This window comes from Nipponia nippon, unplaced genomic scaffold (genome assembly GCF_047370975.1).
Source record: "Nipponia nippon isolate SJK-2023a ecotype South Korea unplaced genomic scaffold, ASM4737097v1 scaffold_14, whole genome shotgun sequence".
Classification (NCBI taxonomy): domain Eukaryota; kingdom Metazoa; phylum Chordata; class Aves; order Pelecaniformes; family Threskiornithidae; genus Nipponia; species Nipponia nippon.
In genome coordinates, this window is record NW_028262330.1 from 7,506,868 (window position 1) to 7,615,042 (window position 108,175).

A 108,175-nucleotide genomic window follows, 5' to 3' on the forward strand; every position below is an offset into this window, starting at 1 on the left:
CTGACTTGCTTTGGTGGTCAGGAAGACGGGGTGGGCTGCTCACTAGCACCCATCCTCTCTGGGTGTTTGGGAGGGATGGGGGCACTGGTGGGGAGATGGGGTAAGCACCAGCACCCTGACCCTGTCTGAGCAGATCAGCATCTCTTCTTGGACATCTGCCTGCCAGGGCTAGATTTAAATAATACATTTAAAAAATTAAATAAAGTAGAAACTCCCTACATACAGTGGAGGACAGGGGTAGTGTCATCCCATGGGCCAGACATAGCAGCAAGACCCTCACCCGCGCCATGAGCTCCCCTAGTTCGTGTGAGTGATGCTGGCGATGCTGGTAGAGAAGAGGCAGGTATGGTATGGGCAATGCAGGCATGGCTGATGCAGGTGGATTACACAGCCACAGATGTGTGTGTAGGCAATGCAGGCAGGGATGCGGGCAAGCAGGTACCAGCAGGTGGCTGCCGTGGCTCAGTGATGGGCTGCTCCTGCCAGGAAAAGGCCCCGAAGCAGCCACCCCACACCACCCAAAGAGCTGCTTTCCCTATGGATCTCCAAACATCGGTGCCTCTGTCAAGCAGATAGGGAGGGAGGTGTCTTTGCTTGAGATTCACTGACCGGGACCCAGCATATCCACTTCTCTGCTCTAATTTCCCACCCCCCACCCCTTTGTGAGGAGGGGCTGGAAGGGAAGGAGAAGGTTTGTATACCTAGGAGATGTACTGGGGGCAGGTCTTAACTTGATTCTGTGGCCTGACTTATTACACCTCTAGAGTCTGAAACATCTGACTGTTATCTAAATGTTAGGGATGGGTTTTTTTCTGCTAGACAGAGTAAAGGGAAGCAGATCCAGGTCCTTCGTGTTTGCAAGCCCGGCCTCTGTCCCAGTAGGTTGCTTTTCCCTTCCACAGTTGGGTCCTCATCCTTGCTGCAGCAGGGGATGCTGCGGTGGGCGACGGAGGGGCAGGCATGCTCTACAGCCACACTCTCAGCCTGGGGATGAAATCAACCTTTCCCTTTAGAAGCACAGAGTCAGTCAAGAGATGCTTATTTTAATGTTTACTGTATGTTTTGTAATCAGAAGAGTGGTTCCTATCCGGGGGGCAGTGCTTCACTGCTCTTCCTGTACCGGGGCTGGTGGCACTGAAACAGTTTGCAAACACAACCTTTGCCATTCAGAGATGAGCGAGAGTCACTGCTCGCTCCTCTGCCTTCAGCAATGTGCCGTAATATTTCTGTTGACTTCAGCCTCTCTTGCTGCACTGAGAAACATAACCGAGTTTGCCAGAGAAAGGATTTTTGTGTGGTTTGTTGTTGGGCTCATTTCTCTTCTCTTGGCCAAGACTCAAGAATTTCCTGAGTAACTTTTCAGAGAATCTGCTCCAGCAACTCAACAACAATATGCTCTGTTTGCTTTTTATAACATAAATAAATCTGAAGATCTGCCAAGGAGGAAGCAGGGAGGAGGCCAGGAAAAGCGAAGTGATGGTGTGAGGAATGCCTTTTGGCAGAAGTGCCTGAGTGAAAAAAGCGGGTGCATGGACAAAGGAGCACTGAGAGCCGCTGGGACAACTGGCAAGTGCATCCCAGGGAGGCTCACCCTCTCCGCTTTCACAGGCACGCTGCAAAGGACAAGCTCTGGATTCCTTTCAAACCCTCCTGTTAAGGTAAGGCTTAAACATTCTTCTTAAAACAAAAATTGTTATTTAAAAGGTATGAAAACATCCAGGAATTAGTAACACCGTTAATAATACTGGGTGAGAGTATGAGTTCGTAGGTGTGACACTGGGCATCTTTCTAACAGGCTGAATTAAGCTTGTGATTAAGCTTAGTGACCATTTAAAGGCAACAGAGTCTTTTTAACTGTACTTTGATATGAAATAACACACAAACGGAGCTCAGTTTATGGCAGAGGTGTATTTCCAGTGTTTCTCAGTGCTAAGAGGATGTGGTAGGTTCAGCTCAGCTCAGTATTTTAAGTAATCCAGTACATGTGAGGAGCAGGTTTCTTTCCCTACATGCAGTGTAAGCTAAAGACTGAATTTTAAAAGTCTTCTGTCCATCTTACACTCTTAAAATTTCCCCCTAAAATACTGAAGAAGCAATGAGATCAGTTCTGCTGAGTTTCCCCCAACTGCCCAAACTCTGCAGCAGCGCGGCTGGGGGCCAGGCAGCATTGAGGGGTGATGGGGAGGGGTACACATGGGACATCCATGATGGGTACCTGGTGCACCAGCTCTCCATCCCACCTGGGAACTCCTGGGTGTGAAGCTGAAACTCCAGCCGTGTGTCAGCTTGTCAAGGTTACTCTATGTGACTATTAAAATGACGAACAAACTGGAAACCTGCTTTAGCTGTGACACAAATCCAGTTTCAGCTGCGGAAATGCAAATGGGTGATACATGCTGTCTTACATCTTGCTTCTGTTTGTTAGGTGAAAAAGTGACCAAGCAATTGCAAGTTTAACTTCACAGTCTCCTCAAGGAAGTCTAGAGATCATTAGCACAGGTTAAATTCAAATTTTTACATGCCTGGATTTAGTGAGATCGTCTGTAAGAGAAATCTATTCAGAGAGTGATGGCAAAATAGCAGATTCCTGCCGCTGAGCCAATGTCCCTGCCCCGTCCTCCCGAGGTCCCGTGCCAGCGCATGTGTTGGCAGTGTGCACTCGGGGAAGGCCATTTGTTGCAGCCACTTGTCCAGCGTTTCGGTGCCTGCTGCCTCATTACAGCAGAGACGTGCCTCCCCTACGGGCTGAATATAAATCTTTGGAAGAAGATAAACTCTGTCTTGCCTGTCAGCACCGTGAGGCATCATTCACCAAAGGGAACAAGACAACGTAAATCCTCTTTCTGTATGACAGGAAGGTTTGAAAGGATTAGGTCTATAAATGTTCTGATATTTCTACCTGAGACTTCACTTAGAGAAGATCAAGGTCTTGTATGAAAGCGTATTTTAGCTACATATGTGACAGCAGAGCAGTTTGGCTACCTGAGTGTAACCTTTTTGCATTTGAATACTTAGTCTCATTGGAGTTGTTATTATTATTTTACTGACGTTAATATGGATATATCTCATCTGCAAAAGTTACTCTGACAGCTTGCTTTTTGCCTGCTTTTTTAAGTTTCTACCACCAGCGTTAATCCAGGTAAGAAATCCTTGTGTTGGTTTGACCACATCTTTTTAAGGATGCTGGCAGGTCTTTTGGAGTAACACACCAATGCATGCTCATGGCTGTTTCTCTCTCATTTCCCATTAATATCCCCGACGACGACAGCTCTCCAAACGGACTTCCAAGAATTTGTTCTCTCGTAGCTCCGAGTCGCCTTCAATCAACACTGCTTTCCGTATGAGCTCAGCTCACATCACAGCCAGGAGTTGCTCAACACGCCTTGGTGTGAAGCCTATAGCACACTAAAACTACATGCAAAAAGATTTTGGTGATTTTAATCGACCATATTGTTGTCATTATTTCTTGGATATGAAGGCTACCCAAGCCAATTAAGTCATGTAGTGTGATCTTCCCTTTTTTATTTCATAAATAACTCCTTCCAGCCTTACCATGCTACAGCATGGAAGAATGAAATTCTGGTTATAACTGGTGTCTTACTGCTGAGCTGCAAGGACTGGGAGTATGTTGAGGATGATGAGGTCTCTTGGTCCCTTGCTGCTAGAAGCTGTGCTGTAGGGCTGGCTTGTGCTCAGCACAGGAGGTCTGAGTTGCTTCAGCTCTCTCTTGCAGTAAAAAGGGAAAGAAAGTGTTACTGTGCACATGTGCAAGGACTGTGCAAATAGAAGCAGCCACTGCTGTTCTACCTTTTGTTGTATCTGAAAGCAATTTTTAAAAAATTGTTTGTAGGTTCAAAGATGAAGACACTTCAGAGAAATATGAGTGTATTCCAGCAAACTAAAATTCTTTTGTGGAAAAATGTACTTATCAAGTGGAGGATGAAAATGCAGAGCTTCCAGGTAAGCTAAAAAAAAAAAAAAAGAAAAAAGTGAGAAACTAACTACTGAAGAGTAACCAATCCCTGCCTGCCCCTATACCTCTATTTCATTTTGTAAAGTTGAACACTAAAGTACGTTTGAAAAGCCCTGACTGGGAATGAACACTTTACAAGACTTTCCTTTTTTAACTGGTAATATTTCTGTCTCTTATGTGATGTACGAGAGCACAGATGGGCTCTTTGAGCAGAGTAATTTACTGAGGTGACATGCACAATGCAAAGACCTTGTTAGTTATTCGACATCTAAGAAACCGGTGTGACTGAGTGCCCCTTGTTTATATTTTAATCCCACAGAGAATATGCTTTTATACTGTTATATTATTACATTCTCTTCTCCGCTCTCCCCCTTACCTAGGAGTGGATGCTGTCTCTGCTTTTTCTGCCGCTGATGTTCATAGTGTGCACGTTCATGATGAACATCCGCTACCCCGAAGTGCCTTACAGCTACCTCGGGCAGTTAGATGATCCTGCCTATGATGCCACTGGGGTCACCATTGCTTTTACACCCATCACTGTGACCACAAGGCAGATCATGAATAAAGTGGCCTTGAACTCTGTAATGATAGGTATGTTTTGCCTTTTAAATATTTAGCTTTGTCATTGTTTACCCTGCTATACATTATGTCTCAGTGATTCTCCAGTATCTTCGATCAGTAAACAAAATTCACCCCAAATACTCCATTCTCGCAAATATTTCTTCTCTGGTATTTAAATTACTAGTGAGGTCAGTGTGTGCTTCTATGCTGTAAAGCTCTGCCTTTGTAGAATAGTACTATTAAGACACGTTGGTTCATTCTTTTGAGATTCACTTCTTCCCAACTGGTAAAATATGAAGTATTTAAAAGGTGCTACCCTGCCCAGTGCAGAGAACTGGAAAAGAGGAGTTGCAATGCTAAAAAAGCAGAACATATACCCAGTCCCTGTGCACACGTTTTCAGACCTACAGAAGCTCATTGCAATATTTTTCTTACAAACTACAGGTATAAAACTAGAGGCACTGGACAATGAGAGAGCCCTGGAGAAAGCCTGGATTTCGAATAATGAAATTATAGGGGTTGTATTTAAAGACAACGTCTCCTATCACCTCAGGTTTCCTACTGGGAATGTGGTTATTCCAAATGACAACTTTGGATACATAGGTAACACAAAATGAGAATTTATGGGTGGATGATTGCCCGGCATGGATAGGCACTGCTTTGTTGGAATAATCTATATATGTTAAATGATTTAATAAATTGTTAATTTTTTTTTGTCAGTGGGCCACTGTCTATTTGAAGAGTTTCCCATAGTGCATATGCATGCTTATCATCAGCTTTTGTAGCGAAAACCAATTACATTTCACTGGTCTTACCTGTGATGCCCTTACCCTTTCCTCCTTGCAGATAACTGTTACAATTTCTCATCGCGGTACTGTTACAGCCCAAGGTATTGGTACAAAGGCTTCCTGTCCCTGCAGTCCAGCATCGATGCTGCTATTATAGAGGTAAATCAAATTTATGAACTGATGTAGGTGTCTTTTTATTTTAAACTTGGGCCAGAAAAGACAAATTGTTCTGTGACAATAGCAAGAGACAGACTTGTCAGAAAATTCTGCAGGAAAACAATTATCTTAAAATGCTCAACTGTCTGAGTGTTATTGGCAGCGACAGTGAGAACTTGAATGCAATCGGCAGTTCCTGCAAAAAAATGACTGCTTTCAATTTAATTTTGAAAATTTGTACTAACTTTTGTTTCTCTTCAAAATGGTGATTTCTCTTAAAGGCTGGGAACCAAGTGTAATACTGCTATTTGATTTAGAGTATTTCTCAGATTCCAAGGAAAAGGCAATTCTTGCAGGAGACTGGGGTGGTATGAATATCTGCTGGATGACTTGGTTTCAAAGTAGGCATGTCTGTCATTTCTTGTCCTTCCTTTCCAAATTGTTCTTCAAAAATATACCAGGGTAGGGGTCATTCCACCTAGCTGTGCACCTCCAGCTCTCCAGGCTGCTTTCATCCCCGAGGAGAGAAACAGGACCTTGGGGAGCACAAGTCATTTGTGTGTCTGGATCCTTGCCTCTGGATGAGCTGAGGGATTCATCTCTCTCAGTAGACAAGGCAGGGAGTCTAGCTGAGGTGCAAACACACAAGTGAGTCAGATGAGCCCTTCCCATAGGGCTTTATTGCATTACTTGTTGATGTTTTCTGTAAAGCTGCATTAAAAAGTAAATCTAGGGATGATGAATCAGAAGGTTCCTTCTATAAATACACCTCACTGTAGAAAATAAATTAAATACTGAGATGTTGACCTTGAATTCCTTTAGGTGGTGGCAAATCATTCTGTTTGGGAAGAAATGAAATCAATTGCTGGTGTCCGTATGAAGTCCCGGAGTGTCACCTCCTCAATTACATTAGATTACGGTTATTTCATGATTACTATCGTGATGTGTTTCTCTCCATTCATGTATTTCTTATCAATGAATGTTGTAAGAGAAAAGAAGCAGCTCAAAGTATTGATGAAGATGATGGGGCTGAAGGATATTGCATTTTGGTGAGTTCTTTTTTAATTAAAGTATCTGTTTGCAAAAAATCAGTATACTTCTAACACTCGCGCAGTCAGTTAATAAGTTAAATGAGTTAATAAGTTTTCTCCAGTACTCTAAGGACAAACCAGAAGGGTTGAGCGTGGCAGCAGCGTATTCTTCTTCCTTGGGTATCTCCTTCTAAGGTGGGTCACGCTCTCTGTTCTGCAGAGGATGTGAATGAGCTGACTCTGGGAAATACTTAATATTTTAATTTAAAATGGTTCTGCCATGCAGATGAACTTGTAACAACAGTTCTTAATTAAACGAAAATGTAATGCCACCTTTCCATCTTCAGGCTCTCCTGGAGTCTGCTGTATGCTGTTTACGTGATGGTCCTCTCCTGCCTGCTGACAGCTCTCCTGCTGCAGGATCCTTTCTACAACAGCAGCTTCCCTGCAATCTTACTGCTGTTTTTCCTGTATGGCCTAGCATGTGTAAGTCAGGTTTTAAAGCCAGATTTTCTCACCATGTGATTTATTACTATGTTGATGAGCCTAACCATTACTCCAGAACCTTTTGCACAGTGCTCAGGATGGTATCATCCTTTGTATGGTCATACTAATTGAAATGGCTGAGTGGATTCTCTGACTCAGCAGCAGTCATTTGAATTACAGCCTGAAGGTCTGACAGGCAGTAGGTTGGCTACAAAAGACCTCATTTGAAGCTCAGATTGACCCACTAAGAAGGACTTTAGTGTATTTTATTACATGGGCCCAGCTCACCAGAGATCTGTTTGCCTGGCAAATGGAAGTGCTACTGTTAAAGGTGTTTATTTCCTTCAGTGATTGAAGGAAACTTCTGTTCTTACAGATCCACCTGGTTTTCATGCTCTGCTCCCTCTTAAGGACCTCCAAACTTGCTGGTTCCATGGGGTTCCTCATCACCTTTCTCTTCGGATGCCTGAGCCTCTCAGTGCTGATAGAAAATCTTCCAGAACCGTTGAAGTGGTTTCTCGGTCTCTTCTGTCCTTTTGCATTTAATGCTGGCATTGCAAAGGTATGGGGCATCAGCTCTGCAGCTGAACCTTCCCAGTAGCTTGCTGTCCTGGGACTTCTCAGTGGGGACAGAGTACGTTTTGTCACAGACAGTGGCAATAAAAGACCCTGGCATACTTTGCTAATAGAGAAAGACATAGGAATTCATAGCCCTCACTTCAAAAGACCAGCTTTTCCACATCTGTAAAATCTTCAGGTACTTTCCACGTCCTGTTATGAAACCTCCATGCAAGCTGAGCTGCTGTTGGGCAGCAAAGAGGGGCTCCAATGCCCCCATCCCATTCCCCTATTTAAAAAGCCGACGAATGCAAAGAAAAGCACAGCCCTCGTCACAAATAATCTGCCATTGTGCACTTCTGTAGCATCCACATGAACCCGAGGAAACCCCAGCGAGCCTATTGCTGCACACAACAGCACCATTATCCTTCGGGGCTGGACCCCAGGCAGACAGCGAGTTGACTCGGGGACATCAGCTCTTTGCCGCCCGGTCATTTCCCTCTCGCTGCAGCGACTCTTCCTGGCAACAGAGACTGTGCAAATACAATTCGAGTTTTCTGCTGCGGCTATCCTTCCTCTGTCCCTGCTTTGGATAATTCTATGCAGTTTCCCAGTTCTCCATCAGTCATACCTCCATAGCTCTGAGCAATGCTTTCTAGCTCCAGTTATTTAATATTTGATTTCCTGATATATAAAAAAATCTGCCTGGAAGAGGAGATTTCTGCACCAGCAGAAAAAGAAACTGAGTTTACTGCTAATTTACCATATGGTTAAATCAATCACTATGTAAAATTACACTGTCTTTGTCGTGACTCTGTCACATCAAGGGTGCCAATATCATGTTTCTTGAATGATTTTCTATAAAAATCAGATCTTTTCTCCTGCTTCTGGATTGTTCTGGAAAATTCTGAATGAAAATATAACTCTGTGTGGAGTAAATTTATTTCCCTTCCTCACTAGAAAGAAAAGAAGAAAAATTGATCAATACTGCAGATAATTTCTGGGTTAACAAAGTCAATTGCATCCATGGTTTGATGGCACGTGCATAGTTTTGCAGCCTGAAAATTATTCTTCTTTATCCTTTATTTCAGGTTTTCCATTTAGAAAAATATGGAATGGGTTTCTTTTTTTCTAACCTTATGGAGGAATCATACTTTTTAGTTTCAACTTACATTATGCTGGTCTTTGATTCAGTCCTGTACATGCTGTTAGCTATGTATTTCGACAAAGTTCTGCCAGGTAGGTATGATTTATGCTTATGATCATATTTTCTTCTTTTATACTTTTGATTTATACAGATTGTGTGTAACAGCTCCTCAAGGAAATGGTGGGCTGCTCCATTCTCCGAGTCAACCAAAAGATCTTTTGGACTAAAAAAATGTATTATCTCACTGAGTAACTTTTCTGCCCCTGGCACACACTGGTAATTCCCAAATTGAAGACAACAACGTATTTAGTGTTTGGTTTTTTTTTTTTTTGTAGTTATACTGCTGTTGAACTGTTTATGAAAAAATAGTGTAATAATGTGTGTGACAATATTTTAATTCATTAAGTAAAATACTGAATTCATTAGATATAGCCCTGAAGCCAACCTTCTTGCTTCGTCTACCCCAGCTCCAAACCTCTTTTTTTTTTAACTGGACAAAGTACCAATTTTGAGGCAGCCAAGTACTTATTAGAACCTCCTAAATGCTTAGTCTAGGATGATGTCTTAGCGTGGCTTTGGTTAATGACAGGTCATATTTGCTTTCCCATCAGGCAAATACGGCATCCCAGATCCCCCTTTTTTCTGCCTGAAGCCCTCGTACTGGGTGCGAAGCAGGAGACGCTCCACCAGGGAGACGCCCAGAACTGCAGCGAGCTCCGAGGAGCTCCTCGGTGATGACGTAGAGCCGGTGCCCCTCGAATTTGTGGGGAAGGAAGCCATCAGGTTAAGGGAGAAGGAATTGCTGTTCATGCTTTTTGAGTTGGGTAGTTTGGGTTTAATGCTCCCACAGACCACCACTTCTGCCATCAGCTTTGGTTGACTTACGCAGGCAGTTTTTGTGTTCATGAGGCTCTTGCAAAACACTTTGTTTCACAGAGAAAAATTAGAGATAAAATGCAGATGAGATAAATAGATAATTCAGGCTGGTCACTAATGGTGAAATTCAGATAAATTCAGATTAAAAAAAAAAAAAGTTGTTTTGTTTTTTGCTGTGGACTTTGTTAAATATCCATTAGGGACAAAAAGGAGAACGTGGAGGGCAGCCCGTTGTAAAACAGCCATCTGTTGCAATGGGCTTGTCCTTGTCTTTGCAAGGCTTGGGGGTCCAGTATTGCGTGCCAGGTAGTGATGTTCATGCCTGTGTACAGAGCATGCCAAACCCTGCTGAATCTCAGGGCTGCTTCCCAGTGCCTCTTACTTTTCATGCCATTTCTGTCATTTTAAATTAAGGTCCATAAGAATGAAAAAGGGCACCAGGGAAATGTATTTACAGGAATCCTGAAATAATATCCTCCTTACCTTCCTTTTAGAATCAACAATATTAAAAAAGCATATAAAAAGAAGGACAAGAAGACAGAAGCTTTAAGAGGTATGAAAGCTGTGATATTGATTCCTGTTAAAGATGAGGAAAAACAGTTGTGCAAACATTTCAGTCAGTCAAAGAAATAAAACACTGGCATTGCTTGAAAATGCATGTAAAATATTAATTGCTGTGACTGATTATTATTTTGTTCAGTTTTCACTGTTTTTCCATTTTTAATAAGACTAAAGAGAAGAAAGATTTGTTTCTATTATTGTATTTCTATCTTTTCTGCTAAATACAGAGCAGCTTCTTATGCCTTTAGTTACAGGTTTGCAGAACTTTGCCCCACATTGCTTAACACACTTTTGGCTAATTATTGCTACTTAGTTCTTATGCTTCTTGACTTGTCTTGCCTTCAGTAATGAGTAGAGGCAAGTCAAACCTCATTTCTTCCCAAACTTGATGTTATTTTCATTCTAGGTTTGTCTTTAAATATTTACGAGGGTCAGATCACTGCCTTACTCGGCCACAGTGGGGCTGGAAAGACAACACTGTTAAACGTGCTCAGTGGACTCACTTTGCCTTCTGAAGGTAGGACGCCAAATGGTGGGATGGGGTGGGCTTGATTCAAAAGCTGTAAAGACCAGTTTGTTTCACCTCATCATATTTATTCCTGTAAACAGGCTCTGCAACCATATACAACTACAAACTCTCTGAAACAGGAGATAGGGAAGAGATTAGAGAGATGATTGGCATTTGCCCACAATTCAACATACAGTTTGAAGTCTTAACAGTGAAAGAAAACTTGAAAACTTTTGCAGAAATCAAGGGCATCAAGTCCAAAGATGTAGAGCGAGAGGTAAGTGTGTGTTCCCCCTAAAAGCATCACTGCACAGCAACGTGAGGCTGTAGGCAAATGCCACATTTCAGTAAAGGCTCCTTTTGCACTGGGAAGCTCAAAGGGTCCACCCGGCTGCATCTTCTGAAAATCAAAGCTGGTGTCGAGCTTCAACCAGGTTAGTAAGCAAGCCTGTGGCTTTGATGCAACCACAGAGATTCCTCTGCTCAACCCAAGGAGAAGAGGGGATGTAGCAGCCCCTGTAGTGGTTGCTCCTGCTGGTGGCGGTAGACCTCAGTACCTGCTCTTAGAAACTGCCTCCAGTCCCAGCCAGATCTCCTTCATGGCTAATAAAGGATGGAAGGACAACTGGTGCTGAGAATGGACATCCTTGTCCTGTTCTAGGTGCAAAACATTTTGGAACTGCTGGATATCGGTAACATTCAAGACACTCAAGCTGAGAAACTGAGTGGCGGGCAAAAGCGGAAGTTATCCATTGGAATAGCCATGCTTGGAAACCCCCAGGTAAAGCAGCAGGCATGGCTCTGTAATATAGGGAATATCCAGGTCCAAAATACCTAAAACCTTATGCATGTACTCGGCTGCAAGTTCGTGCGTGATTTCAGACCTCTTTAAAGTGCTCATAATTATTAAAATTAATAAATTTAATATTTTCATTTCATTAAATTCATAACCCATCTTGCTAGCCTAGTTTTAAAGCAGATAGATCGTTCCCTGACCTCTACACAGCTCCCAGAATAGCTGCCCTTGCATAAAAGGTGGCCTGGGTCTCTTGCCTTCAGGACCTGAGGCTTTCAGGGGAACACCAAATCTAACAGATGCGCAATTGCTCCGGCAATGAGGAATATCTGATTTCATCCTTTCTGCAGGTTTTGCTCCTGGATGAGCCAATGGCTGGGTTGGATCCTCTTTCCAGACACCAGGTGTGGAGCCTCCTCAAGGAGCACAGAGCTGGACGGGTGATCCTGTTCAGTACCCAGTTCATGGATGAGGTCGATATCCTCGCAGGTAAGCAGAGGCTCAGCCTGTAGCACCTCTGCAGAACAACCCTGGAGCTGAAAGCCCATGTGAGGTTCAGTTGGAAAAAAAGTTTGGAACAACTGCTTTACAGTATAAATTCCTTTGGCTTTTTCTTTCTTTAGACCGCAAGGCTTTTATCTCGCACGGGAGGCTGAAGTGTGTCGGTTCTTCTCTGTTCTTGAAAAAAAAATGGGGGATTGGCTATCATTTAAGGTATCTACTTCAGCCCCAACAACTGGTGTCTGGGAACATGCATGTATGAGGAGCCACTAGAATGACTGTAAGGGGGAAACCGTAGAGCAGATGTCATCAAAACAAGAAAATTAACTGAATTAATATTCAGTTAAATTAACTGAAACAGCACTTTACTCCAGAGCAAGGGATAAATGAAGTATGCTAGAATTTTTTTTTTTTATGCATCCTAGCAAATACAATGGTGGTTGTTGTTTGTTTGGGCTTTTTTATTTTTGTTTTTTCCAAAACTAAGCATCTCCTTTTCTTTCAACTGAACAGGATCCATGTCAGTGAGTCTTGTGACTTAGAGAAGGTGACATCTCTGGTTAAACGGTACATCCCCAATATCATATTCTCAGGACACAGTCAATATGAGCTGAGATATAAACTGCCATTAGAAAACGTGAATAAATTCCCAGGTAAGGTATATTAAAATAATTGAGAATTGTCCATAGAAAAAAATAATCCCCAGTGTGGGAAAAGAGAAATGAAGAGGGAGATTTTCTACAGGAGTCACGTAAGGACTTTAGAACTGTTGCATTTTGGTTTTCCCCCCACAATTTTAGCATCCGTACATTTAAGATCAAAATGTACAACAAATGCTTTTCTACCGTTTGTAATGAAAAACCTAGCAGGCTAAACTGGGCTACATGTGCTACTGAGAGTTTATTTTTCTTTCTGTTAAAAGAGAAGACAGTGACAAGAGAAAAGTTCATACCCGCAGTGGCACCAGGCAGACCCTCACCCACCGTGTCCATCATACTCAGTCCGACAGTCCCACAGCCCTACTACCTCAGACGATGCAGAGTCTGAAATGTTGGTGCTAAGTAGAAAAACATCTTCAATGAGCTATGGATCTGGCAGTTTTGTGTTCCTCCAGACCCTTTGCATCCTGGCAGCTCACTGCTTTATCATTTCCTCTGTGACTGGAGGTGCTCCCGTCAGGTTGACTCAGCTGAACCAAAATCTGGTCTGGAGATACATGCTTATGTTTGAAACCACTTGTATTATCTCTGTCCTGCAGATCTGTTCAGTGGCCTCGACAGCTGCTCTGACCAGGGAATTATCAACTATGGAGTTAGCATGACAACCCTGGAGGATGTCTTCCTGCGACTGGAGGAAGAAGCCACCATGGATCAAGAAGGTACAATTGTGGCTGCAAATATACAATCTATACCCAAAGAGAACGGCTACTTTACAATAACACCTGGGCATGCCTCCAACAGCTGATTAACAGGTGGCTCTTAATTTTTCACACGTTACAACATAGAAACTGGTCTCAGACATAAATGTGCATGTGGAAAACTCTCTGCAGATGAGCGCGTCCTTGAGGAGGAGTGGGCAGAAGCAGGACCGCGGTGCCCCGACGAGATGGAGCCAGGCTCCCTGCTGCTCTCAGACACCGGGAAGGCAGCAGTCAGTGGCTTGGCTCTTTGGAGGCAGCAGGTCTCTGCCATGGCATGGGTGCATTTCTTAAAGCTTAAGGGTTCAGTGAAAAACCTGCGGTCAATGTAAGTACCAGAGTGAGTCTCTCTTGCAGATCTGGAACTGGACACACTCACAGCAGGGGGGACAATTTTCACCCCCCTGTTTTGATGACAGTTTGGATTAATTGATATCAGGTCTTGACTATGAATGATCTTGGTAATCTGCACTCAGAGGAGAGGAAAGCTTCTTTTCCAGTGCCAGTAATATAAAATCTCCCTTTTGTGCATTTTCATTTCTATGCTGAGTGATTTATGCAAGGGTAACCCATTTTCTTTCTGAAGAAAAGAATCATTTAGAAACACACTTATTTCAGGTGGAGGAGGAAGTTTTAAAATAAACTAGTGTGTACAGAGAGAGGAGGGGAAAACACTACTTTCAGACTTCCTCTATAATTTTTTTAAACATCTCTCATGTTGCCATTGTCTGAATAATTTGGCCCCATTGGTCTTCAATCTCGCATGCTGGCGTTTCCTGGTGGGGCACAAGAAACAGAAGGGAGATGGTGAATTATGAAAAACTTATATCTTAAGGCAGTCTGAAAGGCATTTCATGGCCTAAAAAGTTGAGCACTCCAGATCTGAGTTCCTCTCACTGCTAAATTTTGAGGGCCTTTGTGAATGATCAAGGTTTGAGACTTCTGAAAATAAAATTACCAAAAAATTTTTAACAGAAAAAGTGTTGGGTAACCTGACTAAAGTATACCATTCCCAATATGCAAATGCGTTCTGCTGAATATCTGTTTTTAAAGTGTTTATTCATCTCTTTCTTAATGTAGTTTGCTGCTCTATGTGGTTTTTCTGCTTCCCCTGGTTTTGCAACTGTCCCTGGTTGCTGCCTGGCAGAGCGTGAGTGCTTGGGAGCTCTCGTCTGCGCAGTACTTCTTGCCCCTGGGGAAGAGGGCTCACTCGGAGACAACAAGCCTCCTGGTCCACAACAACACAGGTGAGGGGAACGAGCCTTTCCTCATCCTTTCCTATTCTGGGGCTTCTTGCTGTTGCAAAGGAAAATAAGTGGAAAGAGCAGATGGTTGTGGGATGGATAGGATCCAAGGAATGAAGGTTTCAGTGACAGAAGAGCATGGAAATTGTCATTTTTAAGGGGTTGTGAATAAGGCCTACTTTGGCTTCAGCAGCTGGTGAGATCCTGATGCAATGATGTGAAAAGGGATATTGTAGCAGATGGGATTAGAAGGGACCCAGTTCTTTCCCTGTCCCAAATCCAGAGTCAAATTAACAGTCTACTTCCAGAATTTTACCTTCAACATTCCTATGAGTGGATACTATTTTATGTTATTTTGCCAAAGTATGATACTGTTGGCTTCATCAGACCATCAGCAAGGAAAATACATTTTGTAGTAACTCAGGAAAGGCAGAAAAAAAAAATGACAATGAAAGATTCAGTCAATAAGACTGAAATCCATTAAATTCACAGAAATGAATGTGCAATGATCCACCATATATGTGCTGTCTGACATCCACAGTTATTAGACTTTCTCTGGTTTTGTTTGGTGGTCATGGATTTAAAAAAAAAACAAAACAAAAACAAACAAAAACAAAACATCAAAGACTCTCTTGTTGTTCAGTATTATGATTCCTCTGCTTTTGGCTTTCACACCAGGCACAGGCATTGAAGACTTTATCCACAAGCTCGAGAGCCAAGATCTCACAGTGGAAATAAGTGAGGAAAATATCACAGAGGACCTAAAACACAATGGGGCTATAAAAGTGTCTCGCAAAGGCCAGGTGAGGATTTTTGTTCTCTTCCTCCTGTTTCTTCCCAACAATTGAATAATTAAGCAAAATGCCTCCATCAGCTCTACCTGTGGGATGGTCCTATTGAGTAAAGCCCACAGGTACAAAGATTTGGAAGTGTTTTAACCAGTAAACTACATGCTAGAGGAGACCTTGTCTCCCTCATCCTCCAGCTCAAATTTTTCATTTTTGTAGCACAGCTATACAGACTTCCAATACCTAGTAATTAGGTTTTTAGCAAACAAAGCATAGGCAAAATGAATTATTTCAGGCCTGGATTCTCCTGGCGTACTCTTTTTCTACTGCCTCCCTGTAGATGAGAAAAGCCAAGAGTTTTCATCTTCTTGTCTTGCTCTTTGAAGAGCTACAGGTTTACCGTGTTATGCCACATGGAGGCCATCAACTGCTTCCCGGTGCTTGTGAACGTCATTAGCAACACTCTGCTGAGAGCCCTCAATTCCACCATGCACATTCGGATCTGGAGTCATCCATTTTTCTCTGTAAGTGTCAGAGCCTGGCAGCCAGAAGGTGTCAGAAAACAATTCTTAAATCTGCTTAAGGTCTCAGTAAGTCATCAGATTTTAATGGTAAGTCATGTGGGGCTGTCTGAACCTGTAGACCCACCTTCCTCGGTGGTGGCTCTGGAACCATCATGTTTGACTTCATTGACTTCAGGAAAACTGAAGCTAATTTTTCCCTTGTGAGTCTCGAGGGCTGCTGAATGGAGAGGGTGGCTGGGATGGTTTCTTCAGGAGGTTCCTTATTCTCTATGTCACGTTATTCAAGCTATGGTCCATCAATTGACAGAAGAGAGAGCTCACCACAAGTCTGGGACAGAGGAGTGAGACCTGCACCACCCATCTCACTGGTGGCAAGCATTTTGCAGGGCTATGGTTTGGGGAAAAACTTCCTCCTGCCAATATTTGGTTTCAAATCCCACTTTGTGTTCATACTGCCCTGTTCTTCATGAGAAATGCAGTAAGATGAATTGTGGCATCTAGCCATTACATTGCAGATGTTTTCTACAAATGCTTTTGTTCTTCTGTTTTCAGATAGATGAGCCACAATTCTGGGATTATTTTGTTTCTTTTTACCTTGTTTATATGCTGCTGTTATTCCCTGGTTTTCCTCCTCACTTTGCAATGGGCTACATGCAGGATTATAAGGTAAATTCTTTGAAACAGGGGAGATTTGGGGTGGGCAGAAGGGGTTACAACTGCATTGCCATAAGGACATTTGAATATGATGGGCAGCTTGAGGTGTTTTTCTCTCTATTGCCACGAGCAGCTTTGCAGCCAGCACAAAATGCTAAAGACAAAAAGAGGCGGAATTTTACCCCAGTATCACAATGGTAACAGCTTTTTGTTAGCTTTTTATTTCCTGGAGCCATTCTCATGGGTGCAGTTGGCCAACCAGGCACCAACAATAAACTGCCCTTTGCATTGTGCCTTCCCAGGTGGGAGCTCGTGCCCAGCTGCGGATCTCGGGGCTCTTTCCCTCAGCATACTGGTGCGGCCAGGCTCTGGTGGATGTCCCACTGTGCTGGGTCCTTCTCTTCTCGATGTTGGGGTTTCAGTTTGCATTGAGGAACAACGTTTCCAGGAGCATCGACAGCCTCTTCTTGCTGGTATATTCTGTTCTGGTGATTGCTGGTTCACTAGGGAGTGATTGGGGTAATATTTTGAGCATGTGTACAGGTAGCTGAGGCACCGTGGGTGCAGATGGTGTTGGGACACCTCTGGGTCCCTAGATGCTTACTGACTTTCTCCTTGTTTCACCTCCTATCATTTGGGTTTCCCCAGCTGGAAATAAAAGGCAATAAATCTTGCCTTAATATACTCCTTTACACTTAGCAGTAAAATTGTGGTAATTTCTGAATACCCTGATCTTAACGCATGATTGTTTAAACTGAACCACATTGCTATATATAGGTTTCTGGTTGTTTAGATGACTCCATTTTCTCCAATGAAAGCCCTTTTTTTTCCCTGTAGATCCTGGGTACTTTTGGTTATGGAATTTCTATCGTTCTCTTAATCTACTTGATCTCCTTCGTCTTTCGCAAAGGATGGAACTGTGATTTTTGGTCTTTTATCCTGATAGTGGTAAGCATATGGCTAGATAATGTGCTGTAGCATTTATAGAAATGTATTCTGTGATCTTAAGGATAAACTAGAGGTCAAAACACCAAGTATAGAGGTAGAACATAAATATGGGCACGTGTTTTATAGCAGTCAGTTCTATATTAAACTCTTGTCACCACGTTCTGTTCCCACAATCCTGCTGTGGCACGGGGAAATACTTGGATCCACCCTGAGCTGGTGCAGGAATGGAGGCAAAAAAGTTATTTATCACTCTGTTCAACATCTCACATCAAAGAGATATAAGGTGCTGAGACATGAGCCATCAGGTTAGATGCAGATAGCCCGAGCGTGACCTGGAAGGAAGTGGGTTATTTGGGATGGGAAAGAATAGGACAGGATCCCGTGTGTTGTTGTTCTGCCCGAAGCAGCCCTGTGTCTGGGAAGAAGTTTCCCCAGCTGACCCAAACCAGCAGCCTACCATCAAGCAGAAATGGCCGAGGACCTCCTGAACCCTTACCATTTCTCATCTTTATATTTCTTGACCATTTTTAGAAGTTCATCAGGGAGCTGAAAAGGTAGACCCACACAATTTTTAAGACCAGTGAGGAGCGTAACCCTTCCCATCAGCTAAGTTACCCTCTTGTTTTATTTTTAGGTATGCTTTGTTTCTTATATCATCAGCAGAGTCATGGATTTCTCAATCAATACTAGTGTCTCCCTCTACGTTATGTCTCTCTTGATTCCTGTGTACCCACTGCTTGGTGTAATGAGCAACTGCCAGCAGGTAAGAGGTGGTGCTGGGCGAGGAGAGGCACCCCACCATAAAACACAGCTATATGTCCTTGTGAGCACAGCCTGGTGGTAACCACATGCTGTGTTCTGGGAAGGCTCATTAGTTTCCTCTAAGAGGTGGTATTTTCCAAATGGCCAGAGTGCATCGTTAGATGACCGTTTCAGATCAGATCTCATTTTTCCAGCTGTTCATTATGGCTAGGGGCTACTTCTCGTGCAGCTGAGCTATGACTGTAGATAGGTAAGCACTCTTAATTCTTTCCATGCAGAGTCGAGCAACTTGTCTTGAACAATCATAAGAGAAAATTTGAAGTTATGCATTTCATTTTGCATGGAAACTGAGTGAGAATTAAGAATACTCACAAGGCGCTTTACTCCATGCCAGCTGAGGGAGGTCGTGGAAAGTCAGCTAAGAATTTAAGAAAACCCTCCACCTACATGCAAGACTGTTTATGAGGCATAAATGACTTAGGAGTGAAGTCCAAATAGAAGAGACCCCTCCTCTGTCCTGTCCCACTCACCTCCACCTCTTCTCCACTGGGACCCCAAAGGAGAGGACACTGGATGTTTTCCTGTGATAGGCCATAACCCCCATTTTCTGGTATAGGACTGGGATGCCCAAATTCAAACATCTGTATTTGTTCATCTCTATGGTGAATATTTTGGGTTAATCAGAAGGTTTTGTACATTTTCAAAGTATTTGTTGTTTGCTTTAACCCTTCCAAAATTAGCCAGCATTATACTAAAGCATTACAGGTCTTCATTGTGTTTTGTTTTTTTTTTTTTTATTCTTATAGATTTTTATAGAAGGCACTGAGATACTTGGTGTGGCTCCAAGGAATGATGTACTAATAGCTGTCTTCGCAGTAAGAAAAATTCTAAGATTACTTTTATTTAGGAATGTGTGTCTCCTCAACCCCATCCTCAGTTATCAGGAAGCAGGCAAGAACCCTGAGCTCATTTCATGCAGGAGGAGGATCTCGGTGGGTCTGGGTGACAGATTACACCCCCCCCCCCCCCCCACCCCCTGTGCAAAAATAACCTCGCTCCTTTGAAATGGGGAAGGGAAAATGAAATAAGCCCAGATCACTTAATGCTGACCTGTTATTTTAAGAATTGTGGTTTTCTTCTATGATTGGTATTTTCTGCAGTATTGGTAAGTGATAGTAGAGTTCATAGCCTTCAGGATTACCCTGAGTTTAGACATTAATGGACTTCTCAGTTTCAGCCATAGTAGGATGGAAGGCAAGGATGTTAATGTTGAAATCTCTTTTTTTCAGCCTTATATCCACTCTGTGGGTTTCATTTTTCTTCTTCGATATTTGGAGATGAAATATGGAAGAGCAGTTCTCAGGAAGGACCCAATATTTAGGTTTGTATAAACACACAGGCACATGCAAGGTCTAAACTCCTACCACAGTGCTTTTCCTTGAAGACAACATTTTGATCAGATATCACTGCCTTTGTTTCCCTATTTTTAAATATTTTTTTTAATACTGGTGATTTTTTATAACTAAAATAACCCCTTAAATACTGCAGTGCTATGATAATATAAAACAGCTCTCAAGCTTGTTTAGTACCTCCACATGGTGTTGTCTGTGCTGTGTGGATGTACCAGTTTGGTTCTTTGTAAAACATAGAAAGATTATAAATATAAAACAAATAATAATAAATAATTAAAAAAACACAAGAAACATTTTAACCAGAGGGACATTCACTCTTGATCTATCCAAAATGCATTGGACGCGAACAAGGGTAAAGAACAAAATGCTAAGACAAATCTGGTGGGTTTGTAGGATTTCCCCAAGAAGAGAAAGCAGCCACCAACACCCTGAGGAGCTCGAAGAGGAAGATGAAGATGTTAAAGCTGAAAGAACAGCGGTGAGAAATGCCATAGCAGCTCCGAGTCAGGAGGAGGTACGACTAAGTGTTGTTCTCCTCATTTTATTTTATACTAGTAAGAAGCCCACTGGTGAAAATCAAACCACCAAGCATCAATAAGTCAAGGTCAGTGCTCTGGCTGTATTATTCTCACTGGGAAAATAAAACTCCCAAATGTACAGTGTGGGTCCCATCAGGATAGAGAAGAAAGTCATTAAGAGGAACGTGGACAATAGTGTCTTGTTGCACCTCAAATTCTCAGTGAACTATGAAACAAATTCAAAGGTCTTTAGAAGGTTTTCTGCCTTTTTTAATGGAAAAATATTCCTGAAGGATTAATGCTATCCAATATAATAGACTGATATTTCTTCTTCCTCCTCACTTTCAGAAATCAGTCATTATTGTCAGCAACCTGTGCAAAGAATACAAAATAAAGCAAGCTGGTTCCGTTTTTAAGAAGAAGAAGAAAATGGCCACCAAAAATATTTCCTTCTGTGTTAAAAAAGGTGAGAATTGGAACTGTTCTCCTAGACCTGTTTTGGACCCCTGATCATACAGGGAGTTAATGCAGAGTTAATTCTCTGCAGATTCTCAGTTATCTGAGCAAGGACATAAAGGTCAAATCTATTTGCTCTGTGGCTAAGGCATATTCAGTCTGTGGTTGATGTGTTAATGAACAACATGATGTGGATGCATCCTATTAGTTACCTTTGACTCTCTGTTATCTAAAATAACATAGCCCCCTCTCTCCAGGATCCATTTCAGCAGTGGCTTCTGAGTGGCCTCGGAGCAATGCTTAGACTTGCAGCATCAGTTAGAGTTGAAATGTTATGGACTCCCAGAGCATATATTTATACTGTTTACTTTTATATGGTCTTTGATACTAGCATGCTCTCTTTTATGTTTTTTCTTTTATGGACTGTGCCTGATATATTTGTTGAATGGGAAGTATTACTAAGAAATTATATGTATTGATTCCAGGAGAAGTATTAGGACTTCTGGGGCCCAACGGAGCTGGTAAAAGCACAGCTATCAAAATGATTATTGGAGAGACGACACTGACTGCTGGGCAGGTAGGAAGCATCTGGAGAAAAGGGATAGATCCATGATAAAAGTGCAAGTGCAAACCTTGCACCTAGGCTAAGCTATATTTTTTTTCAAAGCATTATTAATAGGTATCAAGGTTTTAACTGAATGCATTGTGCTATTAAATTAAATAATGTATTAATAAAAAAACCTGTGAGCTAATTCTAACTTTGACAAGCAGTTACATCTACCCTAATTGGCCACATTTATAGCTAGAAACCAAGTAAATGAAGGTTGAAAAATCACTCCCTTGCTCTTTGAGTTTCCTTGCCTAAATCCCAATGAAACCCATAGTCTTCCTCTGAACCATACCCTTGTATCTGGGCAAGGTTGTGTGAGAGCAAAATGATCAGCCTGGTTGTGCAGGTGCTGATGAAGACAGGCGATGGAGCGACCTCCCACCTCCAGGACCACGCACCTGCCTTCCTGGGGTACTGCCCACAGGAGGACCCGCTCTGGCCAGACCTCACCGTGCACGAGCACCTGTGGGTCTACGCAACCGTGAAAGGGGTGTGCAAGGAGGATACGGCTGCTGCTGTCAACCGGTACGGATGGAGATTGTTTCCAGGGGTTAGTCAATGTTTTATCCCCTAGTCCTAGGGCGTGGGGAGGGGACCAGAAAGTCAAAATTCACTGTGAGCCAGAGGCAACTTCGAAAGAAACTCAGGAAATGGAAATGCAAAAGGGATTTTGTGCTAAATGCCGTGATTAAGTGAGTGGGTTAAGAAAATCTCCAATTTGCCTAAGTGCATTTAGTGGGGATAAATTTACCACTAATGTCCTTTTAAATATGTTATCTTTAGGAAGAATTTCTAAAATCTCTGATGTTACAGTTTGGCACTACAAGAAAGGGTTCTTAAGTACTGCCTGCTCAGCTGACACTGGCGAGGTGGAATGGATTTATAATGCTGTTGACGCTAATGATGGGTTCAGAAAAGAGCTTGTGGCTTATTCAGTACACTTTGCTTCAAATATTCACTTACATTTTAATAACACAATAAAAGTTTAATGAAAACAAGCAGGAGTCAAGAGCAAGGGGAAGAAAGTTCCTTTTTCTTATCATTTTGGGAATCCTTGATGAGAGTATTGTGTTGAGACTAACAGAAATGTTCTGTTTTCACTTGTTCCCTTTCCCCACAGAATAGTGAATGCTTTGCAGCTTCAGGACTATTTAAAAAAAAAACCCAGAAAATTATCTGCTGGGATAACCAGAAAGGTGTGTTTTATTTTACCTATAATGAGCACTGCAACGCTCATAGCACAAATCAAAAATCCCCTCCGTGAGCAGAGGGACCTACTTGTGCTCTGAGCTACCCGGGAGACCATCGTATTTTCTCCCGTTATGGGGTGATGGAAATTAGCCTTTTCCAAAACCACATTTCCTGTAAATCAGAACCTTGATTCCCATAAATGGAGCGACGCTGTCCACAGCTCTTTGTAGACAGAGTGCCAGGGACTGCAAAAGATCTGACTCAAACCCCTTTCCCTGTTGTAGTTGTGCTTTGCAATGTGCATGCTGGGCAACCCTGCGGTCCTGCTCCTGGATGAGCCGTCAACTGGCACGGACCCTAATGGGCAACACTGTGTCTGGTGAGTAGGACCCCAGGCACTGAGCCACCATGGTGGTAAAGGGATTGGAAGCCAAAAGTAGATGCTTGAGGTTAGGTAAAGAGTGTTTTGCCCCATCTGCGGTTGGTGCTGCTCATCACGTGCCAATGGTTTTATTGGAAACTCCATTTTCCTGGTTCTCTCTAGCTGAAGCAGGAGCAAGGAGAGAGAAAAAACATTTTACCTTCATCCTTGTTGCAAACTTTAGGATAGTCATGTATGGGATTTGGAAGAATCCACAAATGGACCTGAGTGAAAAATATTCCTTTTTGTCATTATTTCAAAGTATTACCATGGGCACATCAGTCTAAAGTTGCTGTATGTAAAGTTTTTACACTTGTTTTAGGGGAGAAGCATTTGGAGCGACAAAGGTATAAGAAAAAGTGTCTGATATTCCTAGGGAGTGTTAGCTTTTTTTTTTTTTTTTTTTTTTGGTCCCCTCTGGGCCTCAGGAAAATGATTCGTGCTGCCCTGAAAACCAAGGAGACAGGAGCCATTCTGACAACGCACTACATGGAGGAGGCAGAGGCGGTGTGCGACCGTGTGGCCATCATGGTGTCCGGGCAGCTACGGTGGGTAGCAGCATGGCTGGCGCACAGCTGAGCCGGGAAATGTCTCCTGGCCCCTCTTCGGTCCATGTAGCAACAGGGCTTCTCCTCTGGCCTCACCTACCCGAGCCCATCACCATGGGTTTTAGGAAGTGCTCCCCATGGTTTCGCCAGCAGCACAATTTGGGAAGGAGCAGATGGTGGGGCATCAATGGTTTCACGCTGACATCTCTTTTTTTCCTCCCTCCCCTGCAGATGCATTGGCTCCATTCAGTACCTGAAGAACAAGTTTGGCAAAGGCTATCTACTAGAAATTAAGGTCAAGGACCCAGAGCACACTGATCTTCTCCATGCTGAGATTTTGAGGATTTTCCCAAGTGCAGCCCGTCAGGAGCGGTAACTATAAAATATGGGATGAACAGTGGCTCCAACACTATCTCAGTCCTAAAAATGTGCCCAGTGTGATGGCCAGACACAGGATCTCTGCTGGAGAGGGACAAATAGCTCAGAGTCTCTATATGGGGATCTGATTTGATAATGTCACCACATTCAACCCTGCTGCAAAAACCACATCCAACTCATAGCGTGACATAAAGTTTTGGTCCCAGAACCTCAATACAGAGCAAGAATCGCCTTTTCCTCTTGTTCTTCAAGGTTCCCCTCTTTGCTAGTCTACAAGGTTCCAATGGAAGATGCACTGCCCCTGTCTCACTCTTTCTCCAAGCTAGAAGAAGGTAAGAGCAAAACAAGATGACTTTTTGAAAAGGTGGAACACAGACTGCTAATTTCCAACTCTCTTTCCATTTCTCCACAGCCAAACGAAACTTCAGCTTCGAGGAGTACAGCTTCTCTTTGAATACTTTGGCTCAGGCATGTGATTTCAAGGCTAGACATGCTGTAAAGGCGTGAGCAGGAACAAAAGCCGCAACGAGACCTGGACCCATGAAGTGGCAGAAGGCTGCTTCACCAAAAAACTGCCTGGGGGTGGTGGGCGAGGGGTTCTCTGCCAGGAAAGTGGTGAAAAACATTTGGGTTTTTTCACCGCTGAGATTTAGCATGGTTGGAACAAACCTAGGCAAAGTGTTGCTGCATGACTCCGCTCACCTGAGACAGGCACACAGCACATCCAAGGGATGGACGCCCTTGGTAGATGCCCATGCCCAGCCTCTGTGGCTGATCCTGAAGCAGCAGATTATTGCTGCTTGCACAAGGCTGGTGGCAAAGATGAGGAATGTTTATGTCAATCCATTGGTGGGTAAAACCTACTCTACGGATATACCTATGGGCAGCCAGTGCCTCTCAGCAGGTTATAGCAGAGAGCATGGGAGTCTCGGCTACTGCATACGTGCTCCCCACATAAAGCTACTTCACATACCTCTCATGGGGGTTGCAGAGCTGTACCTCCTGTAAAGGAGCATCGCAGTACCTAGTGAATGTCAGAGAAATAATCAGAGCTTTATCTTGCCCGTTTCAGGTGTTTTTGGAACTCTCCCAGGAGCAGGAAAAGGATAATTTTGATCTGACTTTGGATGGGACTTTCGAATGGAAACAACTTCAGCAAGAGGACTGTTAAAGATCTAAGATGTTCACTTACACATTACTCAGTATTAACCTAACTGCTGTGATACTGCACATATTTACTACCATTATCAGCGTACCATGAAGAGGAGGAACAGGCTCTGCCTTTCCAGCGAGCATGGGCTGAGGGCTCCGCTCCGATGCAGAAGACATTTCACCTGGACTCTGCAGGTGTCTATGCTGAGCCCTGCCCCAAGTTGCACTTCCAATGGCTGGTTGATGAAATCGTGCCTGCGCTGGTGGGAGCTCTCGTCAAGCAGAGCAGTGCGCAGCGGAGGGACAGAAAGGTTTGCAGAAAGAAGGGTCATAACCCATCTCTGGGGACCGAGGCTCTGCTTTGCTCGGTGGATCTGGGTGCATCAGGGAATCTGGACACGCTGCCAACATTCTGGGCTCCTTTCCCACTAATGTGTGGGACTATTTGCCTACAAAGTGTTTAAATACATCTTATTGAAATTTGCACTCTATTTTTATACCCTTCCAATAAATGTTTCTATAGAAACCACGGTTACACCCTCATATGTCATCATTGCTGTGGACCGTCAGGAACAGCTGAGCAGCTCAACCCCCTTCCCCTGGGGATGGATGTGGCTGCAGAGGGCCCAGGGCTGCTTGCCAGGCAGTTGTAGTCCCTCGTGTTGACTATCACCGGCAGCCTGGCTCGGTCAACGTGCTCACCCCTGCCCTCCCTCCACGCTGGGGCGAGTGGTTGTCACTCCTACCTCTGGAAGCCAGCCTGGGCTGTTCAGCCTGGAGAAGAGAAGGCTCCGGGGAGACCTCACTGCAGCCTTTCAGTACTTAAAAGGGGCCTATAAGAAAGATGGGCACAAACTTTTTAGCAGGGTCTGTTGTGGCAGAACAAGGGGTAATGGTTTTAAACTAAAAGAGGGTAGATTTAGACTAGATATAAGGAAGAAATTTTCTATGGTGAGGGCGGTGAAACACTGGCACGTGTTGCCCAGGGAGGTGGTGGATGCCCCATCCCTGGAATCATTCAAGGCCAGGTTGGACGGGGCTCTGAGCAACCTGATCTAGTTGAAGATGTCCCTGCTCGCTGCAGGGGGGTTGGACTGGGTGACCTTTAAAGGTCCATTCCAACTCAAACTATTCTATGATTTTCCTCCTGACAACTTGGGCACAGGTTATCCCTGTGCCCAGCTCATTTGCAAAGGATAAAGCTCTCATAGAAAATATGAAGTCCAATTCTCTTTACTTAATCTGCAGTGGTGGCTGTGTTGCAATCACTGCTTGTGTACATTCCCCACTCAGCTTCAAAACATATTTTGGCAGCTGGAGGACACATATTTAGAGAGATCGTGATTATTTCCCTCCTGGTTGCACAACAGCTCTGTTTCTACTCCCCACCCCTGGGAAACGGGTAAGTGAAATCACCCAACATTTCGATCACCTGTTCATGCACTCAGCTCTGGGAAATGGGAATTCAGTGAAAGGGAAGAGTTTTATTTAGTGTCCTGGGGATATCAGCGGTGGTGGAGAGCTCAAGTCGTGAACCTCCTGATATAATGACAGTTTATACGATCCAGTCCCGTTGGTTTTTTTTCATCAGTATTTCGTGGTTTGTGCCTCTGGAGATGCTGTTGGTGAGAGGGGCCCCTCTGCTGTGGTGGCTGCTGGTTTGAGTGGACTTGTAAAACACACTGGCTTCCCTCTCGTCTGCCCTCTGTACCTCTGCTCTTACACACAGATCTTTGCTTCTTTAACTGGGAAATCTCTTTTCTACCACACAGCATGAGAGGGCCGGGTCCCTTTGGAGGTCTTTGAATGATGTAAAGAAAAAACAGTAAATAAAAGCCCCAGCAAACAAGTCCTGTCCCAGAGAGAGCATCTCTGGGAGCTGGAGAGAAGAAGAGGCGTGCACTGGGATACAGGGAAGACAAGAAAGCAGAGAGCAGGACTAAGGTGTGAAATCTTCTTGTGGCAATTGCATTTCCTTCTCTGGAGTGAAGAGCATCTCCTGCCTTGGCCGTTCCTTCCAACACCGCTTGCACCGTTGTTTCTTCTAAGTAACTACCACCAACTTGGTTCACCCTCTGCTACCACAGGTTTGACAGATTATTCTCAGTGATATTTGGGGCTTTCCATTGCAAGGGAATATGAAGCAAGCAGAGCTGGCTCCATCATCTCCTGCACAAGGAGGAGAAGGAAAAAGACCCACAGAGAGTCCCCCAAAGGTGAGCTGGTTGGATCTGGGGCTTTGCATCACCCTGGAGGGAAGGGGGACAGGGCTCGTGGCAGTGGCAGCACACAGTCAAGATTTTCAAGTCCTGGCCTGTGGCCAGCGCTCGGAGAAAGGCGTTCTGTCACCAGCACAAAGTGGAGCTTAGCTAGCAAGAGGGAATGAACAAAAGTTCTCAAAAAGTTCATGAGGACTTAGCTTTTCTGTTGGGAAAAAAAAAAAAAAAAAAAAAAAAGAACAAGAGAGAGATTTCCTGGAAATGAACCGGCTTCTTAGATATTCCCTTCAGAGGTCACCTTCATCTCTCTCCTTTCCTCTGCCCTGAGCTGAAGGGCTGCAGGGGAAAACCATCCCCCAGCAGCTGCAATCGCTCTACCTGCTCTTCGAGTGCAGGGGCTGACAGCAGCGCAGTGGGAAGCACCCTGCTTCAGCATGCAAACTGGCTCCAAAACTGGCCTAACTTTTTGGTTATTCTCCTTGTTTTCCAGCACAGCACGAGCCCTCCATGCACACGGTGTCTTTGCCGATAAACCTGAACCAGAGTTTGTCAGCCATGCTGCAGGGTGCGTCCATCGTCCCAGCACAAAGCGGGTGAGCCAGCTCCCTGCTGCAGATGCCGCACATTTCCTGCAGTAACTCATGCAATAACTTAGTCTTATTAACAGGGAGATTCTTCTTTATTAGATTTAATAATGCTCTCTTTATGCAGCAAAGCGACAAAGCGCACAAAGGGCCATTCACCACCAGCCGCCTCCAGCGCTGGTCCCCAGGCACCATGCCCCAAACGGGCGTCCTGGAGCAACGGCAAAGAGCAGCCCACGCCTTTCAGGTTAGGTGAGAAAAATGGTGCCAGCCGGTAGTTTTTGAATGCTGGGGACCAGGGGAGCAAGGCACATGCGTGCTCAAGGTTTGGGAGCTCAGGGACAGCATCTCACCCTGCAAGATTTTGGGGAGCAAAGGGGTATTTGAAAAATGTCTGGACAGGAATGACAGAGCTTTCCAGGTCTCCTTATCCTCTCGCAGCTGTGATAGAGATATGAACGTTGTCTAGTTCAAATGCTAGTTAAGCAGCTCCCCTTAAGTGCAAGTAAGCAACAACAAAAAGTGGTATTTCTGAGAATTTTGAGGAACTTCACAAAAAGCAGCGATACACGCTTCAAAGTAGCTATGAGACAAACTTCTGCTGAGTAGGAGGAGGGTAAAGCTGAGTGATGTTAAGCAAAGGACTGGTGTCCTGCAGGAAGCCCATAGCAGGGCTGCCCGCGGTGGCCTACAAGATGGTGTCCTGCCTGCAGACACCCCGCGGGGTAAAGGCAACGTACCCCAGCCTGTGCAGTCCTCGCAGCCCCTCCTGTATCCCGCTTACACAGCAGCAGTGCCACAGCCATGCGTGCTTTCTCCCAGGCAGGCACCTCCAGATCTCATAGCTCAACTGAACAAAAAATATCCTTTCTTCAGAGCAACCCGGGGGAAAAAAACCCAGGAGACAGGACCACCATCAGACAGAAAATTATTTGTGTCTGCTCTGGAAGGAAAGGCACCATGAACACGCGGTCTCCCGTGCCACGAGGGCAGGAGAATCTCCAGCCAGGTGGACACTGCGCTCCAGCCAGCAGACCCGTGAGAGGCTTTATCACAGCGAGCGTAGCCCATTCCTGTGCAACACAACCGGCCACACGTGGCTGTTCTAGAGCAGAGCCAGATGTTCTTCAAGCAGAAGAAATGAGGCAAGGCAGATGTTGGCAACCTCGATGGCGCGGGAGTCCAATTCTCTTTTTCCATTCGCTTGAGACAGAAGAGGAAATCAGTGTTGGATTACATCTCGGCATGTGAACCGCGGAGGGGGTGAACAGGGTGTATCAGGTCCTCAGCTAATGTGAACCGGCGTACGCTCTCCAGTTTGCAGCACACGAGTACCAGGATGCCGTAACAAGCATCTCTAAGAGTATTTAATTTTTAAGGCATTTCAGCTTGAATTACTATGCATGTGAAAGCTGAGAAGAAGATTTTTCTCTTGCATTGATACTCCTTAATTCTACTCAGTACCTCGAAACCCTTTTGAGACTCTCAGATCAAAATATTCTCTAGTCCTTTAGCAGCAGACGGATAAAATATCAGGCAGAGGACTATGTGTGGCTGTGACAGCAGCCAAACCCAACAAAATATTTACTTCAAAGCAGGCGGAAGGATAGCTTGTCCAGCTGGAAAAAGCAGGAAGAGTTTTTTAGAAGAGTGGAAGAGGGGGATAGAGAGGGAGATGATTGTGTAAGTCACGATGTTTTAATTAGATCATGCCTGAATGATAACAGAAGTTCATGAACTTATGTTCTAGGCAAAATGGAGGTATCCTGTTTGTCCCTGTGCATCTTTGTCCTGGCACAGATGTCAGATGGTGTTTTATGGACAGGTAAGGAAGGACATCGGCTCTGCAGCAGATGAGCTAGAAACATACCTGTGTGTCTGTGGTCGTGGTGGATGCCACTGGCGTGAGGACCAAATACATCCCTCCTGCAGGGTCTTATGCTTTTCTGAATGAATTTTGGCTATTTGAAAATATCAGAAATCATCTAGTCCAGTAATTAATGTCCCTGGAGAGGTCTTGGGTTGGGTCAGAGATGGTTGATGGATGTCAGTGGGAGCCCAGATGCCAAAGGCAAATCCTTCCCATGGATTTGGGGCATGCTGGAATAGGTCCTTCTATGTCATTGTGGCAGTAAAATATCATGGGTTTGCTGGAAGAATTCTCACTACCATCAACCACCTTGTCTCTCCCAGGTAAATGGATGCAGTTATAGGAATCTATAATGCCTATAAATAATCAGCTCTCTTGCAGGCAGCCACACCAGCCTGACCCTCGCTTTGAGCAACATTCTTCTTTGCAACAGTCTTCTCACTCCGTGTCCCACAGCCTTGAGAGCCAAGACCCAGCCCAGCCATCAGCTCCTTCAACCACAAAACCGGCCAAGATGACCTAAGACACCTTCCTTCCCATCCAGGCATGTGAAGGAAGCTATTTTTGTCCACCATCACCTGCCCCAGACCATGGTGGGATCCCAGCCTCCATCAACCACACATCAGGCTCAGCAGGTCTCCAAGGAGGTAATTGATAGCAGCAAAGGAAGGGAATACTGTCAGGATTGAGTTGTAAAGGGTCTTTTTTTAGGTTTCTTCAGCTTTTTAAGTGCTGTGTCCACAGGTGGACTAAGAGGCAAGGTCTGCACTGGGCTGCACTGGAAATATTCCCTATGTTCCCAGTCCCAGCAAACATTTATTATCTGACTTTAAAGCAAGTGCCATAGGGCGCTAGGAGGATTTGAGGCAGTGCTCAGCCTCACCTTAGGCAGCTGAGGACATCTACTTGCTGGCGCTGGCTGCTGGCGTGGGCCACAGCTTCCTCCACCCACGCACCTTGGTTTTCTTTGGCCTCACTGTGAGAAACTCATTTCATGTTCTAAATGCAAATCCTCTAAAGGGTTTTCAGGATGCTAAGCAGGAATTCAGAAAGAACAACAAAAAGAAGCAAGAATTTTTTTTTTTTTTTTTTTTTGCTTTAATTTGAAAAATAACTGGCCTTGAAACCGCTATGTTTTTTTCCCTCTCAGGATAGGACAGAAGACTCCTGCCAACATGATGTAGCAGGGCTATACCACATTTCACATGGGGATTTGTAATTGCCTCTCACAAGGGACTGAAAAGCGAGAAATGGGCTCCGGTGAGCAAATGATTGCACAACATCTTCTACATCTGATTGCTTGCATTTGTAGAACATCTATCTACTGTCCTGGGGCTTTCCGGGAAGACTGGCCGTAGCAGTTACAGGGGCAAACAGATGAGGACTTTTTGAGTGGGAGGGACGGAGAGCAGCAGCTCCCTGTCCTCCCTGTATGCCCTCCATGGGGATGTCCTGCACCGGCTTTTCCAGCCTGAGATCGGAGGGCATGACATGTAGTTAGCTGCATCCATGAGGATGCTGTGAAAGCTAAAAGTTGAGCTGGCTTTAAAAAGTGCTGGACAAATTAATGCAAGAAAAAGCCATGATGGGGCCCCTCAGGCTTGGGGACCCCTGAGCCAGGGAGCAGCCAGGGAAGCGGCAGCAGCCGCTTGCCCTGTCCTTGTGCTCCTGTGCTCAAAGGACCCCAACAAGGGGCCAAAGGAGATGCTTGGGACCCCATTAAGTCACTGTTGACTGTTTCAGTTTACTTTTGACATGTAAACTCAGAAGGGAAAATGGAAAACTGGGACAGAAGGAACTCTTTCCTGGGAAGAAACCACCTTTTTTTGGTTACAAATTGGGCATGAGCTAAATGGTACAGCATATGGTTTACCAGCAATAGCAGTGTATTTCAAAATCACCCATTCAAGTGAAATGTAGACAATAATTTTCTCAAAGTGCAACGTTTCTAGCAGGTCAGTGTTTCATTGAAAGCAAATCTTTTTTCTGGTCTGTAATGACTGATGTCTTGATTCTGCATCCTCTGTTCTGCCTTTGCTAGAAAGGGAAAATTGTCAATGTTCAGAAAAAAAATACTGGTTTGCCATTTCCAGCTGTATCACCTCAGATCTCAGCACCTAAGGAGTGCTCCCACAAATGAAGACAGGCTAAACGTGCCCTGTGGGGAAAATGCATTTGATCCTGTCTGGAAATCAGCAGATCACGACCTGCAAGTGGGAGGCTCAGGGGCCACGAGCTTCTCCTTGCTCAGCCATGGAGAGCTGCGGGCATTGCACTGCTGCTGGGTCTGCTTTTGCAGGAAAAACCTCTGTGAGCTGCTGGCTATAAATATGATATAAGCCGTAAATGATGTTTCCTTAAGGAATGTACTGACAGATGGGATATCAGAGCAGTGAACGAGGGCACCAGACAGAGGAACAGGAGCCAGCAGAGGCTCTGCTCATGCGAAAAGGCCATGGGGACACAAGACAGTGGATGTCCTGACAGCTGCGTGTTTTCAAAAGGGGGGAAATATGCTCATTTTTTCCCTTCTCTCCAAATAAAATGTGTGTTTTGTGCCCTTTTTTTTTTTTTTTTCCCAGGCGAAAGGATTTTGCACAATGGGTTTCCGAGAAAGAAAATACGAGCCGTTTCTTCTCTTTCCTGGAACTGCCCCCGTGAATCACCCCGCTCCCCGCGGGGGTGCGCGGCGGCCCGGCCCGGCCCGGCCCCGGGGCGCTCGCCCGCAGCTTCGCCGTTCGGGCGGCGCCACCTGCTGGCCGCGCCGCAGCGCTGCACGGCGGGGACGGCCCGCGACAGCCGCCGGGACAGCGCCGGGACAGACACCCCTGCCCCCCCCCCAGCAACCCGGCGGCGGCAGGTTTGCATTGCATCATTGAATCGTTTAGGTTGGAAAAGACCTTTAAGACCATCAAGTGCAACCGCTAACCCAGCGCTGCCAAGCCCACCACTGAACCCTGTCCCTAAGCACCACATCTACACGGCTTTTAAATACCTCCAGGGATGGGGCTCAACCTCTTCCCTGGGCAGCCTGTGCCAGGGCCTGACAGCCCTTTCGGTGAAAGGACATTTTTTCCAATGTCCAACCTAAACCTCCCCTGCCACAACTTGAGTCCTGGCCCAGTATGTTGCTCCAGGAGGCTGGGCAGACGGGAACATCCCAGCCTGCTTGTTTCAGAATTGCTTTTTCACTCAAATACTTCCCTAACCCCAAAGGAGTATGGCTCCCACCATGTATTGCTCTATTAGAGAGACAGCATTAATGAGAAATGAGAGCAATGAAGAACTGAATCATGCCCAGCGTGGAAAAGATTTAGGACTCCGATGCAAGACTTTTACTTACACCCTAATTTCCCAGACAGGCGCTGGTGACGCCCTCATCCCAGGGCCATGGGTTGTGAGCATCAGCAATGCAGGAGCACTCACCACATGGGACCACAGATTCCAGAGGCAGAAACACGGGAGGTGAAGAGGAACGTAAAGGATTGGGCTGAATCTGAGGACAACTCATCAGGTAATGCTGTATCACTCAAAAAAAGGCTGCTCAGAGTTTCTCCTTTCTTAGGGAAAACTTAGAACAGCAGCAGAATCTTTCATCAGAATATTTCCAATTTTCTGCCAAGGCACCCATCTGAGGGAAAGCCCCAGTTCCAAGTGACCGCTGCCCAGCCAGGAGAGCCCCCGGCTGCTGAGAGGGGGGCTCAGCCCCCCCAGGCCCGGCTGCTCTGTGCTGAAGGTGGCACCGCTGCCTCTCTTATGAGTGAGAGCCTCGCTCTACAGCTCTGCTTTCTCACTGTCCGATGGCTTTGGATGCACGCTGAGGATTTGCAGATGGAAGAAGGAGGTCAAAAAGCTGGACCACAGATGCTGCGGACGTGGCTGTTGTCCACAGGAATGCAGCAGCCACCACCAGCAGGGATGTTCACTTCAACATGTCCGCGGTGAACCTCCCCGAGGAAGTTTCATTTGTTCAGTAGTGCACAGACCTCGCCAGCAGCACCAGGCCCAGTCCGAGTTTGAGAGGAGAGGGAGCCCAAGACCCGTTCCGCCAAGGGGGTCTCAGTATCAACTATATCAACTTGATGCTGAAGAGAGAGGAGAAGTAAACGGGTATTATTCTAACATATTCCTTTTCTCTCCTCCAGGACAGATCCATGTGCCAGCTTCATTGCACTACTGATATGATGAAAAGCTGTCCCAGCACTTTTCGCTGCAGTTTGGGATTATAGCTATCTATCTGCCACCTTTAATCTCTGCTTAGCCAAGGAGAGGGTTTCTGGTCACTTGGGCATTAATGCTGCTAAATCAGATTCTCAATTTTTTACAGTTGTAAAACTCTGCCCGGTCCCATGCTGACTTCAGCAGCCATAAATCTGTGCCCCCTTTCTCCTTCGAGGGGCTGAGGATGTCCCAATTCAGGGCAAGAAGGAGCAGTTAATTGGTACGAAAGGAATAACAAGTGTGGGCACAGATCTGAAACCAGGATTTATTTAAGAAGATTTTCTGGTTATTATCTACTTAGGAACAGAGGATTTGTCAGAACAGATCAGAGCATTTTAATGAAATCTGGCATCCTGCATGTAGCAGAGATAGTGAGAGGATGTATTAGTGGAAAACCTCTCTCCAGCCTCTCCCAGAAGTGCAGGTACAGGCTTCGACGCTGTCGGGAAGGGGAGCAGAGGCAATGCTGTGAGTAGAAGCAGAACTGGCTGCAGATGTCCAGTCCCCGTGAGACTGGAGCCAGCAAAGGCAGCTTCAGCCTGACTCGAGCTTCAGCTCAAGCTGACTCAGCCGAAGTGGAGGTGATGTTCCCCTCCTGCATGCAGGCTGGGCAAGAGCTAGCCTTGGGCTACAGCATGTTAATCTAAACCCAAATGCGTTTCCAACTCAGCCCTGGCACAGGCCACATCCAGCTGGCTCGGCCGAAAGGATCCGTCAGCCCTCTGCACCACATCTGACCGCTGGGAGACAGGCAACACAAAATCCCCAGGCTCCACTAAGAAATACATTTTCTGATATTCACACTGACATTCCAGTAACACTAACATCATTTGAAACACCAAGTGCTTGGGAAATGTTTGTTTTACAAAGTAGGGTAAGAACTGCTACAAAAACAATCCCTGTTTTTAAAACGAAAATATTCCCTTGTCAACAAGCAAAAAAAAAAGTGTGCATATCCAAAGGAAAGAGCCCTGGGAAATGCCCTTTCCCATGCACGATGGCAGGGCTGCTGGGGCTCCGGCAGGACAGCGGAGAGGAACAGCTCGATGGCAGAGGGTGAGAGCTGTGGTGTGGTGTGGTGTGGGAGCACTGGGGCTGCGGTGGCCCTAGCCACGTGAGCTGAGTTCCTCACTGCTGTTCTTATTTATAAATAGAAAGGCAGTTAGTTATTATTAGAGCTTGTTGAGTGGGTCTGGAGGAACTACAGAAAACCCTTCCAAATGAGCTGCTTTCCAGTTCAAGCAAAGCTCCTGGGGCCATGTCTGGAGGAGAATGTCACTAGGACTGCCTTGAGCCTTGGAGAAAGGTCGGGGCTGGTCCGAGCACGAAGGGCTTCACCTTTGCACTGGGTCACGGTGCTCCCAGCGTGGCTGGGGTTGGTGCAGTGGCACCCTAAGGATGGTCTGTCCTCATCCCACTCTGTGCACCCGTGTTTCCCATTCCTATGATAACAAGGCAGGGCATCAGCAGAGAAACTTGCCTTGGGACTTTTATCTCCAGCATCTTCCTCAGGAACTCGGAGGACACAGCCAGCTCCTGCACTGTCACACCATCCCAATGCGCATAAGGAATCTGTTCCCCACACCAGGTAGGTGGCACAAGGAGACCTTTTCGTCACATCTTCAAGCTGCCCCAAGACCTCTGTGGGCTCATGGATGGGCACAGAAAGAGGAAGATGCACACCTGGAAAACCCAGAAGGTGGGTTAGTTCTCTTGGCTCTGGCAGAAGAAACACCATCAGGTATGTTAGGGTGGCTTTTGTGTGTGTGTCCCCATGTTGTCCTCATGCCCAGCCTGTGCCACCCTCCTCCAAACCTCTCCTAGAGAGCAGCACAGGCTGTGCCTGGGGGGTCTCAGCCATGAGATGACTTTTGGCCATTTCTCCTTAAGTCGTGGAAGACACGATCTTTCAATATCATTTAGCTCCTGAAAGATGTGCCTAGGCACATCATGGGCTATCTTATCATGTCTAAGCTGATCTGTACCCCCTAATTGTAGAGGTCCTGCTTTTAAATCTTATTTTTCTTGCCTGTCGCTCTGTTGGAAACCACATTTTTCTTTTATCTATACATTATACTTCCTAAAATCTGTCCCTAAATCTACAAAACTGCACTTGGTAATGCACAGAGATCCAGGACTGAAAGCATTTCATTAGTGACTGTCCTTTACAGAGCCAGCAGGGTCAGAGGAAAAGAAAAACAACACAGACATGATCAATATTTTTTAAAATAGGATTTGAAAGCAACACAGGAGAAACATCTATCTGGTTTTAATTTCAAATGAAAAAATATGGCTCTTAATATATGGCAATGCCGTTCTACCGTAAGAACAAAGTGTAGATAAAACCTGCAAGCTTAATGAGGCTCAGGAAAAATAAAATTTGAAAGCAAATCTTTGAAAAATCTCTAGGTAATCTCTGTTCCATTTATCAATCAGAAAGTAAAACCAGGCTTAGCATAATGAAGAAAATCAAACAGGCTTTTTTTTACCTGCTGCTCTAAAATCACAGAAGAATATAGTCATGGAAAAAAAGAAAAAAAAAGAGGAACTTCTGCCCTCCTGCTGGCGCACAGGGAATCTAATTGCAAAGGTTTCTTCCTGCATGTCTGAGTAGGCTATGCGAGACTGGAATTTTTTAATCACAATATTTAAGCTCTCCTTGGCGACACAGAACTAACGCAGTGGTCCTCTCTTGATCTGCCAGAGATGTGACCGTAACAACAGTTGATAACTGAATCACAAACTGAGAATGTGAAAAGGCCAAAAAAAATTACTTCCCTTAATATCTCTGCCTGGCGAGGTTGGCAGCGCAGCACCGGTCCTGGCCAGGCTGGGGAGACGCTGAGGACACCGGTGGACAACATGGCTGAGGAGGCTTTGCCTGTGTTTTTTGGGGTGTGAAGTGCTTTGATGACTGCTGGCCCCTGAATCTCCCAGTCACTGGAGGAGGATCGTGCCGTGTGCCCTTGGAGCTGTTATGTGACAACCTGGCCAAGCGCTGCCCCCCTGTCCAAGCATTTTTGAGGTAGACATGGGTGAAGCCCAAGGCGTCATATCCAGCTGCTGCCAGGACTCATGCTGAGTGCTAGCCCACAGCACTGGTTATCTCTGGGTCTCTTGGCTTGGTGGCAGGGGCTGTGAACACAGAAGGGAAGTTGAGATTTGGGAATTAGGTCTCCAAAAGCCCCAGATGGTACCACTGGACTCTGCGATGGATGCTCCCATCATGATGCTGCTGCTCCTGCAGAGCTGGAGGTGGCCCACACCCAGATGAGGCATAAGATATCTGCGGTCCTGCAGACTTGAAAGTGGTGGCTCTCAAACATTTCCACTCACAGCCCTATTTCCTGGGCCACCCCAGATCTTAGCAGAAGTCTTGTTAGCAATTGATTTTCTGTTGGGCTGGTAGTCCCAGCACAGCTGCTGGGTCCTTGCATAGCATTGCAACACTCCCTTTAGAGACCATTTCTCTAAGGGTATTTCATTTCTCTGCAGAGCCGCATGGAAAGCCATCCAGCAGCCTTTAAACTACTCATTTGGCTACTCACAGCACCGAGCTCAGAGCAGGAGGCCGTAGCATCACTGTGATGTGTCCGAAACATCTTCAAAACAGCGGGCTTGACCTACTTGTCCCTTCTCAGCTCCTCCAGCTGTAGTTTCCCTGTGGAGCACAATCACAATACAGCTCTCTTCCCTCCCAGTGCTACAAAGCTGGGCTGTTTCACAACTTCCATGTCTTCACACCTATCTAATCAGGGCTGTGTGGGGATCCTTCAGCTAACGGTTCATTGGAAAGCAATTTTAGATTCTTGGGTGAAAGATTAAATATATAGTTGATGCATTATTCCAGTGCAAACTGTGTCTGTTGCTGTGTTCAAGGAACACATGTGGGGCCATTTGGAGGTAATAGGAGTTGCTTTTATCTCTTATTCCCTTTGGCAGTAGCTACAATTATTTGCTTTGAAATCACTCCTTTTGTAGACAATTAGGAGGAGGGAAGAATTCTCAGCCATTAGTCACTCTAAATCACATATGAGCATAAAAATAAGAATAATTGCATCTTCTTGAGCTCACTGCAATGAGATTGGATACGTGCAACTCGCATATATTCATATTTTGTGTCCAGAGCCAACACTACTAAGGATTTCTTTTTCAGCACTGCTGAGTGCATGGTGCTGTAAAATGGGCATTTTAATGTTGTCTGTCTTCCCAAAGGTGCTGTAAGTATGAGAACTGCAATGAGTATAAAGCATTTTAAGACTGTGCAGGCAGTGTTACAGGCCTCTTCCCATTACTGCCCTTAATTCTGCTGGAAGATGGGTGTAAAAAGAAATAAATAAGTAATGATCCAAAGCGAACAGTTCCAGGCAGAAGCTTGGCTGGTTGGGGCTTTCTGCCTCCCTAGACTCATGCCCTTGGGTAGGACAACAGTAATGAGCAGCTGGAAGACAGGGTCGTATTTAGACTGCCAGTGCTAGGTGTCCAGCTAGCTTCATGAAGCTATCGTGATAGCTTCTTGCTGTTCTCATTACATAGATATTAGAGTGAATGTTCAAAGTCCAGATCTGATGATGCCACACAGCTCAGACTTGAATTTTCCCACTACTACAGGGTTGACCTCTGCAGCCACCTCCAGCTACAGGCAGCAGGAAGGAATCACAGCTTCTCTGTCTCTTTCTTACCTGCTCAGGTGCTGCAAGTCTGGAATGCTTTCTTGGAGACTTGCCTGTAGGTTCTTGCGCTGAAGTAGCCATGTCTGCAGCCAGGACTAACATTGGAGAAGGGGGATTTTCCCCTCGTGCTCATGTGACAGCCTCCCTGCCTCCTCTTAGGCTCATCTGCAGCATGCACCAGGACATTAAAGCTTGCCAATAGCAGCAGGTATGAAGAAGTAGTGACCCACGTAGCCTCACAGTGCTGTGCTCTCTACAGCCTCTCCACCCACCAGGTCAGCCACCCCCATCACTCCCACCAGCAGCGCCAGAGGGATTTCTCCCAAGACAACCGTCCAATTTCAACAGAACTGCAGAATTTGAGCCCTGCTAATTGTCAACACGCCACACGTGTTTATGTCCACTGTTAGTGAAGAATGAACCAATCTCCAGGCTGCTCTCTCCAATGCTGCCCAGCGTTTGCCTTGGACCCCACTGCTTTTTTAGAAACCAGGTCTAAAAAATTGCATGTAGAAGAACTGCAATGCCTTTCTTCATTTCCTCTTTCATAGAAAGACTTTCCTCAGAAGAAATCTGCTGAAGTCATAAGTCACAAGGGGGGGTTTTAGGCACCAGAGAGATGGTTTCTCCCAAGAGAAAGCTGGCAATCTAGCTGGGACAGATTCTTACAGACTCTCCTTGCTCCTGCACTGCCCCTGGCACACGGACTGCTCCTACACACACCGAAAGGCAGGGTCAGCTGGTGCCTGCACACAGGAGGAGGGGGCCAGAACATGCGCATGTATCACCCCTAATAATGGAAAAATCTGCAATTGCAGCCAGTGATGACTGTTACTGCAGCACAAATGCACATAGTGGGAGAGACTCCAGCAGACTCTTCAGAAACCTTTTTTGCATGACTAACTGCAGGAGAGAGGAGCCCTTCTGCAAGAACCAGGGAGGGCTCTTCCACATGCAGCCAGACTAAAGCAGAACCACATCTTTTCCTCTGTAATGAGACACTTTAACTTCTCTGTGCTGTGCCTTGCAAGGAACAAGTCCTTGCAGTGAGGGGGTTGCAGCATCCTCTGGGATCTGAGAAGGGGACAGTGCCGTGGCTGGCCCAGGGCTCAGGAGGTGTTAAGGAAGGAGCCGGGTACACATCCCTATTCCATTACTTTTGCAGCACAAGGAGATGGCAATGCAGTGAGACCCACCAACGGTGCCTCGCTTACTTCTCACATTGTTATTTTAACCCGTTCCCAAACCAAGAACAGGCCACAAGCTGCCACAGCCCATCTCACCATGGATGCCGGCAGCAGCGGGATGCTGAGCAGTGCAGCACATCCAGCCCCGCTTGTTTACCATGACATTAGTCACTCACTTCCTAAATCCATTGGAAAAACACAGTCACAGGTCCAACACTCCAGCCTTTCTGCTGCCAGACTGGTGTCAGAAGCCACAAGAAACAAATGGACCAATTCTGAGGCCACTTGTGCCCTGCAGTAAACAGAGAGGGTGAGGCTAAAGCAACATCCCATAAACTCACCTGGAAAACAAGTCCCAAGTGCCTTTTAACTCTCCACCTTTGCGGGTCCCTGAGTTCATGTCATGGTTTGGCTCCTGTCATGTCATGTTTGGCCTCAGCACTGCATCATCATTTGGGATCTGGGAGGGTGAGAAGTACTTGGGCGAGACTGAAAAACAGTCCACAAAACCCAACCTCCCCGGCTGGCGTTAAGTCAGTCTTGTGCATGGCATTACCTGGAAACTGCTGCTAGGATCCTTCAATGTCTACTTCAACCTCTTCGATGAGGTTAGGAGGGGTTTGCCACCCTCTGCTGTCCCTGCAGCCATCCATAGCCTCCAGCTTGCTGTCCATCCCGGGTGGGCTGGGACCCACTACCCAGCGCGGAGCCTGGCAGCAGCCTTCTGCCATGGGCCCCTCGCAGCATGCACTGCCTCGGGCACCCCGGTACCCCCAGCTCCAAACACTCTCCTCTTCACCTCTCGCATCTGCTGCCTTCGGCCTCCAGTTTTCACACCCATTCAACACTCTGCCTGCACCAAGGGAGGGCTTGTTACCAGCCCAACACATGCCTCCCTTTAGAAACGCTCCTAACTCACTGCAGCAATGAAGCACCCGACTCTGATCTTTTATGGGTATATTTGGCCTATTCCCCACTTTCACACTCAGTAAAACCCAGCACAACCCACACATGACCTCTGTGTTACTGACTGCTCAATGCAGGGTCTAATAGGGACCGTATGCAGCATAAATTAGCATTTACCTTCTGGGGCTTCCTCCTGGCTGCAGCAGGACGGGTACCACACTAACCACGGCTCAGCGTGTGGCCAGAGCATGTCTTGCCTCCCCAACCCGACAGCAAGTGGCACTCTCCCCACACAGAAGCCCACGGGCAGTGGCTGATATGGCCCACATGGCCATGGGGCTTCTCCCTCTCAAAAGCAGAAGGAACCCATCAACCAGCCAAAGAAGAGGTAATTCTCCGGTACATAATGGCATGGTGCCAGTTCCCTTCTCCGGCCACTCTTCATTAACCAAAGGCAAAGTGCTGCAAAGCAGAACATTTCACAGCAAGTTCTCCTTTCCTAGTAGGTGGGGACAGGATCTGATGGCTCCACCGTCACTGTGTGGGACGCCGATTTGGGTGCCAACTGCCTCTCCATCAGCCACACACAGAGAAGGGATAACAGGCATGGTCCTTGACAGCTGCCAGCACTGGCTGCTTGCTGCAGGAGAAATTTCTCTAGAAATCGACTCAAAGAGACTAAAAAAAAACATTTTAAAATGCATGTGTGTTATTTGTTTGTTCAAGAAACCTCAGGAAAAAGCATGGATAAATTGCTCTTCTCCAGCACGGCTCCAGGCAGAGCAATTCTTGTGAGCTCTGAGCAGGGATGCTGTGGTGGAGTAGTGCCCTTGGGGAGCCCCGTGAGCCTGGTAAGGCTGTTAAAGCTGCTCTGATCCTGCCGTCGGCAAGATGCCATTAACATCCTGACCTGGCGACCCACAGGGATGCTGGCTCCATCACAGCACTGGGACTTTTTCCAGTGACTTCAGTGGGGACCACTGGGGACCCGGGTCCTGACTCAAGCATTCGGAGCATGTCACTGAAGCTGTGAAGACACAAAACTCACTCAGTCTCACATCCTGGGCCAGCACCCTGTCCGTTTCAGGATACGTCCCAGGAGGATAAAGTCCTAGAGTACAAGTTTTCCTGGCTTGTTTGCAACCTGTTTTCCCTGAAATAACTACAGGAGCTCCTGGGCCATGTAGTCAGCAGCTTTTCCCAGCGTAACATTGGGGAACGAGCTGAGCCATTGTGTTTTACTTCATGTATTCATTTATTCTTCCTCATTTTGAATGTGCAATATCAGAGCCGCTGAGTTATAGATACTGCCACTAACAACAGCTAGAAAAAGTTTAAGCCATTTATGGACACTGAAATGCTAGCTAAATGGAAAAGCTTTTGAACATTTTGAAAGACCAGTTTTAAAAACAGGATGTACAAACCCTTTATTTTGGGACGTGTTTATCCCAGCAATCCGATGTTCCACCTTGGTATCCCTGTCATGGCAATAAAAGCCCCACAAAAATGAAAAAAACAAAGCACAAACTTCAAGTTGAGCCCAGGAAAAAATAAAGGGAATTGGTGTGCTAAAAGGGAACAAAATGTGCTGCAGATTTCAGTGGCACCCACTTTTCCCAGGAGCACCCATGGGTGCAGGGGTCCCCCCAAGCCACAGCTTGCTGCTGCCTGCACCAAACCAGGGCAGACACTGGGACACAGCAACATTCGCATCGCCTCCTCCCCATTTCTGGCACCGGGATGAATTAACTCCACCTCAGGAGCTGCTTTTCAGTGCAAGAAAAAAAAACCCCAACCTTCTGTCAGGCAGGGAAAATTTGGTGCTGTCATTTCAGCCGAGGAAGGCATCTCCTCTGGAGGAAGAAGAAACGCTGTAATTCGGGGCTGGCAACACAGAAGAGCCGATGCATTTCTCGCCGGGACCCGCCTGGCAGGTGCTAAACACAGACATGCTCAACTTAATACCTTGTGCCGCTTGCAACGCGTGCAAGATGCAGCAAAGAGGCGGGTTTATCACTTGGTATTAAAAATAGCAGTGTGATGGGTTTAGCAGGGGAGCAAAACTGAGCTTGGCGAACAAAGCACGTCAGCGGGATGAGGACAGGTTGCTCTGGCATGGGACATGCCACCGGCCACCCAGCCAGCAGCAAAGGGTGGCTGTCCCTGCAAGGCAGCGCCAGGAGCTCAGGCTGGGGGAGTAAAATGTATTGGGAAAAAGTGCAGAGGAGGAGAAATGGGTTCAGGGTGGGTTTTTAAATGCATTCCAAGACAGCCACACCTGGAGGCGGTTGTTGGCAGTCTCCTGATGTGGTGGCAGCCCAATTTTTGTAGGGATTTTGCTTCCTCGTGAGCAGAGGCAATGTGGGAAGCTCAGCAAAGCGGGAAACTGGCTCATCCTTTAGTCTTGCAGCAAACGAGGTAAATCACCAGCGCTGCCACTGGCAACAGACTCAGGATCTAATGATTGCTGGTGGTTGAAAGTGATGCTAACAACATGAGGAATTCTGCTTTGTAATACACAGGTTTTGAAGCTAAAAAAAAAACTTTATAAGTTCAGGATAAGCTTTCAGAAAAATGCCTCCCACTGCAGGGCAGTTCCACGCGTGTGCGTTCCCAAGCCCCAGCACAGAGACATCCTTGGCCCTCCAGCACCTGGGAAGAGCACAGTGAGTGTGCTGTTATTTTGGATGCCGTCTTCAGGGTCTTCTAATTTTGGGGTACAGCACTTTTGTCCCAGGTATCCCTTTGCCCTCACAGATTTCCCTACTAGACCCCTGAGATCCGCAAAACTGTGGCTGCAAAACAGACTCATAATAATGTCCTCTGCAGTTCCTCTGCAGTTCCACTATTTTGCTGAGCAGCCTGTCCGATCTTTTAATCCCCATAAGATGCAAAAGGTCATGCAGACACCAAGAAGCCCTTGGGTTGGGGGCTGCTAATACATCTTGCATGGCTCTTCTTTCCACTCTGAGGGTGGGATATTGAAGCAGAGCGCGATGCCGCGGCTTACCCGTGGTCAGGCAGGAGGTCCCTGTAGAACCGGACACCATTCACTGGGCGAGCTCACGGACGGCCAGGCCAGTCTTCTCCTCCACTTTCCCCTGATGCTTTCCTGGGAGGCTCCTCATTATGTATGGCTCATCACACTCCGCTCATGAATGCTCCTGCTACATTCGCTTGACAGCCCAAGCAGGCAAAACCTGCAGCGATGTGATCTCTGAAAGCACTACCTGATTAAAACATATAAAAAAATAAAACAGAGATATAAAACTGCCAGTTGCCCACAGAATCAAATAAAATTAGTTCAGCTCAGCCTCCCCCATCTTTCCTTATTGCTCAGGTAATAAAACCACTCACTATACAAATATCTAATTTCAGGTGTATAGGAAAGCAAGTCATTGAGCTGACACGTTACTTGGGGCAGCGGGAGAGCTCTGCCCAGTGCAGGGGTGTTCTGGGGCACTGGCTCTCTCGTATTGGTAACTGCTATTTATATGATGCAGAGTGCTACGCACTTTATGAAACAAATAAATCAACACCTCTCCACCAAAGGATAGGCAACAGGTGTAGACCATGACCTTGCTTGGAGCCTTGGTGGCTCCACGCAACAGCCAAAAGTCTTCTTCCCATCCAGTGGACACTGACCCAGAGCCAAAGCAGGTTTTTTCTCCATTAGTGCACATCCATCCACACCCTCCTTCTTCCCTGCTTGCACACTCAAGAGCCACAGTCCACCTTGCAGGACTGTTGAGAGTCCAGGGCAGCTGCCAAGGGTTAACATGCAAAATATCCTGTATGATCCGGGCTGTTTAATGAGCATCCTTCATCCAGGTAATGACCAGTGATGAGAATATGCTCTGCTACGGTAATGCTTGCAACATAACAGCCCACCGAGGAGGGAGCTGGTAGGTGAAGTGAGACAATCCTCTGTCCTCAGCTGGATCACAGTTTCAGCCAAGCTCATCTGCATTAATCTTACACTCATTAAAATCAGTTGTTCTGTTTCTAATTCAACCACTGCTGCCAAGCTCAAGAATTAAAAATTCATGAGCCAATGTCCCTGAAAAAAAAAACACCCTGTAAGTTCATCTTAAGCAGCATAGAGTTTTAAAAGTATAAAAAATGTCTAGCAGCTCCTTTGTGCTTGAAGCTTTCAGCTCACATTTTCATGAGGGACAGGAAAATGAACAAAAGCTGAGATTTTTACACAGTCCTCTGACTCCAGAGGCTGATGCTTCCTGGAGGCAGCCTCACAAATTGCATCACTTGTGATCAAAACCAAGAGACTGAGCAATACAGGAGGAGCGAGCTCATTCGGTTCCTGCCTCAAAACAAGCGTCGTTGCTGAAGTGACAAAAAGTCCACCCTGCAGACCCCAGGGCAAGCTGTCCACCAGGTTTTACTGCAGTGCAGCAGCCAGATGCTCTCATGGACGCAGAGCAGCACCCAGAAGGAACATGCAAGTTAACAATAAAAGTAAATAATTACTTTTTAATTCTGTATGCGTGAGCAACAAACTAGACATGATTTTTAATATGATCCTAATTAAGGTCACTGATGACAATAGCTGGAGAGCTGGAGACAAAGACAATAAACACCATTTATTTGAAGCAGATGGGAACTCGGAAAGGGCTCTCCAATATTCTTTTCAATAGCCAAAACTAAACAGAGAGAGTGCCAGAGACCGCCCAGCCCATGAAAACACCCAAGGTCTCAAATGGCCTTTGCTGGCCCTGGCTGGAGTGATTACACCATGCTGTCTGGGTCTCCCTCCACAAACGCTGCCGTTTTCCCTCGGAAAAAGGCACCATGTTTACAAAGTAAAGCTCAAGTAGGAAAACATTGAGCCAGTCCAGTGCAAAACCAACCCTGGGAAAAGGTTAGGATTAACTCCTCTAGAGCCGAGCAGAGTTAATTTCCTGAAGAAGAGGGAGCATAAATAAAGATGGGTTGTCAGTGAGCGCTAGTGAGTGTTGCTGCAGTTATTTATAGAAGGCATTCATTTCCTTCACGATCTGGATAAATATCCATTAGCTTTGGAGGTGATTAATCAAGTATTAATTAACCTGATGGGGAAAAAAAAATAGTATGGACATTAATGTTTTAAAAGGAAGCTTCCAGCTGAGAAAAAAAGGAAGAGAGCTAGTCTGAAATTTTCCAGTAAGGCCTTATTGTATTGGAAAGGAGCAAAGAACAGACCTGTTGGATACACTTCCTGGGAACGTCAGTCTCTCCTTTGGTAACAGGGAAAAAAACCCTGTGATCTTGGCACGTCTACAGAGCTTCAGGGTGGAGAAGAGCTTGGAGTGAAAATTTAATGGGTGTTTTTCACCTGGCAGTGACAGCACCCGCACCTCTTATAGCTGCCACCTCTGGGTAGGGCACGACCGCCGGGTGCCCGAGCCAAAGCCCCCGCCAGCGCAGAGCCGTTCTCCCCAGGAAACCATCGCACACCCGGGCAGAGTGGGCAAAGTTATTTCTCCTTCAGACACTAATGCAACAACCGTTTTTTTTTCCTCTAAGTTCCCTCTAGATGTTCAAACTACAGACCGGACCCTTCTTTTAGTGCAAGCAACAAAAATCCAGAGCAACCATCAGGAAATCAGCAGAAGAGCCAGAACGTGCTCTGGCTATTACACACTCACGTAAACGGGCAGAGACCTTGGCCCTCTGACTCCCCACCTTCCCTCTGTCCCGCTTGGGGACCAGCTGAGCTAACCCTCCATTTTTTGGACTTCCCACAAAGCAGCAGCATCCCGTGGAGACCGGTGGGGCTCAGCTCGGTGTAAGCATGCGTAACATGGAGAAAGAAATACTTCCTGAAGACAACGACTGTTTTCTAAGCAAAAATGCCAAAATGAGATGTGACACCAAAACCGGACAGCAAAAAGAAACAAATTTCCTGGTGGCACTGATACAAGACCTGCAAGACCACCGTACCATCATGCTCCCAGCGTGTTGGCCTGAGACAGCTTGGCTGCATCCCTTCTCCTCTCTGCAGAGCAAGGCAGCTTCCAAGTGACATAAATCAGAAATTTGGATTGATTAGTTTGCAAACTGAGACACAGCTCTCCCATAGCCAAGGAGGCATGATGTTTAATGAAGCATAAAAGATCCTGCATTAGACATGGTCTTCAGGATCTAATTCCTTTGCCATGCCTGTGCTCCACCCCACACACCTAAATCTTTAACAACTTCAAGCTCTTTTTTTTTTACTTAAGGGAAAAAAAAAGCGTATGCAGTCAGCCTGTTCCTGCCCATTTTTAGCTTTTTTCCCTCTGCATATTCCCCAGTTCTCTACCCACACATACCCACACTACAGACAAACTATCCTAAAAAAATTGAAGGAGGTCTAAAAAAACAACAGTAATCCAGGGCGTCATCAACTTCCAGGAATGCAAACTGGCTTAAGAAACCACAACTTCTTTTTGTTGTTGTTATTTTTTGTATGGGTTTTATATTTTTTTAGTCTTTTACAATCTTCTGCTTTAAAAAATGGCATGAATTCACTCCTCCTTCACCCTCCTCAGTCCTCTCTCTCCCCAGCTATATTCAGAAAACATTTCTCGCCAGCCTTGTTTAGCTCACATTTCAGGGCAGAGCAAATGTGTGTGCATGGAGGGGCAGGGATGATGAGTCAATTAGGCACCTAATAAAAATCTGATCTTAAAAATTCCCTTTCCTACTGCGAGTGTGATGCAAGCTACGGCAGTCACAAAACCAGCGCTGCCAGCTCAGTCCAGCCTGCCCAGCGCTTTCCTTGCAAACAGAGAATGGTTTCCTACAGTGAAACTGCTCTCATCCTGCATTAAATGTCGTGTATGATGGAGCATCTGCCACTTAGTGTGAAAGACACCATCACAGCCTAATAAGTCACATTGCCAGAAGGACTTTTGTGCTATCACCAATGCTCTTTTAACTATATAGCCTTCCCCCTCCGTATGCTCCCGTTCATCACCATGCCTTGCAGACCTCACATAGTATAGCTGATTAACTCATGCCCAGAATAGGCATCCAAGCTAAGCTCATTGAACCCGCTGGTCTTGCAGTCACCTCTTCTGTTGTTCCCATCACTCCAGCCCCAACTTTCTGAGTCTGCAAAGGAAAGCCCTAGAGATGCACTATTTGTCATACAAATGCCGTTTATTATACAGACAGCACCTACCACTGCCTTTTTCCAGGCATGCATTAAATTGGAGAGGGTGGATGTGAGAGATGGTGCCTATTCATTCTCCTTGCAGACGGTCAAGCCACAAAGCACCCAAGTGAAGCCGCATGCTTCCTTCCAACCTCCTTGCCTTGGCCGAGACCCAAACCACCCACCAGTGGAGTCACGTTAGACTTGCACACTCTCTCATAGTGCATAACCTTCTCTCACAGTGCAACCATCCTGGCAACACCTCTAAATGTGTTCATTTCCCATGTATGCAGTGCAATTTGAGAAATTTGAGTATTTCAGGTTAGATTTTGATTTCATGGGACTGGCCAGGTTTAGACAAGAAAATGGAACAAAACATCCTGAGCTTTGGCGTGTCAGAGCAGCAGTAATTTCAAGCAGAACAGAACGCTGCAAAATTCATACTAGTAAAAACCAATTCCATATTAAGAAGAGCTGTCTATTTTAAAAAGCGTCACTGTAAAACCAGCCATTTCATAACCAATAACCCTGCAGGATGCAACCAAGCTGGACAGATATTACAAAGGAGCACAAGGATATTTCTTGGACTGCATCAACCATCTGTGAAGCCTGAGATGAGGCACATCAGCCAGCCGCGCTCACCAGCATCTACTGATGCCAGTGGCCAACCAGACTGGGATAAGGACTGGTCTGATCATAGTCTGGAGTAACCGAAATCACAGTGGAGTGGAAGTCATAGCATCACGGTGTGCTTGTTTCCATCAACAACTTTACATCCCTCCCACAACGGAGCTGGTGGTTTCCTTTGTAGGACAGACAATTCTGTTGCACCAGGAGGGCCCCTGTTTAATTTTGCTCTGGCTATATATGACCAGTTTTGTGGCTGGGTAAAGAAACTTAACTCATTATTCAATCAAACTTGCTTGGATTTTTTTTTTTCCTTCAGTGAGCCCTGGGGACACCAGGAGGAGTCCAGGCAGGAGAGGGCTCTGAGCAGGCAGCAAGCCATGGCCGATGGGCTGCTCCTCCAACCAGGGGAGCTCCAAACCCCAGAGAGGACGAGGTCCATGAGATCAGTGCCAATGCCAGCGAAACAGAGCAGGAAGAGCATCAGCCGGGTAAGGATTTATCAGCTAGCCCAGACTAATGCATATATTTTCCATTGGACAAGTCTATCCTTCTCTCACCAGAACAGTCCAGCCCCTGGGAGTGCTGGCCTACATTACAAAACCTGGGTTTCTAGCTGCTTGCTGGAGATAGCACGTCCCAGAGTAACCAAATGCAGGGGAACAATACTGCCCTTGGATCTGTCCTTTTCAGCCATGAAAACAAGTCAATGTTGGTGTAATTAGAGAGTGACCATTATTTGCCATTGAGCTTCATAAAAATGTGAGGAAAGATGTATGCATTTTAATTAAGCTCCGGGGGAAAAAAACGTGTACCTGGCTGAACTGCAGAGAGATGAACTCATTACTTCATCCACGTCTCAGTCTGCTGCCTCTTTTCCTCTGCAACAGAATGATCAGCCTAGGCTGCAGTCAATGACTTTAAAAAGCAAATAACCCTTCCAAAAGAGCCAGACTAGCACTTTATAATTCTTATGTCTCTGAACAGGGCTGTATGTCTCTGAACAGGGTCCCTGTGAGACCGATGGGCAAGCATTCAAAATCTTAGAAATCTGAGGGGGGGCACTCACCAAATCAGGGTGTCAAAAGGGGACCCCAACGGAGCTAGCTACAGATTTTTCCAGCAGCCAGACGGCTCCTGCAGCTTTTCCATAGATTGCCCAGGTCTGACTTTCTGCTACGAAACAGCCTGGGCCTGAGCTGCCCTTTTCATCTCAGGAATGCACAGCTGCGAAAGTGAGGTCTCGGTTCCTCTTGCAGAACGTGGCTCCAGGAGTGTGGATTTGTGTCCAAGCCATTGAGGCCCCGCTGTAATCTGCGTACGAGTGAGGGACGGGCGGGTGGGGGGTGCAGGCACCCAGTTGCCTTTGGGTGCGTGGAAAAAAGAAACAGCAAAACCTATCTGGAGTTTGAACAGCAAAGTAAAATAACCTAAACCCTTAACTAGATCCAGAAAGTTTCTAGGGCATAGAGAAAGAAACAGCAATCATCATCAGCCTCCTCTCCCCTGAGAGTCAGCTGAGTAACCTTCCACATTGGAAAATAGTTTCTACTTTTCTCAAACACTCAGATCCCCTGTGCAAGTCACTATACCTCTAACAGAGTCAGATATGGTGTCTGTGGGCTTTATAAAGACTAAATAATCTGTTTGCTGTTATTGCTCCTTGTATGATTTGATCAGAGCAGGGAGATCTCATGCTTCAGGACGCTGGTCCATAGTCCCAGGTGTCAGGGATGAAATCCTGTGTACCCCTTGATGGCATGGCACAGCCAAGATCCCTCCCCAGCCAAACGCTTATACGTTGTTTATCCCCGTGGAAGTCAGTGAAACATACCTATGTCCTTAAAGTTAAGCACCTCTTTATGAGTTTTGCCAAACAAAGTCTCGTGGAGCAAGCCACAAAGGTGACAGAGATGATGCCTTCAGCTTCCTCCACCATGTGGGGTGGGCTGATGGCACATGTGTGATGCCTGGTCCAGGTGGGAGAGTGCTCAGCGCAGCAATGGGACTGGGCCTTCACAACATCTTTATAGTTAAGCAAGTGCATCCCTGAGCTGGGGTCTCATGTCCTTCTCTCGGCAGTTTTAGATGCCAGTCCTGCCCAAGGTGGGAGAGTGGCCAGCAGCCAGCGGTGGTACAGTCTGGGGCAAAAACCTCACATTTCACTAAGAACTGACAAAATTGGGCAACATCTAGTCTCTACCAGTGGCATGGTCTTTGCAGGCAGGAAATTGAACCAGTCCCTAGAAGCTGCAAGACCCAAGACCACAGCTCTGAGAGATGCTGGCGTGTCAAAGCTGTGGAGGTTCAGCTTCACCTAGCACGGACACAGGCTCCCTGCATTTCCCGTCCTGCTGGGAAGAGCTTGGCTCCAAACCCAGCGGGCTGACCACAAACCCTGTCTGCATGAATATATTTGTTAAAACACTCATTCACACTGTAGCCACGGCGCTGGCTGGAAGAACATATATCAGGCTTTTTGTCAAACAAAACCCACTCCAGCCGTCTGGGAGGACAGCAAAATCTGCCATCGCACTGCTTTGAAGCCTTTACAGTTCACTGCAGCACTTTATATCTGCAGTTGTTTCCATAACTAGGTCCAAGAGAGCCTGTGAACAGGAAGGAATTAGGCACTCATGCAAAGACCATTAAAGTCAAAGGGAATCTTTCCATTGACTTGAGAGCGTTTGGCTCCCGGCCCTGGATATCAGAGTCTGTTGTGCGGGATTTAAAGCAGGAAATGGGAGCAGGACTTTGCAGGTTTTCTCAGCATTTGTTACAGAGTTTAGCACAAAAGCTCTCTGTGCCCATTTCCCTGCATGTAAATTAAGAACTGACTGCTCATCTGAGATGCAAGGCCCTAATCAACCACCTTTCTGTTCAGTCTAGGCACTCCTCCATCCTTCCTGGGGTAGACAGACCTAACACCATAGCAAGTTGGACTCGCCCATTCCTATGGGCAACAAGATTTCATTATGGGTCCTGACATGTTAGTCCCTGATGCAAAACCCACATGTCACATGTCAGTCCAAGAGGCAAAATACCACAAATCAGAAGTTTCAGCAGGTCTGAAAAGATTGTTAATCCAAAATTCAAATTCATATTGGGGATGAACCTCCTACTGGGATCTAGGCAGAATTTCACTGATTTCACTTCTGCCTGTTCAGTTACAGCCAACAGTTTTGCACAGGAATGTACTGTCTTTTGATGGAGGGCAGGAGCATGCACCAAAATGACAAAAAATCTGAGCTGCCTCCATTTTCCCACAAAGAAGCAGAGATCTGCATTTCTTGGGACTTAACCTCTGGAAACTGATGCTCTCCAAGGAGTGTCTTCCCAGGCACCCAAAAATGCCAGCACACAAATCACAGAGCACTCCGAGAAACTTCAAGCTCTTTTAAAATACAACAGCTAAGATCCTAATTTCCTGCTAATAGGAGCAGCGATGCTTCTCTGGGCTTGCAGCCTGTCAGGTGAGTTTAGGGAAGTGCTGTGCCAGGTACCGGTGTCTGCGAGTCAGGGGTGGAAGGCATTGGCACGAGGGTGCTGCGCTTGGAAGATGCTGGTTCATTTTCTGCCTCAACCCCACGCCCCCAGCTTCGTTCAGCACTGTCACTTCATTACCTTCTCTGGTGATAAAAGCAGGGAGGACATTTCTCCACTCCACAAGCCATGGGAAAGGTCGTTCCAAAACTCCAGTGAGAGCAAAATGAGGAGGCTTTGACTTGGCACCGGAGTGAAGGCAGCGAGCCTGGCCAGCGCTGTGCTCCCGTCAGCCGGGGCTGCTCAGGCCAGCGAGGATACTGTGTGCTAACGGCCATGTGCTGCCATGGGCTTCACAGGAGGCAGCATCCAGCGGTTAGAGATGTCCTTCCCACTCCTTGTGGGCAGCGTGCATTTGGTTGAGGAGCAAGGCTGTGAAGAATGAGTTATTCAAACCATGAGCTTAGGGAAAACCTCTGCCTGCTGGCAGATGTTCATTACTTCGACTGGGTTTAGAAAAACAGAGGTGACCAAGCCTTGCTTCAGCCTTCAGTAGGAAATACAGAGAGACAAGACCATGCTTAGCTGCAAGAAACTTGATCCCAGAAAGAGGAGAAAGGAGGGTGGAGAAGGAAATGCAACCTAATGCTGGGGGTGACCCAAACCAACTCTGCACAGCCGAGCTCTGCCAACAGACTCATGGAGCCAGATAGGACAGAAACATCTAACGAACAGATTGCGCTTTTTTGCTGCAACCTCATGCAGACAGTGCCGTGTTCAATGGGACGGGCTTTGAGCAGCGAGTGTCACTTTTCTAAGATGACTCGACAGCAATTTGACTCAGAAGTGATGTGTTGGTCCAAAGACCACCTCTGGAGCAGTGGTCTGCAGGTTCCCTGTGCAGGAGCATCCATCCCCACACCCGGGCATCTCCGTTAGCCTGGAGGAAGATGCCATCTCCCCACCGCGGGAAATCAGGTGTGGCTCTTTGTTTCAAGCAGGATGTGGTTTTAGGAAATGAGCTTTGCTACCACCTGCTGCAAGTTCACCGATTTAGTGGGACAAAATGCCAAATTCGACAGGAACTAGGGTCTCATTAGCGTGACTGAGGCTTTGGCAGAGGGAAGGTTTCTCAGCTTCCATTTATAGGACACGCTGAGAGACGCCGTGGCAGGAGTTCAAGGCAGGGCGGTGTGCACCGCTGCATTATGAAGTCTAGACAGCGCTGGAGCCCTGAGAGCCTGAAGAATGCCTTTTCCCTGCCCTCGTGTACTGTTCAAAACCCAGCAGCATTCCTCAACCAGGAGCGATGCAGGGAAATATGTAATTCCCTTGTTCAAACAGACTGTTTTGCACCATTGTCTCCCTCGAAAACCTCCACCTCCAAAGCTCTGCCTGCAAGATGGGAGGTTGCCGGCATTGCTGCACGCACGCCAGCATGAACTCTCACTTGACCAAACGCTGCCACATTTCTCAGAGGAAGGAAGTAGGGAACAAAAATTTTAAAAACTGCCTAAACCCCAAAACAGCACCATTGGAGCAATTCTTGAAATATCTGCTTTTAGCTAGTTTTTCCCTTTTCCTCACCCAGAGATGACCGGGGAAACCCACCTGCCTGAGACTTTACCGTCTCCATAGACCTCCAAGCAGTGCTCCTTCCTCCGTTAAAAGACGCCCAGCTGAAAACTGTCCAAGCAGCTGTGCTCATCGATATCTGCAGCCTCAAAGAGAGCAGGAGACGTTTTGAACCTAAACCAAAAATTAAAACAGAAGTAGTTTTAACTTATTGGAAGATTTTTATTGGGCTTTAACTGCTAAATGCACTTTTCATGAGCTGAGGGCTAATTTGTGCTTAGATAGCATTTCAGCAGCTCCTGAAATACAGCCTGGGGGCAAGGCTGGGGAAATGGGGCGGCACTTTCCTACCCATCACCAGAAACGGGGATGACATCTGGGCAATGCCTCACCAACTTTAACTGTTCAAACTGCAGCAGGGTCTGGTGGCAAGGACTCAGTCATTCAGCAGCAATTCGAAGGAAAAAATAGGATCAAATGATGATCCTGTAGAATTTTCCAGGCTGCCTCTGACTGCACACTGAGCACGTATGCTCTTTCTTTAAGTGGATTGATAAGCGCTCTGAATCAGTATTAACACATGCCAGATGCTGAGGAATCATCTCCCACTTATGGCAATTACGAGGATGTCCCAGAATCCAATAAAGCAACTGAGAAAATGAGCATCTGGTGGTGGTTGTCAGGCCCCAACACAGTGAGATAAATCTATGTAATAAAGAGGTGTGATTTTTTTTCGCTTGAGTCATATACCATTTAGCACTGGATAAATGTGATTCCTCCTCCCTTCGGGGGTTCTCCTTGGGAGGAGATGAGCAGACCATCCTTCCTCCAGAGGGATGCTGAGCTGTGGTCCCCTGACCCTGCCCTTTCTGGGCCGAAATCCAGCTACCACATGTTGATCCCTCAACCCCATCAGCATCACCCAGCCACAGTTCTTCAGAGGGAACTGTGCAAAGCGACCCTGCACAGCCATCAAACAGCACCTCCAGCCAGAGAGATCACCAGGTGAGACCATCTCCCTCTCTCTGACCTTGTCCACTCCATGCTTCCAGCCAAGGGCAAAACCCCACAGCTCAAGATAAGAGAATCCGCCACATGTTCAGATTTGTTAAAAGACATACAAAGTGGTGAAGCAGTGAAGGTTACTTCCTACATAAATGAGCCAAAAAATAATCATCGTGCACAGGGAATGCTGGGGATTACACAACAGTGATCCCATCTAGCACAAACACGTGGCTGAACAGCATTTTAAAAATACTTAATGGATGATTCCTAGAAGTAATAGCCAGCAAACTTTATTTGTGTGCAAGGCAGCAGAGCTGAGCTATATTTAATAGAGGGAAGAAGATAAAAGTAATCTCCAAAGGTCTGATAAAGCAGACTCTGTGCTTAGATATACTTCGGTACATCTTTATGCGGCAAATGCCAGTGTAGCTATAAGGATGTTTTTCTCAGTTTGGATAGCAATTCAGGGACTCATTGGTTTTAAGATCAGAAGCAGCCATTAAAACATCTCATATGAGCTGCTCTCCACCACAAGTGGAAATGTTTCATCCAATAACTGAACAGGGCTGGAGGTTTGATAATTTAGAGCCATTTGCAATGAGTGACACACCAGCCTTCACTCAGCCTAGCTCCAGCCCGTTCTCGCTGCAAAGGCCCTCCTCCCACAAAGGCTGCTCTTTAATTCAGTCCCTGCCCTCACAAACAAATTTGACTCCCATTTTCCTTCCCAGCACTTTCTCACATGTGGAAAACTAGCTGAAGAAGAGACTAGCAAGAAGAAAAGTCAGTGAGCAAACATTGGGAACCATCAGTGCCAGCAAACGCCACCCGTCTGGGACCATGTGCTCACCTCTGGAGGTCCTGGCAATCACGGAGAGCATCCTCCCAGGCTCCCAACCCTCTGACCTTGCTGAAACATGTCCTGCCAGGAAGACTTCCAGAAGACCTCCAGACTTAACAGTGCCTGGAGAACTTGCTCCTTCTTTTCATTCTGTTTTCCTTTGGGCTTTTCCTAAAGCAGGGCTTTTTCTCCATGTAATTTCCTACAAACACCTGAAAAAAAAAAAAAAGACCAGCATCTGTTGTAACAGCAGCATCCATTTAAAAAGCATTGAGCAGACCCAAAGTCACAGAATATACTTACAGTGTCACTTACAATGTTAACATTGAAATAATTTTAAAAGTCAATTTTTATGTAAATTTATGCTCATTGTTTACTTTTGGTAAGATTAAAATGCTCAGCATCAGTTCCAGGTTTTCAGTACTGTGGATTCAATTTGCAGAGGGTGCCTGGGAGAGAGGGGGATGTTTTGTCCTAGATGCCGCTTGTTTGAAACATCTTAAGGGCTATGCAACCATCATTCTGGATCCTAGCTTGTGTGAAAGCAAAGTTAAAAAAAGGAAAAATCACATTCCTTTCAAGAAGCTGCTGCTTTTCTTCTTAAACCTTTGTTTAACTTTGATCTATTCTGTGTTTGAGATCTGCCCATCTCTTTGTGTATGCGCTCCCTGGGCTAACAAGTTCCCCTTCTATCGCTTGGGATCTTTGACAGCACAGTGTTACAAGTATATCAACTACATGAAATAGACTTTTAATTTCCCCATTAGGGGACATTAAAAATGGGCTTTAAAGTATGAATTTAATGACAGGATAAAATTTAGAACATATGCAATATTTGACTTCAAAAGCATTCTGTAAATATTTCAGCAATTCATGCGCAAAGTCCCATTGCAGGGAACACAGTTAAGATATTTTGACTTCCATTTTTCAGAAAGCGTGTCTGTGACAGAGCTTTGCTAAGTGTCTGTGCGAAGTGCTGTCAGCAGCACCAGCTGCAAGGCTGTGCAGAGAAAGGTGCTGTGCTTTTGGGACAGCAACATGAAAAGGTCCAGCCACAGAAGCCCAGGGCTCAGCATGGCCAAGCCACCCTGCTCCTCCCACGAGCACTCAGTTTAACTAAGCCAGACCATTTCACCTGGTCTAGAGACCTCTACGCTATTTAATAAAATACAGTGTTAACATCCCCCAAGACCACAGAGCGAGGCTGCGGTGGGGTGTTTTGCTCCACTGACGTCCGTGCACAGGAAGAAAGGGGAAGAGTGTGTGTTTGCCCAGCTGGATGCCTTCAGAAAACACGTCCATCTTGTTGCCTCTGGGTGCGTGTCTGTAAAGTGCTGAACAACAGGAAATCATTTGACTTGTATCAGACCAAATCCAGAGAGTATCAACCCTGCAATTAGCTATAATTAGAAATGCACTCTGGCAATGCTCCCCCAGGCAGAATCCATACACACCCACACACTTGGGTCCTAAAACGATGCTGGTAGACAAATGCGTGATGACCACCTCTCCCTGCGGGTTCCTGTCCCCCAAGAGGTGCAGGAGCCAACCTTACACCAGGGCTTACCCGTGACCTCCCAGATGCTGAGCGAGGAAATGGTTTGTAACACGGAGTCTTTACAGCTAAGCCTCCCAACCAGCCAGCTCCCTTCCCTGCTGCCCAAGCAGCCATCCCCTGGCCAGCCATGCCAAGTTGCAGGACCAAATTCCCCTCGGATAAGCATATAGAGTTATTTTTCTAATGCGCCTTTCTGCACTGTAGTTTTTCTGTCTTTAATAAGAAAAGATTACTCGCTGATGTGAGATCCTGTGGTGAGTAGAAACTAATTAATTCCCCAGCCTCCACTCCAGCCATCTTCAGCCCTTCCTCTCCACCATCACCCAAATACCAAAGGGCTCCTAACCAACAAAGTGGATGTGGCCAAACCCATTGCATTGCTAATGCCCCTCGGAGCCTGTGCCAGCTCTCAGAATAACACCCAGAATATAACAGGAGAAGCTCAGTCCAGACAAACAAAGATTCACTTGTCACCTTATTTTCAAGGAGATTTTGCACTTGTGATTCCCTGGCAGTTAAGACACATTCTGAAAGCACCCTACTTAACTGTGTCTCCAGCTAAAGCTAAACATTGCCATATGAGCAAAAAACCCCAGCGCTTATGAGATCTTGGTACTTAGGGATCTAGTAAAATGACAGCAACCTCAGCTGTAATTACTGCCCTGTAATCTGCATGTCATGAATAACTACGTAATTCAGCAATAGCTGCAATCACTGCACACAGTTATTTGCTCTTTGCTTTGAAATAAAATGGTGGCGAAGATGGACAGCAATTGAGTGCTGTGCAAATATTCAGTAATTTTCAACCTTTTTCTATCAATAAACCTTTAATATTTTTCCTGTGGAGGCCCCATGCAACAAATAGAGCAAAGACATGCACAGGCTTTCCTCACCAAGCTACCTGCTGCACACCCCCAAAACCACCCATCAGCCCCAGTGCGAGCTGAGGGCTGGGAAGAAAGGTGGGTAATCTGGAAAAGGAAAAAAAAGACTTTAACCACAACTAAAATTGAGCCTTTTCTCTTGCTGTTCTTTGAGCCATTTGGTTCACAGATGTTTTTAAGAGCTTTCAGAGCATGAGAGTTGGAGCCAACAGGGCACCCACACCACGGCCAAGGGGAAAAATTGCTATTTTGATCTCGCTTTGTGTGCATGGACTAAATGTTCATGTTTTGTGCAGTGAAAAAGTACTGAATATTTTGATTTGGAAATGATGAGAGGCCCTGTCCAACCAATGCAATGCAGTGCCAGGGTGGAGGACAAAAATGGACACCTCTTGTACCTCCCAGCTCTCCCAGGAAAGGTTATTACTTGCAGCTATTCATCACATCTTTGCACATCAGCTGGTTTCCTCTATAACTTATTTTTGGCAAAACAAGCCAGGTTAGCTCTGCAGCCAAGCTCAGCTCTTTAAAATGCTTGGTACCTTCACTGGACTGAGACAGGAACGCTCGCAGGAGCCTGTCCACGGGGAGACCAAATGGACACCAACCCTGGGCGCAGGTGATGCTGAGGATGACACCAGCCCAGGAGCCACGACTCACCCGTGTCAACAACATCGACTCACACCTGTACAGCAGGAGGCCCCAAGCTGCACTCCCCATGAGGCAGGTACAGATCAACCTCTGAACCCACTCAAAATGAAACCTTTCCAAGTCCTCAGAGATCAAATCCAGCAAAGCCAAAGCTGTTGCACAGACAACACAGGCCTCCTACAACTGCAATTTCCACCAAAAAAATCACATCAACAGAAACCTCCTGACTGTGCTAAAACATCCCGCGCAGGATGGCATCCCCAGCACACGACTTAAACACAATGACTGAATGCTCCACTGCAAAACAGAAAGGATAAGGCCAAGTTCAAGATTTTTCACTGCTAAATACACATGATTCTGTTGGTTATAATGGATGCTTATTAAATTACATACAGTTCAAACCTTTCTCTAAAACTCCTGGCGCTTGCAGATGCCTCTGTGTGCATATTAGCAGCAGAGATGGACAAAATGATCATTTGGTGATCTCATAGCTCCTTCTTTCCCAGTATCTCATTTGTACATAGACTGAAGAGACCCTGGCATTAGTAATTACTTATTTTAAATTAAATACAAGACTGGGGAAAGGAGAAAAATCTTCCTGAGTGTGGCAGACTTCTTTACATCTTGCTAAATCTCCCTCCAGAGCTCTAGCTGTTGGTGCAGAGAGACAGAAAATCAGCCGAGCCGAGGACCTCAGCCCTGCATGCTGGAGAAGTGCAATAAGAAATGCAATAAGAATTGCTTTCACACTCAGGCCAGGATGATCATGCATTGAGCTGATGAGGTTTTGCTGACCTCCACCCCACCATGTGCTACAGAAACCATGCTAAACTCCAGCCGGCTCCACCAAGCAAGCATCAAAATTTGAAGGCAATTTTCATATGTGACCTAAAACACCTCTCATGGGGGCAGAGAGATGGTGTACAGGAAAGAGGAGCCAAAGGATCCCACTTTCTTGATCAAGTTTGGAGCATGGGCGAGAACATGGGGAGGTAGGCTTGTTGTGAGACCAGCAGCCATGTAAAGGGGAGGTCCCTCATCCCTCTGAGCCCAATCTGTCCCTCTCCCAGTAGTCATGCTCTGCCCATCACTCTCTGGCCTTCAGAGATCGCTCTGGGGTGACACACAGACCCAGGGGGACATCTGGAGCAGCAGCACGCAAAGAGACAATTTAAGCAGTTTGCAGGAACAGCTGGGGCTCCTCTCACTGCCAATTAAACAGTTTCCCTGACCATTTTTTATGTAAAGATTAGATATCCCTACATATGAATCTGGCTCTGCAGTTCCACCAGCCAGGACATAAACAACAAGGGCTCCACAGCCTTTTGCTTCCTACCATCACAGAAGACTAACTACCAAGGGCAGGAAGACATACTCCCTCTCTGTGGTTATTGCACACAGCAGAGGCACAAGTCCATTTCAGAGGCATTTCCCTCCAGATGAGCAACAAAGGCAGAAATGAAAAACCCAAGAACAAGCACAAACCTCCCTGCAAGAGCTTTTGTGTTATGCCCAGTAGCTCACTGGAGAAATGTGATGCTACAGGAATACTTTGGCTCCAGCTAAATCCATGTGTGAACATGAATCATTAAGTGGAATAATTCATTGTGCATTGACTTTCACCACAGGCCCTAAGATTCAAATCCGTGTTCTTTCCAAATTACTGTAATTTTCAGCCTATCTCCTGTGATGATGTACATAGCTAGCCTGAAATTCCCCTGTGGCACTTTAACAAACAGTTTAACCTGAGATATAATTTACTAAGATTTAAGTGTGTGCTCACGAAGATCTAATTCTGTTGCAGGAACTTGCACTAAAATTGGCATCACCTCTCTCCGAGGCTCTCTCCACTGAGGACACTGTGCTTGGGTGGAGAAGTCTATCCGTGTCCTTTCCCATGGACCGCAGAGGCTTGAAAATATGGAGAGAAATAAGGTCAAAGATGTTTTCCACTCCTGGAGGTCCTAGGAGAGGAGAAAAGTGACCTTCTTAGGCCCTGTCCAGAGACCCTGGCTGCACACCGGCTATCCAGGCTTTCATTGCAACACCCAAAACTTTTCAGGGACACAGTGCAGAAAGAGAAGCAGAAATAGGCATAGCTGGAAGTGATTAATATTGCCCTAAATCCCAGCAAAATATGCCATGTAGGAATCAAGGATTAACCACCAGAACCTCCAGACCAGGTGCAGAGATGGCAGCTCACCCCTGCTCACCTGGCTGAGGTTACCAGCTTGTCCCCATGTCTCCTCTTCATAAGCCACCCCCACGCCCATCCTGGTCCTTTTCTGTGCGCTTCAACCTGCTTCAGTCACCAGCATTGTTCAAGTGTTTTTCTCAGGGGCTATCAGGAAAACCTGCTAATTTGACTATGTACCTGAAAAATCAGTGCAGCTGTAAGCAATCCAGGTACTTCTGTATTCACCCTGTTCTCCAGATCAACCTTTTCCCTTCAGACAGCAACACACTTTCTGCTCTATGCGGTATTCCCTGCGCTGGTGCTCACCCATTGGTGGTGGCTAAGGGTTAATAAGGAAGTCAAGGAAGGACTGAGTTGAATAACAGCTGAATTTTCTGCTAATAAGAGGCTCCTCCTTCTGAGCCTCATTAAGACGATCCTGATTTTTTTTGCTTCAAAAAATATCTTATTGCTGGGTCTCCAGGAAGACAGCGAGTTTTCTGCAACCCCCACAGTGCAGGGATGAACCAACTATGACTGACCCTTAAAGCAGTACTAGAGGGCAGATGAAGTCAAAGATCATTTTTCTGGCTCAAGAACCCGCGTTTAAAATGCTAGAGGCATTTTATACAGAGACATTTGAACCTACAAGAAGTCCTAGTGCCATAATTGCATCTTAATTTGATCTGAACACACGACTGTGCTGAAGACAGACACAGGCTCCTCCCGGGCGAACACATGCAGGCTCAGCGGCTCTTCAGCAGGGCGTTAATTTTCTGTTAGTGCAAGAGATTCACTGATTCTCCTTATTTTACATCCTACTGGTAAAAAAAAAAAGACTCCTACATTACTGTTGACTTCCAACAAAGTGAGAAAACAGGAAGCAAAGCTGACAAGCAGTTAAGGCCCAAATAGTTCAAGCTGTTTTGATGGCAAGAAAGCTGGAGGAGGAGCCGGCAGGCAATCAATCTGGATGTCGATCACCCAGATCCAGCAAACATATCTATTCTGGCATCATTAGGAATGGAGCAGTTGTCCTCTTGAGGTCCTTCCCAGCTCCTCCATTTGTTCTGATTTTTTTTTTTTTAACTTATGCTGCATTTATTGCAGAATAAGTTATTTAATAAATTCTTGGGGTGTAGCTCCCTACACAAGTGCTTTGTTCCAAAATCGCTACTTTTATTACCAAATACTATGTCCACAAAGAGAGCTCCCCCAGAAGAGTTATTGCCAAACAGCCCGTTCCTGGTGGCCAGCCGCTGAGCCAAGGTTAAGATGACCCCAGTTGAGTGGCAGAGATTAATATGGTCAGGAGGGGGAAAAACACATACAAATACAAATACAAAAAAAAAGGAAAAAACAAAAAAGCTCAGGAAAAGCTGAGCAGGGATATGGTGCCACAAAGGCTGCCTGGGAAGAGGAAGGATCTTCCCCACCGGCTGACATTGTGCTTCTACACACACCTACAGCATCCTCACCTTAGCGGGAAGCAACAGATTGCTACTGCAGTTTGGTTTTGACCATCCCAATTTACTGGTGCTTTGTAATTATCAATTTTAATTGCAGATTGAAGCCGAAAGGGCTTTCCCCACTCCCTTCAGTAAAACAAACAATACTGAAAAACATCAAAGTTTGTGATTGAGAAGCTCACTCCCTTTCCTTTTCTTTCCCTTGCAGTTTTGAAACATGAGGGCATTTCCAAAAAATCAAGGTATACAGAGGCGCTGGAATGAAACACTGATGATGATGATAAGATGATGATGATTATTATTATTAATTTGTCATAGTCTTTCCTTTTGAAACTTGTTACTAAGCCCCAACCCAAATGGTTGACTTCAGACTGAAATTTGGGGGACCCAGCTCTGCCCCCCAGCCTGCCTCTGCATGCAACCACAGATGAGGTCTGAAGCATTCTGGAGGTTCAGGGCTCCAGGATCTCCTGCCCTTAACCCCACCTTGCTCTGACACAAATCATTGCCTTGGCAGAGATGCCCCCACCAATGAACCAGCCACAAGCAAAGTGCCCACACAACCCTGAGGTTGTGGCTGGTTTTTACCCTTTTTCTTCTTAAGCTTTTAGGGGAGGGTTGGGGAGCCACCATCTCCTCCATCATTTTCCCCCATCTCCTTCTGCAGTGCCCTTTTCATCGGAAAACACACAGAGCCAAAGTCTCTCCTTCATCCCATGACTGATCCCTTGGCACTTCCAATGCCATCCAAGGTCTTTCTCAAATCCATGGTCTCGCCTATAACAATATGTCCCCAGGATAAACTAAAAGCATCCATCCTTACCTGGTTTAACAGTTTCACTTTATCTTCCTACTAAAAAAACAGCTGTAATTTTACAGCCTGTCTGCTTGTGGTTTTCACTGGGGTAAGATGCACAATCGTAATAGCAAACAGCAGCCAAGATTGTATAGTTTCATAATTTAAAGCACTGTTCTTCCAGACAAAGAGGAGTCATCCAGCCTCCTCCATGGAGGGTCATAATGTACAAACTACATTTAACTCATGAGATAACTTATTATCTGCTAATAAATTAATGCTTTTTTTTTTTTTTGAGAATGTATACTCATTCTCAAAATGAGTATACATTCTCAACTCAAAGGTTGCTGTCACAGCCTTCTATGCCCAAAAAACGGAGATTGGCTATTTTCTTTTGTGGTCTGAATGAGCTGGTACTGGGCTGGGCGTCAGAGGTTTGGGATCCATCTGTGATTTTCCCATCAATGGAAGAAAGCAAAGCCCTTCATTTTCTCTGTTTTGTAAACAATCCTTATCCCATCCACTGACACACTTTTAAATCATTATATAGGGAGTCCCACACCAACCCTCAGTGGTTTTACTAAGAAACTGGTGGGCAGATGGTCTGTTGCAAGATTTGGAAAACGTTACAGCAGCTTCGGAGGGAGGTTCAAACCCTCTGCCCTGGGTTTGGGTGCCTGGCCCAACCAACAGCAAAAGGAACATCTGTGCCTCTTCCCAGCCCTTCTGCTGGGTTTCCACTGCACTGTCTGCTAACAATAGAAAAAAGTAATAAAAGTTCCTCTCTTTGGAAGCCATTAAAATTTAAAAAACTCTGCAAACAATCTGCATTTTATCTTCTTAATGGCTCTAAAGCCTCCACTTGTATCCAAAAATAATTGCACTCAGCAAGGGTTGAAGAATATTCTTTTCAAATCATGGACCAGATGTTCCACTGAGACCATTACACAGTTAACTACTAATAAAAGTAATTCAACAAACTAAATACTGATTAAAGAATGCGTGCACACAGCCCAGCACCATTTGCAGACAAGAAATGTGATGTGCTGTTATTTAACCTTTAGCGACACAGACACGCTGTTCCCTTCCTCCTTGGCAAAGGCAACGCCAGCCAGCAAGTCTGGCTGTTTTGATTTTACTATCATCTTGGACATCAGATCTCATGAACTTAATGCAAGCTGAGCCACTGGCTGGACGGCCAAAACCCCAGTGCTACTTAAGAGGTCAATGCTGTTTTCCAGTCCACCCCAGCACACCAAGACAAACAGCCCGTGTCACCCGCTCTGCAGGGAATGTACAGGCAGCAGCAAGAACAGGCAGCCCTGCCCACACGCTGGGCTGCATGCAGGTCACTACCACCTTTCTCCATGAGCTCTGCTTGTTACAAACCTTTTTTTTAGGCTCCAAGGTTTGGTGTCCATCAGCCGGACTTCCGACGAGAGCGCAGGGAGCGCAGCCGGAGCCTTCTCAGACGCCGTGCACTGGGCAAAGGTTTCATGACTTGCTCACCATCCTGGGACAGGATGGTCTGGTGTTGGGACCAACCACAGGAACCTGCCACAGTCACCCAAGGCTTTGCTCTAAATACACACACCAGCTTCAGAGACACTTAGAGGGAGAGAGGTGAGGTGGGAAAAGCGAAGCTGCACTGGAAGACACAGCCCAGAAATGACCCCAGCACACAACAGCTGCTCTCTTGGACCGTGAAGGTGGCTTCATCTTGTTTGTGCTTAGCAGTGCAAAAGCTAATTGCCAAGTAGGATGGGAACTGCCCAGCCTCCCAAGCCCAGAGAGGCTGAGAGCTTGCTGAGGCCAAGGGGATGAGCCTTGAAGAACAGCCAGGAGAGGTAGATGGGAGGAGGAAAATGAAACCATGAGCTGATGGGAGCTGCTGCCAGGGCCTGGCAGGCTGGACAGGGAAGCATCAGGGGCTGTTGTGCCTGGGGCACCTCTCACTTTCTGCCTTCCCTGCCCTACAGCAAAGGAGGCTTCAGACCTCATTCCTACTTTGCATATTTCTAAATGCTTCCTTTTATACCCTATAATTGTATTTTTGTACCAAAAAATCCTCTGGAGCGAACAGGCTTTCTCTCTCAAAAGATTCATCTCCAATGCAAGTGGAGAGGCACTAATTGCCCTATCAGGGTCTCCAGGGCTTTTCTCTGTATTGTTAGCTAACAAAAATGTGTTCTTAATTTAAGCACTTAGCCCAAATATTTCACTTTTCATTATAAGCTGAGGCAGAGCGCAAGACAGCCCAGAGCAACAGCGAGAACTTCCCCCACCAAACCAGCACAGCAGAGACCAGGGAGGGATTTCTCACAACCCTGGTGGTGAAAAACCCCCAGACCCGGGGGGCTGAGGCAGAGGGGACCCCACTGAACACCCTGGGTGAGGTTCGCCTTCCTTCTTCCCTGGGAAATAAACCCCAGCCCCTGCAAGGGGGCTTTTTCCCTGCACCCAGGCTGGGAAACACACTCTGGGAACAACCACCACCACAACTCCCTCTGCCCTCCCCAGCTGCTCACGGGCAGGGCTTTTATAGGCAGCACTGCTCCCTGATTGGCCCTTCCTGACCACGCCTGTTAGGTGGGGCTCCCAGCCATGGCTCCTCCCCCAGGTCGTGGCTCCTCCCCCCACCCCAGGGGCTGGCAGTGACCCCTGCGCACCACCCCTGCCTGCAGTCCCTGCCTGCACTGCCGGAGGCTTTGCAGCTGGCAAAGGGGGGATCCGCTGCTTGGAAGGCGGGAGGGGAGCTCACACCGTGTGTTGCCAGCCAGGGGGGTTGGGGTCCGGCAGCCAGGCTGCAAGTGGGTGCTCGGCCCCAAGAGCAAAGGGGAAAGGGGACATGAAGCCCCACAAGGGTCTTGGGCACCTCCCTGAGCCCCAAGCCTGGCGGCCGGCACATCTGTGCTCTATCTGCAGCCCTCCCTTGCCAAACGTCCGGGTCAGATGCAGCCGCTGAACATCTGATGCCGGGTGGGAGCCCGAGCCAGCAGCTCCATCTCCCGAATCATGTTAAGGGTGGAAAGGGCATGCGAGAGGAGGGCAGCAGAGGTGGCCAGCTCTGGAGGGGCTCCCATCAGGCTCCAGCCTGGACTCGCAGCCGAAGCCCTGCAGAGGATGGGAGGGAACAGCCAGACATACAGGGAAAGTCCAGAGAGCCCCGGCCACGGAGCCACAGGGGCAGCCAAAACCGTCTGCGTCATGGGGTCAATGAAACAGCAAAGACCTCAGACATGAACTGCAGTTCCAGAAGAGCTGCAGATCAGCCTGGTTTTTCCCTGGCAGGGTCCAAGCTGAGGCTTTGCCACTACTTCCAGCCCTGTGCTGACGTGACCCCAGGATCCCTTGCTCCTTGTGGGTTTTCCTCCCTCCCCACCAGGGATACAAACTGGAATCACCTTTTTTCAGCAGCTCCATGTGCAGACCAAACCGCTTTCCCTGCTGCACCGTGGTCTTCCCGTTCCCCATCACATCCCGGTTCCCCCAAACCAGGGCCATCCCTGGCACAGAGCAGCTCTGGTGTATAAAGAGGAAGAAGCTGGACCTGGTGCTCTGCGCCCCGACCGGACCAGCTGGACCGGGAACGGGACCGGAGGCACGGGATGTGCTTCTGGCGTTCCCGCACTGCAACGTGCTCAGACACATCTTGATAGTGAAGCAGCAAATGCAGAACTTGGCTCCTCCAATTCATATTTTTATTTTCTTTATAATGGTGTGTAGCTGCCTTGGCATTTAATCCTTGTAATTAATGAGACAGCGAGAAAGAGATAGTTCTCATCTCTTTCTCCGTTTTACAAACATTGTAATCTGCAGGGTGGGACTGGGTCAGTTCTGTAGCATTTCAAGTAGAGTAAAAAAGACAAAAAGCAGCAGACACAGGCATTTACCTTTGGCAAGTAAGAGGCGTCTCTAAGGAAGATGATTTTTAAATCAATAATGTGTGAAAGAATTCAAATTACATACGTACATCTCCAAATATTTTAAGTTGTGTGTCTGGAAAAAGAAGAGGAATATCTTTTGTTTATTAAAAAATGACTTTGAAAATGACCTGGCTGGTTCCTATCTGAAATACAAAGGAAGTCTTTTTTAACACGAGATGTCATCATACATTTATTTAAAGCTTTAATGATATGTTTTGGGACATCATCTATGCCTGAACATTTCTCCATTGCAGTTGTCTGGAAGAGGGAGCCTTTTTTTTCATCTTAAAATAGTAAATGAGGCCAATTATCTCACGGTAATTCCAAACGATAATTTGATTCCGCTTTAGCTGTCAGGGTCCTATCAAATCAGGTTTTGCAAGTTAATTTTAGGAACACATCTACCCATTCCAGTCTGCTCGGATGAGCCCTACCGAGACTCAGGGTGGGAAGCGGTGCTTACCTTCCAGCCCAGGGGCCGCAGCGGCTGCATACAGCCCAGGTACAGCCTGGCAGCAAAAGCAAAGAATCAAGAAACTGGAATACGGTGAGGTGCTGAGGGATGTGTGTGGGATGCAGACGAGCTCCAGCGAGATCCCCCTGCTCCCACGGGGCTCCAAGCCAGGGCTGAGCGGGGAAGCGGTGCTGGGCTGGTGGCCCTGCCGGCAAAGCCCCGGTAGCGCTGGCATTACGGGAGCATCGCTGAGATGGTTTAAATAATGAGAAGAGTGATTTTACATTCCAGCGTGTTAGGAGCTGGCAGTCACTAACGCTTTGGGACGGACCGTAGTGCTTCAATTTATTACAGATTAATGGGATTGATTTATTATTTGTTGTTTCTTTTTAATTAGTCTCATTAAAAAACAAAACGATCTTCCTGTGGAGTATGCAAATAACACAAAGACACAGGCCCAGCTGATGTTTTGTTCCTGATGCATTTGTTCAGAATTAGCGTTGCAAACCAGGGAAGATTTAATAATGGTTTCTGGGAGAGATTAGCAACGGGGAAACAGCTCAGGGAGGATTAACAGCAAAGCAAGTATTAGCCAGTTTTTTGATGGAGTGTTTGTCAAAAGTTGCTCTTTAAGTTTAAAGTGAGTCAATGAGTGCCCTTCAGAGGGCTGACAGCCACAGAGCAGTGTTTGTTCCTGGTGATTCATTCGGGTTTGTTGAATTCCAGAGTTTGTTAACTTCAGCTGGTTCATCTCATCTTTTTTAAAATAAAAAAAAAAAAAAAAGAATCATCCTATTGTTAGTGTCAAGCTGTTGCTTATTATCGGGCTTATGATGACGCTGGTTTGGGGAAGCGGCCAAGTTGCCTGGCCCGTGGAAGGGCTGAAGACCGGGGCGTCCCCGGGCAGAGCGTGCCGCTGCAGCACAACACCCCTTTGCTCTCTCCTAAGCAACGTGGCCAGCGAGCTGGCGATCATTTTTCCCCTCTTTACATCCGATTTTATGTCCTGAAAGCTTCCTCTCTCCTTCAGTATCAGGAGGATCCGCTGGTGGGAGCCCTTCCCATCTTGCAGACCCTAACCCAGCGCCTCTGAGCAGAGCCCCTGCCCACCCAGTGACCCCAAGCCTTTCCAATACAGGCAGGACCCTAAAATTTTCCCTCTTGATACCTCATGTCTGGTTTAGAGCATAAAGGAATCCGAGTATAACCATTATACCAATTTCATCCTCAAAGGGCATGGAAGTGCAGGCACAGTCAGTGTCCCTGAGCAGAAGCAGAGCAGCATGGGGTGCTCATCACTTGCTCCCACTGGTCCTTGCTGGCCCATAGAAGCATCAGCTCCAGTTTGTGCTTATGATTTTTCTGACATATTGTGGAAAATACTTAAAACTTGGTATTAGAGCAAAAAAGCTTAGAGCAAGCCCCCCAAATCTGAAACCCAAACTCTTCAAATATCAAAAGATGGAACAATTTTGAAGTTGCATCTCTAAATGAGAGCATGAACTAGCCCCCGTCTTGCAAAGATCAAGAGCCTGAGGGGACAGATGTGCTCCAGGTCCCTGCAGCCACAACCCAGGCCAGCCCAGGGGACATCTCCTTGCCCCTCCTCGGCAAAAGGAGCATCCCAGGCTCCGGGACAGATGCTCGGCCAACAGCTCCACTGATGTCTGCTTACACGGCCCCAAAACCCCGATCCCAGCACACTTCCCAGCGCCTCCCTTAGCACTGCTGCATGCAAAACTGAACTCCGCTCCAGCCAGCTGAAAACGTAATTGACTTTTCCCTCTTTCTGCAGTTTATTTTTTGTTCTCCCTTCAGGAGAGCGCTGGAGCCAGGCTAGCCTAGTCACGCTCCTTTTGTTTACAGCCAGTTTCTCCTCCAGTTCCCTCCCTTGGCCTGGTGCTCCTCAACCTGTTCCTTGCTGGGCTCTCCCCGCTGCTCGCAGCGGTGCTCTCCTTCCCCCCAGGCTGAGCTCGATGGGTCCCAGCCCAAGCAGATCCCCACTGCCAAGCCTCTCCCAGCAAACTGCAGGGAGGAGGTTCCTCGACTATTATTTTAGTAATTAAGAAAATAAAAGCAGAGTCTGCACCATGTGCCGAAGAGCACCGCAGAAGGGCTGCAAGCCCAGCTCCGCAGACACCCAGAGGTGTTCAGGCACCTCAGCCCCGCACCCCGACTCAAACACCGCCCTGAGTCACCTGCAGCAGCGACACCCGCCAGCTTCCAGCTCCTGCCAAAGCTGCTGGCCGGGGACTCTCCGCCCTCGGGAGAGGGGGCAAAGCCCCGCCGACGGGGCCGAGGGTGAGGGCAGGCGGGGGGAGCCTGCAGCCCGCCCGGGGCGAGGCGGAGGGAGGCCGGGCGGCTCCAGGAGCTCCGGCCGCTGCGAGGGGCGGGCGGCAGAGCCCGGGGCGGCTCGGCTCGGTCCCCACGCCGCCTCCGGGGCAGCCTCCGCCCGGAGCCGGACCCGGACCCGGACCCGCAGCCCTCCCCGGGACCTTCACCCCGTCCCCCATCCCCGATCCCCCGCCCCGGGCCGGTCCCGGATCCCCCGCCCCGGGCCCCGAGCCGCCCTGCCCGGTCCCCGCCCCGAGGTGCCCGCACCCCCCGGCTCCGCCGCTCGAGCTCCCCCGTGCGCCCTGCCCCGGCAGGCGGCGGCGGCGGCGGCGGCGGCGGCGGCGGCGGCTGCCCGCGCCCGGAGCTGTCCCTGCCCGCCGCTCTCGGTTCCCCGCGCCGGCCATGCCGGGGCCGCGCCGGGACCGCCCGGCCGTCCTGCTGCTGCTCGGGGCGCTGCTGGCGGCCGACCTCTACTTCCACCTCTGGCCGCGGGCGCGGCGGGAGCTGGCGGCGGGCGCCCCGGGCTGCCCCTGCCGCCGCCGCCCCGCCGCCGCCGCCGCCGCCCCGCCGCCCCGCGCCCGCGCCGCCTCCGCCCTGCGGCGCCTCTTCGCCCACCCGCTGTACCGCCCCGCCGCCCCGCCGGGCCCCGCCGAGCCGCTGCTGGCCGCCCGCGAAGCCCTGCGCTACTACCGGCGGAAGGCGGCCCGCTGGAACAGGTGCGTCCCGCCGCCCCGGCACCCCCCGGGCGCCCCCTCCACGGGCACCCCTTGCACGGGCACCCCCCGGGCACAGCCTGCATGAGCATCCCGAGCACGGGTACCCCCGAGCACCCCCTCCCCGGGCACAGCCTGCATGAGCATCCCAAGCATGGGTACCCCCCGAGCATCCCCTCCCCGGGCACCCGCTGCACAGGTACCCCCTGCACGGGAGTCTCCTGGGCACCCCCTCCCCGGGCACTCCCTGCATGGGCACCTTCTCTCCAGGCACCCCTCCCGGGTACCCGCTGCACAGGAACCCCGCAGGCACCCCCTTTCTGGGCAGCTCTCCTGGGCACCCCCGCCTGGGCACGCACCCCCTGGGTACCTGCTGGCATCCCCTCCCTGGCCTGGCTTGTGCCCCGCTTCCTGGCTCTCTGCCCCACCATCCTCCTCATCACCCCCCCCAATAACCAGCACCCCATGGCCAGCCAGGCCTGAGCCTGGGGGTAGAGGGGACTCTTCTGGGAGGGGGCTTCTTGGGGTGCCTCCCACTCTGCTGCAAGATCCCCAGGGGACGGGAAAGGTGGCTGCTGGGACACAGGGTGAGACCCTGCCAGCCGGGGTGAGCGCCTCCTTTGCTCCGCATTGCCTTCTCGGCTTGGGGGCAGAAGGGGAGCCAGCCCCTGCATCCACCAGCCCTCAGGGTAGGTGACAACTGGAGCCCCTGGGCTCCGGCAGCCACAGTCCCCCAGGCCAGAGCCCTGCACGTCCCAGTGTCCGCCTCCAAGCAATTACATGGGTCTCCTCTGATCCACGATAGCGGTGTCAGGGTGCTGCCTCCCCATTCAGCCCCTCTCCTGTTCCCACTACTGAATTCTCTGCAAGAAAAGGTTCAGAGGCTTTTACTCTTGGAGAGAACAGAACTCCCAGCTCAGAGCCCTCTTCTTGCTGCCTCTCCCAGTGCCAGAAATGGTTGCAGGAAAACTCCCCCATCTCCTGCTCCTGGAGTGGGACTGTAACTAACCCCCATGGCCCCTGCCTCAGAGGGGATGGTGACCCTCAGCACCAGCTCTGAGCATCGTCCGCCTGTGCATCACCCGACTGATGAGGCTTCATACCCCTGGGCCCCTGAGCCCCTGATCTAACCCCTCTTCAGGAGGGTTGCGTCCAAGCTTCCAGCGTCCCCGGCATCACCACTCCTCCCTGCACCCCAGCTTCTTCCCTCGTGCACAAACTTGAATCCAACAGGGACGGCCACGGTGATGCGGTGCCAGAGCAGGTCACTGCGGTGCCTTCGCGCAGAGACTCCCAGCGTGCTGAGCTCACAGCATCGCCTTGCCGACCCCTTCATCGGACAGGGATGATACCCACCTGCAAGGGGACGGCAGCATCTCCCGGGGACCACCTCGGAGGTCCCTGTCCTGGCACTTCCCCACTGCCCAGGTTTGGTTTCCAGTGCCAGACCCGGCCCCTGCTCCTTCTGCCACCCACGCGCTGTTTGCTGAACCATGCGGGCAGGATCTCCAAGCTCCCACTTTCTCCAATTCGATGCACATTCCTCTTACTTCTATGGGACTCCTCCAGTCCCAGTTTCAGGCGCAATTCACAGGAGGAGACCATAGGAAGCGATAATGGAAGGAACCTCCGTTGCCTGAGCAGCACCTGGGGCCTGGAGCCGCCCCATGTGCTCGGCCGGGCTCACCCCTGCGAGGCTCATCCCTTGCCCGAGTCAGTCTGGAGCAGGTCGAATCCTTCTTCACATCACTTGAAGTCCAGGGGTTTGGGTATCCCTGGGGACAGGCGCCATGGCCAGGCTGTGCTGAAGTGCCACAGATCCCCCTTGGGTGCATCTTCTCAGAGCTGAGCAATGCCTCCTGAAGACATCAGGATTTGGGTAGCAAGATGGATGTTTCCCAGAAAAAGCCCGGTGGGGTGGGGGATTCGAACCCAAGCACCTCACAGCACTTGATGGCTTCTTGAGCACTGCCAGAAGCCCTGAGCACCCAGCACGAGCGCTCGCAGCAGCGCTGGCGTTATGTCCGCACCAGCCTCGCCTGCGGGACAGCCCCGGCTGTTTGGTAAGAAGTCTGCATTCCCCAGCTTTATTTACTGCTTTGTTTAAACGTGCTATTTGCAGCAAAGCTGTGGCTGCACATTACCTTTTGTGCTGAGGTTTGGTTATGATGTGGCCAGGAGGAAAGCTCTGATGCCGTTTGCCCTTGATTGACTTCGCTTTGCACCTCCGGGAAGGAGAAGGGAGGCAGAGTATTGATTATTCCCCAGTCACTTTGAAATAAAATATATGATGCTCGTAAGCGGGTAAAGCCTTCAGAGAGCATGCACAGGCCGAGGTGACACACAAGGTCTCCTGCCGTTGGTGCTGCAAATTGAATATATAATAAGACGGCGCTTTCCAGGGTTGATGTGTTTCCTAAGACCGTTAATTTGCTGTGGGCATGGAGGAATTTCTGCCTCACCAGAAGCGCTGCAGAGCCCATGTCCTCTCCAAGGTGGCCAGTGAAAGAGCCGTCCCTAGGTTTGCCGAGAGTGAAAGGCAGTGTCCTCTGCGGGACCCAGGAACCCGTGGCTTTCTCTCCCAATCCATAGGTTTAGCGAAGCTGCTGCTGTGGTTGAGGACTGAAGACAGTGCTGCGGGAGCAAGGTCCACACCAGTTCTCACCGAGGTGTGACCACATCCACTCCAAGGCAGAAGAGGGTCAGAGGCTGAGTGTCCATGGGCCACCCCCTCCTCGGCTTGACTGGGCGACAGGGCATGTTTCTGCGCCACGCATAGCTCTGGCTGTTGGCAAAGCAGCTTTCAGAGTGGTAGGATGCTCCTCTTGAGTGGAATGAGCTGTAGCTTAACCCTTCACAGCACAGTGTGCCTGTCTTCATTTCTGCTGCCAGATGGACATCAGTTGGACTGGGACTCTCTGCCAGCTCATGGAGTGGCCCAGGATACGGCCCATGTTGGATACCCGCGGCCGGGGGAGCACAGCAGCACGTATCCTGCCTCCACGGTGCTCGCTGCATGCTGGCTGCTGCCCATCACCATGATTTTTCCTGGCACTTCATTTAGGACCGAGAGTTTGATTGCAGGATGCAGAACCAGCTGGAGAGACTGATGGGGATGCAGGAAGGAAACAGCAAAAAAAGCATCCACACCTCTTCAAAACCAAAAAAAAACACCCTTAAAAACTCCGGAGCTTATTTTTATCCTTGAAGGAACAGCTTCAAAACCCCAAACTCTGTAACCAGCTCGGTTCTGGAGGAGGCACGGGGTGAGCGGACACCAGTGGCCTGTGCCCAGCATCACCCCACGCCGTGCCCCTCGCAGCCCAGCAGCGAGCTGGCTGAGCAGAGAGCTAGGGCAACCCCAGGGCTATTTATAGCAAGTTAGAAATGAACCCGGTTTTTATATCATTATGTCTTTTGCAGAGCTCTGTCCTTACAGGGAAATATTTCAGGAATCCTGAAGGAAACAGGGAGGCAGAGGGAACAGTATTTTGGGTTTAAAGGCTGGAAAGGGGCTCGCTGGCCCTGCAGCAGCTCACCCGGGGCAGGGACTGTGCAGACGCTGGGCTGGGAAGCAGCCGCCGGCTGGGAACTGCCTCCCCTTGCATAACTGCTGCATTTTTTTCCCCACCAGTAATCTATTGCTCACTGCCACCCTGGGGGAGGAACAGCCTGTGTGTATGGGAGACAGGAGAGCAAATATGGTAAAATATTTGGGCAGCTTCCCTAGGGAAAAATCCTGAGTCATCCTTCTAAATTACATGGGGGTCTTTATTGTCCCTGGCCGCGGTGGGGCATTAAGGTTGCACCTTAAAGACTTGCCCACGTGAGACCTGGTGCACGGCAGCGCGCGGGAAGGTCAAGGCACGTCCGCCGGAGCTGACAGCATCCCGGGGCCACATCCTTGTGTGCAGCCTGCCAGCCAAACCTGCCGACGAGTCTTAGCACGCTCCCGTGTCCGCCTTCACCCAACCTGGGGGGAGCTTCTGCCTCCTTTGCAGATGGCCTGAGCAAAGAGACGTTCTCAAAAAGCCCTGTCTCTGCAGAGCAGCCGGCATGGGGACAGGCAAGACCCCACCAGCAGCACACCCTCCTCCCCATGGGCACTGGGCTGCAAATCACTTGAGCTTCCTCCTAAACTGGATCAATGAAGCAATGCTCCGACACCCTTGTTCCTGACCACGCAGATGTGGACTTCGTGCTGTAGCTGACCTGATCCAGCTGAAAGGCAAACAAACCGGGAGAGGGAACGGGCTGCTCTGACTTGCAGATATGCCCTGTCTCTCCCATTTCCTAGATTTCTCCCAGGACATTACTAAAACATGTCCCTCACCCTCAGGAGGGTTCATTCCTTGCTCACGGTCAGACCGGACTAACCACACTGTTTAGCCTGCTTGGATGGAGAGGGATCATGGAAAAAACTGAAACCCAATGCTTTCCTGCTGGTTTGAAGCAAAAAAAACCAGCAACACACATGAGGCAGGGCCCTTTCCAGCTGCTGGTGCCAACTCCTTGGCCGATAAGTGCCTCGGTGCACAGTCAGCACCCATTTGCTGCAGCCACCACCGCAAGCCATGCAGCGTGGCAAACCCCGGCGGAGCCCACGGCACGCTCCCCTCTCCCACTGAGCTTGAAAAGCGTGGGCATCCAGCCTCCCTCTCCTCGCCACTTTTGGTTTTGTTTGCACTGGGAAAAAACTAAAAAATTAGGAAAAATTAGGAAAAACTAAAGGTGGGCAGGGAAAAGTCACTTTTCATCTTTTGTGTTTCCCAGAGCGTGTTTCGCTAAGGGTCTGGACTGGGTCTAGCAAGGCACATGGCACCTCCCTCTCTGCAGCCGCTCCGTCCCGGCCTTGGTTAATGTCCCACTCATTATCAGCCCCCAGCTCCTGTTTTCTTTCACAGATGTAGCTTGGCACTTTCAGTGCAAACTGAACTTCATTTTCCCTTTGTCAGGACCGGCTACTCTGTACACTGCTCGGCCGGCGTTAATGAGAAACTAACGCTCTGCCCTCCGCCGGATGGAATAGGTCACCTTTTGATTGCAGTTTAGCAAAGCGTGGGTCCCAGCCGTGGAGGTCTCAAGGTCAAGGAAAATGCTGATTGAGTGGGGAGATGTCTTTGGGTTATTAATGGACCTGGGAAGCCTGTTGGGCTCCACATTGGCCAAGAAAGGGCTGGGTTCAACTTTGATTTTCAGAGGAGACGGGCAGGACACTGCCAGCCAGACTCACCACATCCCTGCTCACTGGGCCGAGAGCTGAGAATCTGGTCATGGAGGCAATTTGTGGCTCCAACGTGATGAATTTTTTTTCCCCTGCCTGGGACCTCCGGCTTCAGGAAAAAACTCTGTCAGAGATGTAATGACTGTAAAGAGTCCTCTGCGGAGGCTCACTCAGACAAGACCCTGTTGTACTCCTGGGCTCTCCAGACGCCTCACTGAGCAGTCAATACCCAAGTTATCTTCTGTCACATCATGTCCCCTCCCAAGTATGGCCTGGAGCCTGCAGTCCCTCCAGGAAGCACTTCATCCATCACATAGGCCAGCTCTTGTGTTGCTGGAGATGTGGTTTAGCTCCAGCCATGCCCTGACACCCCTCCTGGTCCTGACGGGGCGAGGAGAAGACAACAGAGTCCCTTGTGTTCCCGCTTGGGGCTGCTTTCCCAGGGCTTTGCAGAGGGAAGAAGGAGGCACAATATGTCAGACCTTTGACCATCTCAGTCATTGCTCCCTGCCTCAGTTTCCCCTCTGGTGGCACCCAGAGTCCTTATCCACCCCATGCCCACCAGCCCTGCTCCCCAGCGCTCTCCCCGCTCCCCAACAGCCTCTGGGCTCAGAGCAGTAAGGGTTTCCATCCCAGGGCTCATCCTCATTACCCCATAACTGCTCTCTTCCAGGAGACACAAGCTTTACAGGGAGGAGCTGAACCTAACCTCCCCAGCAGCACCGCTGCTGCTCCGGCCAGAGGCCAGCTGGCTCCAGTTCCACCTGGGCATCAGCCGGGATGGGCTCTACCCGCGCTCCAGCCCCACCGTCAACAGGCTCCTCCGGGACATGCAGGACTTCGCCACTGTCAGTGCCGGTAAGCACCCTCCTGCCGTGGGGATGGGGCTGTTGGGAGCTGCATGGAGCTGGGGGGCTCCAGGCCCCCCCAGTCACTTTTGCAAACAAGGCAGGGGCTGCGGCTCACTGGAGGAAGCCCTGAGCCCTGTGCTGGCTTCCCGACAGGTTTGGCGCTGTGCAGTTGCCGTGCCCTTACTTTGAGATGGGAGGAAGGACTCGGCTGTGGCCCTTGATGCAGCATTTTTTGGTGCCAGCCATGCTGGGAACCCATTGCACGGCAGTTTAACCCCGACAGGTTGCCTCAGCCACCCCCGAGGGGGCTGCAACCCTCACTGTGCACCGATGGTACTGGGGCTGCCAGGCTGCGGCAGCGTGGGCAGGCAGGGACGGGCAGGCAGGGACAGGCAGGCAGGGGTGGGCAGGCAGGGACGGGCAGGCAGGGACGGGTGGCAGTGCTTCCCTGCATGCCCCGTGCTGGGAGGGGGGTCAGCAGCAAAAGACTGAGCCCGGCGGGGTCTCACTGCTCCTCCTGCCCTTGCAGACTACAGCCAGGACGAGAAAGCGCTGCTGGGGGCCTGCGACTGCAGCCAGAGTGAGTGCGACGCTTCGGGTCCCTGCTCTCCCCCTGCACGCCACCGCTTCAGCTGACCCCAATCCCCAACTCCTCCATCCTAACCTCAGCGAGGGAAACATAAAGCCAGGCAACGCCAGGCCCTTCTCCCTCCAATTAAAGCCCACCGCCCCAGCAGAGGCTGGGGTGTGGGTGCCAGGACACCAGTATGCCACTGGTTTCTACTGGGGGGAGGAAAAAGTCCCCAAGAGGATGTAACAAATGGCTGTTGGGAGAAGTGCTGGAGGGAAATCTCCTCTATGGCACGGGGGAGAGGGAGAGGAAAAATAACTGCAGAAGCAGAGGGAAGGAGCACCAAAGCAGAGGGGAGCAGCTGGAAGGAGCAATGGGATGCGCTCGCTGGGGTGGAAAGGCGAATCGCGCCGGAGCGTGTAACCGGTGCCACACCACACGCCGGGGAGGCTTTCCAGGCAGCTAACGTCCCCTTTCCTCCCCAAGTTGTGAAGCCCAGCGGCGTGCACCTGAAGCTGGTCCTCAGGTTCCAGGATTTTGGGAAAGCCATGTTCAAGCCCATGAGGTAAGGCATGCCGCAGAGCCCCCACTGAGCCCCCTGCTGCCCCGCGTAGCCACGAACCAAGGAGCCCTCGCAGAGGGGTGCGAGGATCCTTGGCAAGGACAGGCACACTGCAGCCGCGTCCTTCCACTCCTGCGCTCAGCTACTTTGACAGCTGAAAAGGTTTAATTATTATTGGCTGCTTGCACCATCCCAGATCTGCACACAGATAAACACCGGTGTTCCCACACTGCTTATTGACATCGGAAATTTCTCAGTTCATAGATGCCAGACAGTGAAGGACCTTGGGACACTGGTTCTCCTGAGAGCTTTGCCGTTAGGGACTGCCCATTCCTTCCTCTTCCCCAGCTGACTTTGTGTTTTACCTTGTGCCTCCTTGGATTCCCCGGAGTATTTCCAAGAAACAGCCATTAGTCCTGGTCACCTCAAACAGGAGGTTTAAATTGCTTCTGCACTTATTTATACCCCCTTGGGACTCTTCACATTTATTCTCCCTCACTTTACTTGCTGTGCACAGGCAGGGCAGCCGGCAGCACGCTGACTCCAGTGGTTTGCTCATCCAGAAAGCAGCCAGCTCCTCTCCCCGTGGTTTCCATCCACCTCTCCCCAGTGTCCAGCAGGTCTGGGAGGTGAAGGAAAGCGTCCGTGCACCCAGCTGAGCCAGGAGGGCTCAGCAATGCCTGTGGGCTTTCCTGCGATACAAGACTGCTTGGGAGGCTAAGCGTGCGAATTCACGTGTTACACGTATTGGGGCACTGTGTGACAGCCAGAAAATGGAATTAAATAAGCTGGTGTTCCCATCTCAGCGATATGAGAGCATCAAACCTGAGCTCTTCTCTGCCTCCCACGGGGACATGACAAGTCCAGCATGGCCTCTGGCATCCTCCAATGTTACACTCACTCGAAACACTGTCCTAAATAAGTGGGTCTAAACTCTGGCACAGAAGGCTTTAAAGCCCAGAGTCAGCCCTTCTGCCTCCCTCACCCACCCGGCACCAAGACAGGGCGCAAGTGCTGCTCCCTGGCACTGCAGGTTGGTCCCAGCTCAGCACTGGGTGCTTTGGGTGCTGGCCTGGGCACCAGGTGCTGCAGCTCTGCCCGGTGGCCCCGTCACCCGCGTGGCGCACGACGGCCGTCCCCGAGCTCACCGGCCGTCCCTGGGTGCACTGTCCTTGTGCCACCACTCCGTGTCCAGGCTGCCTCCAGCTGCCTGCTCTGGTGCCTGCCTGCCCTGCCAGGTTAGATTAACCCCCTTGGTCTCTCCCAGGCAGAAACGTGATGAAGAGACTCCCGAGGACTTTTTCTACTTCGTTGACTTCCAGAGGCACAACGCGGAGATCGCCGCCTTCCACCTGGACAGGTACGGGCCTGCTGCGGCGCCTGCCTCCTCCAGCTGCCAGCGTCCGGTCCTCTGCCCACGGAGAGCTTGAGCACGAGAAAAGCTGTGCTGAGTCCTGCAGAGCTGCTTCGCCTTAGATAAGGGATTGCTTTGCAGCACCGTTTTGGGAGCTGCTGCATTACTTGGGGATGGGGCAGCTCTGGCTCTCATCTGAAGCCCAGGAGTCAGCTTTGCCTTGGCCCCTGCACCAGAACAGGCTGGGAGATGAAGTCCAGGCTGCAAACAGGTCAGGTATTTGTCACACAGCCACACACATGTGGTCCCTCCCATGCATCAAAGTGCAAGGATGAGCTCTGAGCGCAGCCTGGATCCCCTCCCGGTGCGGGAGTCACACGCTCAATCAGCAATCAAGGTGTGTTTTGGATTGAGGTAAACCAAGCAATGCAGTTTCAAACCCTCAGCTAATGAACAATTAACCTGGCATCCCTTCCCAGCAGGCTTTGTATTTAATAAAATCAAAAATGCCCTTATTAGAAGAGAAGGGCAGCAGCCTTCTTCCCCTCAATGGGCTGAGTATTGAACGTCAAGGGGAGGTGATCCCTGATGACGATCGGGAATGGGGATCTCCAGTTCCCAAGCCCAACTTATATGATAAGCAGGACTAGACTGTAAGTCCTGTAGCTCAAACTTGGAGCAAGGGAATGAAAAGAGCTGAATTGCCTTTCCAGCCCTGCCCCTACATCACCGCAGTGACCCTGCTTGGCTCAGCTACCATCAGCTTGACTCTCTGCATCCCAGCTCCTCCACCAGAAAAATGAAGCTGGACTGCTTTTCTGAAGTGCTTTGTGGTTTTTAGAGCTGAAAGATGCTAGATGAAAGCAAATGACTTTTTTTCTTTAAACATTGCTCAATAAGTAACAGGCTAAATCCTGTTTTGTTCCCAGTTCTCAGAAGCAGAGGGCATTACCCAAAGAGCAAAGCACAGCATTAGCCTGTTCACCCCATGTTACTGACTCAGCAATCAACAGCGGCTTTCCACTCACTGACATGAATGCCTGCCTGCCCCAGGCCCTGATTTTTTTAATATTTGAGATGAATCAGCTGGGCATGAGTGCCTCCGAGCGGGGTAATCCCTCCTTGCCTCCCACTGTCTCAGCCACGTTGTACCAGGTTCAACACATCTTTTCTTCGTGTCAAACCCAACATCATAGAAGGGCCTGAAGGGCTGTTCTGCCTCCCGAAGGACACAGCTTGCATGCAAGGGGATGGGAGAAATGGGTTAGGGAAAAAGACATGAATCCTGGAGAACATCCAGATTGTTCCAGGTGGCAGCTATTAAAGTACCAAAATCCAACCTCAGCTGCGTTTTGGTCCAGAGGGTAAAATGATCCCGGCTATTTGCTAGAAAGAAGCTGGGAGAAAAAAATACCCGTGTGGGTGCAGCCATCAGAAGGCCCCTGGTTTACTAACAGAAGGGACGAGGGCAGCATCTGCCATCCCACGTTGCTGTCCTGTGCAGCAATGTCTCCTTGCTCTGAGCCGCTGTCCCTTCTGTGCAGGATCCTGGATTTCCGGAGGGTACCACCCACAGCTGGGAGGTTGATCAATGTCACCAAGGAGATCCTGGAGGTCACCAAGAATGAGATCCTGCAGAGCGTCTTTTTTGTCTCACCAGGTAGGCGCGTGCGCTTGGCTGCCACGAGCTGGGATTAGACGTGTTGGTCCATGGTGGGTGGAAGGGCAGGGTCTGCATGCAAAAGGGGCCTTATGCTGTTGAGCAGAAATTAAATTCTTGGGTGAAACAGATGCGCAAAGACACGGTTACAGCAGAGGTGTCCCTCAGCCTCCAGCTGGAATCATCTGCCAGATCTACTTGCCTACCCAATTTTCCCCAACCTTTCCCCTAGCACAGAACCAGGTCTATCCATCAACTAAAATCCAGGTATCCTCCATCAGTCCTGCCAAATGGCAGTTTCACATCCCTGATGTGGTTGTATACACCACAGTACATGCAGTCACCATCACACGATGAGGAAGAGGCCAAGACTACCTTGCAGCCTCCTGCAGATCATAGCTCCTTTCCCCAGTTCTCCTCTCTCTTCTCCTCCCAGCCAGCAACGTGTGCTTCTTTGCCAAGTGCCCGTACATGTGCAAGACTGAGTACGCGGTGTGTGGGAACCCTCACCTCCTGGAAGGGTCCCTCTCCGCCTTCCTGCCATCCCTCAACCTGGCACCACGACTCTCCATCCCAAACCCGTGGATCCGATCCTACTCGTTTGATGGAAAAGAGGAGTAAGTGGGTAAATGATGCTGCTTCCCATATCTGCATTGCAGGGAGCACATGGGAAGGAGAATGAGCAGGGTACGGACACACAGACATACATACAGAAATTGTACATCCAGGCAGAGGAAGGCCAAGGTTCAGAGATTGCCCATTAGTCTAATAATAACTCTTAATGCCTGGGCATTGACTGTGTTTGACTTCCAGTCTCCAGCATGCACAAGGAGGGAGATTTAAGTCCTCCTCCTCTCCATCTTAGGCATTGGAACAGACTGCCCAGGGAAGTGGTGCAATCCCAGTCCCTGGAAGTATTCAAAAAACGTGTGGATGTGGTGCTTAGGGACACGGTTTAGAGGTGGACCAGGCATTTAGGCTAACAGGTTGGACTTGATGATCTCAGAAGTCCTTTCCAACCTTAACGATTCTGTGCTTCTATGATCTCTGCACAGGAGACCTGCTTTGGGGTGCTGTTGGGACATGGCAGCAGCAACCACTGAGTGCGTCTCCCCCTTCTCTTCCATCTCCTGCAGGTGGGAGGTGAATCCGCTCTACTGCAACACAGTGAGGGAGATCTACCCCTACAGCAATGGCAACCGGCTGCTTAACATCGTTGACATGGCCATATTTGACTTCCTAATAGGTATGACGAAGGGGGAGATAACGTTCCCTCCTTCTGTGTGGGCCTTCAGCACACAGTCTGTCTGCCCTCCCAGGCCACAGCGTTTCTCAAAGCCATCCCTTCTGCTCCAGAGACAGTTTTGGGAGACTGCCGTCTCCCCACAGCCAGCCAGCACAACCCCTCCTGATGTGCAGGTGAGGGGAGCCCCCAGGCCCACCCCAGCCCACTCCCTGGGGGGTCCAGCAAGATGAAAGCAGCAGCTCTGAGCATCTTAGACACTTCCAGCAAGGCAGCAAGTATTTCATGTGGCTCTGAAAGAAAATGTAGGATAGTTCAGAAAATTACTTGGTCACGTGCAAGGGAAACTCTGTTCCTCTGTCTGCCCTTTACCAGGGAACATGGACCGTCACCACTATGAAATGTTCACGAAGTTTGGGGACGACGGCTTCCTCTTACATCTGGACAATGCCAGAGGGTGAGGCTGCGGGAGGACACGGGGCGGTGGGGAAGGGGACGGGCAGGCACTAAAGCTCCGCACTCTCTGCTTCCCCCCCCAGGTTCGGGCGGCATTCCCATGATGAAACCTCCATCCTGGCCCCGCTCTCCCAGTGCTGCATGTAAGTGCCAGCTTCACCTTCCTTCCCAGACACACTGGTCTTCCCAGCGTAACGGACTGGCAGCGCTTGCTGCTGGAAGTCACCCAGGCCTGGCTCCATCCAGCAGCACAGGGAAGACCCCCTACTAATCCCGGCCAAGGGGGCAGGCCGGACACCGGAGCATGGGAATCACGAGTTGTCCCTGAAACAGGGATTAAGCTTTTCTATCAGTTAGAGGATTAAGCTCTGTCGTGCTGCAGCCTGCCATGGTGTCATACAACTATCCTTCCTGGATATTTTCCCGTTGAAGCTAAAGGGCCTTGCAAGTGTAAAAGCTTTCTCTGATAGACCAGGAGACACTGGCCATTGGATCAAGCCCTTCCAGAAGCGTCTCCTAGCATTTCCCAGCCCATCGACATGAGGTGCTATCAGCCCCATTTGCCTGACATGAAGCTCAGAAATCTCCATCCAAAAGCCTGGTAGAACTTTAATACAGCTCATCAGGTTTCTTCTTCCCATGGCATTAAGCAGAAGCTCATAAATTTTCCTATTTGAATCCTATCTTCTCCCTTTATTAATTCACATAAATCATCAGCTGAAAGTTAAATTTAAGAGACATAAAAAGCTGCTTTTCCCTGTGGTTTCTCTTTAGGAGATGCCTAATCTATTTCCTCGCTGTACCTGCTCCATCTCAGCCTCGAGGTGTTAACTGCCTCTCTCCCCCCATACACTTGTATTACTGGATCTAATTTTAAGAACTGTTATTTGCACCCAGTGAGTCTTTTCATTTATAATTGCAGGCTCACAGTGAATCCTTCTCACAAACTCCTATTTTGTGCGGTTCAAATTAACTCTGCCTTTTAATTTGACCTGTATACAGTAAGATCCACAGGCCAGATCCTTCTTATTCTTCCAGATCCACCTCCCAGAAGCTCTTCTTAATTTAATTCTCCTTGTAAAAGACAGTGGTAAGACGACCTGCAAGTCGCACCTTGTAATAAGCCAATTAGGGCCGAGAACAGCGTAAAAGCAATTCATGCTGCCTGAGGGAGGCACACAAAACTTCTTTTCCCACAAGAGCCAATCCATTCGGAGTGGAGGAGCATCCAAAAACACTTGGAAAGGAAATGAAAAGGTTTCTTTGAGTAAGTACAGAGGCCACAGATTTCAGCCTGCCCTGACCAACTAGCTGGACTCAGCCCACCGAGTCACCTCCTTGGTCCTATGTGAAGTCAAGCCGAGGACACCGAAGCAGGAACAAAGTCCTCCAGCCCCTCCAGACAAGAGGGATGCTGAGGGATGCTCCAGACCACAGGGATGCTGAATAACAGGCTGCTCGCTTCCCTGGTAAACAGGCTCAGCTCGTTCCCAGCTGAGTTCTTCTCTAAGTTTGGCTTCCAGCAGATTTAAGTCTTCTGGTATTTCTAGCTACCTTTCACAGCTCCCACACCAGTCCCTGTCCCACCTGTTGAAGTCTGCCGCTCTCCTCTCCCAGCGTTGCTCTGAGTGCAGTAAATGGCACAAATACAGCCATGCAGTAGGAGATGCTCCTTTTCCTGAAAGGGTCAAAACCCTCAACAAGGCACAGACAGGCCTGAAAACAGCCCACAGTTAAGCTGGCTCATGCATCTTCTTGGCTGATGAAGGCTCCGGGTCAAGTCTTCAACAATTCCGTACAACAGCGGGGTTACAACCGCCGGGTGGGAGAGGAGCAGGGCCGGTGGCAGGGTTTCCATCTCATGCTCCTTTCCATATTCTGCATGTTTCTTATGTAACTGTTACAGCATTAAATAAGCCGTTCCCCACGGGGTCAGGCTATCCCGTTCTCCACCTCCGCACCCCGTCACTGTTCAGACCAGAGCAAACACAGCTGGTGTTTACCCACGGCAGCTCCTCGGAGTCACCCCTTGCCTAGGAGAGCGTATACATGCTCGTTTGCTGCAGTTCGCGTTGCTCTGTATAAGGCTTTCTCTGGCAGCAGCAGCAGAACCTCACAGCTGTGCTCCGGCAGTGATTTAAAGCCTCATTGCCAGCCTTAGCACTTGATCAATTGATTTTTTTTTTCAGGAATATTAATGCAAGCCTGGCAGCGGGCAGCCAGGACAACAGCCACAGGTTAAGTCGCCTGTGCCTGTGCCAGCACTGTGCAGGAGGCAGCCGGTCCCAGCACCTTTCTCCCTCCCCTGTGCAATGCACCGGGCATCACTGACCAAAGGCGGGCAACCTCGCTTGGCTGCTCCAGAGCCCTACCAGCACCTGGTGCAATCCAGCCACTGCTCAGCCCGGCACAGCAGCAGCAAGCAGCCTTTCCCCTGGCATCTGAACAGCACGTGTCCTCTTAGAGTTGCAGAGAGCCAGATCACTGTTCCCGATCGATGTCCTGGGTAAATAACAGGCATACAAAGGCAAATTCTGGGGCTGGTTAAAATGTTTCTGACTACACCTTTTTCCAGCCTGAAAATTCTGGCTCAGCTAAATAGGAATGGCTCCACAAACACGGACTACTTTGTTTCCAAAATTTAAAAGGCAATAATTAAAACCACTGATTAATTCCAGTGTTAGAGATGCTGAAGTCAAAACACTTTTGCTGAGGATTAAACAAATTATTTCAGAATATTTAGCTTCGTTCCCAGAAGCATTCCAAGATTATAGCTTTTCATCCCACTTTCTGTCAAAGGGAAATAATATTTATATCTCAGTACCTCTTAAGGTGAAAAGTCACAGTTAAATCAGTTCCAGGAAATATTCCCTCTTTTTGCTCAGTTTTGACAGAAGATTTTTTTCTCATTCATGCCTCTTCATTTTACCTCCCCCTCTGCCCCCGCCCCATAAATGTCATCCTTGGGAACATGGCACCACCCTGCAGTAGTCAGGGGAACTGGGTCATCTCTGACTCAGAGGAAAAACACTCCTTACTGAGAACTTCTATCGTGTTTTTCTCTCTGATGACAGAATTCTGCAGTACAAATACTCTGCAGTCTGGAAAAACAAAGGAAGCAGCAGAGGTTTCTGCAAAAATTTTAATTTCCTTCCGAAAGGCAAAGCTTTTGTTCCAAAGTTCGTTGTCAAGTATCTTCACCCATCTCTGCCCTCCCTCCTTCCCTTACTACCAAGGGGCTCAGACAGCTGGTTCTTGCTAGGATGCCAAAAGAAGTTTGCATTAAGATGTCTGATTTCTTTTTTTCCAGAATAAAGAGGACAACGTTATTACGACTCCAGCTCTTGGCTGAGCCCGAATATCGGCTCAGCGATGTGATGAGGGAATCCCTCCTGCAGGACCGCCTGGCACCTGTCCTCACCGAACCCCACCTCTTGGCTTTAGACAGACGGTTACAGCTTATCCTGAAAGCTGTGAGGAGATGCATAGACACATACGGAGAAGCCAAGGTGGTGGCCAATGACACCACGCAGCCCGAGGCTCCTGCATCTGACAGAGTGAAGCTGACCACTTAAACAGTCCTTAACTCGTGCTCAGAGGTGGGGAAAACCCCTGCGAGGCAAGCGTTTTAATAGCTGGCAATTTCCATCTACAAACACTTGCGGAGACTGAGAGGGGAAACTCTTCAGAAGATCTTAAAGAACCACACTGGGCTTCTATGCTGGGTGCTCAACCAAAGCTTCTGTGCCTGGCCAGTGTGTTGGTAAGTTGTGGTCTGCCTGCGGCAGACCTTGACACCCTGAACACCAGCTCTCTGGTGGAAAAGCAGCCATCTCCTGTTCTGTAGCTGGTTGTGCCCTTGGGAGGGCGGGGGAACCCGTGGCCATTGGGTTGCTCAACCTGCACGGGATCTCGGTCTTGCTAGTGAAAGACACAAACTAGATGCAAGGACAAGGCTTGAATAAAGAGATGCCAAGAGTATTTTCCTCTTATTAAGTCTCTTGTTCTGTAATCAAGACTGTGTATTTGAGAAAAGAGCAACCTTACTTCACAAGGGCAGTACCTGCCACTGAGACAAGACAGCACGTTGATTCAGCACGGTCAGACTGAAGAGCATCTGCGCGGTACTCACCCTTGAGCCTGTCCGTTGCCTCTTGGTCTCTTCAACAGCGATCAACCCATTCCACTTCGATCTGTGCATGTTGCTCAAAAGCCCGCTGCCTCACAGGGCACTAGAACCACTTCTACTTTAACCTGCCTCATGGGTGGAAGAGCCAGTCTGGGTTATATGAGAAAGGCAGGTATGTGTTGCCTTGACCCCACGGAGAAAAAAAACCAAACCACAACCAAAACAACCCGAACTGCTCAGAGGCATAGGACTGTATTTACAATTCAAGAAGCCACCCACTTATAGTGAAAACATTTTGCCGAAGAGGGGAATCGATCTCAGGTCTTCTCACAGCTTTAAATTCACTTGAGCTGTCAGAAGTCTCTGGAAAACAGAAATGGTACACACGCCCCTGCCTCCACGCTCCCCCATCTCTGTGTTTTGAGGAGATGCAATAGGAACTGAAGACCAAAAAAAGAAGTGGGAAGGGAGTTTTTGGAAATCTTTGAATTTGTAGTTTTCCCCTTGCCTCTCAAGGACAAGGCTTAAGAACCGTTTGATGACTGAAGCTCTTTTTAATAGCTTTTTCCTTCAACTGTTCAAGAGCGATTGCACTGAGCTTTTTGGCAGCCTAGGGAAAGTAGTTGAGAATTTTGTTGATAATTTATCATCCTTAAGGCGGGGGGGGGGGGGGAACCCACCACACACCATAACCAATCGACTAGACGCTCATTCTGAACTAACCTTTCAGTTAAACAAAAACCACCTACAGCACTGCAGGCCTTTCAGAGAATCCTAAAACCATAGTACAAATGTCAGGCAGCGGTTGTCAACCACTGGCTCGGTTTCTCATGGGCTGGAATTTTGCCCAACCTAAAGGGAACTCGGTGACGCTGGCAGTAAGCGCCTCGATCACACAAGGAAGGAACAAGCTTGTTTGGCCACGGCTATCGTTTTCCACAGGGGATGGTGCTGACATTCACAATAATTCTGCAATAATAGCTGTCTCCACACTGTAAAACTACAGAAGGGACTGCAGTCGTAATTTGAGTATGTCCCTACAGGTGCCTATTCTATTTATTTGCATGAGGAAGTTCCTCCAGTATTCTGAAGCCACAAAGGTTAGCAAAAAACCCCACACAAACCCAACCAGACAAAAAAAAAAAAATTACCAACCCACAGCACACTCCTTTAGTCTCTCCCGACTTATGATTTAGCCATGTCCTTCCATTTCCAGCTTTCACAAAAGCAAGGTTTTAGACAGCCTCAACCAAACAAACAGAATTCTCGACATTGGTGGACTTACAGACCTTTTTACTCTTGTGGACAGGGAACAGATGAAAATAAAAGGATTTAAGTCGCTCTTGGCGTGCAGGGTGCAGCAGTTAGTTCAGTACAGGACACTGGATTGCCGAAGTTGTATCTCCCTCTACCGGGGACTTTTTGTGCGCTTACCACACGTGACAAGCCCAAAATTAATTTGACCGGTATCACGGAGTGGTTACTGTTGGCTGCTTGAACAGGAAGAACATGGCGACAGAAGATAAGTTTAGAAGTAATTTATAATGCCGGAAGTGGAAATTTTAAAGTTTCATTTTAGGTAATAAAAAAAGTTTTCAGCCTTTTTTTTTTTTGGTCAGGAGGATGGGGGAAAGGGAGGGCAGGACAAAGGAAACAAGCCCACAGGTATTTAAATAGCTGGTACACTAACAGGGATTGCAAGGTTGCTTTCTTATTTTTATTCTCCTTTACGTGGTAGCTTTTTAACATATCTTCAAAGTTGGGCGATAGCTTCCTCAGAGCTGGGTGCAAAACACGTCCAGTCTGAGCCGCTTCAGGTGATCACTCTTCAAATTTTTTCCTGCTTCATCATAGTGTGAAAATCCCCCTCTTCTGTTTCTCACTGTCTGTCCACCAGAACTCATTCACGTTTAATCATCACATGTTCCAAACGTTCATTAAGGGTATGCATAGATGGGAGCAGACAACTTGCAGAAGGTTATGAGCTCCAGTAACAGCGGCTGGGCTGGGAATTAACCACCTTAAGAGTTGCTAAGAGACACTCAAGCAGGACACAGGTACCTTCTCACTTCAAAAGCAGTGATGTGCACCCAGTGCCAGAACCCCAGAGAAGCTCCCGGGTCACAGGCACAGGTTGGCTTGTGGAGACCGAGCTCTCCGGAGGGGAAGGTTCAGCTGTGCTGTAAGCGAGGGCTTGAACTCAAGCCTCCAGAGTTAACACAAAGCTAATCCGTGAAGCTGCTTAGTTCCAACCACCTCACTAATAATGTATCCTCTAAGGCCAAAGGAAAACACAATGTAGGGATGGGGGGAAAAAAAAAAAAAAAAAAAAAAGACTGATTGCATTTAAGAATTTAAATCATTTTATTGCTTTACCTGCCATTAGGACAATCTATAACAAAAGGAATATAATATAATATATTAGCACATACAGTAAATCAGACTTATATAGTCAGGTAACAATACAAAAATGGTCCTCTGGTTGACTATAGCTTTCTAGGGCAATAGACTTCATAAATTCGCTAAAGGTGGACTAGCAAAAAATTACTTCTAAAGCCCTGAATGTTAGCTAAGGCAAAACTATGCCAATTGTGGTTTCAAACATATTTAAATTGCACACAAAGGTAAAGCTATAACTGTGATTAATATTTAACTCAGACTTAGCTGATTTATCTTAAAATCTTGTAGGTAAAACTACAAAAGGGAGTAAACAGCAAGCTAAAAAGATGCAGTAGTGAAACTTGATTAGAAAGCCTTATATAAAAAAAACGTGCATTTTTTTGTGGAGCTCTAACTAGTTTACACAGTTTTTGGTGCTTTAAAGTAACACAAAACACATATGAAGAAAAAACCTGGATAGAGTCAAAACTTAAGAAAACAGTTTTACCAAAAAAGAAAAAAAAAAAAAAAAGGTAGCATTCGCTTACTCCTTAAGGACTCTGGCAGAAATCCTCTACTCAACATCTTCTGAATAGAGAACTCAAACCACAAGTGTTTAAATCCCCTTATTGGGATTTCAGGTTCAGAAATACCCTGAAACCTTTTGTAAAGGCTTGATACCCTCAGTATTACTTTGCATCAATTAGCAGACTCTTTCTGATTATCTACATGCCCGGGAGAAAGTGTGTTGAGTTTGAATCCATATCACCTCAGAAAGGAAATAAACTGAGGGCTCCATCGTTAGAAGTAGTTGCACAACAAATGCAAAACTGCTTGCTGTCACTCCCAAATACAAACCTACGCTACTTTATATAAATTACAGTTTAAAGGAAACCTTAAAAATTGCCTACCATTATTGAACCGTGGAATTCAGTAAAAACTTTTGGGAAGTATTGGTGCGCACAGAATAATGGAACACAAAGCTGGTAAATACTGAAATACATTTAAGACTCCGCAACATATTGGACTTGGAAAAAAGAGTGAGTATGAAATATGTGTCATGTAAATTCCATAAGCAAGGAAAGAGAATGCACCTTTTGTATTTAAACTAGATTTATAATTAACTATTTTAAAAATTATTGATTGATTTAAAAACTTAAAATAACTGAGTGTTGCAGGAAGGTTAAAACATTCACTTTTTCCTGCCTCACATTCTCTACCAAGAATAATAATGGCATCTATATAGACCAGCAACCTCGCCACCTGCAACTGATGCTGGCCATAAATACTCAACATTTATTTTCCCTGGTAACAAAGGGTCACCAGAACTGATGATCATTTTTTAAAAAGTCAACTGAGGAACAGAAAGCAAGCAAGAGTCATAGGAAAAATAAAATGTTTGCTTCCAATTTCTACACCAATCTAAGTACTTGAGCATTACTAACAGCTGGACAGCTGCACCATTCTTAAACCAATCTACGTACTAGAGACCAAAGTTAGGCATTTAATGTAACATTTGGTTCTTGCCACTTTGAACAGGAAGAGTTTTGAATGGCATATCTATCGCTGAAGAAAGAACAAGAAAAAAAATCAGTTGCGGCAAGTCAGCAAATTAAGTAACAACTGCAGTAGTTCACCAGAACTATTAACCTTGAAAGCTTCGATTTACACTTGACAAAAACATAACTAAGCAATCTTAAACCAGCAGACACAGGAACAATTATACTGTTAAAATCCCAACTGTGGCTTTCTTAGCAGCTGATGCCTCACGATTGAACCCAGGATTACAGTACCCAGAAAATTAAAAAAAGAAAACCCAAGCCCCAAGAAGCTCAATTACAAGGGCAGTTCTCGTTTGTAAAGAAATACAGCAGATTATGACCACAGCCTTAAAAATCTGTCCAACAACTTGAGAAACACCTTTAAAAAAAAAAATTTTTCCCCTCTCTACTGTCACCTCCTTACTCTATGGCCATTGGCATGGTGCCAGGAGATCTCTCCCTCGCTGAAGCAAGGCTGCATTTGCCTGAGTTGGACACTGTTGCACAGAGAGAAGCCGTAACAGCAAACATCTCCATAGGACTTTTTCTATTAATTTAATGGGACAGAGAGCACAGAACTAATATGCTCTAAATTAAAAATAGTGCCATGATAAGCAATTTTTTTTTCTTTTTTTTTTTTAAACAGACAGGAAGCTGCAAATGCCAGTGGCAATGTGGCTCTGCACAAGGGTAATAAAGCAGTCTGCATTCGTGAAGCATGTTTTGGATAGGGAGGAAGGTTTCAGACAGACAGCGATACAAAACTGTTGTACTGCTGGATGTTTCGCTTGAGAATATCCGAGCACGGACCCAGGACACGTTCAAATCGGGGTCGATCAAGCTTTACACATTTCAACAGGCCACGAGCAACAACTGTGGCAGCACGGGGACGGTTCATCAACAGAGCTATTTCACCTAGGACAACAGGAAAGTGTGAACAGTGTTAAAAATCAACATGCAAAAGAGCCAAAGAAATTACCCTGTTGTATTTCAAACTGCTGCAGGAATTGAACAGAAGATAATTCAGGTTTTAACACTGATCAGAACAAATATCTATGTAGTTACATTAGAAGCAATTGTGAAGGCAGTCTACAAAAAACTACTCGATTTTTTTTTTAATTAAAAAGCCTGTCCACATTCAAGTCTCTGAAGAAGGCCTAAAGAATTTTCAGCATTGGTTCTATTTGAGAAAAGGTCATGTTTCAACTAACCATGTAATTTTCCTAGTGAACAATGAGTTATTTTTCTAATATGTAAAGTATGCTACTGTTCAGTTCTGATATTTCTAGGAAACTCAGGACAAGACGACCATGGTATTGAAGTAGAAAACATTAACGCACAAGGCAGAAGCCTTTGACCCAGAGCTAGCCAGAATCAAGAATGTGACTTTGCCACGGGGCTGTGGAAGATGGGTATCTTGAAGTCCCATTGGATTCGCATTTCATAAGTTATGCACAAAGATGCCAAAAGATTTGTTTCAAATACCTGCTACAACGGCTGAACAACATATTTGGAAATGAAGTTTTCAACAAGCACCTCTTTCCATTGGTGATAACAGCAACCCCTAACATTCCTAGCAACAAGCGTGAAAGAAACCACAGCATCAACTTTTGGGTTTGTTTTTAAGCAGTTGGGCTGGTTATCTCCATGTTCAGGACTGAGGAAAACTCAGTGCTCCTCAGAGAATAAATCTGCCTGCATTATCAGAAGGGACGTTCAAAAGAAATACGAAAAACTTTCCTCTGTGCCCAATTAAAACTCTTGAACTCACTCTCCTCCAAAACACAGGCTTGCAAAAGAATAAGTAGGTTCTAAGGGAGAGTTAAACCCCTGGGGGACAGGTCTGCAGCACCTGAACACAATGGTAGAGATAACATTTAGTTTAACAGTGGGAAACTCAAGAGTACACATCAAGGGAAACATCAGAAGAGACTGAAACGACATACATAGAACAAAAAGCTAGTACTAGATACTGAGCTAAGCAGACCTTTGGTCAGATCCAGTACTATTAGCACATTCTTGAGTACATCCCACTTCAGGCCTTGCAGCAGAGTATTTGTTGATTACATCATCTACAAAGCTGAAAAACCGAACAGACAACCAGAAGGCTTTAGCAAGAGGACTGCTTAGAAAGAGTAGTAAGGACAGAGGACCTACCTTAAACATGAGAAAAAAAAAGTTAGGCTTTTTTTTTTTTTGAGAGGAGGAAGTATTAAAACATTAAATAGTAGGTTCTGAGCAGGTTGCTTGCTTTGTTTCAGAACTGCAAGCCACTTTTGTTCTGAACCCAAAATAAGGCCACCAGGAATATCTTCTTATATACTGTTACATTATACTCCAAGAATGCTCTGTGAGCATACATATCCAGTCCTTATCTGTGATCCAAAACAAATCAACATGCGCTAGACAAGTGGTTAGTTCCATGTGAAGATTATTTCAAAGTCTTCACAAGTAAGTATTTAGGATCTTAGGCTTTTTCTTTGCCAGCACATGTAAGCTTTTTCATGCCAAAACAACTTATATATCACGTAACTTTTAGCTGAGTAAGAATACCTTCAACAGAAGGAGAAAAGACCCTGATCTGCACTTAGGGGACTACATCCAGAGTACCACAGTTTCGGGATCCCCAGTACAAGATGCTGACAAAGCAGAGCAAGTCCACCCAGATGGTTATGGGACTGCAGCACAGGATGCACAGAGAGATGCTGAAAGAGCTGGGTTAGCCTGACCTGGAGAAAAGAAGGCTAAGGAGGGAATCTTATTGCTGTCTTCAGCTACATAATGAGCAATTATAAAGACAAAACTAGACTGCTCTCTGCACAGTGAAAGGCAGAGAGAAAGCAACAAGTTGCAGAACAGGAAATTCTTGTCAGGCATAAAGAAAATATTCTTCACAACAAAGCTGGTTAAACAGTGAAAGAAATTGCCCATAAAGGTTGTGGGATCTCCATCCCTGGAGACACAAGAGACTCAACTAGACACAGCCCTGAGCAACATGATGCAATTTCAAAGTCAGCTCTGCTCAGAGTAGGGAGGTCAGACCAAATCACCACTGAGCCCCTTCTAAATTAAAGTACTCTGGAACTATCACATTTCCATGACATGCATGCACACCGGACTGCCCAGTGACTCTGATAGTCACCTGACATGGAGTGAAACCACAAGAGTTAGCAAAAACAGTAATTAAGCAAATCCATCCCATCACTATCATCCACAGCAGTCATCAACACAGCACAGGTAAATGGTGACAGTGGCGTACGTAATCATAGTTGTCACTACGTAACTCACCAAAATAATCAGAAGGTGCCAGTCTGCCCACTTCAACAAATTCTTCATTTTCTGATCGACGCTGTAACACTGCAGCTGTGCCCTTTAATAAATCACAGCAATTAAACAACTGGAATTTCCAAGATCCCTTGAAACATTGAATTCCACAAGGAATCAGCTGTTTTGCAGAAATAAATGTTATGATGTCTCAGTCTTTAAAAACCACTTCACAGTCCTTGCGTAGTTCACCAGATAAAACCAGCTGGTCCTCCCTCCTCTCTAAGCATAAAATGTCTTGGGTATTTATGTATTCGCAGCACTTTCTTCCTGTTTTTCCTCGTAACACTAAGAATATTACAGTATGACTAGCAAAAAGAAAGACGAAACCCCAGACAGAAGACAATGATACCACTAGCAAGACATTACTATCTAGAACAGGTCTCTACTCTTCTGAAAAAGTTAAACTGGTTTCAGCCAGAAACTTGTTACTTTTTTCCTGGAAGTACCAAATAGCAAAACTAAATATAAGCTTCTGCATGTCCAGCAAGATTTTATTTCTTTAGCAATTCTCTACAAGTACATTCTTACATTTCGTTTTTCTCCAAGTGTCTATTTAGGGGCAGAATAAGCCATGTTAAAAAAAAAAAAAGTAAAGTTCTGAGCTTGAGAGCTTTTAATTTTGACCTTACTTACCTCCAAGATAATGAAGAACTCATCTCCTGGCTCTCCCTGGACCACAATCTTTTGCCCATCCTCAAATTGTACCGGTTCCAATGCATCAGCTACCGTGAGACGCTCCCACTTGTCCAGAGATTCTACAGAGTTAACAGTTCATTAACAGAGTATCTTTTCAAGGCACAAATTATACTTTTTGCTCTGTCCTTATACAGAGGTCAATTTATTTCTGGCTACATTTGTGCATCAGATATCAAGAGTTGAATTAGAATTATTTTGGAATGATGCAGAAAAGCAGTACAGGCTTTGCAGTCAGTTTTAATGGATTACGACAATAGCCTGTAATCATAATAATGCTGGGTAACAGCTTTATTACAATATGGCAATTTATTCCACTTCAGAACAAAAATCTTCTCACTTACCCAATATAGATACTTTACTAAGGAATTCCTCATACATCTTCCTTTTTCTCAAAGTACTCCCCTACAAAAAAAAACAAACAAACAAAAAACCCAAACACAGAAAGTAAGTTTTCTTTCTACTTCATGTTTTACAAGAGGCTTCAAATAAAAATTAAGGCAAAAATATATTTAACCGGACATACCACATCCTGTTTCACAGATCCCAAACTCGCAAGATTAAGTGTTTTCAAATTTCATTATTTCAGTAATATTCCAGAGTTCAGCAACCTTCATAAAGTACTTAGCATTTACTGCAGCCTTAATGTTTCTTAAATGCATTCTTATTGTATAACCTTACCAAAATTCACAAATAGGCTCAAGTTAGTTACAACTGCTGTTCACATGCACTACTTACAAACAGCAAGCTAAACAGGAGAATCAAAACAACTGACGAGTTCACCAGCAGGTATCACATTTTTAGTCCAGCTTAATATTGCATTGGTATTGTTTTGTTCACTAATGCAAGATTTCCCCTTGCCCCGTGCCTGATAGACGTATGCTAAGCGATCAGCTTTCTGATTACGAAAGAGACAGCAAGACTTTGAATAAGTAACTCCAGCAAAGGCCAGGGACAGATAGAAGGTCAAATGACCAGTATAAGTTGAGTGCATAGTAAAACCAAAAGCATAATCCTAGGTTAGCACACAGCTACTTAAGTCAATAGCATAAGCCACATAAGCTAGAAAAATACTTGCCATCAGGATCCTTCTATAGCTATCTCTGTCAATGCCCCACAACTTCACATTTGTCTTCGCTTTGACAGTCGCAGCGCGGGGAGTTCCATATATAAGGGCAAGTTCTCCGAAGCTTCCACCCTCACCAACGCTGGTTGCCCACTCGCTGTTCACATAAACCTGAAAGGCAGTACACGGTGATAAGCCAAGCCCACGGTGTCTTGTCAGCTGGTCAGAGACAACATGAAGCTCCTGCCACCCCGTATTTCCTTTACTATAATGGGAAATTCTCACGTCTGTACAATCAGAGTTGACCATTTCAGAGTTTCATCAACATTTCACAGCTGACCCCAGACCCAGCCACAATTTTTACTCTCATTGACAAAGGGACTCTCTTCTACATCACATGCACAGAGACTACACACAGACTCCCGCGACATTTTGACAGGAAATAAAATCTCAACAAAGTCTCTGTCGGAGAAAGCTATGGATTAGTTGGACCGGAAAGCTAAAAACCTGATCATTCCTAAAGCCTGTCCCACACCTCAACTAGACTCCACCCCACACTTGTAAAGGATCAGTATTGTGTTGGTGTCCAAATCATTCATTTTGAAACTCAACACAACTCACGGTCTGGGCAGCCAGACAGAGCCGTTAAGGAGCAGAGAGGCTCCAAAGCAAAATAAGCTTCTACAAGTAAGAACGTATGATGAGAAAAGCTGCTAAAGGAAGGACCTGTAGAAGAGGCCTACAAATACCAGACTATTCCTCTGCTAGGGAATGAACATATCATTAACAGACTACCACTAATGCTTACATCCATTTCTCCTTGATCAACAACATAGAAGTTATCACCTTCATCACCTAAAGAAGAAAAAAAAAAAATTGAATACACGCTGAAAAGAGTAAAGCTATGCAAACATTCATGTTTTGCAGACCTGGCATCTCTGCCAACTTTGATGTTTAGAATCTAATAAGGTTGGCAGAGACAAATTTTGCACAGGTTACAGGGTGAAATTTCACATTTTGCTGATTTCACACTCCTCTCAGTCCTGCGAAAGAGGACATCTACTGGTACGTGGGAGATCAGCAGCATTTCCAGGATTACTGGAAAGGCGTACCGGATCCATAAGCTGCTGTAATATGTTCTACAGAGCCATCAAATGACAGTCTTTCCAATAGATAACACATGCAATGAAGCCACATCTTCCTACAATTGCTCTGCTCCTCACTTCAGTATGAACTGTGCTTCAGGTAACATAACAAGAAAGGGTCCATGCATCCAGACAATGTTTTTATTTAAAAAAAAAAACACAAAAACAAAAAACAACCCAAAACTAGCAAGAGCACTAGGCCAGAGCCTGCTCACCATCCCCAACTTACTCATCAATGTAAATATTGTCACTTGCCTTGCTGTATGACAGTCTCTCCTGCAATGTAAGTGACAGGGAACATTGCATCAAAGATGTCACTGAAGAAAAGGATACCAAAATTAGACAAATGCCTAGACAACTGCCATGCACACATTCATACATCCGTACTTCCAACCCGTCAATACTTTTCCTACAGCCTCTTTATGGTTACACAGACTGTTGTAAAGAGGCTGTGCAGCTTTGTACGTTATGACACATTTGGCTCTTCTGAAGTCTGCACTTTAAGAAACTTTCTATAAGACTACAAAGGTTTATTCCTACCTTCTTTCATTATCATCAAGATGGGCAAACAGCACATTCTTCTCAATAGCTTTTGCCAAAGCAGCCATAGTCTTATAATCTTTTGGAATAACCTAGGATATAATCAGAGAAAATAACTGATTAACTTTTTGAAGAAAAATTTCTGCATTCCCCCGGGTAAATCAATTATTCAATTGCTACAAAACATGGACTGAGTTTTTCCAGTTTCTTGCAAGCACTATAGATCTAAAACCAAATATAGTCAATGTTTACAGCCAGTTTATGCAGAAGGTCAGTAAAATCTTGTATTTATGCAACTGTAAAAGCATAATTCCATGCTAAGTTTGTAAGTTTTTTTGCAAGAGTACAAGTATCTGTTCCCCCTGTATTCTCCTATGAATAGCAGCAAGTCTGCTCTGCCACTAGGCTAAACGTAATGTTGTTGCAGCTGCCAAATAACTGGAAGCACTTTGTTTATATATATTTATATATATATACACACTTTGTTTATATATATATATACACACACTTATGTTTATATATTATAGATTACTTCAAAGGGAACAGGTCTATGTTATACATACATGGTTTAACTGCACAACAGTTTATTCCAACCTCCAATTAAACACCTATACACACAGGTCTGTTTTTACAGTTATCACAAGACTTAACAGGCTACCGGAGCTGTGTTATTTAATACACTGGATAGAAGGTGGTCTTAGGTAAACTCTTGGATTGTAGAAGCAATTTTTAGCAATGTTTAAGAGTTAGAGCACCTTTCTAACGTAAGATGCAGCATCCTCTTCTGTATAGACTTCTGCACTGATGGCCCCACGCCTTCTTCGACCCTTAACCACAGGGTTCATAGGAGGAGGAGGAGAGATTTCATCCTCCCGTGAGTCTGAGCGTGAACCAGACTTCTGTTGATTCAACAACTGTTTTGTTTCCTCCTAAACAAGAAGGAAGACACGTTTGTGTCACATAACCCAGTGAAGCCAAAAAGCCATTACATATTATATTCCAATTTAGTCTGCCAATGCAAGGGAGCTTCCTGTGTACTGTTACTCCCACATTAAGGCAAACAGGAGGCTAGAGCAACCAAGATCAAAGACCTTTCAAAACAGATGGTAGATATGCCTTTCATTCATAACATTCATATCACAATGGTGTTTATTTTAATAAGTTAGATTAATAGCTTAATAAATTAAGAGGTACAAACAAGCTGATTCTACTTTCTGCTAGTATATTTAACAGGCAACGAAGAAATTCTGCAAATGCTAAAGACATTTTCCCAACTGTAAACCCAGCAGTTCTTTCCCTCAGCTGCGAGGTGTTAAGCCTTTTTTGATTTGAAAGACAGAAGAGCAATTCCTCAGAAATCCACGTTACATGAGAAGCTTTTGAAACAAGGTCAAGTCATGGACCAACTCGATACTCAATAACCAACAGTTATTTTAGGAGAAAGAAATATGAACACTGCTTACAAGAGCTGGAGGAAGGATGCTAGAGGCCCAACAGTAGCTTTTTTTCTGCAAACCACAGATTTGTCAACTTTGCACAATGTTACACATTTTCCTTATTTCTCTCAGTTACCTGTTGTGCTCTGTTGCAGTGATATTATAGAAGACTAGAGTACTTACAATAAAATGAAGTCTAATTTGACACACAGAAATTTGATTCTTCTATGTACCACAAGATTCACCTTAATCAACTAAAATCAGATTAAAAACAAAACAAAAAAGCCAATCTTGGAGCCAAAGCATTTGCATTGTAACAGCTCAGACTCTCTCCCAATGTCAAGGAAACAGGGTTTTGTGACATGCCTTAAAAGAACAAGGAGTCATCTGTTCTCTGAGGGCTCCCGGCACTTTTAAAACCTGGGTTTGTCCCAGTGTCCTTGATCAAGCCGTCCCCTGCCCAGCTGGACAGCTTGCTGCTTGGCTGCCACGCTCCGCTCCGGAGGTGCGCAGAGGCTATGTATAACAACACCACTTTGAGGAAAGAGACATCAGATAACCATTACAGTGAGTTTACATTTTACACCTCTCAGATAACCAAAGAGCAAGCACTGATCCATCGAATTACATTTCACTTCCTGCCTTTTGCCCATTGATGAAATAGTGCTACATTTCCAAACGATGGAGGCAAAGCATATTTAAAACCTCGTTCCTATCTTCTGATTTTAGAGAAACAAGTCTCAACTGAGATGATGTTAAAAATAGCTTGAGCAGTAGTAAGTGTTCGGTTTAAACTGCCTCTCTACAAAGCGGGCAACACCACCAACCACAGAAACATACGGTTCATTCATACACAGAATACTTAACCCATTAAAAAAACTTGACACTGTTTAAATAAGTTAATACCAGCTCCTGTATTTTTCCAGTATCATATAAAATACTGAGACGCTGTAACTTTCAGAGATAGAAGCACTTCAGCAGCATTTAACAAGGGAGCTGTGTATCAAAACGCTGTTCAACAAGAGACTCGTCAAGGTAATGGCCCACTCAAGGAAGAAGGAAACTGCACTGATAGAAAAAGTACAACTGGTAACTTCTGCCTGACCTGAGATTTAACATCACTATAGTAAAAAGAAGCATGATAAGGTAGGGCATGGACACAGAAACCAGTTACAGGTGGGTAAGATAAGACATTAACTTAAAATGTACTGCCTATTCTAAACAGCTTACATACACACTTATCAAGAGGAAGATTACCCCCAAATGAGACAAATCTCTATATATTCACATTACACATCGCAGGACAACGCTGTGCCATGAAGTGAAGTAACGTGCTAAAATCCCATTGTTTTCAAACCAGTAGCTTTTCCTGTATTCATCTTTTTAAAATACATTTTACACCATTTCTGATACTAAACCATGTGTATTATACCACCAGATCAGAGAAAAATGAGACTAGGCCCTGAAGAAAGAGTGGCAGTTGTTATTCTCAGTTACCTTACAATCTAGCCAGTGTTTATGAGTGACAAAATGTATCTGTTCAGGTTTAGAAGCTCCTCAAATTAAACACATAATGGACAAAGGCATTCATTTTCCTCTGTACTGATCAAAATAACCAATATCTGGATTTTAAAAAGGTTTAGTAATAAAGTTAGCCTATATATTACATCCAAGTGTTGATCCTGGTCTTCCAGGATCTGATGGAGCAGTTCAAGGAGTTTTCAGTGTCAGTGACCACTAATTGTAAATATTATTTATCCTGACAAGTAAGAAATAGTTATTAATTCCATTTAAATTATTACAAGTAAGATTAAAGAGATGAGACTTCACATACTCATATTTTAAGACTATCAGCTCCTGAAGACGACCTTCACAATTTCAAAATTATGTTTTACGCTGTATAGTCCAGCATCTAGTCACTGTCATCGCACCAGAAGCGGTCTCAACTTCTGCTGGTTAATTTGTATTTAATTTATATCAGCTCTCCAAATATTTAAAAAAAAGACTCAGAAGCTAAAATCACAGTGTTAAAAGCTCTGCCATAAATTCACAACTGCAGAGTATATCCTTCTTAGCTACCATGTTTTGCAAAAGAAACACTTAGGAAATGGGAAAATATTCAGGTATTTTGGAAGCAGGGCAGGTGGTGGGGAACAGGTACAGCGACTCGATGTCAATCACACTTCATAATTCCAGCTTTCTATAAAGCCTAATATGCACATAACTGCATTACACACAATATTTCAAACATGCACCTATTCCAGCGGACAGCCATGTCCAATATCCAAGATTCATCTGGCAGCCTGTAATAATGATCTCTACATTCAATTTCCATAGCTCAAACTACATTACACAGCCAAGCACAGCACTGGATACCTATTAGCTTTTAATATGCATTGGTGTTACCAGACATGTTTGCACAGCAAGGAGAACAGACGCCTTAGTACACCAAACACAGATAAAATAAAAACATTTATACAATCAATGTGTAGTAATTAGATTCATGTAACAGCTTTCATAACTCAGAAGAGGACATCTGAATTCCTATAATAGCTACGACGACCTCAGAGGCAGTAATTTTAATGTTTCTGAACATAAATTCAAAAGCGTGTTTAAATGCCTTCAATATATTTTAATAACATGACAGTGAATCAGCTCTGTGTGCGCGCACTGTGGAAGAGATGACTTGTCAGGATAACTAGAGAGAAAATAGTAACCTCGCTTCAGTTTTAAATGGTGTTCCTTCAAAATTCAGTCTTAAAAAAAATACCGTATCTCAACTTCAATTTCATCCAGTCTAACAGATGAACAGATTCAGAAAGCATACTGAAAAGTTGCTCTGCTTTATTAAAGATGTAACAGACATTACTTCTGGAAGGTGAAGCAGATTCTGTTTCAAACATTTTTGCTCTACCAGAGCTAAGTACCGGGTTAGATCTGCTTAATAATAGTACTTAGCATTTGTGCTTTCCAGACACGGATGTCAGAGGAGTCTGCTAATGTAGCACAGGATGTTCACTGTTCTGTTACTCGATAGCTATTCAGGTACTGCGTTACCTGGTTAAACTAAGACCAATCCATTAGACTCAATAGTGAAATGACTTAGAGAAAGCTGTAGCAATTTTTAAATTCAAGAAGGCAAGAAGAAAAATGCTAGTTTCACTTTTAGCTATAGCTGCACTACTGGGCATATATAACCCACGCCAATACAACTCCTAAGAGACCCTGACCAAAATCGTAAGAGTAATTTAAGGGGAAAAAGCATTACCTAAGCAGTTTTATTTTCAGCTTCCTTATAGGCTGACAGAGTACATAGAGAGCCTATTTGCACCAGAATAAAATCATCAAGAGTTATTCAACTCCAGAATACACGTGATTAAGTTCAGAGCTAGACTTGTCTTGCTAAAAACAGATTGTTTCTTTTATTCTTAAATACTGCATGTTGACTGTAAGTCCACTACACAAAAGCACCCAAATATTCCTATTTTATATCCCTATGTATGGATTGGTTTACAATTTATTCTAAGTGCCGTAATGCAGTTTACTTTGTGAAGTCTTGTATATCAACACTTCTGGTGATATTTTAAAAATTATCAATCTCTCTGTACTTAGAAACGCAAGAATCCAAGGTGAGGAAGGAGGCACGGTAACAGAGAGGGACAATGGATTTTTAAGAACCTGATTACGATGTGGCTTGTTACTGGTATTCTCTCTGAAAGAGAATGTACTCAAGATGCAACCACACCAAAAAAAAAAAAAAAAAGCAAGTCAGACATATTATAGAGTTCTTGTTCATTTAATATGCAAAATGTTCCTCAAATACATTGTGAGTATAGGAGGTTAGCTGGCAGCATTTGGTCATTTTCTAGTATCTACCTTGAACACTTCATTAAAAGATAATTTCCACTATACACACTTACGATCTCTAGTGTTTATTTCTTTTTTCTTTACATCAGCAATTAGTAACTAGCTAGAATAAAAAAAGATATACCTCCCATACAAGTACTGAAAGCAGCACCTGCAAATGACTGCTGTAGAAGGTCACAGCTACATTATTTACTAATGGTGTATTCTGAATAGAGTAGTTGTACCTAACCCTTCCTCTGCATCAGCCTTTAAAACCTCCCATTTTCATAGCAGCTTCTTTTCTTATCTGCTTAGATCCCAATATCTAAAATGAACAGTTCAAAAGAATATGAAATCACTGTTTCAAATATGACCACTGAAATGACAAAATGCTTTCCATTCCCAAGATCCCAGAATGCTTCCAACAACAACAAAGACACCAACGAGACCTTGAGGACAAAGGCAAGAGGGACAACAAAGCAAAACACCAACACTGAACTCCCAAGAGAAGGCAGAAACAGGCTGGCTCTCCTAGAAATCTGGACTGCAAATACTTCAGTTTGACTTCAGCTAGGTCTGGATAAACTACCATTGGCCTCCTACTTCTGTGCTGTACCCAAATTATTGTAAGCCATTTGTCTCAATATAAGCAACCAAATGCCTATCACCAGTGTCTAACCAAGGTCAAACGCCATGGTTATCATCTAACTACAGACACGATCGCGTATGTATCTATTAGCTTCTATGAGTAAGCATTAGATGGGGATTACACCTGCATCCCAGCTGGCTAAGTCTCCTTATCAGGTTATGTTCTGCCCTATGCGCTTTGTTATGACAGAGGTGCTTTTACACTGTGATCAACTGGCATAAACTACTGGAAAATAGGATTTGTCTTCCAAAAGCATCAGTTCCAATTTCAAACAGCCAATACGAACACTGGTCAAATCTGAAGCTCAGCCTCTAAATCACGAAGAGATGATGTAAATTCAGCTTGTTCCACTCTCCTTCCCTCCCGCTATGTATTTTTACCTTCTCCAATCTTTCAAAGTATTCTCTGAGGAATCCCATGGGTCTTTCAGGTCTCACTGTGCATAATTGTACAATGCAATCCTTCAGAAGTTGCTGGATGTTGTGTTTTTGGACGTAAAGTTCACATTCCCGAAGACTACGTTCCTCCTCACTGCTGCTGCTGCTAGAAGCTGCCATGGCTGAAGGTAAGAGAAAGAGAAGGTTAAATAACTAGTGGAAACAAAGATGCTGCTGCCCAGTACAGTCAGGCACTTTACACTGCATTATCATCTTATTGATATCACAGCATAAAACTACCTTTGTCTGTAAGACTAGTAACTAAGCTAAACCATGAAAGAAAAAGCCATGAACTTATTTAGCACCTGGAAAGAAATAAAAAATCTGGGTGCTCTATAGCCACAGGCACAAAAGTAAAAGCATTTGATTGAGCTGGAAAAGCTTCAACAACTCAAGCCCTGTGAGCCCTCAAAGTCAGGGAAGTTTCCACCTAAACTTTCTGCTGATTAAACCTAGTGTTTCATAGGATTAGAGGCTGACTTCATAAACAGAGCCGTATGGTCTGTATGGGGTCATGGGGATGATGACCAGGAGAGCAGGTGGGTGGAAGCTGGGAATCTGAGAGGCATGTATGAAAAGTATTAGGAAGTGAAACTTGTTAAGGCTGAAGCCAAAGCCAGTTCGCCAAATGCCAAGGTAGACTCCACTAACAGAAATTATGGAATCAGAGGCATTTCTCCTAAAAAACTACTCTCCAGTTTAAACTGGTCCATGCTTCATAACTATCTCTGTGGATACACTGCAATCCCAAAAATATTTCTTCAACTGTAAATAACCAAGAGTACATCTTCAATAACATCTGTTATGATGCCAGGTTTTCAATAGATTTTAAAATCATAGTGTCAGCAGCAACACTTTCAAAAATCTCCTTAAGCAGGTTCCCCCCCCCCCCCTTTCAGGTTATAGAACTGGTTTAAAATATATTTTTACATATATGTATATATAAACATTTAATGTCATTTTTGTCATAAAGCAATTCACACTGAAACAGCTAAAGAAGTAGGAAAAAATTTCTCAGGGCATTTTTTATGAAATATAAAGAAAGTTACCTGGCACAGGGAGAGTGGCAACAGCTTATGAATATGCAGCAAGATGTATTGATCCCAGGATCAGCTTTTGAAAGGGAAAAAATGGATTCAGACAAAATAATTTTGAGAAACAACAAGTCACCGAAAAGCCAAGCAGTGCAGTCATAGTACGTGTTTTATCCTACTGAGGCAGCAAATTGAGAAACGTAGACCACATAGGTAATATAAGACTGTGCCCCTTTGAATTATGCTACTGGAGATTACAGGAGCAGAGTTAATACAAAATTGCTAACACTTCAAACAGGTTTCATTCTTGTCACAGTCAATCCCTGCATAAGTACGCACAGACAGATGTATTGTGTGTTGCCTAAACACCAAGTACGGACTTTGCATGGACTGAAAAAGCACCTTAAAGTTCTCCAGTTACTTCTTTTGTTTCGACAGCTCGCACGGTGAAGGTCAGCACTAATTAACAGCCCCAGAGAAACTCGGTGGCTCCGTGACAGGCTGCAAATCACAATCTATGGAAAAAGCACCACACTGCTGAAAAACAGCGGACACGGGCCACGGCTGCTCATGAGAACAGCAAGACCAGTGCAGAAAATACCAAAGAAATAATGAAGCCTCCAGCATTTTACAAAGTATTTTTTCCGCATACGGCAAACCCGAAGTTTTCCAGAGTCCCCTAACGCACGGCTGCACTCCGACCGCCGCGAACCGCCCCGGGGCTGCCCCACCGAGCCAAGGGCCGCCTCACCGCAGGGCCGGGGCTGCTCGCCGCTCCTCGGAGGCGCCGCCGCCACGGCCCAGCGCTGCGGGCGGGCGGGCGGCCCCACGGCGACAGCACCGACGCGGCGCTGCCGAGGCGGGGGGCACAAAGCCCCAGCCCTACGTCGGGCCGGGGGATTCTTCTGGCGTCCCAGCGCCTCCGTGCCCAGCGCCTGCAGGCGACGCCCGGGGCCCGACGAGCCCGCGGGGGCCTCACGCAGCGTGGCCTCTCTCCCCCCCTGGAACACGGGGCCTCCAGCCGGGGCAGGGAAGGGGACCCTGCCCCTCGCCCCCGGCGGGCCCGGGGGCTGCCGGCTCGGGGCCGCTCCCCTCAGCAGGGCCGGCCCCCGCCCCCAAGGCCGCAGGCCTCCCGCTCCGCGCCCTGCCCTTCCCGCCCACCCGGCCGGCCGGCCTCGCCTCCCCGCCCCGCCGCCCCGGAGGCCGCTCCGCCGGGCCGGGCACCGCCGCTCACCTGGCGCGGGCGGCTCCACCGGGCCCTCACCGCCCCCCGCCCCTCCCGGCCCGGCCGCGGCCTCGGCGACAGCAGCGGTGGCGGCTCCCACCGGAAACCAACCGGCCCGGCCAATCACCGCCCGCCGTGACGTCAATGCGCCTCGCTCTCAGCCAGAGCCGTCGCCGCGGTAACCTTAAAGGGGCAGCGCAGGGCGCCGCGGCTCCAACGGGGCGATCGCAGCCCCGGGAAGGAGGCGGCGCCTTTAAGGCGCGCGAGGCTGGCGGGGAGAGAACGGGCGGGGCGCTGAGGGGCGCGGGCGCCCGCGGCGGGACGGGACGGGACGGGCCCGGCCCCGGGGCCCCGCCGCTCGGGCCGGGGAGGCGGACGGGGCCGGCTCCCTCCGCGGGCGCAGGGAGCCCGCCGGCTCCGGGAGCGGAGGCCGCCGCGGGGCGCCCGGGGGAAACCCGCGGTGCCGCTCCCCTGTGTGGGCCTTGCCCGCAGTGGCTGACAGCGCCGGCCTTGCCCGGATCCTGCTAAACGGCGTCGAGGGTGGAAGATGCCGTGCCGTGCCCTGCCCCCGTTAAATAACGATCCAGCGGCCGGCTGGTGAACGTTGGCCTTGACGCTGCCGGGTGAAGGGATCACAGGCTGTTGAGGGGGGGGAAATAAACTGTGTTCAAGTTTGGCAAAGATTTCACTGTAATCGATTTAAAACCCACGTGCAGAATTATTTCATACGTCTTTCTGGCTGAGATGAGCCCTCTGAACCCCTTCACTCTGCGTACTCACAGCCTGTGAGAAGCGGCCGAAGATGTCGGCTGTGCTGGCAGGGAGACGCAGACCCCACGCAAGGACCTGGGAAGATGAGCCCTGAATCCTGCCTCTGATGACCCCCCTATAGCTGAGAAGATAACTCAAGTTACAACTCAATGTTACAACTGCTGCAAGAGCATTTAAACCAAAATTCATCGGCGCTTAACTCACTTGGGAGAATTGTAGAACATCCAACCAAAATGATTCCAGTAACTAGAGTTAAATGTATATTTTGAGATCAGAAGCTATTGGTGCTTCTGCAATGACATGACAAGCCGTCAGGAACTATCTGCCACGGTGTTTCTTCTTTACGAGTTCTCATATTAAAGAAAGAAAGGATAACGGCTTAGGTGCAGATCTTAGATCTGCATTTATAACAGACCCAAGCTAGCCCCTGAGTGCACGTTCCTTAAATGTGTGATAGCCTCTGTCTGTTATGGGCTAATGAGAAGCCAGGGTCCAGGGTTTTCCGACACTAAGCCAAAAGCTGGAACTTTTACCAAAAATAAGAATTGTAAGGAATCATTAATATTTGTGAAATACTGTCAGAGTACAGTATTAGTAAATATCAAATCTACCTGCTCACCTGGTAACAGAGTATTTCTGTCTGTAACTGAAGACTAGTAGAAGTTTCTGAACACTGGGAAAAAATTGTGTACCTTCCCCCCTACAAGCATTTTTTTTTTCTTTTTATCTTCCCTTTTTGCAAGCCGTCTGCTATTGTCACGTCTCACTCCTCCTTGTTTGGACAAGTCCCAGTGCTGTTTTGGGATAGATCCCATCTGGAACAAAGATCAGACCCGTACGTAAAACCTGTTCTGCAACATTCTCTTTATTAAGAAAACAAGTATACTGTTGTACAGCATGCTCTTGAGGCAATCCTTTCCGGAGCCCCGGAGCCAGAGGGTTCAGATGGCACGGCAGGAGCATAATGAAGGGAACAGAACAGGCTTTCAAAAGGAGCCTTGTGATGCCAACCTGAGGTCCCTCTTGTTAACTGGGTACAGCTCCTTCACCGTGAGTCAGCACTGATTTATCTTTGAAAGTTAAATCATGCTTCTCATAAGCATACGTTTGTACATATTCATGTCTTAATTCTTACACTGTTAAAGACGTAAGAGAAATTAAAAACAAACAAAGCCCTGTTCCATTTGGTCTGGTCTGAATTACAGTCAAACCCTGCTCTTAACTGCCTAATTAAATAATAAACATTCCTGAGTCAATAACTTGCATTACCGTCAGCACTATTCCCACAACTTTCATTTCACACAATTTTATGCATTAGTTTCTCATGAAGCAATCTGTTGCCTGAGGCTGTGGCTGCTGAAGAGCAGAGGAGAGCTGCCCAGGCTGCCAGCGGAATATACCAACGCAAGCGTCAGAGACATAGCGTGACACAGCCAGCGAGTCACCATGAAGAGGGGTAAAGCGGGGACTATGCTTTCACAGAGCTGTACTAGCTGCTTTTGGTTACATTTAATAAGAACGCCATAGAGCCATTTTTCTAATTCAGTTTCATCTCCTCTCCTGTAGCAGAGGCTGTCCTAAACCACCATTTTATTTGGTTTTTAGACAAATCTAGGAGTCAGTCCTGGTTCGGACCCCAATGGCAAGGACCTGGCATTAGCGTGGTAGTGCTGTCAGTGATGGTAACCATCACATGTCCTCAGCGGTGGGACACTCAGTTTTCTCGACTGGTAAATAACTAGCAGAGTCTGAGCATGGACAAGAAGAGATGACTCGCCAGG

At 47.0% G+C, this 108,175-nt stretch overlaps 3 protein-coding genes and 2 long non-coding RNA genes across 9 annotated transcripts; 3 read left to right on the top strand and 2 right to left on the bottom strand.

Moving 5' to 3' along the window:
* The first annotated feature begins 1,528 nt into the window (after positions 1-1,528).
* LOC104014290 (ATP-binding cassette sub-family A member 10) lies at positions 1,529-25,450 on the top strand. 3 transcript variants are annotated; one of them, XM_087750492.1, is made up of 39 exons: positions 1,529-1,658; positions 3,851-3,960; positions 4,354-4,564; positions 4,979-5,137; positions 5,381-5,481; positions 6,301-6,527; positions 6,857-6,995; positions 7,372-7,557; positions 8,645-8,792; positions 9,312-9,483; positions 10,071-10,129; positions 10,544-10,654; positions 10,747-10,922; positions 11,307-11,426; positions 11,792-11,930; positions 12,065-12,155; positions 12,456-12,595; positions 13,201-13,320; positions 13,492-13,687; positions 14,440-14,606; positions 15,282-15,406; positions 15,778-15,915; positions 16,468-16,581; positions 16,872-17,042; positions 17,407-17,517; positions 18,152-18,280; positions 19,086-19,154; positions 19,569-19,660; positions 20,085-20,205; positions 20,558-20,675; positions 21,151-21,242; positions 21,622-21,800; positions 22,396-22,471; positions 22,751-22,845; positions 23,316-23,435; positions 23,667-23,807; positions 24,066-24,145; positions 24,226-24,281; positions 24,886-25,450. In XM_087750492.1, exons 2-39 carry the CDS (start codon positions 3,859-3,861, stop codon positions 24,982-24,984), a joined length of 4,890 nt encoding a protein of 1,629 aa, XP_087606618.1. In that variant the 5' UTR covers positions 1,529-1,658; positions 3,851-3,858; the 3' UTR covers positions 24,985-25,450. The 3 variants fall into 3 exon arrangements, 2 of the variants coding, with proteins under 2 accessions (XP_087606618.1, XP_087606619.1); XR_015703132.1 differs by lacking the exons at positions 22,396-22,471; positions 24,066-24,145; positions 24,226-24,281; positions 24,886-25,450 and having other exon boundaries at positions 23,667-23,680; XM_087750493.1 differs by lacking the exons at positions 23,667-23,807; positions 24,066-24,145; positions 24,226-24,281; positions 24,886-25,450 and having other exon boundaries at positions 22,401-22,471; positions 23,316-23,431.
* Positions 25,451-34,575: 9,125 nt separating this feature from the next.
* On the top strand, positions 34,576-52,021 carry LOC148056443 (uncharacterized). The gene is made up of 3 exons (XR_015703256.1): positions 34,576-35,447; positions 48,710-48,881; positions 51,275-52,021. It is a non-coding gene; the product is annotated as an uncharacterized LOC148056443 (long non-coding RNA).
* Positions 37,382-64,495, bottom strand: LOC148056444 (uncharacterized). 2 transcript variants are annotated; one of them, XR_015703255.1, is made up of 4 exons: positions 64,218-64,495; positions 53,485-55,506; positions 52,015-52,305; positions 37,382-43,855 (listed from the first exon to the last, which is right to left on the bottom strand). It is a non-coding gene; the product is annotated as an uncharacterized LOC148056444 (long non-coding RNA). The 2 variants fall into 2 exon arrangements; XR_015703254.1 differs by having other exon boundaries at positions 52,015-55,506.
* Positions 64,496-69,873: 5,378 nt separating this feature from the next.
* On the top strand, positions 69,874-86,168 carry FAM20A (FAM20A golgi associated secretory pathway pseudokinase). The gene is made up of 11 exons (XM_087751142.1): positions 69,874-70,258; positions 76,153-76,337; positions 76,860-76,910; positions 77,388-77,466; positions 78,731-78,823; positions 80,362-80,477; positions 80,914-81,094; positions 81,614-81,723; positions 82,096-82,177; positions 82,260-82,319; positions 85,487-86,168. The coding sequence occupies exons 1-11, from the start codon at positions 69,945-69,947 to the stop codon at positions 85,749-85,751; spliced, it is 1,536 nt and encodes a 511-aa protein (XP_087607268.1). The 5' UTR covers positions 69,874-69,944; the 3' UTR covers positions 85,752-86,168.
* A 2,482-nt stretch (positions 86,169-88,650) lies between these two features.
* PRKAR1A (protein kinase cAMP-dependent type I regulatory subunit alpha) lies at positions 88,651-105,769 on the bottom strand. 2 transcript variants are annotated; one of them, XM_087750758.1, is made up of 13 exons: positions 105,633-105,769; positions 104,801-104,913; positions 104,414-104,477; positions 103,308-103,486; positions 97,752-97,925; positions 96,997-97,088; positions 96,712-96,773; positions 96,120-96,166; positions 95,324-95,482; positions 94,590-94,650; positions 94,186-94,307; positions 93,514-93,595; positions 88,651-91,140 (listed from the first exon to the last, which is right to left on the bottom strand). In XM_087750758.1, the coding sequence occupies exons 4-13, from the start codon at positions 103,482-103,484 to the stop codon at positions 90,968-90,970; spliced, it is 1,149 nt and encodes a 382-aa protein (XP_087606884.1). In that variant the 5' UTR covers positions 103,485-103,486; positions 104,414-104,477; positions 104,801-104,913; positions 105,633-105,769; the 3' UTR covers positions 88,651-90,967. The 2 variants fall into 2 exon arrangements, with proteins under 2 accessions (XP_087606884.1, XP_087606885.1); XM_087750759.1 differs by lacking the exon at positions 104,801-104,913.
* Positions 105,770-108,175: the final 2,406 nt, after the last annotated feature.

Coding starts and splice junctions, on each gene's coding strand:
- PRKAR1A (XM_087750759.1), bottom strand. CDS start 103,484: ATGGCAGCTTCTAGCAGCAGCAGCAGTGAGGAGGAACGTAGTCTTCGG. Junction 95,483..96,119: donor TTGATCAAGGAGAAATGGAT/GTAAGCATTAGT, acceptor ACTGCCTTTCAG/GTTTATGTGAACAGCGAGTG. Junction 94,308..94,589: donor TAGTAAAGTATCTATATTGG/GTAAGTGAGAAG, acceptor TTAACTCTGTAG/AATCTCTGGACAAGTGGGAG.
- FAM20A (XM_087751142.1), top strand. CDS start 69,945: ATGCCGGGGCCGCGCCGGGACCGCCCGGCCGTCCTGCTGCTGCTCGGG. Junction 70,259..76,152: donor AAGGCGGCCCGCTGGAACAG/GTGCGTCCCGCC, acceptor GCTCTCTTCCAG/GAGACACAAGCTTTACAGGG. Junction 76,911..77,387: donor GGCCTGCGACTGCAGCCAGA/GTGAGTGCGACG, acceptor TTCCTCCCCAAG/TTGTGAAGCCCAGCGGCGTG.
- LOC104014290 (XM_087750492.1), top strand. CDS start 3,859: ATGAAGACACTTCAGAGAAATATGAGTGTATTCCAGCAAACTAAAATT. Junction 7,558..8,644: donor TTAATGCTGGCATTGCAAAG/GTATGGGGCATC, acceptor CCTTTATTTCAG/GTTTTCCATTTAGAAAAATA. Junction 10,655..10,746: donor ACTCACTTTGCCTTCTGAAG/GTAGGACGCCAA, acceptor TCCTGTAAACAG/GCTCTGCAACCATATACAAC.